We start from the raw sequence: 121,896 nt of genomic DNA on the forward strand, positions 1-121,896 counted from the left end.
AGCGGTTTCCCGCCCCACCCAGACCCCCACTGCCTTTGGGCAAATCATTGCCTGGTGTGGTGCCACCTTGAGACAAAGTATTAGCAAGACTGGGGAGATGGGATCACATGTGGGCAGTGCCAGAGCCTGGCCAGGACTAGGAGAAGATAGCAGCGGGGCCATCCCATCCTTCCCTTCCACATCCAAGGTTAGGGGGTTACCAGCCAGCAAGAAGCAGTTCAGGTAAAGGGCAGGACAGTCGTACTGGTTTTTATGAGGGGCATTTATGTAGCATAAGAGGTGGGGGGAGGGGCAGGAAAGCTCAGGTTGAAGCGATGGGGGCTCTTCTCATCCTCTCCTAAAGGGAGTCCCCTACAAGCATAAGGTCCAGCTATGCCACCAAGACCTTAAGAAAGTCATTAACCATTCTGTGCCTCAGTTTCTTATCAGTAAAATATTAATGAAAGAAAGGCAATATAGCATACCAGGGACTGAGGTATATGATGGACTCAGTATTTTTCATCAGAGTCTTAAGAAAATAAAGAACAGAAGAGAGGGAGAGTGCCAGGGAGGGAAGGAATTATCTGGTGAGCAACGTTAACAGGGTGGTCAGGGAGGACCTTTCTAAAGAGGTGATATTTAGGCTGAAGTCTGAACTGTTTGAAACCTACCATATGACAATCTGGGCATATGCATTTCAGGCAGAGGTAAGAGCATGTGCTAAGACCCTGAAATAGAAACATGATGTATTTGAAGAACAGGAAAAAAAGGACAAGTGTGGTTATAGCAGAGTGAGCAAACAGAAGATGAGGTTTTTTTTTTGGGTATCATTAATATACACTTAGGTGAGCAATAATACTGTGGTTACTAGATTCCCCCCATTATCAAGTCCGCCCAACATACCCCATTATGTCCATTATGTCACTGTCCATCAGTGTAGTAAGATGCTATAGAATCACTACTTGTCTTCTCTGTGTTGTACTGCCTTCCCTGTGCCCTCCCCCTATGTTATGTATGCTAATCATAATGCCCCTTATTTCCCTTCTCCCTCCCTTCCCACCCCCCCACCCCCAGTCCCATTCCCTTTGCAACTATTAGTCCATTATTGGGTTCTGTGAGTCTGCTGCTGTTTTGTTCCTTCAGTTTTTGCTTTGTTCTTATTATGCTCCACAGATGAATGATATCATTTGGTATTGTCTTTCTCCACCTGGCTTATTTCACTGAGCATAATACCCTCTAGCTCCATCCATGTTATGGCAAATGGCAGATTTGTTTTCTTCTTATGGCTGAATAATATTCCATTGTGTGTATGTACCACATCTTCTTTATCCATTCATCTACTGATGGACACTTAGGTTGCTTCCATTTCTTGGCTATTGTAAATAGTGCTGCAATAAATATAGGGGTGCATATGTCTTTTTCAAATGCAGCTTCTGCATTCTTAGGATAAATTCCTAGGAGTGGAATTCCTGGGTCAAATGGTATTTCTATTTTGAGTTTTTTGAGGAACCTCCATACTGCTTTCCACAATAGTAGAACTAATTTACATTCCCACCAGCAATGTAGGAGGGTTCCCCTTTCTCCACAACCTTGCCAACATTTGTTGTTGTTTGTCTTTTGGATGGTGGTCATCCTAACTGGTGCGAGGTGATATTTCAGTATGGTTTTAATTTGCATTTCTTTGATGATTAGCGATGTGGAGCACTTTTCATGTGCCTTTGGCCATCTGAATTTCTCCTTTGGAGAAGTATCTGCTCAGATCTTCTGCCCATTATTTTAAATTGGATTATTTGCATTTTCTTTGTTGAGGTGCATGAGCTCTTTGTATATTTTGGATGTCAACCCCTTATCAGATATGTCACTTAGGGATATATTCTCCCATATTGTAGGGTACCTTTTTGTTCTACTGATGATGTCCTTTGCTGTACAGAAGCTTTTTAATTTGATATAGCCCCACTTGTTCATTTTTGCTTTTGTTTCTCTTGCCTGTGGAGATTGTGTTCATGAAGAAGTTGTTCATGTTTATATTCAAGAGAGTTTTGCCTATGTTTTCTACTAAGAGTTTTATAGTTTCATGACTTAAATTCAGATCTTTGACCCATTTTGAGTTTGCTTTTGTGTATGGGGTTAGACAATGATCCAGTTTCATTCTCTTGCATATAGCTGTCCAGTTTTGCCAACACCAGCTGTTGAAGTGGCTGTCATTTCCCCATTGTCTATCCATGGCTCCTTTACTGTATATTAATTGACCATATGTGCTTGGGTTAATATCTGGACTCTCTATATATTCTGTTCCACTGGTGTATGGGTCTGTTCTTATTGCCAGTACCAAATTGTCTTGATTACTGTGGCTTTGTAGTACAGCTTGAAGTTGGGAAGCAAGATGCCCCCTGCTTTATTCTTCCTTCTTAGGATTCAGAATATGAGTTTTAATTTTAAAAGATGGTATGGTGAAGGTCTTTCATCATATGCTAAGTCTATATATATAGTTTTGGATAACTAGTTTAATAGAACTGGTAATTCCCAAGGAGAGAGCAAGTCTTCTCTGGGCTTACAGTGACCTGGCTTGTGGCAGAGAAGTGAGAGGTGAGCATCAGTCAACCAGGCAGTGGCAGAACCCAACTTTGCTCTCACAGGCGTAGAAGGAGCCAATTCCCACCCCTGGGAAGACAGAAATGTTAACTAGGGCAGGCCCTGGGGCCTATGAGCCAAGCCCTCCTGCAAAAGGCTGGACAGCCAGATAAGGAGCCTGTCTCTCCCATGGTCCTGCTTAGGGCCCATGTCCTCAACACTTCCCAGGCAACAGCGCCTCCCTGGGGCCACTGTCCTGAACCTGTGCCCTTTGGCATTTGGACTGTGGTCACCTTTTGCCCACCTTCCACACCTTCCCAGAGATGGGACGTTTCCTGGTTTCCTTCAAAAGAACACTCAGTACATCAAAAATATAAACCTCAGGCTATCATTCTGCCCTGGGGTTTTGCTCTCTTGTCACCCTAAACTTCTCCTGAAACAGCAAACAAATAAACAAAAAAACAGTATCAGGCTGTTTTTCATGAACAAGAAATCCTTGAAAAGACGGCCCTAGTCTATCTTGATCTCCATCTATCTTTATGCCTAGAAAAATGCCAGGCCTAAAGTATGTGCTCAATGATATGGGTTGAATGACTTCACTCACACACACATGCACACACTTAAAATGGTGAAAAAACTCACATGCTATTTCCATGGTAAAAGCTCCAACTGGAATTTATCTTCTCAAGACAACAAGTGTAAGTACAGTTTTATTCAGCACTGATTTTTGCTCACAAAGAATTGGTTTTCCACATTGGGACTGTAATGGGTGATGATGTTTATTGAATACTATGTGCCAGACACCAACTTATCTTATTTAAAATGCATGACTACTTATGACTTCCAGACTATCTCCTCCTCATCTAAAACAATAGAAAACTGAAGCTTAAAGAGATGGAGTAACTTTCAGGTGACGGCTAGATCTGGGTTTTTAATCCCAGGTCACCGGACTCCAGAACTCTCGGAAGAACTTTTTGAACTCTGGTCAGTTTTACTAGTGAAATGTATTAAAGTTCTACCTGAAACAATTATTGCTTTTCTGAGTACTGTTTTTTCATTTCTAGACTAACCAGTGGCATCCATATATTCAAGCACATTTTAAGAGCTGAAAGCTTTTCATGATATTGTAATCATTTAAAATATAAGTTTTAGACAACAACAAATGTTGGCGAGGTTGTGGAGAAAGGGGAACCCTCCTACACTGCTGGTGGAAATATAAATTAGTTCAACCATTGTGGAAAGCAGTATGGAGGTTCCTCAAAAAGCTCAAAATAGAAATACCAATTGACCCAGGAATTCTACTTCTAGGAATTTACCCTAAGAATGCAGAAGTCCAGTTTGAAAAAGGCAGATGCACTCCTGTGTTTATGGCAGCACTATTTTCAATAGCCAAGAAATGGAAGCAACCTAAGTGTCCATCAGTAGATGAATGGATAAAGAAGATGTGGTACATATACACAATGGAATATTATTCAGCCATAAGAAGAAAACAAATCCTACCATTTGCAACAACACGGATGGAGCTAGAGGGTATTATGCTCAGTGAAATAAGCCAAGTGGAGAAAGGCAAGTACCAAATGATTTCACTCATATGTGGAGAATAAGAGCAAAGATAAAACTGAAGGAACAAAACAGCAGCAGAATCACAGAACCCAAGAATGGACTTAACAAAGGGAAAGGGACTGGGGAGGATGGGTGGGAAGGGAGGGATAGGGGGGAGCAAAAAGAAAGGGGGCATTACGATTAGCATGTATAATGTGGGGGGGCACGGGGAGGGCTGTGCAACACAGAGAAGACAAATAGTGACTCTACATCATCTTACTACACTGATGGACAGTGACTGTAATGGTGTTTGTAGGGGGGACCTAGTGAAGGGGGAAGCCTAGTAAACATAATGTTCCTCATGTAATTGTAAATTAATGATACCAAAAAATATATATATATATATATATTTTTTATATGTATATATAAGTTTAGAGGAAGCTTACAAGTGAGCAGCAGAGAAAGGTAAAATCTAAATCATAGGCTATTCTTTGCTCTGTGAGTTGATGTTTGTTTTAATTTTAATTTCCAGCTTTGAAATTCATGGTTTTCTCTATTTCCTTCTTCTTTTTCTTCACACTTATGGTTTAATTACTTTTTGTGACCATAAAACAATATCTGAGCATTGTGACGATTTTGCTGCAGTAAACATTCTTTGTCCGGGTCTGAGGTCCCTGGAAATTACAGCCTAAGGTGAAATTTACATTCTAAACTGTATTGGAAGACTGCAACCCAAGGAAGCAAGAGCCAAGGTGGGTGGACAGGGTGATGTGGCAGGAGGAGAGGAAGCGAGCAGAAGGTGGTTTGTTACTGAGCTGGCCTCTGCTTCACTAATAAGCACAACTGGCTGCTCACTCATGTGGGAGTTTTCAGAGAGGCCACGTGGAACCACTTCTCAGAAGGGTCCTTTGAGGAAGAGGGAGGAGAAGAATTCATTCATAGGTTCTCTCTCATCCTTGCCTTCCAGTGGTATAAATTTGCTTCCCTGGGCGTGAACTTCCTGCATCACTTGGCACTGTTTCCCGGGTCTTGCGGTGGTCACAAGAAGCAGATGGCATCACCAGTCTCCGTGCAGGCACTAGCCAGGGACATCTCTGTCTGCCCACAGCCTGTGGCCTTCTGTGCCCTGTAGCCAATGTGCCTGCAGTGGGCCTGTTGTATCTTGCACCTTAGTGCAAGTGGCGACAGACAGCTCAGGGTAGGAGAGCAGAGGCCTGCAGGCCACGCACTTGGTAGGTGATAATTGAGCTGTGCCAGGGGTGACCTGGGAGACCTGCAACAGACATGCCCTGGGCCCAGCTAGCTGAGCAAGAGAAAGGTTACAACAGCATGGCTTCCCAGCAACGGAGTTCCATGAGCTTCTCCACAGCCATGATCAAAACCACCTCTTTGTGGTCAAAAGAAGGTGATCTTCCTGGAGGGCCATTAGTAGCATGGAGTAGAAAACTTTTGAGCCAAATAAACTCAGTCTGTCAGAACATTCTCACACAATGCCTTCTTGTGCACAGATCTCCCATCTGTGTGTATCAAGAGGTGTAATGGCTGGTCACTGGGACTATCCATCTTCTAATGAACTAGATATTGTCATATCATACTCCTAAATAAGAGTTTTAAATAATTGCTTGTTATTAATTTGATCTAATTCTTTTCTTTTTCTATAGATAAATCTAAAACTCATCTAGTGGTTCATAAATTCACCTGATGGGGAAAAAGTCACTGAATATCCTTATCACAATTTCCTCCTTATTAAATTGCTAACAGGCATCTCTTGCCAAACTCACAGGGAAACTGAAAATATGAATTATCTGGTGTCTGGGAGGTATTCTAAACTCTTGAATATAGAGGCTATTTAATTTCATATTAATTTTTAAAACCATATTTCCCATTACTTCCAGGAGAGGGCACAAATCTATTTTATATTTATTCTTAGTGTTGGACACCAGCCTTCCTAGCCTAGCCCCACACTTAGGCACACACGCACATACGCACACATAAACACCCTAACTCCTGTTTTGCCCTCACCCAGTACATAAACAGCACATGCTATCATTTCAGAGCCTATGAAAGGCAACTCCGGGCAGGCTGCTTACTCTGCTCCAAGATCCAGACTGTCTACTGAGGTTTCCTGAGGTTCCTGTGTAGGCCTGTGTCCTGTGGGCCTGGAATGGGGAGGAAGGGTCTTACAGATTAAATACATCCAGCCTTAAGTCATAGTTCCTATATTATTTTCCCTCATTTCCTGTAACATGGGGGTTCCCAAGAGTAGTGCTAGAACTGGACCCAAGCAATAAGAGGGTGCATTGTCCAGAGAATTTTAAAACAATAATAAAACAAAGTAAAAGCTGGCTTACTTTTACTAGTTACATACAGGTAATTCTACACAGTGTTAGATACAATATCAAATCCTCTTCCTCCCTCAAAGTTTTTTGTTAGTTTAAGTTCTAAAACATTTTTGCAGTTACTATTCAATTTTGCAATAAATAAAATTAGCACTTTTTATTGCTTATCCTTTAATAAACAGTTTTCTACATGGAAGCTAACTCAGGGATGCCCTGACATAAACAGACTTATCCACATGCATTTGTTTGAGAGTTAGGCTTCTAGTGGTTCAGCATCACTCATGCTTTCCCTGAGCACACGGCATGTCTCCAACTCCCACGGTGCAGCCTGCCTCTCCATCTAAATGTGGATATGAAATCAGGAGTGGCAGGAATGATTGTGACAGTTCGTGCTGCTTCAGGTCTCTCTCACTCAATTTAGTCCTCTCATTCTGTGTGACCTCTTGGAGCTTTCATTTGTGATTAAAATTTGAAACAGTGGAACAATGCTAACTGCAAGGTGTAATATTTTTGTTTGGTAAATGCAAGTTTTAGCTTGTACATGAAATATTTTGCTGCTTTTGCATACTGTCTTTGAAAATTGAAATTGATTCCTTTTTGTGATTTTTCTTATTTGTCATCACATTGCTATTAACCTGTAATGTTATTGTTGATTTCTGTGGCAGACTAATATGTAGGTAATATTTTTCCCTTTCATTTGAAAAATAAAATTAATGCAATTAAAACATATTAATCCATTTCTTTTCCCTCTTTTTTGATCCTGCAATAATTTATTTTATTATTTATTTTTATTGGCATGATTATATATTCAAAGTTCAGTAAAAGAAAAATCTCACTGTTTCTTTTCTGTCCATTATTATGAATATTCATTTCATCATTATTACTGAAAGTAATGTATGTATTTTTGCATAATGTAAATAATGTGTGCTCTGTGCAGCGGATACGCAGACGTGCTACGGCTTTGCAGAACGGTCAAGACTACCTTGTAGATCCCAGAGCCTGGGAGGGGAGGGCTGCCCCACCGAGGACACTGCCCCCTGTTGCTCGGGGTGTGAATCAGCTCACTAGTCTAAAGAAAGATCAAGACTTACTTTTCCGTCATCTTCTCTTATTCAGAGATGTACATTGAACTAAAATGTCAGCTCCATGAGGGCTAGAACTTTGTCTTGTTCAGCATTGAACCCCAGGAACAAAGCAGGCAGGCAGTACATTTTCATTGAATGAAACAAGGGTCTCTTTGCACACACTGGAGTGTGCATGTGTTCATCTTCCTGAGTGTTTGGTGGGAGTGTACCCAGCACCAGATGGGAGCCACATCAAAAGCAGGGAGCATGTATTTTGCTTCTCTTGCAAACCCCACCAACCCTACCTTCCAGCCATGCCAGAGACTGTACAATTCCAGACCGACTAACCAGTTGACTACAAGGTCACGACTCAAAACACTGTTCTGAAGAATTAAGAACAGCCTGGGAATTGAAATTCAATAGAATAAAATGGCTTTTTATATTCCTTTTTAACCATCTTACTTGTTTCTTTTGGGGGGTGGGCTAGTCATTAGAAAATAAAACACTCGAAAGAAACAAATCCTACCATTTGCAACAACATGGATGGAGCTGGATACAGTGAAATAAGCCAGGCGGAGAAAGACAAGTGCCAAATGATTTCCCTCATTTGTGGCCTATAACAACGAAGCAAAACTGAAGGAACAAAATAGCAACAGACTCACAGACTCTAACCACAGGGACTAGTGGTTACCAAAGGGGAGGGGTGTGGGAGGGTGGGTGGGGAGGGAGGGAGAAAGGGATTGAGGGGTGTTATGCTTAGTACACATGGTGTGGGGGGTCACGGGGAAAAAGTGTAGCACAGAGAAGGCAAACAGTGAATCTGTGGCATCTTACTACACTGATGGATGGTGAGTGCAATGGGGTATGGGGGGGACTTGATAATATGGGTAAATGTAGTAACCACATTGTTTTTTCATGTGAAACCTTCATAAGAGTGTATATCAATAATACTGTAATAAAAAATTAAAAAAAAAACACTCAACTTATTAAAAGATACCATAACTGATACTAATCTTTGCCAAATTTTAATAATGTATTTCTCATTCACATAACCAATGCCCAAGAATACATCTAACTATGTGTCAGAATTACTAAGGGTATATTCAAAGTAGGAAATGAGGGAGAATGTAACTTTTAAAGGATCCATACAGCTCATATAAGACGTTCTTTCAAAGATAAGTGATATAGAACGTTAAGAGTTTAAGACCTAAAGTTTTCATAGTCCAGCCTCAGCCTGTAAATGAAGAAACCAGAGCCCTGAGAACCCAAGACTTTTGTCTGGTTTCATAGTACAGGGTCAAAGCCAAGACCCGAAGCCAGCGACCCTGACTTTTGCCCCAGTCTCTCCTAAATGACAGAGCTTCTAAGGCCCAAGCAAGTGGATCTACACTTGTTTATTGTATCAAACTGCTGAAAGTATTTAAGGTAGGTGGTCCAGAGTTACAGCTGTTTATAGTGGCCATTGACTAAACAATGAAAAATGTTATAAAGACATCCATCTATTGGCAGATAACAATATACTGATTAATGAAGATTTGAAGGTACCTTTATGAACCATTTATTATAGCACATACATTTATGAAGTAGAATCTATAGTTATTAAGCTTCTACCATGCATGTGACACAGTTATTTCCTATAGAGACCACTGAATGAATAAATAATAGCACTTTTACATTAACACTCACCATATACCAATCTCTGTTCTAAATGCTCTGTTTATTAACACACTGAATCTTCACAACAACCTGCTGTTCTCTTCATCTGCATTTTACAAGTGAGGAAACTGAGGCACAGAGAACTTCACCAAGATCAGACAGCTAATAAGCAGAGCTCTACTAATCTGATCATCTGACTCCATAGGTTGTACAAACAATGATTTTCTTGTTTTAAGGACCGTAAGCATAAGAAAAAGCGAAGGTCAGTGCAAATTTAAAGAACAGTTAAGACTAAGGTGTCTACAAGGCAGTACCTGAGAGCTGACTGAATGGTCAGTGAGAACTCTTTGGGTGCAAGCAACAGAAACTAAGTCAGAAATAGCGTAAGTTATTTCAAAAGCTATTTACTTGCTGCCCATATGAGCTTTATTGGGCTAAGTTGTGTCCTCCTAAAATTCATATATTGAAGTCCTAATATCCAGAATGTGACTATATCCGGTCATCGGGCCTTTAAAGAGGTAACTGAGTAAAATGAGATCATTAGGGTAAGTCCTAGTCCAAGCTGACTGGTGTCTTAGGAGAAGAGGGGATTAGGACACAGAAACTCAGAGGGAAGACCACGTAAAGACACAGGGAGAAGAGAACCATGTGCAAGCCAAGGAGAGAAGCTGCAGAAGAAAACATTTCTGCTGACACCCGGATCTTGGACTTTTAGCCTCCTAAAGCCTGAGGAAGTAAATTTCTGTTGCTTAATAAGTCACCCACTCTGCCAGTACTTTGTTATGGCAACCCTAGCAACAAATACAGGATACTGGATAGTTAACAGAATTGAAAGTTTCAGGAACCAGTTAACACCAGTAATCCCAAGGAGTAGAAAAAGGGCCACTACATGCCCAGGACACACACAGAGACACTACACACACAGTCTCCCTCTCTCTCTCTCTCTTTCATCAGTTTGACTTAATTCTTTTCTATTTCAGACCGGCTTTGTCTATGTGGACAGGAAACATGGCTTCCAACTCTGCTTTTCTCTCCCAGTCTCAGAGTATAAAAATGCCAAAGATGGGGAGCCAAGATGGCGGTGTGAGTAGAGCAGCGGAAATCTCCTCACAAAACCACATATATTTTTGAAAATACAACAAAGACAATGCCAAAGATGGAACCAGTTGGCCCAGTTTGGGTCACATGTCCAACCCTCGGCCAATCGGTTAATTCTCCTCTCTCGGTAAGGTGGCTCTGCCCCCCTCACCTGGCCTGTGTCCTTGACTCTGGGGCCTCTTCTGGCTCACTTTCCCCAGAGCACAAACCTGGCTTTTGCTGGGGCAGAAGAAGGGTAGTCATTTGGCGGCTGAAAGAAAGAGAAGGAACCCAGGCGTCTGACTGTTCTTTCAGAAGATTTCCCATAAACCTCCTCTTTGCAACCCTGCCTCTTACCCTCTCTTCCAGAAGAATCTGTGCCTCCAATTCCAGGCCTTTCTGGAGTGGGCTGCTGCGCCATGAACTGGCTTCCTTCTTGACTGTCCCTCATCTGCAGGCACTCGGGTTTCTGTTTTCTCAGCTCTGCTGGGTTGGCCTCCATTCCTCTAGCCCCTGTCTATGTTCCTATAAGAGCTGACATTGACTCTTCATCCATCCTCTCTGTCCTTGTGGACTTGGGCCTTTGGGGCTTATTTGTTGCCATTTTAGTGGCATTTTGGAAGGGATCAAAGAAAAGTGCATGTTTTTAAATGGCAGTGTTTAACCAGAGTCTATTCTGGGGATTTTCAAATCATCCTCTCTGGACATGCCACAGCGTCTGCCTTCCGGCCTCTGTGTGTAGAGGGGGTGGGGGTGGGGGTGGGGGCGGCGGTGGGGGCGGTGGGAGGAGAAAACAGGAAGAGAAGTGTGGGCAGGCTTTGGCCCCCTCCCCTTTATCCAGAAGAAAATCTCAGCTTTTTTGTTTCATATTTGGGGTTTCTAAGATTTCATTTGAACAAAAAGCCTTTAACTAAAAATAGAAAACCTTAAAAACCACTACACCAGGCCGCCTCCTACATGTTTTATAGAGTTGTAATCGTAGTGTATGTGAAGTTTTGTATTCTGGTTTTGCTTACTTATTTTACATTAGACTGCATTATAAACATGTTTCCATATTTCTATAGCTTTTTTTATAATGAGTTTCTTAACCCAGTCCTTAGTAAATAGTGATTGAATGATTAGCTATAATATTTAAAAGCAGCTGTTTCTAAATATTTTTATTCTTGCAGTAATAACGTCTGCTGAATTCATTTACCTAACACATATTTGTTGAGTACCTACCATGTGCCACACACTGGTGGATGGTGCTGGGAATATGGCAATGAATAAGAGAGGTACCATCCTTTCCACATAGAGCTTACAGTCCAAAGGGGAAACCTGACAACTGATTTGACTATGAGAAACAAAAAAGACTATTGGAGCACACAGCAGGGGCCCCTAACCTGGACTTGAAAGTCTGGGAAGGCTCCCTGGAAGAAGAGACCAAGAAAACTCACTAAAAATAAACAGATCATTCCAGGTGCAGAAGGGAAGACACCTGTTACATGCAGAGGAAGCAGGAGGTGTACATGCTGGGCACAGAGAAGACGGCGCCACATCCCAGGCCCTGCAAGAGGCTCAGGAAGACTAGAGGGCAGAGTGCACGTGGCTGAGAGTCCAGGGATGAACTGGAGAGACAGGCAGGAGCCAGGGAATGAAGGGTATTATGGATGCCTACATTTGGCCTGGATCCTGAGGGCAAGGGGGAACCATTAAACAATCTTGGGCTAAAACCCACTTACTTGCTATTTCAGGGTTAAATCTGCAGATCCTGTAGGGCCTGTAAACTGTGATGAGTCTGCAGCTATCCCTAAGAGTAATGGGGACTACTGAGGGTTCTAAGTAAGGACAATATTTGCATTTCAAAACAAAAACAATCTGACTGCAAGGTGAAGAATGGATGGAAGGAAAAGGCTGTACTGAAGACCACTTGGGATTAGCAGAGAATAGAAGACAGTAACAATGGGATGAAGAGAGGCAGACGGTTGAAGGAGCAGGCACAAGCAGAAGCACTGAAGCAGCTGTGGCGGCTGGATGGGGAAAGCGAAGGAAAGAAAAGAAGGTCTGATGACAGCAGATGTCTGGCTTAGGGAATGTGTGTGCACATTTATGAAGACAGAGACCCCAGGATGGGGGAAGCTAATGAGTTCAGTTGGACACAGTGGGATTAAGGTGCCTGAGGGACATCTAAGTGGAGTTGTCTGTAAAATGAGCAGAAACGTAGTTCAGAAGCGTAGCAGAGAGGGTTGGGCTGCACATGGGGATCTGGGGATCTTCAGCACGGAAGTGGCAAATGATGTGGGACTGAGAGATGTGGTAAGAGCCCTCGGGGAGAGATGGAGGAGGAGGGGGGAGGCATGTGGTCAGATACCCAAAGCAGAGTGAGAATTAAGGATGGGCAGAGGGAGATGAGCCTGCTGTGATGAGAAAGAGCAGCCTGAGATGCTGGGTGAAATCCAAGGAAATGCTGAGTTATGGAAGCCAGGACAAGACAGTGATGAAATTAAGGCTCAGGGAGGTTAAGTAACATGTCCAAAGTCACACAGCCAGTGAATAACTGAACCAAGACTTTAAATTCAAATTGCTTGGCCCTTGGAGCTTGCAAACTTACACAGGACACACAATGACATTGTTGATTTCTCTCTGCTTTCATTGCTGACTTGAAGAATGAAGAAGAGTGATTTTAGGAAATATTCTAACAGTGTCCTCAGTAAGGGTCATACAAAAGATTATAAAATATGCTACTTTAGGAAGCCCTCTCAGACCACTAGGAAAGTCAGTAGATTCTGTCATTTTGCCTTCTATAAAATTCAGTAATGAATAAGCAGCATAAACTCCAAGCATCTCAACCTCCAAGAAATATCCCAGGTAGAATACAGTAGTGAAAGAGCAAAGTCTTGGACTATTGGAAAGAAGAGAAGCAGCTAGATAAGAAAATATTCACTTTTCTTTGGCTTTTATTTGGCAACACTTACTATTTAATAAATTCTGAATGTTCAACACCCTAACATGATTTTAAGAACCAATTTCTTATAGAAATTATATTTGTCAGTGAATTTCCTGAGACCATTATTTCATGGTGACACAAAATTAGGTGGCCTTCCTTCTTTAAACTTGTAAAAATGACTCTTGGCTTACATGATTTTGTTTTTCTAGAAGAGAAACGTCAAGCATAACAACTTATCACTGCTTGGAATGAGAACCCTGCCCTCATTCCTAGGTAATGATCCAGGAGTTGGACTGTATTTTCTGTGCCATTTTCACAAACACATTGCAATGGGCCTTTTTCCATTCATCTAATAACATTACTCATTGTTTCTTGACAAAGATTATTTAACAACTCATTTGTTTTGTTTTCCCTTGTCATACCATTTCTAATTAGATATTCATTATAATAAAATAAAAATATAGCTCAATTTCCACTGATGGACTGTGTCATTCTTCATATTAGGAAAAAATTCTATCTCTATGGCATCATAAAGACATTGAGTTCCAGGAATATTTTCAACAAAGTCAGAAGTATCCAGTAATAGTCCCTACTTCGGCCAGATTCCCAATAATGTTATGGTGCCTCTTCCCCACACAGTCCATTAGAATGCTGGTTTTCACCTTTGAAGTGTAGTCCATCCTTGTTTGATGTGAAAGATCTCTCTTTTGGCCTAACTCCCTTCCTCTTCTCTGACCACCTGTCTTCCATCAAAAAGTGCTTTGTGAAACGCTTTTTAAAATAAAAGTGAAATTTAAATAGATGTATTTAAATAGATAAATAAATAACTAAATAAATGTATTTTGAAATATTCTTCTCTCCACAGAATTCTGGGCCAGGCCCAGAGAATCAGTTTCGGTCAAGATAATTTTATAACCCATAACAAGTCTTTTGAGATTCACTAGCACTTAAAAGTTTAATAACTGACTTGTTATTTATTTCTTTTTACTTAATGAAAATTGTAGAAGTTGGTTAAGACACTTTTCTTAAATAGAGGATCTTGGAGAGGGCCCTCCCTTTTGGAGCCACTTGGTGTTACATTTTCAGCCCTGCAGCAGCTGCACTTTATCCTTCAGTCCAGGCCCCAGGGTAGTGGGTGGAGTCCATCCCATCATGCAGCTGGGTGAAGCTGAGGCAGGGACAAAATGTGACAGTGACCTGGAGTGGGAGCCACGTGGTTCATCTCAGCTGTGTCAGACAGTATACAGTATGTCAGTATAGTTCTGGCAACAGGTAGACCTGGATTCAAATCCCAGAGAATCACTCTGTGACCTTGGGAAATTCTATAGCCAAGGTAAAACCTGTTTTCCTATTCATAAAATGGAAAAATGGCTGCATCCATCAGAGTCCAGTCAGAAGACAGAAACCATACCAGTTATTTGAACAGTAAGAATTTAATATGGAGTGGGGCGGAAGATGGCGGCGTGAGTAGAGCAGCGGAAATCTCCTCCCAAAACAACATATATCTATGAAAATATAACAAAGACAACCCTTCCTAGAATAAAGACCAGAGGACACAGGACAATATCCAGACCACATCCACACCTGAGAGAACCCAGCGCCTCGCGAAGGGGGTAAGATACAAGCCCCGGCCCCGCGGGAGCCGAGCGCCCCTCCCCCCAGCTCCCGGCGGGAGAAGAGCAGGCAGAGCGGGAGGGAGACGGAGCCCAGGGCTGCCGAACACCCAGCCCCAGCCATCCGGGCCAGAGTGCAGGGCCCTCGATACTGGGAAAACAGGGCAGCAAGAACAGTGAGCAGGCACTGGAGGCTGGGCGACAGAGGACATAAGAAAAGCTCGCGACCATTTTTTTTTTTGCTTTTTTGCTGCTTTGTTTTGGCGAGCGCTTTTTGGAAGTCTTAAAGGGACAGGGACCCCAATATTAGGGAAACAGGGCAGAAAGACCGGTGAGCAGAGGCCTGAGGCTGGCACTGGAGAATAAAGAAAAACGAACGACCACCTTTTTTTTTTTTTTAATTAAAAAAATTTTTTTTTTTTTTTAATTAAAAAAATTTTTTTTCTTGTTTTTTTTTTGTGGTAGTTGTTTTGTTTTGGCGGGTGCTTTTTGGAAGTCTTAAAGGGGCAGGGCGAGCCACTTAATCCAGAGGTAGGGAATCCGGGATCTCTGGGCACCCTAACCCCTGGGCTGCAGGGAGCAGGGAGGCCCCTTACGGAGATAAATAGCCTCCCAGCAGCTCCTGCTCCAACGCGACTCCACCATTTTGGAGTAGCTGCCCGAGCCAGGCCACGCCCACAGCAACAGCGGAGATTAACTCCATAGCAGCCGGGCAGGAAGCAGAAACCCTGTCTGCGCGCAGCTGCGCAGCACAAGCCACTAGAGGTCGCTGTTCTCCCAGGAGAGGAGGGCCACAAACCAACAAGAAAGGAAGTCCTTCCAGCCGTCACTCGTCCCAGTTCTGCAGACTATTCCTATCACCATGAAAAGGCAAAGCTACAGGCAGACAAAGATCACAGAGACAACACCAGAGAAGGAGACAGACCTAACCAGTCTTCCTGACAAAGAATTCAAAATAAGAATCATAAACATGCTGACAGAGATGCAGAGAAATACGCAAGAAAAATGGGATGAAGTCCGGAAAGAGATCACAGATGCCAGAAAGGAGATCGCAGAAATGAAACAAACTCTGGAAGGGTTTATAAGCAGAATGGATAGAATGCTAGAGGCCATTGATGGAATTGAAATCAGAGAACAGGAACGCATGGAAGCTGACATAGAGAGAGACAAAAGGATCTCCAGGAATGAAACAATATTAAGAGAACTGTGTGACCAATCTAAAAGGAGCAATATCCGTATTATAGGGGTCCCAGAAGAAGAAGAGAGAGGCAAAGAGATGGAAAGTATCTTAGAAGAAATAATTGCTGAAAACTTCCCCACACTCGGGGAGGAAGTAATCAAACAGACCACGGAAATACACAGAACCCCCAACAGAAAGGATCCAAGAAGGGCAACACCAAGACACATAATAATTAAAATGGCAAAGATCAAGGACAAGGAAAGAGTGTTAAAGGCAGCTAGAGAGAAAAAGGTCACCTATAAAGGGAAACCCATCAGGCTAACGTCAGATTTCTCAACAGAAACCCTACAGGCCAGAAGAGAATGGCATGATATATTTAATACAATGAAACAGAAGGGCCTTGAACCAAGGATACTGTATCCAGCACGACTATCATTCAAATATGACGGTGGGATTAAACAATTCCCAGACAAACAAAAGCTGAGGGAATTTGCTTTCCACAAACCACCTCTACAGAACATCTTACAGGGACTGCTCTAGATGGGAGCACTCCTAGAAAGAGCACAGCACAAAACACCCAACATATGAAGAATCGAGGAGGAGGAACAAGAAGGGAGAGAAGAAAAGAATCTCCAGACAGTGTATATAACAGCTCAATAAGCGAGCTAAGTTAGGCAGTAAGATACTAAAGAGGCTAACCTTGAACCTTTGGTAACCACGAATTTAAAGCCTGCAATGGCAATAAGTACATATCTTTCAATAGTCACCCTAAATGTTAATGGGTTGAATGCACCAATCAAAAGACACAGAGTAACAGAATGGATAAAAAAGCAAGACCCATCTATATGCTGCTTACAAGAAACTCACCTCAAACCCAAAGACATGTACAGACTAAAAGTCAAGGGATGGAAAAACATATTTCAAGCAAACAACAGTGAGAAGAAAGCAGGGGTTGCAGTACTAATATCAGACAAAATAGACTTCAAAACAAAGAAAGTAACAAGAGATAAAGAAGGACACTACATAATGATAAAGGGCTCAGTCAAACAAGAGGATATAACCATTCTAAATATATATGCACCCAACACAGGAGCACCAGCATATGTGAAACAAATACTAACAGAACTAAAGGGGGATATAGACTGCAATGCATTCATTCTAGGAGACTTCAACACACCACTCACCCCAAAGGATAGATCCACTGGGCAGAAAATAAGTAAGGACACGGAAGCACTGAACAACACAGTAGAGCAGATGGACCTAATAGACATCTATAGAACTCTACATCCAAAAGCAGCGGGATATACATTCTTCTCAAGTGCACATGGAACATTCTCCAGAATAGACCACATACTAGGCCACAAAAAGAGCCTCAGAAAATTCCAAAAGATTGAAATCCTACCAACCAACTTTTCAGACCACAAAGGCATAAAACTAGAAATAAACTGTACAAAGAAAGCAAAGAGGCTCACGAACACATGGAGGCTTAACAACACGCTCCTAAATAATCAATGGATCAATGACCAAATCAAAATGGAGATCCAGCAATATATGGAAACAAATGACAACAACAACACTAAGCCCCAACTTCTGTGGGACACAGCAAAAGCAGTCTTAAGAGGAAAGTATATAGCAATCCAAGCATATTTAAAAAAGGAAGAGCAATCCCAAATGAATGGTCTAATGTCACAATTATCGAAATTGGAAAAAGAAGAACAGATGAGGCCTAAGGTCAGCAGAAGGAGGGACATAATAAAGATCAGAGAAGAAATAAATAAAATTGAGAAGAATAAAACAATAGCAAAAATCAATGAAACCAAGAGCTGGTTCTTCGAGAAAATAAACAAAATAGATAAGCCTCTAGCCAGACTCATTAAGAAGAAAAGAGAGTCAACACAAATCAACAGTATCAGAAACGAGAAAGGAAAAATCACGACGGACCCCACGGAAATGCAAAGAATTATTGGAGAATACTATGAAAACCTATATGCTAACAAGCTGGGAAACCTAGGAGAAATGGACAACTTCCTAGAAAAATATAACCTTCCAAGATTGACCCAGGAAGAAACAGAAGATCTAAACAGACCAATTACCAGCAACGAAATTGAAGAGGTAATCAAAAAACTACCAAACAACAAAACCCCCGGGCCAGATGGATTTACCTCGGAATTTTATCAGACATACAGGGAAGACATAATACCCATTCTCCTTAAAGTTTTCCAAAAAATAGAGGAGGAGGGGATACTCCCAAACTCATTCTATGAAGCTAACATCACCCTAATACCAAAACCAGGCAAAGACCCCACCAAAAAAGAAAACTACAGACCAATATCCCTGATGAACGTAGATGCAAAAATACTCAACAAAATATTAGCAAACCGAATTCAAAAATACATCAAAAGGATCATACACCATGACCAAGTGGGATTCATTCCAGGGATGCAAGGATGGTACAACATTCGAAAGTCCATCAACATCATCCACCACATCAACAAAAAGAAAGACAAAAACCACATGATCATCTCCATAGATGCTGAAAAAGCATTTGACAAAGTTCAACATCCATACATGTTAAAAACTCTCAGCAAAATGGGAATAGAGGGCAAGTACCTCAACATAATAAAGGCCATCTATGATAAACCCACAGCCAACATTATATTGAACAGCGAGAAGCTGAAAGCATTTCCTCTGAGATCGGGAACTAGACAGGGATGCCCACTCTCTCCACTGTTATTTAACATAGTACTGGAGGTCCTAGCCACGGCAATCAGACAAAATAAAGAAATACAAGGAATCCAGATTGGTAAAGAAGAAGTTAAACTGTCACTATTTGCAGATGACATGATACTGTACATAAAAAACCCTAAAGACTCCACCCCAAAACTACTAGAACTGATATCGGAATACAGCAAAGTTGCAGGATACAAAATCAACACACAGAAATCTGTGGCTTTCCTATATACTAACAATGAACCAACAGAGAGAGAAATCAGGAAAACAACTCCATTCACAATTGCATCAAAAAAAATAAAATACCTAGGAATAAACCTAACCAAAGAAGTGAAAGACTTATACTCTGAAAACTACAAGTCACTCTTAAGAGAAATTAAAGGGGACACTAACAGATGGAAACTCATCCCATGCTCGTGGCTAGGAAGAATTAATATCGTTAAAATGGCCATCCTTCCCAAAGCAATATACAGATTTGATGCAATCCCTATGAAACTACCAGCAACATTCTTCAATGAACTGGAACAAATAATTCAAAAATTAATATGGAAACACCAAAGACCCCGAATAGCCAAAGCAATCCTGAGAAAGAAGAATAAAGTAGGGGGGATCTCACTCCCCAACTTCAAGCTTTACTATAAAGCCATAGTAATCAAGACAATTTGGTACTGGCACAAGAGCAGAGCCACAGACCAATGGAACAGACTAGAGAATCCAGACATTAACCCAGACATATATGGTCAATTAATATTTGATAAAGGAGCCATGGACATACAATGGCGAAATGACAGTCTCTTCAACAGGTGGTGCTGGCAAAACTGGACAGCTACATGTAGGAGAATGAAACTGGACCATTGTCTAACCCCATATACAAAAGTAAACTCAAAATGGATCAAAGACCTGAATGTAAGCCATGAAACCATTAAACTCCTGGAAGAAAACATAGGCGAAAACCTCTTAGACATAAACATGAGTGACCTCTTCTTGAACATATCTCCCCGGGCAAGGAAAACAACAGCAAAAATGAGTAAGTGGGACTATATTAAGCTGAAAAGCTTCTGTACAGCAAAAGACACCATCAATAGAACAAGAAGGATCCCTACAGTATGGGAGAATATATTTGAAAATGACACATCCGATAAAGGCTTGACGTCCAGAATATATAAGGAGCTCTCACGCCTCAACAAACAAAAAACAAATAACCCAATTAAAAAATGGGCAGAGGAACTGAACAGACAGTTCTCCAAAAAAGAAATACAGATGGCCAACAGACACATGAAAAGATGCTCCACATCGCTAATTATCAGAGAAATGCAAATTAAAACTACAATGAGGTATCACCTCACACCAGTAAGGATGGCTGCCATCCAAAAGACAAACAACAACAAATGTTGGCGAGGCTGTGGAGAAAGGGGAACCCTCCTACACTGGTGGGAATGTAAGTTAGTTCAACCATTGTGGAAAGCAGTATGGAGGTACATCAAAATGCTCAAAACAGACTTACCATTTGACCCAGGAATTGCACTCCTAGGAATTTACCCTAAGAATGCAGCAATCAAGTTTGAGAAAGACAGATGCACCCCTATGTTTATTGCAGCACTATTTACAATAGCCAAGAATTGGAAGCAACCTAAATGTCCATCAATAGATGAATGGATAAAGAAGATGTGGTACATATACACAATGGAATACTACTCAGCTATAAGAAAAGGGCAAATCCAATCATTTGCAGCAACATGGATGGAGCTGGAGGGTATTATGCTCAGTGAAACAAGCCAAGCGGAGAAAGAGAAATACCAAATGATTTCACTTATCTGTGGAATATAAGAACAAAGGAAAAACTGAAGGAACAAAACAGCAGCAGAATCACAGAACTCAAGAATGGACTAACAGGTACCAAAGGGAAAGGGACTGGGGAGGATGGGTGGGTAGGGAGGGATAAGGGGGGGAGAAGTAGGGGGGTATTAAGATTAACATGCATGGGGGGTAGGAGAAAAGGGAGGGCTGTACAACACAGAGAAGGCAAGTAGTGATTCTACAACATTTTGCTATGCTGATGGACACTGACTGTAAAGGGGTTTATAGGGGAGACCTGGTATAGGGGAGAGCCTAGTAAACATAATATTCGTCATGTAAGTGTAGATTAGTGATAGCAAAAAAAAAAAAAAAAAAAAAAAAAAAAAGGGCAGTTCCTGTGTGGTAACCTCCAACGAGTTCTACACAAGGGTATAAAGGGCATATAAAAGTGTAGGCAAAGGGTCTGTTTGTGTTTATACAGAGGATCAAAGCCTAATTGGGCTACCCCGAAAATGAACTAAGATATGATATGAAAAAGAACTTCCAACATCTGCACCCTCTGGAAGACTCATGCCAGAAGATGATCATCAAAAAACCCCAACAAAGATCCACGCACTGCTACAGCTGTAGATGCACTCATCCCACCAGTTCCTGGACCTGCCATGGGAATGAGGAAGGAGATATCTAAGCTGGCCTGTGCATACAGTAAAACAACAAAATTGGACTGGATCTATACTGTTGGAACTCAACCAAGAATTTGGAGAAGTGCAAATTGTAGCGCTCCAAAGTCTTACAACTACAAACTATTTACTGTTAAAAGAACATATGGCATGTGAACAGTCCCCAGGAATGGGTTGTTTTAATTTGTCTGATTTCTCTCAGACTGTTCAAGTTCATTTGGACAATATCCACCATATCATAGATAAGTTTTCACAAATGCCTAAGGTGCCTAACTGGTTTTCTTGGTTTCACTGCAGATGGCTGGTAATTACAGATATGCTTTGGTTATGTAACTATACTCCTATTATGTTAATGTGTGTGTGCAATTTAAGTAGTAGCTTAAAACCTATACATGCTGAAGTTACTCTACAAGAAGATATGTCAAAGAAATAATCAATCTTCCCATGTTTTCTTCCGCCTGCTACTTCTATAGCTTTTCTTCTTCCTTCCTAATTACAACCCTTAAATAGAATTCGTGCCTCATATCAAATTTACCGAGTATCATAATTCTTCCAAGTGGTAAAGATACCTCAAGACAAATGCTGGGCATAGAAGCCACAGGGCATAAATATGCAAAGAAGTAAAAAGCTAACTTTTTCAAACAATAAGGCTTCTCTCTCACTTACCAACTTCACATTTCCCTGTATGGCCCCGGAAGATGACTGGTTAGCCAGAGACGGGTAAGATTCCTCAAGGGAGGAACAACCTAAGACAGGCACAGTCGCAGGGGGGCCATCAGGTGAGAAATTGGGGATCAACAGAGGTGAGGCTTAGAACCTCACCCCCCCGTTCTGAGAGAAATCTTCTGCATATGTGGATGTTTTATTGCCCTGGTCTAGCTTGGATTAACACATAGTCTACAGGCACACACCTGATCATCTACATGTGCTCTCTTACAACACTAAACTATGTTTTCTACCTTTATCTTGTATCTACCTACCACTTCAGCATTTTATTAAAAATAATAATAATAAAGAGAGAAATGTGGTATCCACATATAAATCAAGTATAAAAACCAAATCAGTATTCATATTTGAACTGACTGTTTATAGTTCATAATGTATGAGCAAAACCGACAGTTTCTGTGATGACTGCCCTTGTACTGTTCACTATGTAACTTATTCACTATGTAAGAATTTGTTCTACATGTAAAAACTTGTTTGTTATGCCTCAGAAGATTGGAGACTGACAAAAATTAGGCTTGGGGTGGAATAATGATTGTGCATTGAGCATTGACTCCCCTATACAGAATTTTATTGTCGTTAACAACCATTTGATCAATAAATATGAGAGATGCCCTCACAAAAAAAAAAAAAAAAAAAAAAAAAAAAAAGGACAGACTTCCAATGGTAAAATAAATTAGTAACCGGGATGTAATGTATAGCATAAGGAATATAGTCAAGATATTGTAACAGCTTGGTAGGGTGATAGCTGGAACCTAGAATTATGTATATAAATGTTCTACCACTGTGTTGTACACTTGAAACTCATGTAATGTAATACTGTGTGTCAACTACCCTTCAATAAAAAATAATTATTAAAAAAAAAATATTAAAAAAAAAAAAAAAAAGAATTTAATATGAAAAATGAATCGTTTTATACCTATTAACTAGGTATAAAATTGTTAACCAGGTGACCAAAAGGGTAAAAAGGACACCCTAAAAAATAATAGAAGTAGCAACTACAGGAAACAGCTACCCGCCCTAGAGATGGGGAAGAGAGAGAGGCATTACAGGAGAGACCCAAGACCCCTGAGGATAGGGTGCCAGCAGGCTGGTGCTGGCACTGGCGAGTGGTGCAGTGAGGCTGTGCCTGCTAGGGAGGGGGAAACTGAGAACCAGTTCAGATGCCACTCCAGGAAGGAACTGCCTCTGCTGGGAAGAACAAGCATTGCTGGCATGATGCTCATGGAACAGGAAGTAGATGCAGGCCCATAGGGAAGAAACAAGTTCCTTGCCCCTTGTCCAGCCTGTAGTCTCTGTTTGGTTTCCCCATTGGAAGAGCCCAATAGGGAGTAGCTGATAAAGCAGAAATGTGGACTTCAGAGTCCCACACAGACCCAGCACCACAAAGCAGAGGATAGAAGGATGGGTTTGGAACTGAGAGACAAAACCTAGCAACTGGCACAAATACCATGTCTTGAGCACTCATTCCATGCCAGGCACAGCGCCAAGTGCTTTAAATGCATCACCTTATTTATCTTAATAATTCAGAGAATCATCCCCATTTTACAGACAGGGAAGTAAAGAAGCCAGGTTTATCTGACTTCCTAATTCCTCTGCTGTATATAACATCTGAACGGTGTCTCTGTAAGCAGATGTTGCCCCTCCCACCCTCATCTTCCCTCTCTGTTCTAACATATTTAATATTCAAAGAGCTTGATGGTTCCTGTGGAGAAGAAAGGAGAGTGGAGAGTCAGGCAAACTTACAGAGGAGCCCAGGGGAGGAAGTGGACCCACTTTGTGGTTCAGAAGTGCATAATGTGGCCCTGACAACAGGCAGATGAGAAGGAAGAGCGAGAGAGCTCCAAGGGAGTTCCCTTTTGCAGGAAGGAGCTGAACTAGTGGCTCAGATGCCATTGGTTCTGGTCCTTAAAGTGTTGGCAGCTGGCACGACCTGAGATGGATGCCAAGGTGGCCAATACACAGGAAGGGCTCTACAGCTGGGGGGAGCTTCTGAGAGAATCTTGAAGGGAGGAAGCATCCTTCTTTGTGTCTTGAGCAGCAGGGATCTGCACTGGGATGAGACCATCTCACCCAGGGCTGAACAAAGAATTCCAGCTTCAGTGAGAGCAGCTCCAGTGAGAAGTGGTATCTGCCTGAGATGTCAAGGTTTCAGTGGGGATAGCAAAGGCTTCTGCAGCAGCAACAGGACGTGGTGGGACAGCCAGCTGCCATCACCTCAAACAAGCTTCTGAAAAAGAGCCAATCTACGGACAAGATTGCTGAGGTGAGAGTCACAGGGCACCTTCCACCTGCCTCGGGACAGGTTCCCTGGAGACAAACTCTGAGGTGGAGATGTGCAGGCAGGTGATTCACTGAGGGGTATAGTGAGCAAAGCCAGACTGGGCAGAAGGAGGAATTGCGCAGATGCAACAGAGGCCTAGATGATTCCATCCTCAGTGGGAACTGCAACCCAGTGGGTCCTTCAGAATAGTCTCAAGATGGGGCTGATCTTTTAACTCCTGCACATACCAGATGCTGGGTGCAGTCCTTGTGGCAGGGTTGTACATCTCGTCCTGTGGGAAATTCCTAAACAGATGCCAACTGGAAACCCTTAGCAGCTGACACCCCAGCAGCTGGGGAAATGGATACCATAGTTCTAAATGAGCAATCAAGGAGGCCCACCACAGCAGCCACCGCTGTAAATAAAAAGTATTTATTGAATAACTAAGTCAGGCCCTGTGCTAGGCACTGGAACCATGTCAATGACTGTGATAGACAATCATTGACAAGTATCTGGATTCAAGATAGAGTCACACTTACCAAACCTTTCTTTGCCCCAGTGACCTCGTCCTACAAACTATGGATAGTAATGGTTCCTAACTCATAGGACTGCTGTAAAGAGCAAATGTGATAGCACATGTTAAGCCCTAAAAACTCTGCCTGCTCTCAGTTAGTATTAGATGTTGTTATTATTATTATAATGCCCACTCTGTGGTGTTTGGGGACTGCCTGGAGGATCAGCAGGGATCTGAATGAAGGAGAGAGATGCCCCTCAGGGAGAAAGAGTTGGAACACTGGGCCTGGCCCAAGAGCAATACAATAATAAGCTATCCCTGAAGGAACGGCATGGTTCTCAGTAGTCTACTGTGTAGACTGATGGCTAGCTCCCAGGGACTCACAGTGTGAGAGGACTGCAAGAAAGAGTAAATAATAACACACAGGGCTGTTTGACTAAAAATCTCTGTGGCCAAATACGCATAGCCACTCTAGAATACCATGGCTGCCCAGACCAGCAGTGCTGAGAGAGCAGCTGAGGGATACTCAGGCAATCAACTCAAGCTCCAGTCCATCCCTCCCCCTTGGTGCTCCTCAACTATCTGCTCCCCCTTCTCCATGCACCTGGGCTCTGAACTGGGGCTCGAACAGGGCTCTGCATGCAGGAATTTCCTCTGGCTCCATGGCTCCACACCCTTGGCTTTACAACTGCAAATTGTTGCACCTCAGCCCCAGTTCCAGACTTCCCTGTGAGTTGGGTGCACACCACCTGACCCCCATTTGTCAGGTAAAAGGGACTGGATGGCAGAAATGGGAGTGAAGGGTACTGTTGTCATGCAGAGTCCCTGTTGGAGAAGTGGAAAGAGACACCATTTTTTAAAGGGTTTGGTTCTTTCAGCAACATGAGCAGCGTCTCCATTGTCTCTGGGGCATGGAGGCTGCAGCAGCGCTGTGCTCAGGTACCTCGGCCTCAGCAGCCGCAGCAACATCACAGGAAGCCATGGCCAAGGGGGAGACATTACAGGTCCTGAGCACTACCCACAAGAGCTGTTTCACAGGTACACGTGAGACTCCTCACTGACTGCTCTACAGACTCCCAGAATAACCTGGGAGGAAGCTGAGGGCTGGAGTTCTCACATAGCAGGGGGGTGGGGGGGGAGAAGCCAGAGGAATTCTAGGAGATACGTTCTTAGGACCATCCCTGTTTGTCCCTCCCATCTTCCTTCCAGCACCACCACCACCCTTGGGTGGCCTAAGGTATTGAGGGTCACTTATGGTCATTGACATCTGTGGTTTGGTCACTCAGCCTCCACTCTCCCTACTGGTAACTCTTTCTCTCAGTTTATAAAATGATGATGGGGTCGACTGTACCCTTGGCTCAGCATGGGCATGTGACTTGTCCAAGCCGATCGCAAAGAATAGGATTTGCTTTCAGTCACAGTGACTGGTTTGGGGTTGAGCACATGACCCAAACAGTGTCAGTAAAACACACTGAGGTTTTTGCTGGGAATCCTAAGAAAGGATAATTATTCCTTTCTAATAAACTTGAATGAAGTCAGCTGCTGCTGGAAGCATTTTGGTGGCCACAGGGGAAGTGATGTTTGGAAAATGAGCCAACGCGGAGGAGAGCAGAGGTGAGACAGAGCGACTGGGTTCCACGGTACTGTGAGCCTTCCTCTGTCTTTGGATATTCCAGTTATGAGAGCCAGTGTATCTGTTGTTGTTTAAGGCTCTATGGGTTGTTTTTCTCTGTCCTTTGCAGCTAAGAAAATCAAAAGACAGATGCAGTCTATAAAACAAGCAGCACAGGACCAGGAACATAAAAGACATGCAAGCTAATTTTAGTTCCCCATCTCTTTATTTAACCCGCATCACAACTACAGATGTAAGTAGGGATGATGGTGTTATTGTCCCACTGAAAAGGTGGTAAAATTACACCCTTGATATGCTAAATGACCTGCCCAGGGTCTTCTAGTTAATAGATGATTTGGCTTGGAGTTGGTGACCTTCTGACTTGAGAAATAGGAAAAATCAACAAGATCAGTAAACCAAACTATGAGAGTTAATCAGACCTATTTACTGATATTCTCTTGAGGACACTTTCAGAAAATAATTTTGCTTCAGGCATTTTCTCTTTACATCTACAAATGTCATTTCATCCTGCTACTGGTCATATTTGCAACTCCAAACAGCTTTTCATATTAATGGAGATTTTAAAAAGTGCCTGTAAGAAAGGAATTCAATTGATCAGTAATAGTTTATTAAATACTTAGAAACTCTTCCATCACTCCCTCCACTCATTTCCTCAGCTTTTGTGTCCCTGGCTCTCCAGGGCTGCCCACTGGGAGCCCCACCTGAGAGCAGTTTGACCACAGAAACAGTTGCCATAAAAGTCAGTACTGTGTGTAGTGGCCTATAAACAGTCCTGAGTTTCCTATTCCCAAGCATGAGTCACTCTCCTAGTCTAGGAGTCCCAGTTTTGAATGATGCCCAAGGGCATTCAGAAAGACAGACAGACTGATGGGCAAATAGACAGAGTGGTTCTTTCCATTGTCCATTCCAAACATTCCACGGCCTCGCTCTGCCCATCAGCTGACACGCAAATAACATCTTGTTGGGAAATGTGGGGACAGACCCTTGCCCTCACTCATTCATTCACTCATGCAACAAGTGCTAACTAGTCCTGCATCTACTATGTGTCAGGTGCTGGGCTAGACTCTGAGGATACAAAGCTTCTGCCCTCAACAGCTTCACGGTGTCGTGGAAAGAGAGCTACACTCACGAGAACAAGGATTCTAAAGCAGTTTAGGTGCTGTGGTGAAGTGTGTACACAATACAGTGGGGGAAAATAAAGGAGAGGTCAGTTCTGCCAGCATGTGGGAGCAGGAGAGACACAGAGGGGCTCGGTGCTTAAAGTGAGACTTAAAAGAGGAGGTGTTTGCAAGTAGGGTGGGGTGGGGGTGGAGGAGCTCCAGGCAGAGGAATCAACAGGGGCTCGTGATGGAAACTTGAAGGGAATTTACTGGGCAACTGAGAAAACAAAACGTCCAAGGATAGACTCGGCAGGCACGGCTGGATTCAGGGCCCAAGCACTGTCTTCAGGACTTGATTTCTCTCTGTCTCTCATCTGATTTCCTCTGAGATGGCGCCAGTAGTATCGAGGTGGTGACAGCAGATCTGCCCCTACATCCTCTCAGATCTCAGCTTCAGAGCAAAAAGTACCACCACATCCCGCGCTCCTCCGACACGTCTCTGGCGCCTCATTGGCTCTGCGGAGGGGGCAGTCTCTGTCCATCGCTGCGGAAATCACTGTGGTTAGGGGCGTGCAGAGCTCAGATTAACTGTGGCCTGAGTCGTGGCTCTCCCTGGCGAGCCAGGGTGGAGCCGTCCTCACCACGACAACTCGGACTAGGTGTGGGGAAGGACAATCCAGGCAGCTATTCTCACAAGAAAGGGGGGTTGACAGCAAGTGTTCTTTTCAGCCCTAGTCCTGTGGAGCCCTCTTGCTCCATGTCGCTCTGACCAGGCATCTGGAGTCAAGCAGCTCAACACCACAGAGACCCTGGTGACTAGCATCAAGCCACGTTCTCCAAAGGGACTGATTTCTATTCCTTTTGGCTGGAGGAGCCTTCCTTTCAGTGGGATCCGCACTGTGGGAGGGTTTCTCTGCATTTCCACTCATGAGCCCCAGCCTCAGGGGGAGCGAGTGAGCAACTGCCATGGAGGGGCTCCTGGGGTCACAGGGGTGGCCTGGCTGACTCCCCAGGCAGGACACTGCCCTTTCCTTCTCCCCTCTCCTGCTCTGCCACCAGCTCCTCCCCTTTCCGTCCCTGTGTGTACCAAGGCCAGGCCACAGGTGGTGCCGCCGCAGTGTCCTATTTTTTTTATTGTACCAGATTGGAATCTATAGCTACTGGGAGCACAGAGGCTTCATCTCATAGGGGCTGAGCTTCAGGTTTGTGCACTGGCCTCTCTCCTGTATTTTGGAACCTTTTTTACCTGCTTATGGCATGGCATCCTCAAAACTAAGAAATATCCTCATTGTTATTACAGTTTCTTCCTCTTCAGGAGCTTTGTGATTTATATATAGTTCCCTTTATCCCCACAGCCCTTCTTATACAGATGAGGGGGAAATTTTAATATTATATATTATGTATCTTATGTTTATATATTATTTTATTATGTGTTATATACACATATATATACATACATATATAGTGTATAATTTATAGATAGATGTATATTTTCAGATTGTCTTTATTGAGATATAAACTGCATACAATAAAATGCACCCATTTTACAGGGTGATGTATGCCAATATAGTCATCACTCCAATTAAGATATAGAATATTTCCATCACCCTAAGAAGTTCCCTTGTGCTCCTCTGCCATCTGTACTCACCCACTCCCCATCCCCATTTCTGGCCCCAGACAACCACTGATATGCTTCCTGCCACTCTCAGACTAGTTTTGCCTGATGTAAAATTTCATTTAAATGAAATTATACAGTATGTACTCTTCCAGGTCAGGTTTCTTCTGCTCAGCAAAATTTTTTTGAGATCCATCCATGTTCTGGCATTTACCTGGAGTTAGTTCCTTTTTGTGGCTGAGGAATTTTCCATGGTATGCACATACCACAATCAGTTTGCTCTCCTATTGATGATCCCCTGGGCTATTTTAGCTGTGAGCTATTCTGCATGAACTTGCAGTATACATTCATATATAAATCTTTGTGTGGACATACATTTTTATTTCTCTTGGGCAAAATACTAGAAGTGGGATTGCTGGCTCAAAAGTAGGTTTAACTTTATAAGAAACTGTGCAGATGGGTATTTAATAGAATGAAGCACTCATATATTCAGTATTCCAAGCCTTGGTTCCCTCATTAGCAAAATGGGAATAATACCAGTCCTTTCTAATTCTCGCCACCATTGCAACAATTGGAAGGGATAATGCATGTAATGTATCATAAAGTGCTAAATTGTGCAGGATGGCAAAAGGGCTCTAGGGAATCTGAGGGAAGGGAGATGAGTGTGGATTGAAGGAGTCAGAGAGGGCTGAAGGGAGAAGGAGCTCCCCTAATGGGTGGTTGGATAGATGGATGGATGGATGGATGGATGGATGAATGGAGAGATGAAATAGCCTCAAGGAATAAATAATAACTTAAGGAATGCAGGGAGGACATTAGATTTACTTTATTTGTGATATGTTTTTAAAAATCCCATTAAGATAAAGAAGGCCCCTAACTTAAGTGATATTTATTCTCATTTAGTCCTCAACTGAGGCAAGAGCAGCAAATGGCCAGTGTGGTCCTGCAAGAAAAATGACATGCTGTCAAAGAAAGAGGCTCCTTGTCTCTTTCTTCAAATTACGCTAGTCCAAGCTCTAGACTTCCCTAGCATCGTTTCCATTTTCTACTAAAAGGCAAAATTAAACAATGCAAGCACTGTAAGATAAAAAGGAAGACATGTACAAGTTTATCAAAGAATGTTTACTCCCGTGTTATAAAATTCTAAGATAATGCTGACGCTTCTCTCCTAAAATTTCCTAGTTGCCCAGGTCCCTCCCTTACTAAGGCAGCCCCGTGCATTGTTCCTGGTCAGGGAGAAGATGCAGTAGCCCCCTTGTCCCTGTGGGCAACCACCGAAACCTTCCGAAACTGGAAGCCAAGCTCTTTCTCACTTTAACCTCTTTGCTTGCTGCTTCCCTCACCAGAAGTGCTCCTATCCTGTTCTCAAGGCTGTCTCTCTCTTACTGTTCAGTTCTTAGCTTAAATACTACTGCGGTGAGGATTCCCCACTCACCCAGGTCTTTTTACAACACAGTTTTTCTCTATATAACTCTTATTACTGTTGATATTTTTCATATATTTGTTTGCTTTCTTATTATCCATCTTCCCCACTGGAACACATGTTCCAGAAGAGAAAGGACTTTGTCTTTTTACCACCATATCCTCAATTCCTAGTTCCTAGTACATAGTAGAAGCCCAAGAAGTATTTGATGATTGAATGAATGAGATCACCCCTTGGAGAAGGGGAGAAGGGAAGTAATGATCACTGAGTTCCCTGACTAATCACCAAAAACAAACTGAGAAGAATCTGGGTTTGATTGAGTTTGAAGTCAATAGGCAAGATAGGGCTTTCTGCCATCTAGGGCTTGAGGGATGGTTTAATTTTCAGCAATAGAGGAATAGAGAAAGTTACATTTTTGTTACACTTAGTTCTAGCACTGCAAGATTCATATGTGCTGCACAATTGATAAAATGAATATTTTAATTCACATAAAGATTATTCAACTCAAATTTGTGTCTGTTTGATGGACACATTTTATCAGTGATTTAAGCAATAGGATTTTTGTGCCTGATTGTACATATGACATTTGGCCAAACAAAATATAAAAATATTTATGATTTCTTTAAAGCACTGGTAAGAGTATTACATATTGTAAAAATATGTCTCTAAAAAGAAGCCATTGAGTTTTAAAAATCTCTTCTGAAAATATAATTAAACTGTTCTTCTTAATTTTCAAATATACTTCCATTTTTACTCTAGGCTTTTTAATCTTTACTTGGGTAAATAAAATGTAGAATTAAGATACGTTTTATTGTAATGTGAAAAAAACCAGTGTGAATTTAAACTAATCAGAAAGCTCATTTCAAGAGGAAGCAATGTCCTGTCAATTGCCATTTTGAAATAACTGATCTAAGGTCTACCTTTTCCCCAGGGCTTTAAACACCGGAAGTGGGAGGGTAGGCTAATCCTGTTGAGAATTTTAGGAGCATAACTCTTCTTACTGACAACAGAATAAAATAAAGGAAAGGCAGGAAGGACAAGAGAGGAAGGAAAGCAGGAAAGGGAGTTCTCACAGCAAAAAAAAGTTATAAGCACTTGCTTAAGTCAAATGCACTATTTGTTTAACCATTTGCAAATGAGAAGTTGTTTGACGATCCTATATACAAGGTCAATTTAGTTTAAAATCTAATCAATCCCCTAGATCAGTGTTGTCCAATAGCTGTGGCTGTTAGGCACTCGAACAGTGACTTGTAAATCAGGAAACTGAAGTTTTAAACTTTATGTCATTCTAGTTAATATAAATTAAATTTAAATAGCCCCATGTGGCTAGTAGCTGCCATATTGGACAGCACAGATCTATAAATTATACTGAGTATTCTAATTTACCATTTCTTAGAACAAACATTGAAGTAACCATAGTTATGTTTCAGAATTAATGTAATAGACATAGGTATTTGGATAAGCAGAGATCCAATCCCCTAAAAAGTATAAAGGAGAAGCAGCAATTAGAGAGGATCCCTGATCACCTTGGCGGCTCATTGTGTCTAATGTTCTCATATTTCCTTTTTTGGAAGCCAAGAAGCTAGTTTCTCCTGTTTCTGTAGTGTTTTTTGCAGAGATAAAAAAGAGTCCAAATGCCAGATCTTCACCTGAAATGCTACCCACCTGGACACTTACTGATTCGGTTGTTTGTTTTTGCCCCAAAGAGTTCAGCTAACTGCTGGTTTGGGTATTTCAAATTGTTCCTGGTGGTAGTCATTTTGAAGGTCGAGAGCTATTTGCCTGGTATGTTGTTGGTTACAATACTCTGGGCTGCCAGGTTTTCAGACCCACCAGAGCTGTTCGGTGAGAGGGGCACCCAGCGGAGGGCTCCGTCCAAGGGCCGTGGGGCCTTAACTCCTCCGGACACAGTCACGTGTTTTTGCAGTTTTTCTTTTTCAATTCATTTTTCTTTCTTGGTCTTTCTTTTCCTCTGCTACAAATCTTTTGCCATTGGTGGTGTGAGTTGGTGTGTTTTGGGTTTTATTTTGTTTTAAGAGAGGGTAAATGTCCCTATCTTGGAGACAAAGATGTCCTCATTTTTGTAGGCCCACGAGGTGAGACAGGGACCATGGGCTCAGACACAGTAGGGTGAGGGCCTCCGGAAAAAGCAAGGCAGGATATTTACAGTCAAAGCAATGTAACAACGAAAGTCCCTATTGAAACTCTGTGTTCAGCATCATGCAAAGTTAAGGTCACACTAATTCTCTAGGGTAAAGATACTAGACAAGGAATATAGACACCTTCAGTGAGATCAGTTAAAGGTCAAAAGGCCAGGAGCAACTTGGCCTTGAATGTTTGAGTGTTCCCCAAGGGTATCTCAGCATAATCTGTGACTTCACTGTAAACAGCCCTAGCAAACAGACAATAACCCAGCCGATGTTGAGGGCAGGGCAGGTGGCACAAGTCCACACCCTAAGCCTTCAATTCCCCAAAATCCTCTACTGCCTATAAATCCCCTAGACAACGCACCACCCCAGGCTCTCTTGTCCCCTCCTGGCATGAGCCAGGAGCTCTTTCCTCTCACTGTATTTCTAAATAAAAGCCCCTGCCCTGGCTCTCCTACCTTAGGTGTTTGCTAAGTTCGTTCTTCGACTCTGCAAACAAGAACCCCAGCATCAGAAGGACCATGACAGGAGCAATCTGGAAGAAGTGATGACGCAGAATGCCTGCTGTGTATCTAATTCTATACCTGACAGCTAGAACATGTCTGTTGTGGGACAAGAATGAAAAAAAGGATTTCGAGCCTTAGGCATACTAAGAAATGCATCGTTACAGACAACCCTACATCAACTTCCAAGGGAACCGAATTCCAGTGCGCTGCCCCACCCAGTTTAATGACCTCTCTGATAAAACTGGGAAGCAGACAGGTTTGCACTCATGGGAGTGTGACCAAGTTCTTGATATCAGCAGTCATTGCCTGAGGCCAGCTGTGAAATGTTTCTCCTACTCCCAAGAACTTGAAAATAGTTGCCTCTGAGGATAAAACCCTGAAACCCATCTATAAGGCAGCCAGGGGTGTGCACCGTATAGATCTCCCTTCAGGAGAGAACCTGCTGTAGAGACGTCATCAGCGGGCAGCCTCCAGCTGCTATACCTCCAGGATCTGCTGCAGGCTATATGCCAAGGCCGCCTCTCCCCAGGCTGCTCCCAGCCAGTGGCTGAGCAAGACAGTAGTATGATAGCCTCACCATTCCTACCAGGTGCCAGTCTCCTGTAACTGGCTCCTCGCTAGAGCAACTTATTGCCCTGGCCAAGACTTGACTCAGGTCTGCATGTGGTCTGAAGCTCTTGCAGCCAAGTCTTGCTTCTTTCTCTTACTCCTTTCATGTCACCCGCCCTTACATGTGCTTCCTCTCCCTTTTGTGCTCCTCAGGCCTTTTCCCCCATGCATCTCTTGCACATAAGTCTGTATTGGTGTCTGCCTGCAGAGGACCCAAATCAACATGATACAAAATGAATGAGATTGATCGTTAAGTCCGGGGAGAGGAAATCCCAGGGCAAAATACCTCTAAAAACCAAAATCAGTCAAAGGGAGAAATAAAGTTTAAACCCCGTTTACTGCTTACAAACTGCAGCCCAGGGCCATCTTCCTCCTCTGCTCCTGAAGAAGTAAGCCAGCAAGCAAGCCAGCCCCCTCCCCTTAACCTCTCAGGTTCAGACACGCCCTCAACTCATTGACATGGAGATGGACTTCTCTCCATCCCTGAGAAATGATGCAAATGCCCTAAAGCCATACTTTTCTCCACCCGTGAGCGCCTGTTGCTATGCAGATGTACTAAAGCCAGGCGAGTTATTCTGGAAATTATACAATTTTACCCACATTGATTATTTGAAGAAATAACCTTAAAGGCCATGCTTCACCTTGAGGAGGCGAACCAGGCCTATTCTATTCAGCTCTGTTTCTCCAGGGCCTAGTGCAACACTTAGCATAAAGCAAGTTCTCAGTAATTTATGAAAGAAAGGAAGGCAGGGAGAGAAGGCTTTGGACTGCCTGGGATTAAAAATTACTCAAGTTTTAGTGAATGTTGGGGGGATAAAGCTGTAGCATTATAAAGAAAGACATGTAGACACAAGAGGATGATCAGTTTGGCATTTAGAATGTCAACAAGTGAAAATTTGCTAGTGTATCTCCAACAGGTCTGGGGAAGACACCTGTATATACACAGACACATGCACATTCATGCCTGCATCCACATCTACATGTGCATTTACATAATATGCAGGAATATGCATATTAAACATATATTTATATGCCTATTATTGTTCTCACAGTTCTCAAATATACAAATGATACCTAAATATACCACAAAGGTAAAAGGAAAATGTAATGAACCAAAAGATCTCCTCTAGATACTGCCAGTGGAAAATTGCCAACTGAGAAAACAGAGAGAATTGCCAGCGCTAGGCAACAGAGACAGTGCTTCTATTGCTACGACTTGCCATTTGTGCACTTAGTCCTACGCGATGGGCCAGGGTACTCCTCTCATTAGCGTTTGGCAAATATCCCTCAGTTAAGCTGCAATTGCAGTGTCCCTGAGAAAAGGCTCTGGAGTCCATGAAGAGCTGTAATCCTATTAAATTCCATCAAATAATTATCATGCTAATTTTTAAAATTAATAACCATTTAATACTAACAATAAATATATGCTGATGTGCAAGCATTTTGGCTTTATTTAGAGTTTACTGACAGTGATGTTTTTCCACATATATCTTCTTTTGCAATTATCTCAGTGGAAAAATGTGTACTCAGAGTTCTACTTGTTTCTTGGGAAAAATGAAATTTTTGTTGGGATTATTTCAAAAGCATTTACAAGATTGTAAAATTTTTTGGAATTCTGTGGGCAAAGGTCTAAGGGAACAAACTTTAAGCTAGTTTTATTAATATTTAGGGTCAAGTTCATAGCCATAATTTCATAAATATATGTAATTACTTATTAAAATATATGTAAATGTATATAATAAATATATACAATTTTTTATATATAAGTTCTTTAGAGAAATTCTTACATTTTAATTTAATTTAAATTCTTTAATTCTTAAATCTTAAATTCTTCAGTGAAATTCTTAAAAGAAAAACCAGTACCTTTGTGAATTTTGCAATTAGTTTTCTTTTAAGGTCAGAACTCTAAAGAATCTCTTAGTGACTCAGCCTCATAGTTCTAATGCCTTTGTTTGCATATAATATTTATTTGGATAATGCCTTTTAGGTAGCCTTATTTTTTCAAAAGCAATAACCCTTAAGCAATCTTGCAACTCATAACAAACCAGGCTTAAATTGGAAATACAAACTTTTTTTCTACATGTTTAATGAGCAATGAATGTGAATTTTTTCCTTGAGGAACAAATAAAGAGACATTTGAATGGAGGTAGATTTGACTGTCAGCTCTGTGATTAGAATTGGTTTCTCCAAACAGCGGTTCAGAAGGAGAATGAGTAAACAGGAAGTTACTTATGAATGAAGTTAAAATAGAAAAACATCCACTATCATTGCTCTCAGGAAGTCATGCTAAGTCAGACTGTTATTGCAGTAAAGCTGACAGAATAAAATCATTAGCATTGATCGTCCAAAAGCAAAGAAGGACTTAGAATTAAAACTAACTATTCAAAGCCCTAGGTATAATTTTATTGCTGAAGAGACCTTTCGGAATGGAAGGGGGACCAAAGCGGCAGCAAACTTAATGTTTTCTTTGGGTGGCAAACTTAATGGTGATTTTTTCTTTCTCCTTTTTTATATTTTCCAGGTTTTATGTAATGAGCATGTATTTCCTTTACACGCAGGGAAATTTTTATTTAGAACACAAAAAGAAAAAGAGATGGTAACCAAAGGTGGAACCCCACACAGCTAAGTAGAGAGGTTCCGTGTTCATCTCGGCGTGGGGCAGGTCATAGGCTGCTCATGCTGGAACTCTTGCCCATGCTTTGAGAATCAGCCGTCTTAGGACAAAGGGATCTGGGCTAATACCCTCTGGTACTTGGGCATTTCTTGTTCTAGGCTTCTGGCTACTTGTTAGCACCCAGTCTTGGTGGCATCCCTCTCATCTTTGGGTCCCGGCCCTTCCCCAAGCAGCCCTATGACATTGCAGGCAACTATCAGCTTGCTATGACTCATGCTTATGAGCAACATTGAGTCTGGTGAGATAGCCAGATGTGTTAGCCAAAAAAGTACTCAACTGGGTCAATCTATGGATAAGATTATTTAAATATGGGGAGTATATCTAACAAATGAAAAGATGTTTCTTACCTACAGTTTGTACTAACCATTCTTCCAGGCCAAGGTTCATCCCCAAAAGTCAACCTAATAAAATGATTCCCAGGTGTTCTGGTCAGATTTGGTGTTGTTTGTTAATTATATACCTCACTTCATGGGCCTCATTACCATCAGTGGCCCACACAGTGAAGAATTTTTTAGAATCAAGTTAGTTTTTTTTTTTTTTTAATTAACACTCATCCTCATATCTTTCCTCATGCCCAAGTGTTCATATTATGGGTAGAATCCTGGGTTCTCACTAGTCTTTTTCAAATTCTTGGGAGTCCATCTCCACATGGCTGGTGAGTAGCTTTTGCTCTTAGGCATCCATCTCCCTTTCTTAGAAAAATATTTGCTTACACACTGCTCCCAGAGGAAAAAAGAAGCTTTTCCTCAATACATCCAGTAGGAAAGTCCTGGATTGCCCTCTGACTGAATAGTCTGGGGACTGAAAGCAAAGACTGAAAGCAATGATCCTGGGTGGATGAACAGCATATGTCCGTCTGATACACCTGCCATCTCCATGTGCCCTGAGCATTCGTGGGTCCCGGGAGGCTCTGATGGACTGGTCTGTAGTATTGGTTATGAGCTTGAGCTTTCTAGTGGGCCAGCCTGGGTTCGAGTCCCAGCATTTCATTTGCATATGGCAGGTTTGGATTTGTGGTTAGTCTCTCTAAATCTCAGAATCTTCATCTGTAAAATGGTGACAATCATTCTTAACTCATAGGTTTTTTGAGAGAATTACATGAAATAATGTAAAGCATTTATCACAGTTCCTAGTGTATAATAAGTACTCAGTGACAGGGATGATGAGGACGATGCTGAGTCATTGTGAAGTGCCTCCATTAGACAAAGTTTCATTTCAAACCAGAAAAAAGCAGCAGACTCCTTTGTCTGATGTGAACAGATGAGTGAAGCTGGTTTCATTCAACACACATTCCATTGCCTGGGCACTCTTACACTGTTTTCCCCAGCAAGGGGATGCAAGGAGACAGGCTAATTGAACTTTGTAGATCCCTGTCACGGGCATTAATCATACTTGTGCCTGCCCGTTATTTTAGTATTCAAGGAAATTCCTATGGTATGTAGCCCTCACCCTCCAAGGAAGACTTGAATTCCTAGCCTCCCTTGAGCTGAGATGCAGACATGTGACACAGACATCACCAATCACATGTACCTGCGTGAGACTTTGATTCAAGAGATCAACTTCCTTTGATTCAAGAGATCAACTCTCTTGATTCAAGAGATCCAAGGATGATGAGCTCTCATCTGGCCTTTGGGGTGGGAGTGTTGTAGGGCTGAGTTTCCCAGGGCAGACGCATCTGCTGTGCTCCTAGCAAACAGTGGTGAGTCTGAGTCTTGCCTTCAGTGCTTCATCTTGGTGGAAGCAATAGCAACAGATTTCTCACTGGGCTGTTTCTGATGCCAGGCTTCAGCCATTATTCTGGGAAAATTAGCCTTGGAACGATTTCTGCAGTTCTCTTAATGGCAATGGGAACTGCCTTCTGTTTAAAATGTGTCCCTCCTACTGCCTGAACTAGCCAGTGTGGACTCAGTTGTTTGTAGCTAAGAAGCCTGACCAGTACAATTCCCCTCCAGTGTTTCATTCCTGGCAGGAAGTGGAGGAGATGTACTTTCAAATGTATGTTTATAAACACCACAAAATATCGAACCAACTTTTAATTCTAAAAAATCCTTGTTCACAGAAATTATCTACTGATGGGTCTGTGCACAAGAATTCAAACATTACATGGAGTTCCTAAATGTTGACAGTATCTAAAAAGCTTGAATTCAGAAAAGGCATTTCCACCACTCAAAAGTACTGACAGCATAACTACACTATTGCTGTCCCTTGATCAAAGAATATGGAGAAATTCCAGTTCTGTAGTCCTGTAAACTACAGATATTACGGAACTACCATGAACATTATATTGTCACTAACTTGTGCTGCTTAAGAGAATTTCCAGTTACTAATTGCTCTCCAGTTACTTTTCATGCCTTTCATTGTTTAGGATTTTATCTTCACTTAAATTTTGCTTAAAATAGGCTCCAAATTTTCATAGCAGATATTGAAAAATTGTTTAGGATTTTATCTTCAAAAATGAAACTGAAAATTTAAAAATTTTATATTTAATTAAATTTCATTTATATTTGCGACTGCATGCAACAAAGAATAATCTCTGATGAACAAAGAATAATCAAATGTGGGTTTTCTTGGACATGATATTCCCTACAAAAATGTGTTCTAGCAAAATACAAACATTCTTCTTCCCTTCCCTTTTGACTTTCACAGAGTTATAATCTAGAAAATAACTTTGCAACAGGTGAAGGGCCCCCACCCATAAGATGGCGCACCTCCTGCTTCTCTTCCGAGTCCTCGGTTCCCGCCGACGACACCTGAAGCCCAATCGCCCCTCGCCCCCTAATCCCAGCACCTAGCCAATAGCCACCAGCCCCGTAGAAGGAACACCACAATCACCCCATGCCCCTTCCTATATAACCCAGCACCTTTCCCTAATAAAGCGGAATTCTCCGGTGAATTGCTGCTGTGTGTCGCTCCTTTCCTTTCATTGGTGCCGAAACCCGGGAGACGGGACACCCCAACTGGGCCCCATCTTCCCCCGACACCAGCAGCAGCTTGCCCTCGTCCTCTTTTTCCGGCGCAGGCTCCTCACACTCACCACTCCTCTCTGGCCTTTGGGTAAGTTTTCCCCCAGAGCGGGCCGCTCTTCCCCGAGCTATCGCAGCGCCATTGACCGTGATCGTCCGGCAAGGCCCTGACGCTCGGGGACGAGGAGGGAACTCTCCCCGCCTCAGGCCTTCACGGCTGCGGCGGACCCTCAGGCCCCCCTCCAACAGCCATAAACGAGGTGACTCCTTTGCGGATGAGAACGCTCCCTTCCCCCCCTCCTCCTTCCGTTCCTTCCGCCGAAAACTCCTAGTACTAGGTACCTCGGACTCCAGCACTCTGCCTTCTTAGAGAAGTCTGGGTGACGACCCACACTTCCTAGAAACTGACTCGTATACGAGTTTCCGCAGACCCCCAAGGATCATCGGGGACGCCCTTTGTCTCCTTGCCGTCTGCTCCCAGTCCGAGGGTCTCCGTTCGTCTTCCCCTGTTTGTCTCCTTCTCTGTCCTTTAGCCAAGGGAGCCTCCTCATCCCTCCCTGGAAGCTCACCTCTTGAATGCCTGCTCAAGCATCTAGCCACCCTCTCCCTGACGCCTGATCTAAAACCAAAACTTCTCCGCAAATACTGCTCCCAAGATTGGCCGACATGCCCCCTAGACAATCACAACCAATGGCCCGCAGGGGGAACTCTTGATCCTAACATCACTCGCGATCTCTTTAACTACTGCCAGTGCCTGAAAAACTGGAAGGAGATTCCCTATATCGAGGCTTTCCGCCTCCTCCCCCGCCTCCCCCCAAGTTCTCCTAGCCTGCAAGCCGTCTCCCCCGCAGAAGCCTCCCGTTCACTCCCTTCCCCCTCCTCTCCTACAACAGCCCCTCCCCCTTCCTCCACCACCATCTCCTCCCCCACCTCACCCCCCTGCAGATCAAGCCTGAGCCTTTCAGCCCCCCTCTAACTAATTTCCAGGAGCCTCCTCTGTCTTTGCCCCCATCACCTGTTTCTCCCCCACCGACTGAGCCAGAACCCTTCAGTCCTCCTTAGACTCGGTCCCGAGGGCCTCCCAAAATTATTGCCCCCCTCCGAGAAGTAGCAGGATCCAAAGGCATCGTGCACGTTCACGTCCCTTTCTCCTTAGGAGATTTAGCCCAACTTGAGAAACGCCTAGGTTTCTTTTCCACTGATCCCACGACATATATCAAGGAGTTTCAATGGACCCTCCAGTCATACAGCCTCACACATCATGACATTTTCATGCTCCTGGCCAATACCCTCCTTCCTGAAGAACACAGACGAATTTGGGACTTCGCCCAAATGCACGCCACCGAAACCCACAGGACTGACCCCACCTATCCCCCTGGCCCCACTGCTGTCCCCGAACAAGACCCACACTGGGATTATAACACCGCCGTGGGTCTCCGCTCTCGAGATATTTTTGCCTCCTGCTTAATAGCAGGTCTGAAAAAGGCAGCTCGTAAAGTAGTCAATTTTCAAAAGCTCCCTCCGAGTTCTTAGACAGACTCACTCAAGCCCTATGACAGTTACCAGCCTGGACCCAGAAACGCCTGACGGGAGACATGTCCTTATGACATACTTCCTAGCTCAAAGGTACCCCGACATTAAAGCTAAACTCAAAAAGTTAGAACAGGGCCCCGCTACCCCACAGACTGAGATCCTAACAGTGGCCTTTAAAGTCTTCCATAACCAGGAGGAGGAGAAAGAATGCCATAAACAAAAGGCTGATCAGGCCAACTTCCAAATGTTGGCCCAGCTGATAAAACCACAACCTGGGCACTCTTCTACAAACAAGCCCCCCACAGGAGCTTGTTTCAAGTGCGGACAAGAAGGACATTGGTCAAGGGCGTGCACCTCCCCCAGATCTCCTACCACCCCATGCCCCAGATGCCACAAAAGGGCCACTGGGAGTCTGATTGCCCAGCCACCCAAAGGGGAGGCTGGACGAACAACCCCCATCCTAAGCCCTCCGTAGTGGGGCTGGCAGAAGAAGATTGACGGGGCCCGGGGGCTTCTCGCCCAACCATTTCCATCACCAAACAGGAGCCCAGGGTTACTTTAATAGTAGACGGTCGCCCCATCTCCTTCCTCCTAGACACAGGAGCCACCTTCTCAGTCTTGTGGGAATACCAGGGCCCCACCACGCCTGCCATTACTCCTATAGTCGGGGTAGGAGGTAAACAGATTTTCCCATTAAACCCTCCCCGCCCTTTTATGCACAATCCAAGACAATCCCATACCTTTCTCCCACTCCTTCCTGGTTATGCCCCAGTGTCCCATCCCCTTACTAGGATGGGACATCCTTTCTCTCCTCCATGTTTCCATAACTATATCCACTCCCACAGCCCCCAGTACTCCCTTTCTAATGGTCCTCATAGCCGACGACCCCCCTCTACCCAATGAAAGTTCCAGTTCCGCCCTCATACACCCTGTAAATCCCAAAGTTTGGGACATTACAAGCCCCTCCATGGCTCTGTGTCCTCCTGCCTCTATCAAATTATGTAACCCCTTTCAGTATATCTGTCAGGCCCAATACCCCCTAACCACTTCAGCCCTCATAGGCCTCCAACCCATCACTCAAAATCTTTTAAACAAAAATTACCTCAGACCCACTCACTCTCCGTTTAATACCCCCATATTAGCTGTTAAAAAAACCAACGGATCTTTCCGCCTCGTCCAAGACCTTCGCCTCATCAACATGGCCATCGTCCCTATCCATCCCTTAGTCCCAAATCCATATACCCTTTTATCGCAGATCCCTGCCTCGGCCTCCCACTTCTCAGTCCTAGATCTCAAGGACGCATTTTTTTCCTATCCCTCTGGACCCCTCCTCCCAAGATTTTTTCACCTTTACCTGGACGGACCCATACACAAGACGTTCTGAACAACTCACTTGGACAGTTTTGCCACAAGGCTTCCGAGATAGTCCCCATATTTTTGGACAGATCCTAGCTCAAGACCTCAAACAGTTTCATCATGATCACTCTGAGTCCACCTTATTACAATACGTGGACGATCTTCTACTCTGCAGTCCCTCGTGGGAACAGTCTCAACTTGACACTGCCTCCCTATTTAACCTTCTAGCTTTCAGAGGTTACCGAGTATCCCCTGTCAAAGCTCAAATCTCTTCCCCTTCTGTCACTTACCTCGGATTTCTTCTATCTCAACAAAGTCCATTACCTTAGACAGAAAACGGCTCCTCTCTGACCTGCCCGTTCCCAAAACCAAGACAGAAATCCTTTCCTTTCTAGGCCTGGCTGGGTATTTTAGAGCGTGGATCCCTAACTTCTCCCTGTTGACAAGACCCCTATACGACCTCAGCAAGGGCCCCCCTGAAGAACCATTATCCTCATCACCCCGACATTCCTTCATTAAGCTCCGTGGAGCCCTTGTGGAAGCCCCAGCTCTCCATCTTCCTGATTTGTGGAAGCCCTTCTCATTATACATTCATGAGAGGTCCAGTCAAGCTCTAGGAGTCCTAAGCCAATATTATGGCCCATCCTTTGCCCCAGTAGCTTATCTTTCCAAGCAATTAGACTCCACAGTTCGGGGATGGGCCCCCTGCCTATGGGCATTAGCCGCTGGACAGCTCTTGCAGAAGGAAGCTCATAAGCTGACATTCAGGGCGCCCCTTACCATTCTGTCCCCACATCACCTAAAGGATCTCTTAACCTACAAAAGTTTACAGACTCTCCCTCCCTCCAGACTCCTGACCTTACTGTCCTCTTTCCTCCAAAATCCCGTTCACCCCCTTTGCCATTCATACCCGAATCATGACTTTTTCCTCCTTTACTGCTCCCTCGCTCTCTCTCGCTTGTTTTCCTCATTCCTATTGTCTTCCCCGCCACCCCAGCTTCCTTTGTATGGCGATTCAAAGTCAGACAGACTTACACACAGCATCAAACAAAAATTACTGCCCTCATTGCCACATCAGACTGCCCTCTGAAAGGCTGCTCCGAGCCTTTATACCTCCACTTTCCTCCCTCCACCGAAGTGTTCACTAGCAGCTACCTTTATTCTCCCTACCTCTGCTTCCTCTATGACCAAAAACAAGCCTGTTGCGGTGATGGCCAGACACCTACGGAGATGTCCCTACTGGTCTTGCGTCATTCACTACATGGGTAACTCCCGGTACCCACAGTATTACTCCTCCAACCCATTCTCTTCAATACTAACAAACCCCTTCCTCACCTGGCTGTGGCCCATTGCAGGCCCTATAATAATCATTCTTCTCGCCTGTCTCTTCTTGCCTTGTAAAGTTTACCACATCCCAAGTGGGTAAAATCTCTAATCAAACTTTCAACCAGGTTTTACTCAGGAACTACCAGCTTTTAGCCACAGAAGATCCCTCACCCTCACGTAACCTCCTCACCACACGCTGAGATGGACCCCTCTCTCCGCTGGAAACTGTTCCTGGAAACAATGGCTGCAGACGCCTGGCTTCTGGCACCCGTATCCTCTTGGCACCATTGGAATCAACAAGTCCTCAACTTATGGTTACAGGGAACCTTCATTGATTTCCAACCTGAAGAAGTCCACATCTACTCGTCCTTACTGTGGGGAGTCCTATCAACCCTTTCCTCCCAGTCCTCAAGCCCTCACTCCCTTCTCCACCCCCATTCAGCAGGAAGCAGTCAGAGAGAAAGCAACGTCCACAACCCCATAGAGGAGAAAGGGGGGAATGAAGGGCCCCCCACCCATAAGATGGCGAACCTCCTGCTTCTCTTCCGGGTCCTCAGTTCCCGCCGGTGCCACCTGAAGCCCAATCACCTCTCTCCCCACTCCCAATCCCAGCACCTAGCCAATAGCCACCAGCCCCGTAGAAGTAACACCACAATCACCCCATGCCCCTTCCTATATAACCCAGCACCTTTCCCTAATAAAGCGGAATTCTCCGGTGAATTGCTGCTGTGTGTCGCTCCTTTCCTTTCAACAGGTATTATAAGGCTTCATTTTTCTCATGGGTTTCTCTTTAATATTTTGGCATTAAAAATCATTCTTTTTTTTTTTCCCCTTTTTTTCCCTTTTCCCCCCATCCTCCCTGGTCCCTTTCCCTTTGGTAACTGTTAGTCCATTCTTGGGTTCTGTGATTCTGCTATTTTCTTCCTTCAGTTTTTCTTTGCTCTTATACTCCACAGATGAGTGAAATCATTTGGTACTTGTCTTCCTCCACCTGGCTTATTTCACTGAGCATAATACCCTCTAGCTCCATCCATGTTATTGCAAATGGTAGATTTATTTTCTTCTTATGGCTGAATAATATTCCATTGTGTATATGTATCACATCTTCTTTATCCATTCATCTACTGATGGACACTTAGGTTGCTTCCATTTCTTGGCTATTGTAAATAGTGCTGTGATAAACATAGGGGTACATATGTCTTTTTCAAACTGGGTTTCTGCATTCTTAGAGTAAATTCCTAGGAGTGGAATTCCTGGGTCAAATGGTATTTCTATTTTGAGTTCCTTGAGGAACCTCCATACTGCTTTCCACATGGTTGAACTAATTTACATTCCCACCAGCAGTGTAGGAGGAAAAATCATGCTCTTTTGAAGGGACTTTTGTTTGGTCAGCAACTCTCCCTTAGATTCTTTCCTTTTGTTATTCACTGGAATAACTCATCCAGATCTTTACTCATCAGAAAAGCCTGTCATTATCCCATTTTTTTCAACAAAAACTTGTGTTGGCTCCTCCCTGCCTCTGACCCACAGATTTAGGGGGAAATGCGACGAAATGCTGAAGATCTGAAAAGCCTGCCAGGGGACTGAGGACATAGCAATGCAGAAATGAGCAGGACAGAGAGGAGAAACGGCCCCCCAAAGATGACTCAGGGAGTTGATCAAACAGAACCAGGAAGCCAGAAATGACTTAAGGAGTAAATCATTAGAAGCCACAGGGCCCAAGAGTGACTCAGCAAATGTCCAGGGTCCCCCAGATAAGAAATATCAGAGGTGCAAGCACAGCACAGCCCCTGTCCCCATTTCACCAATCAGAACAAGCCTAGAGAGCTGACCACTGTCAATCAAGGACCTCTCTGACCTGCCAGAACCACATAAAAGCAGGCTCAGAATGAGCACCCATGCCTGTCTGTCTCACCTGAGGCGGCCTGCTACTCTGCTACACTCTGCTACTCTATGCAGTGTATTAAAACTGACTTTGCTTTCTTGACTTTGGCCTCTTGTCTCACTGTATCTGACTTCCTGTGACACCGAGCCAAGTCCTTTCCTTCCCAACAGCAGCACAAGAGTAATGCCCAAAAGGCCCTCCTCATATTTATTGAGCAAGTGAGATTAGACATCTAAAGAATTCTGAGTAGGGGGTTCAACACAAAATCAGCACACAATCATCATCTGACCTTGAGTCTAGCCCAGGGGCGTGATTTTCCTCAAGGACACTGAAACCATGTGAGGGCGGTCACGAGCTGTAGGAACTGTTTTGGCTCTAATCATTCGATTGTAGGAAAAATAATCAAGTCATATGTATTTGTACATTTGACTTCTATTCTACTTGATTTGTGTATTAATCCCATTAATCCCACATTTCCCCCTTTTCTTTTAAGTAGTAGATAGATACGATAAAGAATATAGCAAGTAGACAGTTTCTAACAGAAGGCTTTTTAACATAGCTTACTTCTCCACATTCTGCAGTATAAAATAAAAGTCTACTTCTTGAATTTACATGTTGTAAAATAAAGACAGAAAGTAGCCTTAGTGCAATTAGAAGGTAACTGCAGGTGATCAGGTCTATGCCTATAGACTGGGTTTTGATCTGAGCTGGGCAGGGGCAGCAAAACAGCCATGGGTGCAGAAACTTTCTTTCAAAACTCGGGGGGGTGAGGTTCTAAGCCTCATCTCTGTTGATCCCCAATTTCTCACCTGATGGCCCCTCTGCGACTGTGCCTGTCTTAGGTTGTTACCCCCTTGAGGAATCTTACCCGTCTCTGGCTAACCAGCCATCTCCGGGGCTATATAGGGAGATGTAAAGTTGGTAAGAGAGAGAAGTAGAATTCTTTGAAAAGGTTAGCTTTCTGCCTTTTTGAAGATTTATGCTTCATGGCTACTATGCCCAGCACTTGTCTTGAGGTATCCTCAATAGCTGGAAAGGCTTTGATGCACCCACAATTCTATGTATGAGACACAAACTCTGGAAAAAGGGTTGTATTCAGGAAGGGAGAAGAAAAGTTATAGAAGTAGCAAATGGAAGAAAGATGTGAGAAGATTGATTATTTCTATGACATAACTTCTTGTAGAGTAGCATAAGCCTGTATAGGTTTTAACAGACTATCAATTAAATTATGTACACACATTAGCAGAACAGGAATACAGATACCTAACAAAAGCAAACCTACAATTAAGGGCCATATCCAATGAAACCAAGAAAACCAGTTAAGCAACCCAGGTATTTGTGAAAACTTATTAATAATATTATGAATATTGTCTAGTTGATTTTGAATGGTTTGAGAGAAGTCAGACAAATTAAAACAACACATTCCTGGAAATTGTTCATATCCCATATGTTCTATAAACAGCAGATAGTCTATAGTAGTACAATTTTGAAGTACTGCAATTCGCACTTCTCCTAGCTCTTGATTGAGTTCAGATAATACAGGAGCCGTCAAATTCATTGTCTTACTATATACACAGGCCAGCTTAGATATCTCTTTTTGCATTCCACCGACAAGTCCACGAACCAGCAGGATGAATGCAGCTGCAACTGCAACAGAGGTGGAATCTAAAAGCTTCAAGTTGTCACAATCAGACGGCGGAGCTTGGAGAAATCTTTCATAACTATTGCTGGGATAATCTATTAGAGCAGGAAGGATGCATCCCACGCCACATATACCTTGATAATGTGAAGAGAGGGCATAGGGTGCGGACTTGTACCACCTGCCCTCCCCCTAAGGTGGGTTAAGTTGTTGTCTGTTTGCCAGGGCTGTTTGCAGTGAGGTCACGGGTTATGCTGAGATACCCTTCTTTATTTGCAGAACACTCAAACATTTCAGGCCAAGTTGCTCCTAGTCTTTTGAGCTTTAACTGATCTCACTGAAGATGTCTACATTCCTCGTATGGTGTCTTTACCCTAGAGAATTAGTGTGACCTTTACTTTACATAATGCTTAACACAGAGTTTCGACAGGGACTTCTTTGCCCATTGTTACATTGCTCTGACTGTACATATCCTGCCTTGCTTTTTCCGGAGGCCCTCACCCTACTCTGACTACACCCACGGTCCCTGTCTCATTCCCCCCTCTACAGATGGAGACCCTAGCTGCTGCTAGGGCAAGGGGGTGACGACCACTCTGCTGCCTGATGCTGAGAGGGGACGCAGGAAGGGGTGCAGTTAGGTCTCCATCACTGGTGGGTCGAGAGGCTTCGGGAGATGGGCGCTTCCATTTTGGGTTCCATTTCTATTACTATTTGCAGTTTTATGGCTTCTAGGCAAGATAGAACAAGTTGTGTTACTAGGTTAAGTAGCAACATCTGGAGTTGTATTTTCCATTTTGGATCAACTTGATGAGATTAAGAATGCATGGCTGAGAAACTTAAGGAACAAAGTAGCAGCAGACTCAGAGACTCCAAGAAGGAACTAGTGGTAACCAAAGGGGAGGGGTGTGGGAGGGTGGGTGGGGAGGGAGGGAGAAGGGGATTGAGGGGTATTATGTTTAGTACACATGGTGTGGGGGATCACGGGGAAAACAGTGTAGCTCAGAGAAGGCAAACAGTGAATCTGTGGCATCTTACTACACTGATGGACAGTGACTGCATTGGGGTATGGGTGGGGACTTGGTAATATGGGTAAATGTAATAACCACATTGTTTTTTAATGTGAAACCTTCATAAGAGTGTATATCAATAATACCTTAATAAAAAAAAAGTGCATGGCTGAATATGAGAACTAGAAATAGTAAAACTTTAATTGAAATGATAAGAGAAAACTAAAACATCTGGAGAATTCATAGCCTGATATTTTGGGGAAACTAGAACTCTGGATATAATCTATGTCCCAATGACTAGTATTAGGAATCAGTATAGATAAGGCTGCATTATTGGAACAATACTTTTCTCTAAAATCACCTTCATTTTTATTAGAAGTAACCAGATTAAGAACACTTGGCTTGATTATTTGCATAAGTGCAGCAAGTAGAGCAGTTGATTACACAGGCTCTTTTAAATGTGCTTTGCTGGTACTTTTTTTTGAAAGGAATTTCAGATTGGACTTTTAAAGGCCTCTCGAGGCCAGAAAGCCACACCAGACTTGCCTTCAGGTTTTGCCTGCAGTACCTGTAGATTTGGGTGAATTCCTCTCTTCTTGAGGTTCCCAAGATTTTCCTGAGGTTCCTGCACCTGCCAGGAAGTGACCTTCCTTACTCCCCTAGTAAGGCCGCTGGGAACCCTGTAAGCAAGGTACCAGGCCAGTTCTTCCAAGGGGCTTTGTAGGTTCTATAAAGTCAACCTTAGTTCCTTAAAACTGTCTGTTCATATCTGAGTTTTTGCACATGTCTCTCAGGTATGACATTCCAGTCAAAGCCTTGGTAATATAACCTGTGTTTTTAATTGGTTCTCTGACAAGGAAAGCAGATTCTTATTGAACTTATGCAAATAAACATACTGCCATGAAATACGAAAATAGTCACTGAGAGTTTTTAAATTATGGAGGGATTAGGTAGAGAGACAGATAAATGTTTCAATTCTGCTTATAAAGATGTTGTCATTTATTAAACTGTTGTCAGCTTAAGAGAAAAAGCTTAAAACACATTACAAGAAACATTTGAAACAAAAAGCCACAAAATCATCTTCCATAGTTTACTTAATCCTATGTAACCAATACCTGTTCTGCTGAAATCTAGTTCTTTACTAGTTTAGGAGTAATAAAACAGTCACTATAAATGACAAAAGACTTACAAATGACAATGGCTAAAGATCTGATGAGAGCTTACTATAAGACAGTTGACATAAGGAAATTTGGATATTTCTGTAACACAAAAACATTTAGTAACAAAGTTTAGCATCATTCCCTTTGACGGAGCTTTCCAGGTAATTAAGCAGGTAATTTATATATCAGACAAATAAGCCAAATTAGCCAAATACTCTCCCCAATGAGAAAAAATTGCTCTGACATGTTCCAGGGGCCCTCTGGAAAATATCAGAGTAAACTAGAGGTAAAAGCACCTTTTTGAATTTGATTTTGGGAAGTTGTCAGAGGAAGTTTCTCTGACACTTGCTTAAATAAGATTACAGGTTGCCATGAAGCAATACTTATCCATTTAACCAGAATGACAACAAAATACCTCAAAGGCAAATGTGGAAGGTTACACAGTTGTTAGCAAAGTTTAGCTTTTAGTCCTTTTAATATTAAGTTCTCATTTTCTTAAATACTCAGACAACTCTTGGAGACTTTAAGAATGAGAAACTTGCTTTGATAAGACAATTAGAAAACCTTTTGCAATTTTTCAACATTAAGAGCAGACTAACAGTTTAAGAAAACTTTGTCCTTTTAACTGAAAACAAAATTCTAATTTGCTGTGTACTTGATATCAAGACTCATTTGCTTTAATTTTACATAGCATGACCATATCAATTCTTCCACAAAGTTCCTACAATTTTTTTTACATTTAGAGTTCTTCCTCTTTAAATAAACAGCTGTACTTTAGAACTAAGTTACTTTCTTTTATCAAAAGACACATTCTTTAGCATGCAGAAAGAAAGGTTTTCCTTATTATTTTAAGTAGCTTTAATTAGAACTTAAAACCATTAGGAACTTCAATTTTCAGTGAACACTGAGAAGTAGGCTCCTGTAAACTTACACTAGCATTCTTTAGATTGACAAATTTATGAACACATTTTATAATTCCTGGAACCGTGTGCTTTACAGCACAATCTCTCATGAATCACAAAATATGTCTACTTAACTTAGCAAAACTTTAAGATTTTAGGTTACCACAGAGATTCTCAGGCTGTTTGTAGGTGTACACACTGTAACACACAATTATTAAGGTGTTCACTTGCTACACTTACTTAGTTTACTCATTCCTAACAACTATGCTAGATTACTTACAAAACTTTTACCAAACATTAGACAAAGTCAAGCCTCTAAGCATTTTATTCTTGAAAGATTTAACATATAACATCAACTTAAACGACTTGGGTAACTTAGGTAGCTGATAACCATAAAGACATGTCCGTTTTTAGTTCAACTTAAATTACGATTAATGCTTAATATCTTCTATCAAAATTTTCTGAAAGTTTTAGAATGCCCAATTTTTACAAGCGCTTGTTTTTACATCAGTTAATTCTTATTAATACCATCTGGAGGTAGAAAAATATTTTTCATTTACACACTTAAACACACAAACAGATTGAGACATAATGACTAGTTAGCAATGCTTTTCATAAAAGAACATAAACACAGACAGATAAACTGATACAAAGATTTGAGTTACTTTCTTTTTCGCTTATTTGATGATAAGTGACTCTGTTTTCAAGAATACACTCTAAGGGCAAGCAGTTTACATAACTGGGTTAGGGTTTAGACGGCCCCAGATGAACAGGGCCGATGAAGGCTCTGTACTGATAGGGACTGTGTGTGTCCAGGGGGCTGGAAATGAAATGTACGTACAATTCTAGCACCAGTTATTTAAAGCCAAGCTGTACTGCGGAAGATAAATTTCTTCCATTTCAGAGAGTCTAGTTTAAAAACTTCCCTATTTATGAAGATCATGATGAACCCAATAAGTAGAATAGATTTTGACCAAAAAAATTTAGAAAACTAGTTCCATATTGTAGTCTACGGGATTTTTTTTTTACCATTTCCCTTCTTTGCATCAAAATATATTTAGCTGCATAACCTTATATTGTATACTTCTCTCAGGGGCCAAGCCTTTCTAATCAGAGACTTAAGACTGGTAACTGATGCTCATCGTCTTTCAGTGGCTAACGGGTGCCCAGACACATTGTATGAGATACAGAGTACAGCATTTAGTCAGGAATAAGAGCAAAGCGTGGATCTCCTACCTTGCAGTGTTGGGCATCAGGTCTGTGAAACTAATGAAGTTAGAAGACAGGAACGTCCCCTGCCTCACTCAGAGGCCAGGGCGGCCTGAAGAAGCAGGCTGGAAGCCAGAGAGACAGAGAGAGTCACTCCTCATGGACACCCAGTCAGGCTGTCAGGGTCTGATTCCAGACACACGACCCTTTGAGAAGCCGCTGAAGTGTGGCCTCAGCCTAGACTCTTGCACGTGCCCATGGCCTTCCTCAGTCCCTCGCATCCAAGGAAATGCCTCTGAAAGGGAATCCTGGCCTCCACTCAGGTGACATTCCCGGCTCCTAAGGGAGACGGGGGATCCACTGAGGGACACGCAGGGGAACCTGTCGCTAGAGACTTTGAGAACGGCAACCGGGCTAGTCCCATTTAAGTGGCTGATGAGAGCCCGACGTTGTGTGCCATAGATGGCTCCCTTCCATAAGGACAGTGAAAGAAAAGGCAGGCTTGGATGCCGATACTCACCTCCGAAGTTATCCCGGACAAGCCCCCAAAGATGATGCTGGGGGTTCTTGTTTGCAGAGTTGAAGAATGAACTTAGCAATCACCCAAGGTAGGAGAGCAAGGCAGAGGCTTTTATTTAGAGAAAAAGTGAGAGGACAGACAGAGCTCCTGGCTCACACCAGGAGGGGACAAGAGAGCCCTGTGCACATAATTTTGACAAATTGTAGGGCTGTTCAACATTCCTTGAGGAAGTATTTTCCATTGGAATCTTTTTGAAGGAGCTTGTACATTTAAGGAGGGTACAGTAAAAGCAAACTCTTCCCTATCTGCCAAAGCTAAAGGATTTGTTAAAAAAAAAAACAATCTTTAAGATCAATGACAGCCGGAGAAGGGAGGTCTTGTTGTAAAGGTCCTGTAGGTTTAAGAACTGCATTAATTTGTCTTAAGTCATGTAAGAGTCTCCATTTTCCAGACTTCTTTTTTGTAACAAATACAGGGGAATTCCACGGGCTCATGGAGAATTCTAATCTATTCAACTGAAGCTCTTCTTGAACTAATGTGTGTAACGCTGCCAGTTTTTCTTTATTGAGGGGCCACTGATCCACCCAAGTAAGAAGAGGGATAACGTTTCCTGTCTGTGAGCCTTTTTGAAATCACTTAATACATTGCTCCAATCAGCCTGTCTGAGGGTTCCTTGTGGGGGCAACCAGTAACAATATTTTTTAATATATTTGTGAAGTTGAGCAAAATCTTAGAAATTTTCACTCTTGAAGTTTTTAGGAGGGCATGGAGAAATTTTAAGTAATCCTCCAGTTTATCTGCTTTAGTTTCATGTTGGCCCATTATAGTGTCCCTGACGTCTCAATCCTGTCCGTACGTATGCTTTCCTGGGAGTCTTACTGGATCGATGACCTTCAGAAGCTTCCCTGCTGAGCTTCAGGTCCCTGTTTGGGTGCCACTTGTTGGCTCCTCCCTCCCTCTTACCTCCTAATTTTGGGGAGATGCGATGAAACGCTGAAGATCTGAAAGGCCTGCCAGGGGACTCAATGCGTTGCAGCACAAGGGTAATGTCGAAAGTCTCTCCTCATATTTATTGAGCAAATGAACTTAAACATCTAAAGAATTCTGAGTAGGGGGTTCAACGCATGATCAACACACAATCATCATCTGACCTTGAGTCTAGCCCTAGGGTGTGACGCTCCCCAAGGATACCTAAACCATGTGAGGGCAGTCACAAGCTATAGGAACTGTTTTGGCTGTAATCATTCAGTTGTAGGAAAAATAATCAAGTCATATGTATTTGTACATTTGACTTCTATTCTACTTGATTTGTGTATTAATCCCATAAATCCCACAACTTGCATCCATTTTATGAAATTCTGGATCTTTTGCAAGATCACTTCTGGACTATGGATTGAATGAACAGTGTATTTACATTGTGCTTTCAAGATGTATTTACATTGCGCTTTCAAGATGTTTAGTAGGTTGATGAATTGATTGGAGATGAAACAACGAAGATGCTGAAATACTGGGCCCGTCTAGATGGTCATATTACACAGCCAGGAATGTTTCAGTGGGGTCAAATTTTACAAGAGGTCAGTTTGTTAGCAAATATTTTCATATTCCCACAGCTTTCTCTGTGCAACCTGGTTAACTGCAGAGACTGGATAATACAGTATATACTGGGCTTGGGCTTCTCTACCTTTTCCCCTTCTTATTCCCTAGAGTTCTGTGGCTCACTGCCCATCCTAACAGTTCTCCATCGCTAGAGTCCAGAAATTCGTCTCACGGAAATGGCCCTTACACACACCTTCAGAGTTCACTTGGGTTTCTGGGGCTCAATTTTAACATATTAAGCTTCTCAGGACATTTAAGGTTTGTAATTTTGGTCAGAACTGTAGTTCCAAGTCATATATGTGTTTCTAAGAGCAAATACTATGGGTTTTAGTAAACTTTTAAAATCACATGGCAACATCAACATCTTTCTATGTGTCTCCAACATCAGAACTATCGGTGTTGGAACTACAAAGATTTAATGAGGATACAAACACGTCATCAGTTTATAAACTAGGAAGAAAACCTACTGTTGCATAGTTACATTCAAATTGTTTTCTATGCATTTAGGCACATTTAATACTTTGTTTTTATTTTTAATTTTGAAGACTTAGCTTAGTCCTAAGAATTAAGTATTTTCTGGCTATGATGACTTCAAATCATTGCCAGAAAGTGAATTGAGCAATATTTTCACTTTATAATGTAACACTTTGGCTTTTTAATAAAATACCATCTAAAACACATCTAATATCATCTATTGGATAGCATATTCTTGAAATGTGTGCAAAATAAACAAGCATTTATTTTCCCCTTTGCTGTCAAAACAATTTTTATTGGGTTGAGGGTGTAGGTTTCAGTATATTATGTAGTTTGCCAAAGTTTGTAATCTTTTTTTTTTAATGTCATACAGGGTGTGGTGCTGTTAGAGAATTTTTTTTAAGTTGTATTTCTTGGTGTTTTTTTCCTTCACTTTTTAAAAAATAGTAAGATAATTTAAACCCCACAGGGAAATTTGGGTTCCTGCTTTTGGCTCCTGGGTTCCCCCACTATTAAAAGTCAGATTATTCATTGCAGCTGGTTTTTACTTACTTCCTTGCAAGGAGTGTTTATATTCTTAAACATTGTAAACACATTATTAGAAATGAAGTGCTGATAAGTACTATCTTAATGCTTAATTTTTTTTTTTTTTTTTTGCTTAAAGAGGTGAAAATAGTTTTAGAGGAGACAACACAAACGAGGCATCTAAATTCAGTTATATTCCTCTTGCGGTGGTGTGGCTGTTGAAAATCTCAATGAATCCATTGTTTTCCTTTTATTATTCCCTAGTTATTGGGAAGCACTTAACAAAATAAAGGCTTAAAATCATTTTTCTGTAACTAAATAAAGGAAAGCCTGATTCCACAAGGCTGGAATTTTTCTTAGAAAAACAAATGCTGTAAATATTAACTCGTCAATACTACAGGAAGAAATTGTTGGAAAAGATCTGAACAGAGATGCCTGCAAAGAAACACCATTTTCAGAACAACACGGGACGGCGAGCTATGATAATTCAGGCTCTGTCTTCATTTTTTGATACAGTTAATGACAGTTCACTCACATATCCCTCTGTGAAATGCATTTATAAATCTCCGGACAGAAACTATCTCCCTATTCTCATACACGAGTAAAAACAGAAAGGAATATACTCTGTGTGTGTGTGTGTGTGTGCGCTTAAAGTAAGGGTATGAGAACAGGAGTTAAAATATGATAGAATCCCTTTTTTTGCCTTAGGTCTGGGTGCTTGTAGGAGACAGAAATAGAGAAGGAACCCGAGGTTTTCCAGCAACTCACAAGCGTTGATACTCATTTAAAAATAACTAGGGAAAAACACTCCTCAGAGCAAACCATGAGCTCCTCCCTGTGAATCGCCTGGGAACCCGGGAGCCAGGTCCCGCTTGGGTACCACTCTGCAGGGGGTTCCCCTCCCCTTCTCCCCACAGGCCCTGCAGGAGGGATGTGACAGGGGCGGTGGGTCCGGGGGTGCCAGGGAGGAGACGCCCTCCCGCCCCAGGAGAGGAGGTGGCTCTGGCCTGGGAGCCGCCCCTCCCTACGCCGGAGAACAAACGGGATATTCAGCAGTGGCCTGTGGCTGCCAGAGCAACTCCTAGGGGGAAATGAAGCATAGAGTCAGACTGCACCGTACTCACTTTTAAAAGCGCCCCCACCCCGCCTGCCGCGCACACCCGGATACTTGGGCTGCCCCGCGGCTGTGCTAGGGCGAGCGAGCCGGGCTGGGTGCGGGCCAGGGGCCGGGGTTTGTGCGCGCGGGTGCGGGCCGTGAGCCTGGGTGCGTGCGGACCGGCGTGTGTCCCGGTGCGCGCGCCGGCGTGGGGACGAGCGGCAAGCGTCTACACCGGCCATGAGGGGCGCGCGCGCCTGGGCCCGGCTCTGCCTGCTGCTGGCCGCCTCCGCCCAGCTTACGCGGCCGCAGTCCCCGGAGAGGTAACGCCGCCCCGCCCGGGCTCTCTCTCTGCTTTCTTTCCGCCCTCTGTCCGGGCAGCCTGGGCGGCTGCTTCTCTCAATCCGCTACGGGGCGCGTGGAAGACCGTGCGCGCTCCCCGGGCTCGGGCGTCCGGCGCCCCCGCGCGGGCCGCTCCCAGGAGCCGGGGCCGCGCCTGCCCACGGGGCCCCCCATGCGGCCGCACCGCTGCCTGCCCGAGGGTCCGCCGCCCGCGCCGCCACCACGTGGTGGGGCTTATCTGACCCGCGGCTCCTCTCCCCGAAGGTTTCTGCGGGCGGAGGGAAGCACTGGGGCCCAAATATGTGAACTTCGGTTTACTTCTGTTTCCCAACCCAGGAGAGGATTTGCCCGGAAGACGTAAGCCTGGGGAAAAAACCCGAGTGGCGTGGCGCCCTGGGGGCCACTCACCGAAAGTTAACTCTTCGCCAACCTCTGAACTGCCGCCTGGCCCCAGACCTGGCAGAGGGACTTGCCCTAAGGCCAGCTTTGGCATCTCCTCGTCCACCTCCACCACCATCAGCCTTCCTTTTCAGTGGGAGGCTCTGCCAATGGCCAGGGATTTTCAGAATAAGGGAGGAGAACTAGGTATCTCTCCAAATGCAGGAAATTAAAACAGCCAATTAACCAATTGCTTGTCTATCTTTAAAATCATGAACCTCACATAGCCAGCTCACACCGTCTCTCACTCCCTCCAGTTACATTTTTCCATTTACCATTTTCCTATAGGATCTTACCAGTCCGTGGAGGACTTGCTTGCTTGTGGTTGGATGGATGGATAGATCGATTGATCTTGTGTTATTACGATGCAGACAGATGGCAGCCGCACCGAATCCTTCATCAGGCTATAATTTAAATAGAATTCTAAGATCTAGCAACTATTTCAAATCTCTCATATGGTGGTGCAGGCATTTATTAATAAATATTAACGGTGTCCATATTAATGGACTACACCTTTCTAAAGCTGATGTTAGATTGTGAGACCCTGTTTTAAATTAAGCTTCCTTTGCTCTATTTTCCCAGGCCTGTTTTCACATGTGGTGGCATTCTTACTGGAGAGTCTGGATTTATTGGCAGCCAAGGTTTTCCTGGAGTGTACCCTCCAAATACCAAATGTACTTGGAAAATCACAGTAAGCATTTTTTTCTTAAGGGTATTCTCTTGAAGTGGGTTTTGGAAACGGGAAGGCTACTTGCCTTTTCCTTCTGGGGTCAGGATTTGAGTTAGGGCAAATGCTTGAAATAGTGAAACATTGGATTTACCTCAAATTTTGGGAGATTTTTATTAATAGAACAAGTGGTGTCCAGCATTAGCGATTAGAAAGGGTGCTAGATAACACTTGAAAGAGAAAACTCTTAAAGCAGATGTGTTTCTGAAAACCCAGCTTAACTGTTGAGTGTCATGGATTCAAAATTAAGGCTATTTCCAGTCAAAGGCCTGTTGTGATGACTTTTAGAAGCTCTCTGTTCCCGGGGCCTTGCATAAATGTCTCCCAGTGGGGAATAGAAGATCAAAGGTAGTGCTCAGCCCTGACTGCTTACACCCACAGGGGGGGAAGGGGAAAAGAAAAAGGCAAAAAAAAATCTCACTTAATGTTCCTGACTTGAAACCAGCACTAAAGGCAATTCTCTAAAAATAGAGAATCATAATAACTGAGGGGGAAGAAAGCCTAGATATCAAGCAAAGGCTCCTAAAATGCCCATGCTGGTTAGCATGGCATACGGTATGCTGAGTCAAGATAAGAAGTCAGAGTTAGAGACAGACAGTTTTTTTGAAAAAGTCTGAATTTAGAGTCATCTAGACTGACTCATCTTTCCCGTCACCATAGTAGTGACTGTTATCTTCTTCATTTTTTCATTGTTGGGAAGTGATTTGGTCATTGAACACATTGGTTTGCTGAGAGCCTGTCAGTCAGGTTGTGCCACTCACTGAGCTTCAGTCAGTCTTACTGAGCATGTACTATGTGCCAGGTATTGTGCTAAGTAGTTAACAAGCATAATTTATTTTACTGCATCCTTGAAATCACTCTGAGAGAGTAATTATTATTAGCCCCATCTTATAGATGGGGAGGGAAGGTGAGGCCTAGAAAAATTACATAAATTGACTTGATCAAAAATTTGGTTTATCTGCTGTTACCCAACTACAGTGAATTTATTCTGCAATGAGGCATTCCCACCAAGAAGTCTTTTGCCAGGTCAAATATGAGGGGTCCCCCTCCCCAATACAAAACATGATTTCTATATGCATTGATGCTCTCCTATAAAATACTATCTGATGAACAGTACAGATTTCATTGTTATTGCAACACATGGGGCCAAGAGAGAATAAGTCATAAAAAACAGCTTTGAAATATTGATAGTATACTAAACGTGAAGTATAAGGTTCAAAAACAAACATGTAACTTGGTTTTTGTATTAGAGGTGTGTTTCAATTATAATTAAATGACTATTAGTTAAAAAATGATCCAAGGAAATTAGTGATTAAGAGGCATCATGCACCTAACAAGTAGAAATTCATCGTTGGCCACATGTTTTTGGTATGGCATCAAACTTTGATGCAGGGGAGGGTGTCCAGGGAAAGTTTTTCCTTGGTAAAGGAGTGGTGTGCCTGAGGAGAGGTCTGACTCCCTCACTCTTCTGTGTGTCGGGGGGAAATATGATAGATGTTCTATTTGGATGCAGCGTGAAAGTGAGGCCTGTGGGCTTAGACTTCCCTGGGTTCAAATTCTTGTTCCAGCATTCATAAGCTGTGTGTCCAGGGTTTATCTTCTTTAAACCTCAGGATTACTGTGAAGATAACATGAGACAGTACATATAATGCCCTTCAGCTCAGTGCCTGGGATATAATAAATGCTTGAAAAATTTTAGCCACACTCATCATTTTCATTACCCTCATTATTGCAGGAATGGACTTGTCCTTCCTTCTGACCCACAGGCAATATGGCAGATCACTGCCACCCCCTCACCACACTGGCTGAGCTGGGCTTGGCATTAGCTAAAAACAACTCGGACTTCTATGAAACGATCTACTTTGTCATTTGTACCTAGAAAGAACTTATTTTTGTGCTTGACTTCTCCTGTATTCTCACTGGAGAGATTCCATGTGCGTTAGGACTAGGTTGGCTCCCAGTAACAGAGACCCGATCTCAACCCAATGGCTCAAACAGAAGTTTGATTCTTTCACGTAAAGGAAGCTAAAGGTAGACAGTCCAAGATGGGTGTGACAGCTTCAAATCATTATCTCTTCTATCAACTGGGGAAAGAAGGGAAAGCAATCAGAGGACAAGCAGTCTCTGTGACATATTTGTGGTTTGCCCAGACTGCCTAAACTAATAGTCATGAATTTGAGTAGCAAATGCCAGGCTCTTTTGAAAAAAGCGTATTTTTAGAAAGCATAGATAATGCAGAAGAAAGGACTAAACAATTTGCTTTTCTAATTAAAAGTTTTATATTTTTCCATCTTAACTGGTTAAGTTTATTCTATTCCAAGGGGCTGCTTCCTTTATGTTTGCATATGAGTGGCTACCAGGACCTTCCAGAGGAGCCCAGCACATTCTCCTGGTTATAATTACAGCCTCAGCAGAGTGTTCATAAAGGCCCTGGGTGCTTTCAGGGGCTCACTGTGACAGCATCTTTATTCCCTTATATTTCACAAGAAATAGGACTAATTCAGTTGTAAAAATCTTACCAGTTCTTTATAGACCTCTGCTTTGTCAGAGTAGCAGAAGAGAGCTCCCCAGCTCCTGTAGCCCCTGCGGGGGTTAATACAAAGGAGAACGGTGGTAGAGCCAAAGCTGGTGGCCATGAGGTCCCTCACTCATGGAACAAATGTGTGTTCAGTGCTGTAACTGTTTGGGTCATGGGGGCAAACAGGGCAGCCAGCCAGGCTCTTGGCCCTCATGCAGCTAGCACCCTGGTTTGGGGAGACAGGCAGTTAATGCTTAATCAAACAGGTGAACATGAAAATATTGGGTAGTGGTAAATGCATTATAAAAATAAAAGATACTACGTCACATCCATTAGGATGGCTATTATAAAAAACAAACAGAAAACACCAAGTGTTGGCAAAGATGTGGAAAATTTGGAATCCTTGTGCATTGCTGGTGGGAATGTAAAATGGTGCAGCTGCTATGGAAAACAGTGTGGCCTTTTCTCAAGGAATTAAACATAGAATTACTGTATTGCCAATCATTCTGCTTCTGCATATAGACTCAAAAGAAGTGAAAGCTGGGACTTGAACAGATATTTATATGTCTATATTCCTGGCAGCATTATTCACAATAGCTAAAAGACGGAAGCAACCCATACACCTATGCACAGATAAATGGGTAAACAGAATGTGATCGTAACCGACCCAGGAACATTTTTCAGCCTTGAAAAGTAAGGGAATTCTGACACATGCTACAACATGGATGAATCTTGAAGACATCGTGCTAAGTGAAATAAGCCAGTCATAACGGAACAAATATTATATGATTCCACTGATATGAGGTATCTAGCATAGTCAAATTCATAGACAGAAGGTAGAGTGGTGGTTGCCAGGGGCTGGGGAGGGGAGAATGGAGTTAATAGTTAATGGGTGCAGAGTTACATTTGGGGAAGATGAGAAACTTCTTAGTGGTGATGGTTGCACAATAGCGTCAATGTACTGAATGCTATGGAACTGTACACTTAAAATGGTTAAAATGGTAAATGTTATGCTACATATATTTTACCACAACAAAAATATTTTTAAAATAAAATAACACAGGACAGTGTAGGAGACCAATTGGGAAGCTACTGTGGTACCAGGAAGAGAAGACAATGGAGTGGACAAGGGCTGTAACAAAGGTGATGGAGAGACGTGGACTCCTCCACCTGGAGCATTCGTGTTAGCAGTTCTGAATGCAGTTAGGCAGCAGTGGCGCCAGCTGCGAAGCCAGAACACCAGGCGCTGGACCCTCGCTTGGCAGCTGCTCCAAATGGGACAGTAGTCAGGGCAGCCTCACCTGAGTCAGTCTATCAAAGGCTTTCCCAGAGTCAGTGGACCCACTGCATCTTCCTCTCCTGCAGTCAGTAAACCAAGAATAGAGTTTCCACTGGATAATTCAGTATCACCTTTATTGAAACATCAGGGAGACCCCTCAAGATGGAAGAGCTTCAGAGTAGCCCTCAAACTCGAGTTCCTGTGGCTGAAGAGAAAATATTGTGCCCCTCACCGCTCACCTGCCCCATTCCACTCTTCCAGACTGGAGACGTGTCCCAGCGAGGTCACTTTCACCCCAAAAACGTTTTCATTAAACTGTATCTTATCAGTGGGGATTGGAGAGTCTGATGTTAGCATCTGTTTGCTTTGAGAAGGGTGAATACTACCTGTCACAACCAAACTTTCTAGCCAACTGTATTGAACATTCTGGAATCGAAGTACAGCCTGCAGATTGGAAATTTAGATTTGTCTCTAAATTATAGTACTTTAAAATTTTTGTAGCTCTTTCTTGGATAACTGCACTGTTCAATACACTATCCACATTGGCTATTTAAACTTAAATTAATTAAAATGAAATTAAAAATTAAAAATTCTATTCCTTATTCACACTAGATGTACTTTCAGTGCTCAGAAGCCACATGTGGCTACCATATAGACAGTTTATAATATGAATATTTCAATCATCTCAGAAATTTCCTTTGAACAGTGCTGTTCTAGAGAATTTTTGAGGTTAATTTTACTCATGTGAAGATATGCTGAGCGTGCAGGCACTCCATGCTGCTCAGTTGTACTTCTGCTTTGCAGACGGGGACGCTGATGCTTGCTCTCTGTAGTGTTGACGCTGTGACTGGACCTCAAGCCTTTTGACTCAGCTTTATCTTCTGGCCACCAAGCCGGTGTCCTCCAACTAGTCTTAGATATTGCTGAGTGTGTTCTCAAACATGTACAGTTAGTGATTAAATCAGACAATTTGTGGGTGAAGAAATTATTAAATATTTTGTAGTCCATGATGGGGTTGAGGGTTCCTTAGTTTCCCGTAAGTGTTGATTTTCAGGATTGTAGCCTGAGAGGCATCTGCATAAAATACCTAGTCTAGGTGTGTGTCGGTGGCAGGGGGAGTTCCTAAGTATAATTTGGCAGCTAAGGTATGTGTAATCCTTTAGAAGATGGCGGCTCGTTCTCTTCTAAGCAGCCCTGGAAGGACAACAGGATTGGGTTGAGACAAAAGTCACCCAACTGATTTAAAGATAAGAACCGGTTCCTCCACCTGTACCAAGCTCTACAACAAGAAATGAAACTCCACGTGCTGACACATCACCACCCGGACCTCTCTCTCACAGCGGCCCTCCTGCTGGGTATGTGTCCATGAGGGCAAGACGACAGCAGGAGACACATGTCTGAGATCCCTAAAGGAAGTCTGGGAGAGTGGACCACTGTCAGCAAGGACACAACCACCATGATTTAGTTCACTGCGTTGGCAAGACACGTTTAAGAATAGCCCACCAGGCACGGTGGGCTAGGTGCTGGAGGCACACCGGTGAATACGTAGGAGTTGTGAGCATGCGGGGCTGCCCGTGGTGATGTGCTCCCCAAGCTCAGTGGGAAGTGAGAGGAAGCCCAACGGGCCCCTTGCCTTCTCGGCTCCCATGTACACACGAAGATCACCATTCCTTTAACGGTTTCATTATAAGTTCATTGCAAACTTGGCGAATCACCAATACTTCTGTTCTGTGACCTTTTCATCCTTAACTTGCTCACAGTTCCATATTAGAATGAGAGATTTATATTGATGACTTGACACAATTATTTAAATAAGAAAAAAGGCACTCATAGTGAAATAATACCTGGTGAGAGCTACTCTATTCAGAGTTTAACTTTAGCTACATGGTATGGCTGATTACATGGAACCAGCTGAACCTTTGTTTTTAGCAGCTATGAAAATTAGAGGAAACTTGAAGCTTAGAACCTTCTGGGAACTCTCTTGGAATAGTTATGTAGGAATTGTTTTTTTAAATTGGTCCCTGAAATTAAAACTAAGTAGTGTATCTGCTGTGTTAGGCAGTTGCTGTTTTATCTAACAGAAACAGTAATTGGCATGCAGATACCAGTGAAAATGATTTTGTTCTTGGATTTAATTGGGAATAATTTACAGAACAGCTTTCAAAATGAGATCATTCATGTATGTGGTCCTACTGTTAAAAATCATTATTGAAATCACAAGGTATTTATTGGTTATGTCTCTTCCTTATTTCCAAAATAATTTTAAGAGAGTCAGTTATCAAGGTTTCAGTTATTATTTTCAGGAGAAATCTGGCTTGGGAAAAATCAGTAAACATTTGAGCAGTTTAAAATTTGGTATTGGAGATTTCTTTAACTGAAGTAAATAATGTGAGAGGGTCAGAAAGTCACAGACCTTTGCCAGAAATAGGAATAGAAGTATAGCAATGAATAGGACCAGTTCCATTTAAGCTGAAAGTATGTGGCAGGACTGTCCTCATGTAGCTAATTAATGCACAAGAAGCAAAGCACAAATTATCGTATGTAAAAGGTCTTCAGATTTCCCAGGTAATGCATGTACCAACATTTTGATAACTACTTATTTTTTCTATTCAGTTGACATTAAATATACTTGTTATCATATAGATTATAGATCTAAAATAATAATGTATGGTTTTCAGCCTACCTTCAAATATATTGTATCATTTTATTTCATTCCTATCCAATTCCATGATGTTGGTGGGAAACATATTAATATGCCCATTTAACAAGTAGGGAAACTGAGGTCTAAGGAATTTGTATCTCGGTTAATATCATCATGCCTGCAAATGGCATGAAACAACTAGCACAAAGTCTTTTTACTTGGTGCACACAAATGCACTATTATACACTTATTTAGCAAATAAATAAATAGTCACTCAAGGCTTAGTGAGCACCTCTGTGCTTAGCCCTAGGTGGGCCCTGGAGGGAACATGACAAGTTATAGTTTTGTCATTGGGTTGTTTATAATATGGTAGGGAGCAGACAAAACCAGTGGCAGTTATGTTTGTAAATAATGATGATGGTCACTGTGAGAAGTTTTAAGTATTGATAATGTGGAATAAGGCGTATATACATTTTTTAAATCATTGAAGGTATTGGATTATTTAAATGAAAATAATCATTGCCCCATGTGATAATTTTTCCAACTGTGCTACTCTTAAGACTTGAGAAAGTGTTGCTATGCCCTTTTTATCACAGGGCTATTTTATAGCCCATGCCTTGATATTTCCAAATATGCCTAACATATTACATAAAGGCATTCCTGTACCGTTTGCCTTATGGATAATTTTGTTACTAAAGTATGTTAAAGTCGTCATACTGAAACTGTCCTCCAAAAGTCTCATTAAATTTAAATGGCATTCACATTTAGTTTAAAGAAATGGTAGATTAAAAATGTGATTGGGAATTACGACTTCTCAGTCACCTTATGGCTTCATGAGAAGCTGGTGGTAATGGAAACGTGGAGCTGTGTGAAAATTGAAACACATGGTGGTGTTCTAGTACCATTAGTGAAAGGTGTATTATTTCAGAAAACATAGTGAATTTAGACAGGAATTCAACATTTAAGTCATTTAATTATACCTAAGGGTATAGCAAAGGGTTCAAAGATTACTGACACTATTATTTGCCTGGCATAACCACAACAGGACAGATAAGGGAATGGAATTTTGGCCTTACACACATATTTCCTGGCTTTAAACTACATGTAGGATTTAGAATTGTATAGAGACTTAAATTCCAATCTTAACCATGGGTTTTAAAAAAAATAGGTATGTACATTTGTGGGACTAGGCTTGGTTATTTCAGCTGCCTGAATGGTAATTTAACCCAGTGCTTCACTTAATATTATTTACATCTGATTCCTTAGTAAAGGTTAGTATAATTAACAGAAAATGTCCGCACACCCAAGCTTGAGCACCAGTTTGAAAGGCATAAGAGCACTATAGCTGTTTTTAATTGGTTTTGTTTTTCATTAAGAGTCTAATTCGAGACTTTGTGATTCTTAGGACACTTAAACTGTCCCGATTTGGTTTCAGCTGAATAGATACCAAAAGAATTAAAACATTTTCCTTGCTGCCTTAAACCTTCTGGGTAGCAGGGAGAATATAAACCCTATATAAATAAGCAAGAAGTTGATGTTTTCCCACTGGGGCCTCAATCCAGTTTTTCTAAATTTGTTTAGTTTTCTGCTCGCTTTTAAGGGCTTCTGTTGCTTGGTTCTGTTTTGTTTTTCTTTGCTCTTACCCAGGGAAATCAAATGTGTTTTTATGTATCAAAAACCTGATGTTTTATAAATGTGCTTATTTGTTCTGCTTGTATTTTTAGTGCTGAGCTAAGGCAGATACCTCAGAAAGGGCTTCATGAGTAGAAAAGAAAATGAGAAACCATGAAAATCAAGTCCTCACTGGGTAGTTCTTTTTTTCTGAAAGAGAGTCTCTTGAATAATGTATTAATGACCAAGAAAAGTCATTTTTTCCCCGAAATATCAACATAACAATGGAACACAAAGATAACACATTTAAAACCCTGCTATTAAAAAAAAGTATAAATTGAGAAGGCATTTAACAAAGGTAACACACCCAGAAAGGAGTTCTTTAAATGTATTACTAAAAAGATGGAGGGCTTACTTTCACATCCCTTGCCCACCTCTAGAGTTCAATTTATGATGTGAAATTGCATAAATTGGCAGATTCCTTAAAATCTATCAGGTATTGGCAGTAGAAACAAGAGTGGTGTCATTTGTTGGCTGCTTTATGCTGGCGCCATTTAGGGGGCTCCTAATTCCAAGGGTTTCTCTCTTTTCTCCCACCCATTCTTCTATTTAGTTAGGAAAGTGTTCCTGTTGGTAGTTGCTGTCCCACGTTCCTTGCATAGTGAGGTTTTATATTTATGGATTATTCTTCCTTGATCCTATGAAAAATGTAATCATTACCTTCAACTTACACAGTTGATCTTTGTTAGTTAGCAGGTTTATGAACAGGGGCAATAAGTTATGTTTTTGGGTACTCTTGAATTTCTTACTCTAGGAGCTTGGGAGGACAGAAATGTTTTCTCCAGATACGTTATTTGTTAGATCATGAGAGGCAGTGTGGCAAGTCTCTGGAAAACCAATATAAACATCTAAAAATAAAGGGAACACCCACAGAGATGGAGGGAGTTGGAGTTAAAGCTGCACAGCCCTGCCTCTGAATATCACCTCTTTCATGGCCAGGACACTCCTGAGCACTACATATAATAAAATAGTGTTTTCCAAAATGTGGAGGGAGGGAGAGGCCATTTAGCAGAGATGGGCTGTTCCGTGGACCAGGCTGAGGAGAAGAGGGCACAGGGGAGCCGGCGGAAATTTTATTGCGCTTACAGCTCCTAGAAATGATTGCTAGACACAGACTTTCTAAAAGCCCTGGGTTATAATTGACCTTCTCTGAAGAAATCATAATTCATTAAGACCATTTTTAGAGTCCCTACCAGAGGTAAGATGCTGCGTTGGGCACAGAGGCTGCAGAGGTTGGAAAACCACATCTCTGAGTGGGACTAGGGGGCAAGAAGGCTCTCACGAGGCCAGGAGGTGCCCCAGACACGGGTATCAGCGGCGCAGAGCAACAAGGTTTGTGGTGGGGACTGTACGTGTTGCATTATTCACTGAGCAGAGGAATGGGCATTGGAAAGTCATACTGACACATTGGTCAGCCATTTACTAATACCTAGTGAATGTGATACAGTTTCCAGAACTTTCCAAAGTTGGTTATCATGGTCAAACGTGCCTTTAAGGGTGATGGTGAGGATTGAAGGAGGTCATGGATTAAAGGCCTGTGATACGGTGTTTGGTGCAAGCAGGCACTCAGTAAATGGCGGTGGTGGTAATTACTAATTTTTTTAACCTCTGTTCCAGAGCTGTAATAACGCATAAAAGTGTGGTGTTTGTGTAGAACTTGTCTGTAAGCCAATGTCTTTCAAGCTGGATGGCAGTCCTTTTGGGGCATGGCTAGCTCCCATTGGAAATACCCATTCCTCCTCACTATGTCCTTTCATCGTGTAAAAATATGATCTTTCACAAGACTTTTTCCACAGAAGTGCTTCCAAACCTTCCCCGCTTCTCCTCAAGCCATTTCCCCCAACCAGAGCCCTCCGGCCCTGCACCAACCTTATGTGTCCCTTACTTTTGGAAACCAGGGTATTTAGAGGCAGAGAAAGGATTTTCAGCTAAAAATTGCAAATAATTTTCTGTCTTTAGAAGTGGAGAGTTTAATTCACCTTTGCAGCCCCAAATCACCAGAGTAGTCCCCTCGAGTTATACAGATTAACTAATGAGTTTATTCATTACTTCCTAATAGAGACAGCCCATAATAGAGTGGTTAAGAATGTAGTTTCTGGAGCCATGTGGCCTGTGTCCAGATGCCAGCTCTACTGGTATCTTGGTGAGTCTCCAAAGTTGACCCCCTCTCCCCAGTAATCATGCCTTCTAGTACCCCTAAACATTGAATCTGGGCTGGCCCCATGAAACAAATAGAACAGGGCAGAAGTGACTCTACGTGACTTCTGGGGTCAGGGCACAAGACATCTTAAAGGTTTGCCTTAGCCTTTTAAAACATGCACTCTGGGGGAAGCTAGCCACCGTGTAAGGACCACCATGCTATGAGGAAGCCCAAGCTAGCCATGTGGAGAGGCTTTGGGGTGAGAGAGAGAAGTTCAGCTGGCCCCCAGTTGTTCTGGTTTTCCCAGCTGAGGTGCCAGGCATAGGAGTGATGAAGTCGTCTTGGAGGAGCAGCCCAGTTAAGCCTCCAGAAGACTTAGGCCCTCACTTAATTGGTGATACTGCATGAGATAATTCAAGCAAGAACACCCAGCTAAGGACAGTGAACTCACAGAACCATGAGAAATAAGAGTACTTTGTTGTTTTACACCACTGATTTTGGGGGTGTTTGTTATGCAGGCACAGATTACCAAAATAATTACTTCCTTCAGCTGTATGACCTTGAGTTTGTTAGTTGACCTGTCTCTGTCCCAATTTCCTCACCTACCACCAGTTATACTCCTAGGATCACTGAGGGATTAAATTAGTTATTGCATGTATGGTATTAAGAACAGTGGTAAACACTCAAAAAAATTATTATTCCTTCATGTGTCAGGCCCTGTTTTATATTCTAAGGATATAATAGCAAAGGTCCTTGCCCCGATAGTGTTTACATTCTAGAGGGGAAAGAGAGGCAATACAGTAGATCAAAAAGTGAAGGGTGGAAATAGGTCCCGTGAAGACAGTAAAACAAGGTGAAGAAGAGAGATTGACACTGATGATATGACATACGGGCTGAAGCCTGGATGATGCAAAACATCTACTCACTGATGGTTCTTGGAGAAATCGTGCAGTCACCAGTGCTCTGAATGCGGATAGTCTGGTGTGTGGCATTAAGCAGCCTCTGAGGTTTCTTGTCCCTGACAGAGTACAAAATGTCTTCTGGATGTCTGTGAATGGGAAGGCCTTGCTCATGGACAAAGGTCATGGATTTGGTTTGCTCCTTTGGTTGGTTGGGTTTTTGACACCTGCGAGGTGGAGAGGGGAGGAGCTGCGGGCTGTGCTCCTGCGAGCGTTGTGTCTCGGGTCCCAGGGTGATGCAGAGTTGGCAGGAGGCTGTCTTCTTCCTCTCCTCCCCAAGCGTCTGCACCTGTGGGAGGGCGTGGACTGTTAGGGGCATAGGGAAACAGCGCGCGTGAAAGCGCTAAAGGCTTCCTCCTCACCAGCCAGTCTGGGGGACTTGGAGGGCATGTCCATCAGCAGGAATGTTTTGGTTATTCATTTGTTAATGGACACTTGGGTTATTTCCATTTGGGGTGCCGTGAACATTGGGTACAAGTGTCTGTTTGAGCCCCTGCCTTCAATTTCTTCAGACATACTCCTAGGCTGCATCATATGGCAATTCTGTGTTTAGCTTTTGGAGGAGCCACCGAAGTGTTTTCCAGTAATAAGAGTGAAAAGACATGGCGATCGTGATCACTAGGGAGCCGGCTTGCCATATGGGCCTGTGTAGACACTCCTGGGAGATGCTCCAGAACAACTGGGATCTTAGGGGGGTTCTGGCATAGTCATCAAGTTGATAGGAACTTGTGCTGTTTTCTTTAATGATGAGAGCTAAACATATATTGTTTGGGAATATATATATTCCCCACAATGGTAAAAAAAAGCTGGTTAAAAAAAAATGAAGCAAGGGAATGATCAGGAGCCAGGAAGCTACTTTAAGAGATGCCCAATGTATTTGTTTTTGTTACTATAATTGTGAGTTATAATTTTAATGAACTTGTTTTATTATTCTCCATAAACCTTAGATATACATGTGTGTGTGTATTTATTTATTTATCCCTATAAATCTTAGCAATACATATATTGTTTCAGTACTCTCTATAAATCTTACCTACAAATCTGAAAATAACAAAACTGTTTTTCTTAAAATAGAAACCATCACAGACTTATTTAAGTCCAAAAGATATTACCAGACGGCCTTCCTGACAGTCCCAAGGGGCTGGACATCCACTGTGTCTGTGGCCCATGGCATCCGGGGTGTACCTGTGCTGTAGCGCTGATCACTAAGCATCTGTTTACTAATCTGCCTCCTCCAGTAAACTGTAAAGCTCTTGAAGGCAGCCCCTTGTTTTCATGTCTGTCTTCCCAGTAGCTAACTGGGATAATGTATGACACATGTAGTAGCAGCTGAGTGAAAAAAATGTATGAATGAATAGTTCGATTACTCCCCCTGCGTTTAGGCAGAACAGCACAGAAGCTACGGATCTCTGCAGAAAAATACCCATGTGTCGCCAAAGGTTTCTGGGGAAGGAGACATTGCATAAAGGTCTGTAGTCTGTAGAATGCTACCGTTGAGAGATGTTGTCTCTTCCTGTGTCCTCCGCGCGTGTCTCTAGTTGTGTTCCATACGTGTACCGTCTGCGCTGCCCCCTCGAGTCTGTGCGTTACCAGTCACCATGTGAACCGGTTGGCCACCAGTCAGCATCCACCAGTGACATGAACAAAGGAATACACCTTTCGGATTTAATGCTGATTTCTGAATATTTACTTTCCAATACAGTGATCATTCCGATGCATCATGGAGTGAATGTTTTCTGTGTTGACATTCCACTATTCAGCTGAAGTATAAATGTATATTATACTTATTGCATATGCAACAGTATAATGCTGCAGTATTAACTCTGACTTTGAAAGCTATTAACTGCATGTATAAAGCCATTTTGGGGGTGGAACTTGTAAATAGTTAAATAGGGAAATAGATATGAATAGCTAGTTAACTTCAGAAAAAACATTATTTTGTCCTTAAGCTAACAAATGCTTATGAAAGTATAGGTAATATAAGGCTGAATGTTAGAGGTCAGACTATTTCATAATTCTAACATCTGTAGAATTGTTTGGTGAATTGGCATTTGTAACATTAAACATCATCTGAAGTACTATATTTAAATTGAGGTATTTCATTCCCTTTAGGCCATAAATATTTTTAGGAAAAAAAGTTATTTTGGGGGGAATTCTTAGCATTTTGTGAGGATGAACTGACAGTACCTTTGTCATCCTGTTGAGATGACACTTGCCGAACAGTGACCCTCACGCTTACGCAGACATGCAGTCAATGGCCCTGGGGCACGTCTGCGATGGAAGCAGACGTGGGAGCTCGTGCTGCGGAGCCATGCAGCAGGGGAAGACTCTGCTCCTCATTCCATATCATTTTGTGAGCAGCGATGAAGACAGAAGATGGAGTGCCTGTTACGGCTACAATAACAAAGGAAGGTGGTATGGGAATCAGTGAAATTATTTTATTTGATCTATGCAAAAAATATTTTCTGGGCACCTACCATGCTCCAGGCATCTGTTTAGTCACTTGAGATACATCAGTGAGCCAGGCAGACAGAGACTCGACCTCGAGGGGGCTCTATGTGCCTGTACTGGGGCAGCCAGGAGGGCTGTGGAGAGAGCAAAAGGGCTAGTGGAAGCTGAGGCCAGACAGGGAGGGTGTGGCAGACCCTGCAAGGCCTTGTAGATGCATGTGAGTGAGATACACAGTCTGTCTGTCAGGCCCCAGTAGAAAACAGCACCCTCAAAACAGGATGGCTCAGGAAGGGTTTCTTTACAAAAAGGCTGTTTAAAAAGGGTAGGGAAGCGTAGAGGAGGGAGCTATTGCTGGAACCCAGGAGTTAACCCAAGGTGACTTCCTAGAGAAAGAGGGAAGTAAATATGTATCCCGACCTAACTCTCCTCCCTGTTTTCAGTGACCTGTTGGGGCTTCCCATTGGCCACAAGCAACTGGAAGACAGCTGTTGATGAATTTGTTCATCCAGGTCAGCCACCCAGGGAGGAGAGTAGGGGAGAGATGGGTGGAGAATGGATCCAGAGAGGCAAATAGAAGATGTTTGACACAGGGCACCTGTGCAGGTTCTCCACAGAGCCAGAAGCAGCGGGAGAGGTGTATACATATGCATACATACATGCATACATATGCACAAACATATGCATGTGTACATATGTATATCCACATATGTACCTGTCAATACATGGATACATATGCATACATGAATACATACATATATAAAGAGACGTTTTGAGGAATGGGTTTGCATGGTTGTGGGAGCTGCCTGCCCCCTGTTTGTCGGGCAAGTGGGCAAGCAGGAACCATCCGTCAGGCACTGGTGCTGTCTTTAGGCACGCTGCCTGCCTGCTCCGGGAAACCTTGGTTTTGCTCTTAAGGCCATCCAGCTGATGGAAGCGGCCTGCCCACACTATCAAGACAAGTCTCCTTTACTTAAATTAAGCGGATTGTAGATGTTAACACGTCTATGAAATACCTTCACAGCAATACTGAGTGCTTGACTGAACAGCTGGGTACTGCAGCTCAGCCACGTTGACATGTGAAACTAACCATCACAGAGCCACTGTTTTGGGCAATGGAGTGAGGTAACGTGGCTTGTGTTTTTAAAGGGTCACCCTGGAGGCTGTGTTAAGAGGATGAAGTGCTGGGGGTGGAAGCAAGGAGACCAGTTAGTGGATTGACTATTGCTGTAATTTAGGTGAGAGATGATGATGGCGTGGACCAGTGTGGGAGCGATGGAGGTGGTGAGGGATGGTCAGTTTCTGGATATACTTTAAAATAGGGCCATTAAGACTTTTGGGTGGGAAAAATGTGAGGAGGAAGAAAAAGAGAGGAGCCGAGGATGGCTTCAAAGTTACTGGCCTGAGCAAACTGTTAGGATGGTGCTGCGCTTAGCGGTGACAGGTGGAGGGGGGCGCGGCTCCGGCGCACGTTATGCTGAGGGCTACGTCAGACCCCACAGCAAATCCTGGTCGTCCAGCAGAGAACAGGCAGCAGGTAACAATTTGCTCCCTATTCTTGCATCGGTGCTTGAGGAAATAACAAAAATTAGAAGGCGAAGGGGCTCATGCAAAATTTTGAAATGAAGACTGCCCACGTATTTTATTGAAGCAGTAAGCCCCATTTCTTGCCTGGGCTATTCAAAGCCAAAATGCTGCTATTTTGCATTGAAAGTAAGGTATCAGAATCTTTGGAGCTTGAGCTGTGATACAAAGGGGCTGGGTTGCTGAGAGTTTGGCATATGGGATGTTTTTCTTCACTTTTCAAAGAAATGAATCAATAACTTAGTGTTGGCCACATTTTCAAAGCCACACCCAAATGCTGCAGCAGAAGATGAAAAAGAACTTTCTAGAGCTAAGTATTATTAGAGCTAGAATCAGGAATCCATTCACTGCTGTCGCCCAAATTGAAACAGGCAGCTTTTTAGGTCTTGAGTTTATGTCCATTGGCCTATTTACAGAGCACTGCAGTTTCTAATGAGAAATCATTCCATAATAATAGGTCCTAGTTTGATTTGACTATCCAGAACTATCTTACAAAGCCAGCAAACACTTGCTACCATGCTTGACATCCTCTTATTCTTAGTTATGCTTTTCTACCATGTGGAGATGAGAATAAAAACTAAAACTGACTGCCTTTGGGACTATTACCAAATGTAATTTGAAATCATCCCTCTTGCTTTATGTGAAAATAGTATTAAAATAAGATAGTGATTTCATTTCAGACTTTTGAAAACAGGCCTAACATTGCTAAACTGTGTTTATTCCTAATATCCACTAAATGGACTGGAGGCTAAATACTTGAGAAACAGTATCTGGGACAATGCTCTCCTTAACAGCAGAAGCCACAGTTACTATTGTCTTTTCCTTAGAACCTGGCCTGTGACCTGATGCACAGTAGGTACTTGATAAATATTTGATTAATATATTTTTAAAAATTGGATAGCCTTCCTGGGAGAAATTAAAGAATTATTGTGTTCCATGCCCTTCCCGCATAGAACCTGCATTCATCTGAGAAGCGTTTACAGCCATTGCATTACTGGGTTTTACTCACAAGTTTTCATCAACTTCTGCTTCCGTCATCTCATGTGTTTCAGGTCCTTCTCTGAGCAGAGACCAGGAACCATAGTCACAACCTTCCACAGCAACTCAACTTTAGCTCCTTTGGGCAACTATCAAATTAAGTGCTGATATTTTCTTCTTTATTTATATATGGAGTGGCTGTTACTTCAAATTAACAATGCAGTTGATATTAACAAGACAGGATAAATTGGATGTGGTATGTAGTAAATTATGGGATTTGTATAACAGAGCACAGAGTGATGGAGTATCACTGGGTTTCAGAGTAATTTGTTACAGAGATTCCTATCATTTTCAAACTTTCCAAAATAGCATGTTTCAGGTTTGCACAATGACGTAGGTGGCACTTCTCTAGTGGCTTTGTTGTGATAGATAATACTTGTAATTTTGGCCAACATTTATTGGGCATTCTGTAAGCAGTAAGCGCTTTCCTAAATTCAGTAGATTGATAAGTATGTGTTCATACCACCTGTATGGCACTATGTTTCTGCTTGTTTTAGTTTTGGGGTTTGTTAAGTACACTTTATATGCAGCGAAATACACAAATCTTAAATTTACAATTCAGGGTATTTGAGAAATGAGTACACCTGTGTCATTGATACCTCCATCAAGATGAACATTTCCAGGACCCAGAACCTTCCCTCTTGCTCCTCCCCAGCCGATCCCTGCTCTGTCCAAGAGGCCAGCACCAGAGATTAGTTTTTCTTGTTCTGTAAGTTCATAAAAATGGAATAATGTGGAATGTACTCTTTTCTTTCCTCCATAGTTTACTCAGCATGTTTTTGGATTTATCTGAGTGTCAGTAGTTTGTTCCTTTCATAGCTAAGTACTATTCCATTGTATGAAAACACCACAATTTGTTTATCCATTCTCCTGTTGATGAACATTTATGCTTTTTCTAGACTGAAGCTGTTATGAATAAAGTGTCTGTATAGGAATCCTCTTGTGTAAGGCTTTTTATGCATATATGTTTTCTTTTCTCTTGGGTAGAAACCTGGGAGGAGTGGGATTGTTGAGTCGTGGGATAGGGACACATATAACTTTGAAACTGCTAGATCAGTTTCCAGAGTTATAACCATTTTACACTCTCACCAACAGTGGTACAAGGCTTTGTTTGCTCCATGTTCTGGCATTTGGTATCTCAGTCTTCCTAATTTTAGCTCTTCCAGGAGGTGTGTAGTAATGTCTCATTGTGATTTAAGTTTGTATTTCTCTGATGACTAATGAGCTTGAACTCTTTTCATGTGCGTATTGGTCTTTGTGAAGTGTCTGTTCAAGTCTTTTGCCCACGTATTTTATTGGATTATTTGTCTTTTATCATTAAAAGTAGTAGTTAAATCATTATCATTAAGTGTAGGAGTTCTTTATTCTGAATATATTCTTTGTCAGATATATATATATATTGCAAATATTTTCTTCCCATCTGTGATTTATCTACCCATTGTTTTTACTACAGTATCATTGATATACAATCTTATAAAGGTTTCACATGAGCAACACTGTGGTTATTACATTCACCCATGTTATCAAGTCCCTTCTCCCACGCCCCATTGCAGTCACTGTCCATCAGCATAGTAAGATGCTATAGAGTCACTACCTGTCTTCTCTGTGCTATACTGCCTTCCCCGTGACCCCCCTACATTATATGTGCTTATCATAATGACCCTTATTCCCCTTCTCCCTCCTTCCCCACCCCCTTTCCTTTAGTAACCCCTAGTCCCTTCTTGGAATCTGTGAGTCTGCTGTTGTTTTGTTTCTTCAGTTTTGTTTCGTTGTTACACTTCACAAATGAGGGAAATCATTTGGTATTTCTCTTTCTCTGGTTGGCTTATTTCACTGAGCATAATACCCTCTAGCTCCACCCATGTTGCAAATGGTATGATTTGTTTTCTTCTTATGGCTGAATAATATTCCATTGTGTATATGTACCACATATTCTTTATCCATTCATCTACTGATGGACACTTAGGTTGCTTCCATGTCTTGGCTATTGTAAATAGTGCTGCGATCAACATAGCGGTGTGTATCTCTTTTTGAATCTGGGATCTTGTTTTCTTGGGGTAAATTATCTACTCATTTATTAAAAGTATCTTTTGATGAGCAGAAATTTAAAAATCTTTGAAGGCCAATTTATCAATTTTTACTCTTGCAGTGTTGCTTTCTTGCTGCCCAGGATTATAAAGATATTCTCCTTTATTTTCTTCTAGAAGCTTTATAGGTTTAGCTCTTACACTTGTGTCTATCATCCATCTCAAATTAATTTGTGCATTGTGTGAAGTGGGAGTGAGGATTCATACTTTTGTATGTGTGAATTTCCAGTTTTTCCAACATCTTTTGTTGAAAAGACTGTCTTTTCACCTATTGAAGTACTTTGACATCTTTGCCAGAAGTTGATTGAACACATAGGTGTGAGTGTATACCTGGACTCTCTGCTCTATCCCACTGGTCTATTTGCCTATCTGACTGTTTTTCCTTTTGCTCACTGGAGTCCTTTTGCCATCATCATTATGGTAATACCAAAAAGAAATTAAGTGAATTTTTTAAAAAGGGAAACAGTAGCCTATGATTAAACACTCTTATCATACCTGCATTTCCTTTCTTCCTTCCCCATCACACAAAGTATTCCAAACTCTCCATAGTTAGTTTGATTTTATATCATGAGTTAACATGTTCAGTATGTAATACTTCCTTTGTCATTTTTTTCTAAAATTTCCCCAGGTGTTTTTTTTTTTAAATTATTTTGTTATCATTAATTTACAATTACATGAAGAACATGATGTTTACTAGGCTCTCCCCTACCCCAAGTCCCCCCCACAAACCCCATTACAGTCACTGTCCATCAGCATAGTAAGATGTTGTAGAATCACTACTTGTCTTCTTCTCTGTGTTGCACAGCCCTTCCCTTTCCCCCACCCCCCACATTATACATGCTAATCATAATACCCCTTTTCTTCTTCCCCGCCCTTATCCCTCCCTACCCACCCATTCTCCCCAGTCTCTTTCCCTTTGGTAACTGTTAGTCCATTCTTGGGTTCTGTGATTCTGCTGCTGTTTTGTTCCTTCAGTTTTTCTTTTGTTCTTATACTCCACAGATGAGTGAAATCATTTGGTATTTGTCTTTCTCCGCTTGGCTTATTTCACTGAGCATAATACCCTCTAGCTCCATCCATGTTGTTGCAAATTGTAGGATTTGTTTTCTTCTTATTGCTGAATAATATTTGATTGTGGATATGTACCACATCTTCTTTATCCATTCATCTACTGATGGACACTTAGGTTGCTTCCATTTCTTGGCTATTGAAAATAGTGCTGCCATAAACACAGGAGTGCATCTGCCTTTTTCAAACTGGGCTTCTGCATCCTTAGGGTAAATTCCTAGAAGTGGAATTCCTGGGTCAAATGGTAAGTCTGTTTTGAGCATTTTCAGGAACCTCCATATTGCTTTCCACAATGGTTGAACTAATTTACATTCCCACCAGCAGTGTAGGAGGGTTCCCCTTTCTCCGCAACCTCACCAACCTTTGTTGTTGTTTGTCTTTTGGATGGTAGCCATCCTTACTGGTGTGAGGTGATATCTCATTGTGGTTTTAATTTGCATTTCTCTGATAACTAGCAATGTTGAGCATCTTTTCATGTGCCTGTTGGCCATCTGAATTTCTTCTCTGGAGAACTGTCTGTTCAGCTCCTCTGCCCATTTTTTAATTGGATTATTGCTTTTTGTTTGTTGAGGTGCGTGAGCTCTTTATATATTTTGGATGTCAAGCCTTTATCGGATCTGTCATTTATGAATATATTCTCCCATACTGTAGGGCACCTTTTTGTTCTGTTGATGGTGTCCTTTGCTGTACAGAAGCTTTTCAGCTTGATATAGTCCCACTTGTTCATTTTTGCTTTTCTTTTCCTTGCCTGGGGAGATATGTTCATGAAGAAGTCACTAATGTTTATGTCCAAGAGATTTTTGCCTATGTTTTTTTCTAAGAGTTTTATGGTTTCATGACTTACATTCAGGCCTTTGATCCATTTTGAATTTACTTTAGTGTATGGGGTTAGACAATGACCCAGTTTCATTCTCTTACATGTAGCTGTCCAGTTTTGCCAACACCATCTGTTGAAGAGACTGTCATTTCCCCATTGTATGTCCATGGCTCCTTTATCGAATATTAATTGACCATATATGTTTGGGTTAATGTCTGGAGTCTCTATTCTGTTCCACTGGTCTGTGGCTCTGTTCTTGTGCCAGTACCAAATTGTCTTGATTACTATGGCTTTGTAGTAAAGCTTGAAGTTGGGCAGTGAGATCCCCCCCAACTTTATTCTTCTTTCTCAGGATTGCTTTGGCTATTCGGGATCTTTGGTGTTTCCATATGAATTTTTGAACTATTTGTTCCAGTTCGTTGAAGAATGTTGTTGGTAATTTGATAGGGATTGCATCAAATCTGTATATTGCTTTGGGCAGGATGGCCATTTTGAGGATATTAATTCTTCCTAACCAAGAGCATGGGTTGAGTTTCCATTTGTTAGTGTCCTCTTTAACTTCTCTTAAGAGTGTCTTATAGTTTCCAGGGTATAGGTCTTTCACTTCTTTGGTTAGGTTTATTCCTAGGTATTTTATTCTTTTTGATGCAATTGTGATTGGAATTGTTTTCCTGATTTCTCTTTCTGTTGGTTCATTGTTAGTGTATAGGAAAGCCACCAATTTCTGTGTGTTAATTTTGTATCCTGCAACTTTGCTGTATTCCGATATCAGTTCTAGTAGTTTTGGAGTGGAGTCTTTAGGGTTTTTTATGTACAATATCATGTCATCTGCAAATAGTGACAGTTTAACTTCTTCTTTACCAATCTGGATTCCTTGCATTTCTTTGTTTTGTCTAATTGCTGTGACTAGGACCTGCAGTACTATGTTGAATAACAGTGGGGAGAGTGGGCATCCCTGTCTTTTTTCTGAGATCTCAGAGGAAAAGCTTTCAGCTTCTCGCTGTTCAGTATGATGTTGGCTGTGGGTTTATCATATATGGCCTTTATTATGTTGAGGTACTTGCCCTCTATACCCATTTTGCTGAGAGTTTTTATCATGAATAGATGTTGAATTTTGTCGTATGCTTTTTCAGCATGTATGGAGATGATCATGTGGTTTTTGTCTTTCTTTTTGTTTATGTGGTGGATGATGTTGATGGATTTTCGAATGTTGTACCATCCTTGCATCCCTGGAATGAATCCCACTTGGTCGTGGTGTATGATCCTTTTGATATATTTTTGAATTCAGTTTGCTAATATTTTATTGAGTATTTTTGCATCTACATTCATCAGGGATATTGGTCTGCAATTTTCTTTTTTGTTGGGGTCTTTGCCTGGTTTTGGTATTAGAGTGATGTTGGCTTCATAGAATGACTTTGGGAGTATTCCCTCCTCTTCTTTTTTTTGGAAAACTTTAAGGAGAATGGATATTATATCTTCTCTGTATGTCTGATAAAATTCCGAGGTAAATCCTTCTGGCCTGGGGGTTTTGCTCTTGGGTAGTTTTTTGATTACCACTTCAATTTCTTTGCTGGTAATTGGTTTGTTTAGATTTTTTGTTTCTTCCTTGGTCAGTCTTGGAAGGTTGTATTTCTCTAGGAAGTTGTCCACTTCTTCTAGGTGTTCCAGCTTCTTAGCATATAGGTTTTCATAGTAGTCTCTAATAATTCTTCGTATTTCTGTTGGGTCTGTCGTGATGTTTCCTTTCTCGTTTCTGATTCTGTTTATGTGTGTTGATTCTCTTTTTCTCTTACTAAGTCTGGCTAGAGGCTTATCTATGTTGTTTATTTTCTGAAAGAACCAGCTCTTGGTTTCATTGATTTTTTTCTATTGTTTTATTGTTCTCAATTTTGTTTATTTCTTCTCTGATCTTTATTATGTTCCTCCTTCTCCTGACTTTAGGCCTCATTTGTTCTTCTTTTTCCAATTTTGATAATTGTGACATTAGACTATTCATTTGGGTTTGTTCTTCCTTTTTTAAATATGCCTGGATTGCTATATACTCTTCTCTTTAGACTGCTTTTGCTGTGTCCCACAGAAGTTGGGGCTTTGTGTTGTTGTTGTCATTTATTTCCATATATTGCTGGATCTCCATTTTAATTTGGTTGTTGATCCACTGACTGTTTAGAAGCATGTTGTTAAGCCTCCATGTGTTTGTGAGCCTTTTTGCTTTCCTTGTACAATTTATTTCTAGTTTTATACGTTTGTGGTCTGAAAAGTTGGTTGGTAGAATTTCCATCTTTTTGAATTTACTGAGGCTCTTTTTGTGGCCTAGTATGTGGTCTATTCTGGAGAATGTTCCATGTGTACTTGAGAAGAATGTGTATCCTGTTGCTTTGGGGTGTAGAGTTCTGTAGATGTCTATTAGGTCCATCTGTTCTAGTGTGTTGTTCAGTGCCTCTGTGTCCTTACTTATTTTCTGTCTGGTGGATTTGTCCTTTGGAGTGAATGGTGTGTTGAAGTCTCCTAAAATGAATGCATTGCATTCTGTTTCCTCCTTTAGTTCTGTTACTATTTGTTTCACATATGCTGGTGCTCCTGTGTTGGGTACATATATATTTATAATGGTTATATCCTCTTGTTGGACTGACCTCTTTATCATTATCTAATGTCCTTCTTTATCTCTTGTTACTTTCTTTATTTTGAAGTCTATTTTGTCTGATACTAGTACTGCAACACCTGCTTTTTTCTCCCTATTGTTTGCATGAAATATCTTTTTCCATTCCTTGACTTATAGTCTGTGCATGTCTTTGGGTTTGAGGTGAGTCTCTTGTAAGCAGCATATAGATGGGTCTTGTTTTTTTATCCATTCAGTGACTCTATGTCTTTTGATTGGTGCATTCATTCCGTCGACATTTAGGGTGATTATCAATAGGTATGTACTTATTGCCATTTCAGGCTTTAGATTCGTGGTTACCAAAGGTTCCAGGTTACTTTCCTTACTATGTAAGAGCCTAACTTAACTCACTTAGTATGCTGTTACAAACACAATCTAAGGGTTCTTTTCTATTTCTCCTCCTTTTTCTTCCTCCTTCATTCTTTATATATTAGGTATCAAATTCTGTACTTTTTGTCTATCCCTTGATTGACTTTGGAGATAGTCAATTTAATTTTGCATTTGAGTTGCAATCAGCTGCTCCACCCTCCCTACTGTGGTTTTACTACCTCTGGTGACAGCTATCCAACCCTAGGAACACTTCCATCTATAGCAGTCCCTCCAAAATAGACTGCAGAGATGGTTTGTGGGAGGTAAACTCTCTCAGCTTTTGCTTATCTGGAAATTGTTTAATCCCTCCTTCAAATTTAAATGATAATCTCGCCAGATAAAGTAATCTTGGTTCCAGGCCCTTTTGTTTCATGGCATTAAATACATCATGCCACTCCCTTCTGGCCTATAAAGTTTCTGCTGAGAAGTCTGTTGTTAGTCTGATGGGCTTTCCTTTGTATGTGATCTTATTTCTGCCTCTGGCTGCTTTTACCAGTCTGTCCTTATCCTTGATCTTTCCCATTTTAATTACTATGTGTCTTGCTGTTGTCTTCCTTGGGTCCCTTGTGTAGGGGGATCTGTGGATCTCCATGTCCTGAGAGATTATCTCCTTCCCCAGATTGGGGAAGTTTTCAGCAACTACCTCCTCAAAGACACTTTCTATCCCTTTTTCTCTCTTCTTCTTCTTCTGGTATCCCTATAATGCGAATATTGTTCCGCTTGTATTGGTCACACAGTTCTCTCAATATTCTTTCATTTTTAGAGATCCTTTTTTCTCTCTGTGCCTCAGCTTCTTTGTATTCCTCTTCTCTAGTTTCTATTTCATTTATTGTCTCCTCCACTGTATCCAACCTGCTTTTACTACCTTCCATCATGCTCTTCAACAATTGGATCTCTGACTGGAATTCATTCCTGAGTTCTTGGATGTCTTTCCGTACCTCCATTAGAATGTTGATGATTTTTATTTTGAACTCCCTTTCCTTTCAGGAGGAGTCACAAGGTCCATATCATTTAAATATTTCTCAGGAGTTGTATTAACAGTTTTACTCTGGACAAGGTTCCTTTGGCGTTTCATGTTTGTATATGGCGCCCTCTAGTGTCCAGAAGCTCTATTCTGGGGCTGCTCAGCCCCTGAAGCAGTGTCGGGGTTGCAGGGGAGCAGTACTGGTGCCTGGGTGGACGAAAGAGCAGTTCCCCGCCTCCCAGCTGCTGTGCCTGTCTCCACTGCCTGAGCCAGTGGGCTGGTCACACAGGTCAGTTTTTGTCCCAGAGCAGCCGGATATGGATCCCTGCTTTCCACAAGCAGCTGGAATCCCAGTCTCCCCAGGAACTCTGCCTGTATTAACTTTCCAACCCGGTAGTCATGCGAGTCTCATGAAAGCACCATGAAATGTAGGTTTGTGCTCCCAGCGCAGATCTCCGCAGCTAGGTATTCAGCAGTCCCAAGCCTTCCATTCCCTCCCTGCTCAGTTTCTCTTCCTCCCGCCGGTGAGCTGGGGTGGGGGAGGGGCTCGGGTCCCGCCAGGTCACGGCTCTGGTACATCACCCCGTTCATTGAGGTCTGCTCTTTTCTCCCGGTGTGTGCATCTGACGCTGTCCTCTTTCCTGTTGCTCTCTCAGGATTAGTTGCGCCAATTAAATTTTCTGATTGTATCCAGTTTTAGGAGGAAGCCTCTGTCTCTCCTCTCATGCCGCCATCTTTTTTCCCCCAGGTGTTTTTAACTGTTGCTTTTTCATACTGTGTCTGAAAAGCAGTTGAGAGGCCTTCCATCCTTTACAGGGTGTCGGTTATTTTTCTACTCTAGAAACTGTTGCTGATCAAGAAATTAAAATGCCAAACCAACATTCCTAGCCAGTGCATTCTTCAGGAGGCACGGCTGTCTGCTCACGGTTACTGTGTGTCGAGTAGCTTCATGAGACCAGCTTGTTGGGGGGGCCTTGCATCTCCCTCTTGTTGTAGAATGGATGTGTGAAACCAGACTTGGCAGGCTGGCTCGGATGCTCAGCTTTACTACAAGTTTCAACGCTTTTCTTCCTATTTGTATTGAAAAAGGGTCTTAGAGTTTGACAGTTTAAAAAACAGGCAAAATATTTGAATAGAAATTTCACCAAAGAAGATGTATGAGTGGCCAATAAGCACATGAAGAGACGCTCAGCACTGTTGGTCATTAGGGAAATGTGACCCCAAACCACAGAGAGATTCCACTAGGATGATGATAGTCAGAGACAAAACAGAACAAACTGACAATAACAAGTGTCGTTGAAGGTATGGAGAAATTGCTGCTCTTGTACGCTGAGGGTAGGAAGGTAAAATGGTGTAGCCACTTTGGAAACAGATTATTTTAAAGTTCAACATTTACTGTCCAACCCAGCAATTGCACCCTTAGGTACAAGGAAAATGAGAACACATCCACATAAAAAAGATTGCAGGAAAATGTTCATAGACACGTTACTAATAATAGCCAAAAAGTAGCTACATCTCATATCAAACGTTAAATGGATAAATAATAGGTGTTATATCCATACAAGGAATATTGCTTGTCCGTAAAAAGGAATGAAGTACTGACTCTTGCTACAGCATGCATGAACTTCAATGACACTGTGCTGAGTGACAGAAGGCAGATGTAAAGACCGCATGTTAGATGACTCCACTTATCTGAAATGTCCAGGAAAAGCAAATCTGTACAGACAGAAAGTAGATTAGTGGCTGTCTGAAGCTGGGCGTTCAGTTCAGTTTTAAGAATCATCTTTTTGAATTGAAAACCCACAAGATAGCACCTCCCCTCAACGTCAGTCATCGCTTCTGGCAGCCAAGGGCTTTGAGGAATGGGTGCTTGTTGAAACCTGGGTTTTCTCTGCTTACGAGGAATCCCAAGATTTGCAGCTGAAGGGGACCCCAGGGAGGAAGTGCCAGGCATTTTTTAACATAACCTCTAAGCTGTCATAGTTTTCAAGCCATCTGTGCCAGTTACATGCAGTCTGGACTAGTGAGTTCGCTCTGAGCATCTCTCCAATGTTCTCTTTCCTATCGACTAATGTCTTCTTTCGATGATGTTTCCTAAATGTGTTGTTATCACAGAATATTTCAGTGTCACACTATCTGAGCAAAATAATTCACTGTCGTTTCTCCTGACTAAACTCTCCTTTGGGAATCCTGAAGTTCTTAAAGAGCATGTTAGTTTATTCACTCTTCTTTTGTTTTTAAATTTCATTTGCGTTTTTTGAAAAGCTTTCTGGAGGAGTCTGAGAGAAGGAGAATTTAGAAGCAGAGTTAGCTAGAACGTTGGTAGGCTTGGGAGGACAGTAGTAGAAATAATGAAGGTGCCTCCTTTGTTCCCGCTGCCCACCACCATCCCCGCGGCATGCCCTTTGCGCTGCTGCTCCCGGTGCTCGGAGCCCTTCACACACCCTCTTTCTCTCTTACCCTCTCCCTGTGGTTACGCACTGGTGAGACATCTGGCTAGAGTAATAGCTGTCTGTGACCTCAGACTGTTTTCTCTGGCAAGTTTTTTGACGTCCTCTTTCTGAGAGAACTTGACCTTTTAAAGTCATTTCCCTCCCTCAAATGATCATTCTAAATCCCTGTTGATACTGAAGCATAAACCTCTACTATCTTAAACCTGATATGTGCAAAACCAAACTTATACCGTCTGTCCCTCCAGCCTGCTTTCCTCTAAACAAAACAATATGAAACCTTTCTCTTCACATTGCCTGTCTAATGCGGATGGCGTCTGTGGAGGGTGCGGGGGTGGTGGTGGTGGTGGGGTGGGGGGGTGGTTGAAACCTCTAGGTCATCTCTGATGAAGTTTCTCTGACCTGCCATCATCCATCTTGTCTCTGCCACATTCAGGGAACCTAGCTTTCCCATGCAAGTGTCCGCTGTGAAATTAAAACAATGAGATGTCTTTTTCTTCCCTACCAGATAGGTACATATTAACAGCACTGTGTAGTTCAGGATGTGAAAAATGGGAATGGGAATTAATTCAGTTTTTCTTGGAGGTGTTCTGTAATAATCTAAAATGCCTATATCCCTTGACTTAGCAAATCCATTTTTAAGAGTTTATCCTACAGAAATATTCCCTTAAACACAAGAAGATTTTATAATTGTATTCACAATAGCATTGTGTATGCTAATGAAAAATTAGAAGTATACTAAATATAGAAAAATATGTGATTGTTTCTATAAATTATGGTACAGGCATACATTAGAATAAAGCCATTAAAAGTGGTAATGTCTTTCAGTTCTTTTGAGTCCTTATAGCATCCAGCATAATTCCTGGTATTTGGTAGGTACTTAAAAAAATATGGCTTCTATTTTTTAAATATATTCTTGTACGTAATTTTATAATGTTACACACAACATACTTTTATAAATAACCTCAGAATATAGTGCCATATCATTCTTATTACTTCTTAGTAAAAACCTCCTTAGTAACTTCTGGTTGAGCATGGTGGATTAAACACATTTATTTCTGCCCCCTCCCACAATCCAACCAAAATTATAACAAGGAAATTAAAAAGTTTAAACCCACAAAGACAGAGGGAACTGGATGGAATTAATAGTACTTGAGAGATATCAAGGAAATACTGGAAGATAAAAAGCAGATAGTCAGTGGTAAATGAATCAGCAGAGAAGAAAGAAAGTGCGGCTGCCAGGGGACGGTGGCGCCAGGGAGAAGCAAGCTGATTGTGTCCCAGAACTCCTGCAGGTTCAGGAGGCACCACGTTTCTTGGAAGGCAACAGAGCAGATGAGGTTCAAATTGGAGCTATGTTTGAAAGCCTTTGGTAGCAGTTAGCCTCTCAGGGTCCCGCCTCCGCTCCAAGCAGCAAAGGCCCTGTCTCCCTGTCCCATCACCCTCCGGTGTGGCTGGGCTTGTTCTCTCGGAGCCCAAGTGGCTCTGAACTGCGGAACTGCAAGGCCAGCAGAAGGCGCCAGGCTGAGGAGTGGCACTGAAAACAGGGTAATTAAGTTAAAGTCTGCGTACTGAACGGTGAGGTCCTCCCAGTCCCCTTTCCCCTATTCCTCCCAGGAAAGCTGCAGCAAGGTCTTTACCCTCAGGCAAGGCATTGAAGGATCCTTGAGAAAATGAACAGCCTGAAGAAAGGACCTCCAGATACTGACATTTGGGTATTTTGTTGGATGCCCAGTGAAAAAGGCAGCCTGTCCCCAGTCACACTGCCACAGAGCTTCCAGCCGGCCTTGCCTCTGTTCTGAGTAAGAATAGAGAATCCAGGAAAGCCTCTAACAGGAAAGAGTGGGGCCCCAGCAGACAGAAAGCAAACACTCCAAAGAAAAAGCAGTAAGACAGAAGGCAGAAGAAAATTTCAAAACTATTATTATTATCCTCAGAGAGAGAAGAAGAGGGAATTACCAAAGAAATAAAACTCAGCACAATGAATGGAAAAAAACAAACATTGAGGTGCATCTTTGTTGAACTTAGGTGAGAAAATCCTACAAGCTTCTGGAGAGAGGGATATCATGGAAAGGGAAAAGAACATCAGCATACTGGAAGCTGGAAGGCAGTGGATCAATGCCTTTAAAATGCTGATGAAAAATTTAAAGCTATAATTCTATACCCTGCCCAACTGGCGGACACAGGTGAGCACAGAATAAAGATATTTTTAGAAATTCTAGGTCTTAGATTTTTTATCTCTGTCTACCCTTTGTAAGAAAACTACAAGATGAGTTCCAGCAAAATGAAAGAATAAAGCAAGCACCCAAGGTTACAGAAGCCCCATAGGGATTTCCTGAGCTGATGATAAATTAAAGATCCAGCCTACCAGCTGTGCAGCAGGCCGAAAAGCCAGTCCAAACTGGATAGAGAGACGGTAGGAGTACGGAGGGCTCCAGAATGGATGTTTCCAAGAAGAAGTGGAACTGACAGGATACCAGTGCGTGGTCATTATTGAGTGGGGTTTTAGTCATGGGTACATAGGAAACTTAAAGAACAAGGCAGCTATTAGCCCTAGGAAAAACAGAAAATTATACAGGAAATGTAAAACATAGTTCAGCCATGAATAATATGTATGTGGCTGTAGTAATAGAAATCCTGAATATTTAGCCAGAATTTTGATGGAGGCATTCCTCAATAATGTGAGTAAAGAGAAAAGATTAAAAAGGAAAAATCAAGAAATAGCAGCACAAGCATTTTATTAAGAAGCAAAGAGGTAAATGCCAGACAAAACAGCAGAAAGAGTTAAATTGGTTGCCTCTGAGGAGTGGGAATCAGGAGTGCGGAGAGGGGCAAGGATGGTCGTTTTTCATTAAGCCTTGTAGGACTGTTTTAGATTATAAACTGTGGACATGAATGTTTTTGATAAAAGAATTGGTTCTCTCATGCAGCAACCTAATTCCACCATGTACACCCTGTTTCTTACTCACTCCAGAGTACATTTGATGATCACATTTGCATCTGTTCTGTTTTAAATGTGTTTATTGTCTTACTGTGATTTCTTTCATCCTAGAAGGGAAGGGCTTTCTGTTTCTTTCTTCGTAAAATAGTATAATTTTGTTTTCCTGGCTCATTACAGACTTCCCAGATGAAACTACAAATTACAAAAGTGCTTAATTGAAAATGTCATTTTTTCATAGGTCATTGCATAGAAATCAGTTCTGTCCTTTGAAACCTTTCAAAAAAGTTATACTCATAATACCATTAAGAAGAAAACATGGGAGCTGTATGACAGGAAGGCCCCTAGCTAGCAAAAGGCTCCCTGGCTTTTCTGTCTGTTACCCGTAAGCCCAGCTGTCAGACAGCAGCTACCAGTGGCTTGGGGCAGAGACGCTATTTCTCCACTAATCATGTTTCGTGTTCTGGATTAACCCCTGTTGACAACTTCTGGAGAATTGAGGGGTTATCCTAAAATGACCCAAGAATTTTGTTCCACTTTTTGAAAGTGAGAAGATACTGGTTATATGTAATTTTTATGATCTGTCTGGAGTCTTCTCTCATGAAACACAAGGAAAGGAAATGAATATCCTTACTTAAAAAAAAATATAATCCTGCATACATCGATTGAGAGATTATAACAAAGGTGAATGGGCATTTTTACAGACTTTTGGTGCCCTAACTTGCCCCAGGGAGGCACTGCCGGGGTCCGGAGTCAATGGTCTATCCTGGCTGGATGCATATGGCTGTGTTGGCAGCTGGTTTAATGAATACTTGTTGACTTGGAGAACGAATAATCAAAAGGCATAGAAAATCTGCAAACTATTCAGAAATCTGAGATGAAAACATGTGCAGTGAAGAAAGAGGACTTTTTCTGTCTCCCTCTTCACCTTCATTGCCCCTTTTTGATGCCTGCCCCCCTGCTGCATGTGGGCTCAGTTACTCAGATGCAGAGAAATCAGAATGGAACAATGCTGCCTGGATAGTTGCTTTAAAAAAATCCAGGATGGATTTGGTGGAGCGTCTCTTTGCACTTCCCATCTCTCCTGCCATGTTCTTTTCCAGAAGTGCATCACACACATAGGCACTGCCCAGAGTCCTCTCTTCAACATGCGGTTAAATATGAAAGGTAATCCGCAAGAACCCATCTCTCTTTTGCCAAGACAACACCTTTCAAAGACACACACTAAGCACAGGAAACAGCTTGGACATTAGCCACCAAGTTCAGCTACTCCTTCCAGCCTTGAGCAGCAGGGGGACAAGTTGTTGGTGCTGCTGCTTGTCAGCCACATGTCACCAGGGCTGTGGCCAGGGAGACACATGCAGGCTACCAGGTTCAGTGGGCAACATGGGAAGTATAGGTTCGTCGTACACGAACTACCTGCTGGGAAATGGAGGCTGAGCTGTTGTGCTGTATGATGCTCCGAGTGCCCTGTGAGAGTGGTTTTTTAATTTATTGCTTGGCATAAATCTATAGCTCTTTGTTTTATGAATCTTTATTTTATTTTTGGTAGTGTTTTTTTGTTGTTGTTTGGTAATGCTTTTTTATTTTAGAGTAAATGCTTTCAGGAGCACAGTTAAAAAGCCAACTAATTAATGAAAAATTAAGTCGTGAAGTTCCAGTTCTCAAGAAAGCTGATGATGCATGCCTAAGTTGCTCAGATTTGTCACCACTTACTCCCACAGCAGGTCCTTGTGGTGTCGTCAGCGACAGGAAAGCCAGGCATGCGCATCGCTGAAAAGGACTATGCTACATTTAAGCTTGACTTTATCTCCCCGCCCAGGCAGGATCCACCCCAGCAGCTCTGTGCAGGCCTGCCTGCCTCCCCATCCTCCTGGAATTACCTGAGTGCCTGTTGCTCTGGATGCTGCTCTGTTGTTCCTTCAAATTTGTCCCAGGAGTGTTTTCTCTTGGCAGACTTGAGTTCAGCAGCCTTTGCGGTGCTGAACGGCCCCACCGCAGCCAGGATCTGCCCCCTGCCGTTTCCTTCTTCAGCCTTAGGCAGCGTTTGCCAAAGAGGCAGGACCTGAAGCCCCTTCTTGTTCTTTCCATAGCCAAGTCTTCAGTCAAAGGATCCATTTCTTTTCTCAGCTCAGGAAGCACTCACGGCTGCTGCTGGCATTACCAGCTCAGCTGACTGGCCACAGACAAGGGGTCGGGGGCGGTGCCAGGGTGCTGGAGGCACTCCCGATGCTTGAAGTCACAGTGCACACCTCAGTGAGTTTACTTACATTTGGGATCGCTCCAGATTGTTGCCTCCCTTGCTGTTCGCACAGCCTGAGACTCTCTCCACTCTTTGGTGGCCATATTACAATGTTAATTCGTATAGAACTTAGAGCTTCAAAACAACAAAGATGTCCCCACATTTGCCTGTCACAGAGCTGCTGGGTAAGGACTGCGGTGAGTGTCACCACCCATTTGTTAATCAGGGTAATTAAGACAAAGTGCAAAGTGTAACAGAAAACCCCCAAAATGCAGTGGCCTAACACAACAAATGGCAAATTCTTGCTCACTTCCCAGTCCAGTGCAGTTGGATAGTTATCCTGGGCAGCTCTCCTTTGAGCATGAACTGCTATGTGGCTCTTCTGTCTTCTAGAATATTCTAATTTCCTCCATTGAATCCCTTCCTTAGAGCAAAAAGAGAACTCCAAAAGGACTGCATAGGACATTTGATGGCTAGGCCTGGAAATGGGTTCATCAGGTCCCATGTCCCCCTGACCAGGACACAGGCGTATGGTCACACCTAACTGCAGTGGAGGCTGGGAAATAGTGACTGCTTTGTGCCCGGGGAGAGGAAATGAGGTTGGCGAGTGTCTCCTCAGTCTCTGCCACATTAAGCCAAGGAAAACACAGGGGGATAGAAGTCAGGAGATCTTGACTTTGCCACAGTCTTGCTGGTGGCTTTAGGTAAGTCATCATAACTACTCTGAACTGTTTCTTCCTTCCCAAAATGGTGCTAATACTGCTTGCCTTGCACCTGTGAGTTTACACTGTTACATAAATGTGTGTGCTAGTAATAGGAGTTGTGGCCTCTACTTTAAAATAATAATAATAATAATAATATTACAAGGATCCCAGTCATTTATTCAATAACCACCTTTTGAATTCCTCTATAGCCAGGCATTGGACTTGCTGTGGCCAAGCTATGATCTCTGGATCTTATATTTTGGTAGAGAGACAGGTGACAAATGATCTATAAAGAAACAGCATGGTTATGTGGTCTGTGTGATCTGCAGCAACTGAGGGGCTCAGGAGAGGCTTCTCTGGAAAGGTGACGGTTGAGCTGAGGCCTAAATGATGGGGTAGAGGAAGTACAGGAGTGTCAGGGACAAGAGTGTACCAAGCAGAGGGACCAGGCCGTGCAAAGGCCCTGAGAAGGAAAACCAGCTTGGAGGGTTCCTTGAATAGCCAAATTGTTGTATGTGAGGGAAAGAGGAGGTCAGAGAGATAGTCAGGGGCCATATCATGCAGGGCCTTAACCTCTTTGTGCCTCAGTTTTCTTATCTGTAAACTGTAAAACTAGGCTAATAATATCACCTTCATAGGGTTGCTGTAAGGGATTAGATGAAATAATTTGTGTAAAGGGCTTAGAAAAATACCTGGCCCCAGTATACACCACTTAAGCGTGTGACTATAGATACCATGAGCATTTTATTCCAAGTGCAGTGGGAAAGTTTTGGACAGTTTTGGCAGAGGAGTATTAACTGATTTCCACTGGTGCCACTAGACTGAGCTTGGCGTGGTTGGGGGTTTCCTCCCTCCTTCCAGACATGAAGGTGTAAAGGTTTTTTGGTGAAATCCCCAACCAAAAAAAGAAAAAAAATAAGAACATGTTATTTCCGCTAATCAAAATGTATGTTCTCCAAAAGTTAATAAGATCCTTTAAAAAGAATATTTTAAATATACACAGAATATACATGAAGAAGATCTTGTAAGCTTCTGATTTATTCCCCTTTCGAAATACAGCCAAATATTTGAACATTATGTGTATATAAGATTCTCTGGATTACATTTGGAGGTCTATGTGCTGCCATACCTCTTGAACTTCATGTAAATAAAATGTAACCTGCTTTCGAGAACATGGTTTCCCAAAGCATTTGTGGAAGATGAAAATCTCAAAAGATGAATTAAAATGATAGCATTTTAAAAAAACAGACATGCTTCAGAAACAGATCATTTTGGTCAAATTCGTAAATGATGTGCTGAGGGAAGAAAAGCTGCAGACACAAAGGAGTATTACCATTTCTACAGAAATCTACTCCACACAAAAGAAGTTGTGCTCATATTTGCATTTTGCTCACAGTATCCTGAAAATGCAAACCATCAGCTTTGAGCACTGTTCCCTCGCTCATTCTCTGGCAGCAGCCCTGGCGTTGACATTGAGAGATTGGCACGTTTGCCTGTGATAGCAAGGACATCCCAGGGGCTGTGGGGTGAGCAGAGGTCATTGTTGCAACACTAGGCTTTGTCTCGTAGGAAACTCGTTGGTTGATAGGGAAAAACACCAACATAGAATTGTTTTGTACGAGCAAATAATGAATTAAGTCAGTATAATCTTGCAGAATAGTAGTTTTGTCTAACTGCCACCAAAAAAGCATCTTAATGGAGTTTCAGCACTAAGTGGTAGCATTACAGGTGATTTAAGATATAAAGTTTCCCCCAGAGATAGCTATCTTCTTTTTTGTGAAGAATGACTTAGAAAGGAGAGTAGCCTTCTGGAGCACCATTCCTCCGTTCCTCAATAGGGTAAGAGGTACTAGAACACACGAGGTGAGGCCACCCACTGCGTGCCTCATCTAGCAAGGGTTGTATTGCGCATCTGAAGGATCCATTTGATAAAGATTTGTCAAATCTTTATCAAATGGATCCTTTTGACAAATCTTTATGGTGCACCTCTGTTTGGGGCTACGCGCTGTCCAGTGGCTGGGGATGCCACAGTGAAGAAGGCAGGAGGGATCCTCGCCCTCTAGAGCTCCATCTTCCAGGGAAGACAGACAGTGAGCCTTCCCTAGTGCAGACTCGGGGGGCAGGCTGTCGCTGAGCAGAACCCATCGTGGGAGGAGGAGGTGGGAGAGTGCCTCCAGGAAGAGGTGACTGAGCCCCTAAGCATAAAAGAGAGAAGGGCAGAATTGAGAAAGTACACCCAGCAGAAAGAATAGCTTGTAAAGGGCCTGTGGGTTTTTGTGTTTATTTTTATTCATCTTCTCTTCCTCACCCAGAAAATTCAAGGATGCCCAGGTTGTCCAATGTTACATATAACATTTTCTTATTTTCATTAATTAAAAAAAAAGACACAAAAACACAACTCTGTGTTTTGCATAGAAGCATATACATTTATATAAAAATATTTTGAATGTCTCAGAAGGAAACCACTAAATTTATGACAGTGATTGCTTCTGAGAAAGGAGGGGGAAATAGGGCCTGGGATGAGGACAACAGAAACGTCATTTCATCTGAAATTTTTCAGTTATTTTATTAAGGGAAACTTTAAAGATGTGTTGACAAAATATTAAGAATATCAATTCTGTGATCAGCAAAAAAAAAAAACTCCAACAAAGATCCACGCACTGTCACAGGTGTAGATGCACTCATCCCACCAGTTCCTGGACTTGCCATGGGAATGATGAAGGAGATATCTAAGCTGGCCTGTGCATACAGTAAAACAAAAATTGGACTGGATCTATACTGTTGGAACTCAACCAAGAATTAGGAGAAGTGCAAATTGTAGCACTCCAAAACCTTACAACCACAGACTATTTATCGTTAAAAGAACATACGGGATATGAACAGTCCCCAGGAATGGGTTGTTCTAGTTTATCTGAATTCTCTCAGACTGTTTAAGTTCAGTCGGACAATATCCACCATATCATAGATAAGTTTTCACAAATGCCTAAGGTGCCTAACTGGTTTTCTTGGTTTCACTGGAGATGGCTGGTAATTACAGGTATGCTTTGGTTAGGTAACTATATTCCTATTATGTTAATGTGTGTGCACAATTTAATTAGTAGTTTAAAACCTATCCATGCTGAAGTTACTCTACAAGAAGATATGTCAAAGAAATAATCAATCTTCCTAGGTTTTCTTCCGCCTGCTACTTCTATAGCTTTTCTTCTTCCTACCTAATCACAACCTTTAAATAGAACTCGTGCCACATGTCGAATTTACCGAGTATCATAATTCTTCCAAGTGGTAAAGACACCTCAAGACAAATGCTGGGCATAGAAGCCACAGGGCATAAATATGCAAAGAAGTAAAAAGCTAACCTTTTCAAACAATAAGGCTTCTCTCTCACTTACCAACTTAACATTTCCCTGTATGGCCCCGGAAGATGACTGGTTAGCCAGAGACGGGTAAGATTCCTCAAGGGAGGAACAACCTAAGACAGGCACAGTCGCAGGGGGCCATGTGGTGAGAAAATGGGGAGCAGCAGAGGTGAGGCTTAGAACCTCCCCCCTCATGTTCTGAGAGAAATCTTCTGCATACATGGATGTTTATTGCCCTCGTCTAGCTTGGATTAACACATAGTCTACAGGCACACACCTGATCATCTACATTTGCTCTCTTACAACACTAAACTCTGTTTTCTACCTTTATCTCGTATCTATCTACTTCAGCATTTTATTAAAAATAATAATAATAGAGAAATGTGGTATCCACATATAAATCAAGTTTAAAAATCAAATGAATATTCATATTTGAACTGACTGTGTATAGTTCATAATGCAGGAACAAAACCGAAAGCTTCTGTGATGACTGCCTTTGCACTGTTCACCATGTAACTTATTCACTATGTAAGAATTTGTTCTCCATGTAAGAATTTGTTCGTTATGCATCAGAAGATTGGAGACTGACGAAAATTAGGCTTGGGGTGGATTAATGATTGTGCATTGAGCATTGACCCCCCTATACAGAAATTTATTGTGGTTAACAACTATTTGATCAATAAATATGAGAGATGCCCTCACAAAATATATATATACATATATATATATATATATATATATATATAAACACACTTCCAATTGTAAAATAAATAAGTAACCGGGATGTAATGTATAGCATAAGGAATATAGTCAAAATATTGTAACAACCTGGTATGGTGATACCTGGTACCTAGAATTATCATGTATATAAATGTTGAATCACTGTGTTGTACACCTGAAACTAATGTAATGCAATACTGTTGTCAACTACCCTTCAATAATTAAAAAAAAAAAAAAAAAAAGAATATCAATTCTGGATGGTTGGTATCCAAGTGTTTGTTATATTACTCTGTGTCTTTCTATATTTTTTTATATCCTTAGCGAAGAGAATCAAGGATATAGATTGTAGATTTTTCAAATGGGAGGGTCATCTTTCCGTAGTCCTTTAGAATGACAATCTAGGAACTCTCAGCAAATTTCACATCACAGGGCATCAGACAATCCTGATTATTCATGGACAGTTGTGTTATAGTGAAAGGGTTCCCTGCCGTATGTGCATCTCCCTTGCAATAGAATTTCTCTTAGGCCTTCGGTGAAAGATGGCGTTTGTCTCTGGTTACAGTAGACCCACAGCCGCATCTCCTCTGCATCCTCCTGTCTAAAGAGTTTTTGCCAGAATTGTTAGGATCAGCATGAGTTCAAAATTCAGTGATGTCACCTTGTTTCTATTGCTAAACATATTTGTGTCTCTTCTCACAGAAGTTTCAACTTTTCATTGCAATGGGACCATGTAAGGAACTTCTGAGAAGGAATGCTTTATTCCATGGGACATAGCACCCAAGGCTGTAGTCCATTCAGCAACCTAACTACAGAAATGAATCAACAGAACGATCCAGAGTCAAAGAACTGAGTCCTTACCAATGAAACACCCTCCTCTGCTCCTCCTGCTGCATCATCTAAAGACCCCAGGACCGTCTTCCTCCTGTCTTGTAAAGTTTAGCCCATGGCTCACTGTCATTGCTTCACCACTCTTTCTTGTCATGATTCTAATTTCAATATCTATGTGGATGATTCTTTTGGGTCTTTAACCTCCTCTCCTCCAATGAGCTTATTCTCCATCGGTCTTCAGCCACCCACTTCTATTGTCCTTACCTTTGTCTCTTCCACAATCTAGGGGGTAACTGTCCTCACCCCACTGAGCTGTGATTTCTGTCCTTACCCAGCGTGGAAGCCACGGTCCATCATCGTGATCATTCGCCCGCCTGTGTCCTCACCTCTGTTGGCCCTCCCTCCCCCCAGGGTCCTTGCTCGGCAGACTCCACCCCTCTCCCCCTGCCAACCACCCACCCCCTGCTGCTTAGATCCAACTCTTGCCTGCTCTACACCCCCACCCAGGGAGCTGAATGCGGCTGGGGAAAAGCCACAGGCGTGCAGGGAGGGCGCGCTGCCACCCCACTCACTTCCCGTGGGCCTCGGCGCTCCCTGTGCTCCCACTACTTGGCCTGAGCCCATTTGCACACCTTTGCTCTCAACTCTCAGTAGCTCCTCTCACATCCATTCTTGGTCCTTGTGACTTTGTTTCCTATTTCACTAAGGCAAGAAAAGCAATCAGGAGAAAAATTTCATATGATCTCACAACCTCACCTGCTAACCACCCTGCGTCTGCCTTCGCTCTTCTCACCAGGTAGAACCATCCATGCCCCTGTCTAAGGCCAGCCCCTCCATCTGTACTTGGTGGACCAAATCTTCCCTTGTCTGCTCTCCAGCAGTTCTCCCTCGCTCTGATTTTACCAGTTTTGCCCTCTCCTTAGATTTTTCCCCATTGGCATGCAAACCTGCCTCATTACCACTCATTGTTAAAGTCGCTAAGGTCGCATCTTGACCTCACGTCCCCTCCCCGACCCTCCCTCGTTGCTCTGTTCATCTTCCCAGCAGAACCCCTTCAAAGGCTGCCCATATTCATTCTCCCCGGATCCTCTCACCGCATTTTCCCTTGATCCTTCCCTTCTCAGGCTTTGTCCTCCCGTGCTCCACCAAAGCAGCCTCGTCAGTCACCAGTGACCTCTGGTTGCTAAGCGCAGTGCTCATCTCCCTTGACCGGGCAGCCGCTCTGACTCAGCTGTCTGTCCTCCTCCATGTGCTCTCTTCACTTGGCCTCTGGGCACCACGGCCTTCTGGCTGCCTCCGACCTACTGACTCAGTCTCGGCCTTGGTTTGACCTCATCAGGAAGACCTGATGGCCCCGCAGTGCCCCAGGGCTCCATCTGCAGACCTCTCCCCTGTTTGTGTACACTCACTCTGTGGGTGAATGGGTCTCCCACCTTTGAATTACCTTCAACACAGTTTATCTGTACTTTTACACAAATAGCCATTATTCAAGCAAGGATAATACAAATTAATTTAGTTCACAATGTTTTTCTTGGCTGGGAATGTTTCAGTGATCCATGGAGAGCTGGCTTCTATTTAAGGTTATAGATGTGGCATCATATTTTGATAATTTTCTGATCATAGGATAAATAGAGATTGTATACAAAAAAAAAAAAACCAGAGAAGTTCTACAACAGATATCTCAGTGAGAATATTTAAAAATTAAACTGCATTTTCTTCTATCAGCTTCTTAGACTGTGGCTGTGGAGCTTCTGGTATTCACACCATTTCAATAAGCTTTGAGCAATCAGAAGGCAACCATGGAAAGCCAAAATATCCCCCGTTGTGTGACTACTCTGTAGAGTTTTTACCATGGGGTGTGTATGTGTTGATACCGAAGGCAAGTAGCACTGAGGCACTTCATCTTCTCATAGGAAAAAGCAGATTCATGGCGCTGAACTCGCCAACATGGGAGGCTGTTAAAGCATCTGTTGACTCCCAAGTCTGAGATAGTTAAGTACGGTGAATATAAACCAACCCCTGTTGGTTGTGGATTGTTGTTTAAAATCACTGACCTCTGTCATCTGTCAGGTTTCTACCAAATGAAATTCTTACACTGTTCAGTGGGGATCTCATTTGAAAAGCGAACAAATCTGATCCAGACTTTATGATTAAACTCGAGCAAAGAAGTTAAAAGGTGGTGTGAACTGGGAAAGAAATGGGGCTTTTGTTAGAATCCTGCCAAATGATTTTCTTCTACCTACTCAGGGACCAATAAGAATTATGTGGAGGGAATTAATAGTGAAGAACGTATTGTGAGAAAGTGAAGACTCATCTTTTCCATCAGGTTATTGTGTTTCAAGGCTGCGTGGTATATAAAGTTTTCACCTGGGAAACACAAAAACTCAGTGACTTTGAGAGGAGATGACACAACAATTACTCAGCTGACGTAGTAAGTGTAGAGAGTTGACCTGGATTTTGTAGGACCCAAAGTGGATTATCTATAAACTAACTGCATGATTGCCAAATAACCCCTTCATTTTGAACTTCATCGAAACATTCAACATATTGAGATTGTCCTATTGTATTATTTGTGAAAAGTGACATCAGGTGTTTCTTTGCCAGCAATCTCTGGGTGCCATGGTGTTTTAGGATATGTGAATGTGTGCTAAGGTCCAGTCAGGACTGGTGTTCTTTGTAAACAATTAATGTATCAATATGACTGATCCAATATTTTGCATCTTGTTGGGATACGCTCGCTAGGATTAAGATCGTATACTCCAGAGAATTGTGGGGTTTGTCAAAAGAGAATAAATACTTATGTTTTATTAGGAATACATTGGGTAGGAAACCTCTTCTGGCTTAGTTCAGATTTGAGAGAAGAAAAAGCATCATCTTGGGTATTATACTTTTATCATTCACTTAAATAGTTGGCTAGATGTGAAAGCCTCAGACACCGTTTTCATGACAGTTTTCCAACCCACCCCTTTCTTGGCAGGTTCCTGAAGGAAAAGTTGTAGTTCTTAATTTCCGGTTCATAGACCTCGAGAGTGACAACCTGTGTCGTTATGACTTTGTGGATGTGTACAATGGCCACGCCAATGGCCAGCGTATTGGGCGCTTCTGCGGCACGTTCCGGCCTGGAGCCCTTGTGTCCAGTGGTAACAAGATGATGGTACAGATGATTTCCGATGCCAACACAGCTGGGAATGGCTTCATGGCCATGTTCTCTGCTGCTGAACCGAATGAAAGAGGTATCATTTCCATATAATGCACTTGCAGCTATAATGATGGTTCACAGTTATTGAGTGCTTACTGTGTGTTAGGCATAGTTCTAGGCTCTTTATATGTATTTACTTAATTAATCTAAAGTTTATGAGGAGTTCTTCTCAGAGAGCTAATAAATGCCACCAAACCACCAAGATACCATTTTTAAAAAATCGGTTTTTTTTTTGCCCACATATGCTCTTGTAAAAACACAGATATAGAAATCCATGGAGTAAAAGTGTGAAGCTTGCATACGTGCATACACATTCCAATACAGAAATACAGCCCTTTACCCCATTGTAGTCCCCTCTTCGAAGTAAACACAGCTGGTGGCTCTCTCACCTTTCTATGTGAACTTACACATATATACTTCTGTGATAACTTTTCATCATACCTTCATATTGTTTCACAACCTTTCTTTTTACCTAATACTATGTTGGGATATTTTCATGTAAGCTGCTGAGGGTAGAAACCTCTACCCTTGAAAGGCAACTGCAGCAGGCAGATCTGTGCAGTTTGCAGCCTTCTGCCTGAGGGCTCTCCCTAACCTGCCCTTGCCTTGGGCTAAAGTGCATCATTCCTGGTTTGAGATGTCAGAGGACAGAGTCTGGGGCTGACAGAGCAGCCAGGATGTTTGGGAGGAAATCTTGGCCTGAAGCTACAGAGGAATTGAGGCAGAAAATATACATATAAAGTCCACCCAAGTCTTCACCTGACAGCTCAACTCTGCACATGCTGGAGAGAGGCGTCACCTGGGGGATGAAGGAGCTGACCAGGTTACCGCTGCTGCCCAGTTCCAGGGAGACAGACTGAGCTGGAATCGAGCCAAGCAAACGCCTACTAGAAAAATATCATTTTTCATAGGAACACAACAGAATCTAGAGTTTCTGTAAAGTGTCATTCATAATGTCCAGTATCTAATCATGTAATGAAACTGGAAAAGTATGTTCATGTTCAAGGAAAAAAGCAATCAGTAAAAACTCACCCCAAGATATGTGTTGCAATCTATGTTGCATTTAGCAGAAAAGCACTTTAAGACAGCTATTCTAAATATGTTGAAGGACTTAAAGGGAAATATGTGTATAAGCGATAAACAGATTGAGAATCTCAGAAGAGAAACAGAAACTATTTAAAAAAATAATAAAATAGTAATTCTAGAACTGAAAGATACAGATCTGAAATTTTACAATTTACCTCATGGGTTTACAAACAGATTGGGGTGGTAGGAGAGTCAGTGGATTTGAATAAAAATGATCCGATCTGAGGAATCAGGAGGAAAAAGATTTTCCTAAAAAGAGCCTCAGAGACCAGTGAGACAATATCAAGTAATCTAACATTTGTGCAATTTGCATCTCAAAAGAAAATAGTATAGGAAAATATCTGAAGAAATAATGGCTTGAAACTCCCCAAATTTAGTGAAGAACACATCAATGTATACAGCCAAGAAGATCAACAGACACCAAACAGGATAAATAAAAATGAAGCCACACTTAGGCACATCAAAATCAAATTATGAAAATCTAAAGACACTCTTAAAATCAATCAGATAAAAGCCATATTATATACAAGACAACAATGGTATGAGCAATGACTTTCTTGTCACCAAAAACAAGGAGGCCAGAACACAGTGGAACAGTATTTTTAAAGTTGTGGAATAAAACTGTCAGCTGAGAAATCTATAGCCAGTCTTCAAAAATGAAAGTGAAATAAAGACATTTTCAGATAAACACTTGCATCACAAGAAATATTGAAGGAAGTTCTTAAGTTGAAGGGAAATGGTCCCACAGGTCCACACAAAGGTAATGGAAGGATTGAGGGCTACTGGAAGTAGTAAATATGAGAGACTATATATTATTTTCCTCTTTTTATATCTTTGCATGCCTGTTCCAAACAAAACCTTAGCACTGTTTGTAAAATGTATAATGTAATAATAATATATGATACGATGTAATATATATGGCAATAATAGAAAAAAGGATAGAGAGGTAAATGGAACTATATACTGCTGTGCATACACACACATCCATAGGCGGTACATGAAGAAATACATTATTAACTAAGCACATTGTGGTAAGTTAAAGATGCATGTTGTGTTCCCTAGAGTACCCATTAAAAATGCAAAAGTTATAGCTGAAAGCCAAAAGACTAAAACAGATATTAAAATTATACTACTAACCCAAAGAAGACAGGCAAGGAAGAACAGATGGAACAAAAGAGAGGTGGGACAAATAGAACAAAATAGCACATGGCACACTAAATCCAAGCATATCAATAAATACATTAAAATGCAAAGGATTAAATACTCCAATTAAAACATAGTGATTTTTAGACTGAGTTAAGAAGCAAAGGCCAACTATCGTTTGTTTACAAGGAAGCACTTGAAATACAAAGACAAAATAGGTTGAACATACAAGGATGGAAAAATGTGTGTCATGCAAACTTCATTAAAATTAAAACTAATGCTTATAAAAAGACATTATTACAAAGATGAATAAGCAACCTACAGAATGGGAGGGAATATTCACAAAAATATGTAATAAAAGACTTGTATTCAGAATATACAAAGAACTCATGCAACTGAGCAATAAAAAGATCGAGATCCCAATAAATATAAAAATGGCAAACACTTAAACAGATACTTCACAAAAGAGGTTATATGAATGACTAGAAGTACATGAAAAACTGCTCAAGATCACTAGTTAACAGGGAAATACAGATTAAAGCCACACTGAAACACCATTACATCCCTACCAGATTGGAGATTGGGCAGCAGTATTGATAAAAAGAATAGTGGAATGATGATAATTGTTGAAACTGTGATGGATACACAGATGTTCACTATATTATTCAATTTACTTTGTATATGCTTGAAATTTTCCATTAATAAAAAGTTTTAAACATTCCAACCTCAATTTTTATAATACATTTTCTTAAATTTAGAGATTTCATTTAGGAATGATTATCTTCTGTGTCAAAGAAATATTTCATTGAAATATATTAATTCCTTTAGTATCAATTCACTTTATTAGTTAACTTCAAATAAAATTAAATTGAGAACTTTATATTAAAATATTTCTCTGAAATTATTCCTATCAACCTATCGGTAATTTGCACAGAGATATCTGAAATGATCTTTGTCAAGTATTAATAGTGGTTAGTTTTAGGTGGTGAGATTTGGGGTAATTTTTTACTGTCTATATGCTTTTTTGTACTGCTGAAAATTTATAATCATGTATTGTTTTTATAAACAATTATTCTTAAAAGTTGTTAAAGATGTATAGCATGTAACATTTTCTGGTAATGGAAGTTTTCTATACCAGCTAATTCAAATTTTGTCCATGGGCATGGATTTTAATCCTAATAATAAATACTCCTAACTTGAGGGTCCTTAAAATCTATATAATTTGTTGGGCCTGCATGATTTCTAAATGAGAGTCAAGCCCAAGTGTTTTTTTGTCTTGTCAAAAAAAAAAAGAAAAAGAAAATGAAAGAAAAAAGAAGCTAGGGTCCTGACTCTACTTCTTTACTCTCTTGTGCTAATAATATGTCAAGTAACAGGTCTCATTCAATGTGTGTGTATGTGTATGTGTAGAGACTATCTAACTAATCATATTTTTAAAAGAAACTTTAAGAACTTCTGCCATTGCCTTTATTGACTATACTATCACCTAGTATTCCAGATTCCTAATCTCACTGTTGCATTGCCATAACCTGTATAAAGATACAAATTTGGATTTCTTTTCATGTTTAATAACTTCAGGGGATCGGTATTGTGGAGGACGCCTTGAAAAACCTTCTGGCTCTTTTAAAACCCCCAACTGGCCAGACCGGGATTACCCTGCAGGAGTGACTTGTGTGTGGCACATTGTAGCCCCAAAGAATCAGGTGAGATTCCCTGAAAATGTGAAGAAAGTGTATGCATGTGTCACTTGTGTAGATCACGTGAGAGGCCCAATTCTCAAGGGCTAAGGTTGCAGGGCAATGGAGACCCTGCTGGACACAGATATTTCTTCATATGAAGACCCAAATTGAAGTTGCTTTTGCACTATGTGACTTGCAAAGTCATGGATTTAATTTCCTATTATACTGTCATAATTTTCAAAACAGGTTTTGAAATACAAATGGTAAGCAAGCACCAAGTGAGATTGTTGAACCCTGTGGAAGATGTTAGCAGCAGCAGTGGCTAAGTGTGGGGGGTAAAAATCCCGAAGGGCACGCACATCTCATGTTACCATTCTCTCCCATAGCAAACCCATCGTGTCCTGCTGTAGCCAAATCACCAGATCAAAACCAGTCTGCAGCATTTCGACAAAGCCAGCACAAGCTGCCGCACCATCTCCTCCAAGAGCGAGGGGTCTGACATGAAAGCTAGTCTGCTTTGTAGTTTTTCTGGTTATTTAAAATGAAATGTGTGCAGGTTCCCCACAACTAACTTATTCACTGCTCTGAAACAATCAGCAGAGAATGTCTGGTTTTCCAGTGTTTATTAGTTTGAGATTATATGAATTTTTACCCTTTCTGGGAACTACTGTCAGATATGAATTGCAGGACAGAACTTAGCATGGGGATAGACCAAGCCTACTTTGTAGACTTTTGAAAATAACTTTGAAACAATTATCATTACAAACACTTCAGACTTTGATCAAACACTACATGTGTTGAGCATTATGGTATTGTTTAAAAAAAAAACAACTCTTCTACACCTGATCTGTATCACTTACACAAGTGCCATTTGACATATATTCATTTTATTAATGAAAAATTATTCAGGCAAATATGCCAGGCAAGTGAGTGACTTGAACACACACACATAAGCACACGCATTTTGCACGTAATCTCAAAACTCAGTTTTATTCTTAAGAAAAATATTGTCATTTATTTAATAATGATTCTATAAAGTTGTTGAACATTTTATAGTTTAAAATGACACTTAAAAAACTAGATTTCTCAAACATTTAAAACATTATTGAATTCTTGAGATTGTATTGATCATTTTTCTCTCCAGGACATAGGTAAATATGTTGGACTAAATAATTTCAACTTAATTATACTTGCAGATTACAATTCAGCATCTTTTCTCCATTGTTCTTCTCTTGATTTAAATGTACATTTGGGTTTTATTTCATTAATGAGATTTTTGGCTTCAGCCAATTGAGTTTTTTATGATTATGGTAGTGTCTGAAATTACTTAAAGTTCTGTCCAAGGACAATAAATATAATGGGAAAAGTAACTCCTAAATAACTTCTGTGCAAGTCTGTGGACATTTTCTTTTATTAAAAACTTCTTACCTCTGTTTTTTAATCACAGTTTTCCCCTTTTTCATAACATTTATTTATTATTTATTTATTTATCTTCTCTCCAATAGTTGTTATGTCACTAATTCTAGTAGAGTATGTTTGGCCAGTTTTTTAATAACCTGGAAAGCATTTTATTACTAACTGGTGAGAAGTTACTGGACCCAAAGAGAAATTATTTTAATACAATTTAAAGCAGTGCTAAGGATGAATAAGCCATTATTCACCCATCATTGGTGCCAACTTTTTGAAAAGGTGGGTAAATAAGTAGATAAGTGGCAGGTAGGTTCAAAGCCAGAACTTATCTTTAGTCCCTCTGCAGTGCTGTTGCTGTTACCATCTTGACCCAGATTACTGTGTCTGGGGGTCTTCAGCTAACAGTGGTGCCTGTACTAACAGGAATGAATGCCCATTATCTTCCCTAAGCAGTAGGGAGGATGGCCTGCCTACCTGCCACCCAGCAAGGGTAGGGTCCCGCTCCAGTGGTTACCAAGGGGAAGAGAAGAGGTTGGGGAGGGTGGGGGGTGGGGGAAGGAGATTAAGGGGCACAATAATTTGCAATCACAATATAGGGGGGTCATGGGGATGGTAGTATAGCCCAGAGAATACAGTTAATGATTCTGTAACACCTTATATGCTGATGGATGGTGACCACACTGGAGGGGTGAGGACTTGATAATATGGGTGAATGTTGAACCACTGTGTGGTGTATCTGAAACCAACATAAGATTGTATGTCAATGATACTTTAATTTAAAAAGAAGATCAGGGTCTAGTTGTCTCGGTGCCATGGGTATTTATGAATCCAGTGAGATTGCCTTTGATTCACACATTGAAGGTACTCTGGAAAAATCCGTTTGTAAGGGAATGACTGCCTATTAAAACAAAACTTCCTACTGACTAGAATAATTTAGGACACTATTATTAGTATTGGTGCAAAAAAAATTAAGAAATACTTAAGAAACCTAACACTGATTTTGTGCAGTCTCTTCAAAAATCAACCACATCATCAAGTAGGCTGTGTTCAGTAGGCACATTTTATGGACGTACCTCAAGAAGCCATCACAGTTAATTCCCACTTCCCTGGACCTATGGTCCTAAAGAATTTGACTCCTTTACGTGTGATGGGAATATTAGTCTACTTTCCCTGAAAGGGCAACAAGTCTCTCCACCATCTCACCCACCCAACCACATTCACATACACTACCACCTAACACACACTAACATAGGGGATATTTTATATAATACATATTTCTATTAGTTTTCTTCTAGAGAAAAACAAAGCTGGTACATAGCCCTCCTTCCCACTCCAACATGTGCCCAATTAAGGTCTGAAAGTAGGTTGCTGGGGTTATGAAGTGTTCCCATACTTCCATAGCTGTAAGTGAACAGAGCTTCTGAGTTTAAGGTCCTAGCTAAGGTTGATCTGGGGTTAAGATGGTCTTATGGAATGATTAAAAATTAAAGCAAAAGTATACCACAATTTTCTTCAGTAAAGAATAAATACGAAAACAAGAAAAACATAACTTAAACTGAATAAATACATCTTTTACAAAGGAAAGTCATGGTTTCCATTTGAGGCTATTCAGCACTGCTTTTTTCAACACTTTTAATGTTGTTCTTTCACTAAAGCTTATAGAATTAAAGTTTGAGAAGTTTGATGTGGAACGCGATAACTACTGCCGATATGACTATGTGGCTGTGTTTAATGGTGGAGAAGTCAATGATGCCAAAAGAATTGGAAAGTATTGTGGTGATAGTCCACCTGCGTAAGTAGCACCTTTTCCATTTCATTAATATTTTAGTGGTGGTTCTAAGTGTGTTTCTTATTAAATTGCCCAATTATAGTTTACTTTCTGGAAGATTTTATGCTGCTGTTCTTTTGTTCACAAATTCTTGGGTTCCATGGCAGAGGAATCTCAATTTGGCACCAGCACAAAGAGTAGCCAACCCAGAAAGTGAAGCAACATTCAGGAGAGGGTAGAGAAGCCTGGGGAGTCAAACAGATAAACAGACGCAGAGCTGATGGGAGGAGAGGCTGTGGAGGGGGCTGTGGAGCTGACTCACTTCTGAGGGCCGGCTTGGAGCGGTCTGAGTGCCAGCCCAACTAACACTTGACCGGAGGAATATTTTTCCACAGTTGGAGTACTCCTGGGGTGGGGCAGTGCAGAAAATGAGAAACCCTGTTTGGGAAGGTTTTCTGCTGTTACGTGGTGAATAGGACGAGGAGCGCCAGCATCTCACCCTCCCTGGGTCTGCTTCCATGTGCTATCAGCACCTCTGCATGCAGCTCAGAAGCCTTTACTGCACCCCAGCTGTGTGGTGGGCACTGTGGTGGGTACCTGGAATGCAAAGATAAATCAGAAATACAAAGATAAGTGATGGGAGGGAATGAAAAGGGGCTGCCGGGCTAATTGGCAGAGGAATGTCTTGGGTGGATTTCTGACAAGGAGTCGGGACAGGTGGTGGGGAGTGAAGGGAAGTTTTTTGGAGGAGACAGTACCTCTTAAAGCTGAGCCTTGAAAGAAGAGTTGGAGTTAGTCAGAGGCAAAAGGATGATAGAGTCATTCCAGAGAGAGGGAGCTCCAGTAATGCAGATACCCAGAGGAGCTATGTGCTCTTCCAGAGCCTAAACTTTGAGTTGGGGACCTAGAGAGATAGAAGGCAAGAAGGCCGGAGCTGGGGTCCACGTTCTGCAGATATGGGAGTCCTCCAAGTACACTGAGGCAGGAAGTGATAGGCCAGTGCCTCCAGAACCCCCATCCTAGACAGGATGAGCAGGCAGGCTCTAGGGGGGCTATGGCAGGGGTCTGGGTACAGTCGAGGAGGTAGGAAAGGGTAAATGAAGAGGAGAATGTGGATCAAGAAATTCTTTAGGATGCACAATGGCAGACATGGTGGTTGACTGGCTGTAGTGATTGAAGAAGTGGAAGACAGAGGGGAAGCAGCTAACACAGCCAGCTTTGTAAGACATGACGCAGCAGCTCTGATCCATTCCCGGGATTTGCCAGGGCAGAGTGGATCCTGGGGAGATTTCCTCTTGCATTTCTAGTTTTTTGTAACACTAATTTGCAGACACACCACTTGGCCCTCAGTACGTTGATGGCACTGTGATTCTGTCACATTCATACTAAAACTCCATAGCAGCATAACAAAAATATGTCTTTGTTACTAAAATACTCTTCCTTGAGAAAACTCAACTTTCATTATAATGCTTCTAAGATTAGTTCATAGAGGAGGCAGTGAGTGATCAGTATAATTATAATATCACGACCAGAAGGCTGACCTTGTTGGGTCTTAAGGTTTCCTTTGCTGCTCATTATAAGTGCTTTTTGTAATTTCATCATTTAAGCAAAATTAACATATTTTATTTGCAATTGTAGTTGAGAATCATGTTTCATACACAATGTGTTTATTTAGTGGAATGTGTTTTCAAAAGCAAGACAAAATATTTCTGTTAAAGTCTTGATTCTCCGAAGCATTATTTAAGCTACATTGGACACTTGGGTGTCCAGCACTATAAATGTAGGTCATGAAGTTTGCTCTTAGGTTTATCCCATCCTTGTCCCAGAAGTTAACCTTCAGGACAGAAAATATCCTGCAGTCTTTCTAACTGGTTAGAGTCAAATACAAATGTACCTCCCCTCTACTCACACCCACTAAAAGTAGCTGACAGGGGAGAAAAAAAATAAGTGGCCCCATTATTTGCTGTCCATGATGTCTAAGAAGTGGTTCAGTTAAGAAGATGCCTCAAAAAGGAGTTTAGTCAAACCACCAATTAATCAAATACAGGCATCCTGTGGATTTGGTTCCAGAGCCCCAGAATAAATTGAATATTGCAGTAAAATGAGTCATGGATTTTTGGTTTCCCAGTGCATATAAAATTTACATTTATACTATACTGTAGTCTATTAAGTATGCATTAGCTTTATGTCCATAAGAAATGCCCACATCTTAATTTCAGAAACATTATTGCTACAGAATGCTAACCATCATCTGAGTTCCCACTGGGCCATGATCTTTCTGCTGGTGCAGGTCCTGCCTCAGTGTTTGGCTGCTGGCTGATCAGGGTGCTGGTTGCTGAAGGCTGGGGTGGCAACTTCTTAAAATAAGACCACAGTGAAGTTTGCCGCATCGATTAACTCTTCCTTTTATGAACAATTTCTCTGCAGCACAGGATCCTGTTTGGAGTCAATCCTCTCAAACCCTGCCACCACTTTATAACTAAGTTTATGTCATATTGTAAGTCCTTTGTTGTCATTTCAACAATCCTCATGGCGTCTTCACCAGGAGTAGAAGCCATCTCAGGGAGCCACTTTCTTTGCTCACTCATAAGAAGCAACTCCACATCGGCTCAAGTTTTATCATGAAATTGCAGCAACTCAGTGCCATCTTCAGGCTCCACATCTAGTTCTAGTTCCCTTGCTGTTTCCCCCACATCTGTAGTCCTTCCTCCAGGATGTCTTGAACTTCTCAGTGTCACCCGTGAGGGTTGGAATTAACTTCTTCCAAACTCCTCTTCATGTTGATATTTTGACCTCTTTCCTTGAATAATGAATGTGCTTACTGGCATCTGGAATGGCACATCCTTTCCAGAAGGTTTTCAATTGAATTTTGCCCAGATTCATCAGAGGAATCATGACCTACAGCAGCTACAGCCTTACAAAATGTTCTTATATAATAAGACTTGAAACTCAAAATTACTCCCAATCCATGGACTGCAGAATGGATGTTGTGTTAGCCAACATGGAAACAACATTCATCTCTTTGTACATCTCTTTCAGAGCTCTTGGGTGACTGATGCATTGTCAATGAGCAGTCATATTTTGAAAGGAGTCTTTTTTCTGAGCATTAGGTCTCGAGAGTGGGCTTAGAATATTCACTAAACCATGTTGTAATCAAATGTGCTGTCAGCCAGGCTTTTTTCTTCCATTTATAGAGCACAGGCAGAGGTTTAGCACAGTTCTTAAGGGTTCTAGGATTTTCAGAATTATCGATGAGCATTGGCTTCAGCTTGAAGTCACCAGCTGTATTAACCCCTGAAAGAGAATGAGCTGTCCTTTGAGGCATTGAAGCCAGGCATTGACTTCTTCTCTCTAGCTATGAAAGTCCTAGATGGCATCTTCTTACAATAGAAGACTGTTTCATGTACATTGAAAATCTGTTGGGTGTAGCCACCTTCACGAATGATCTGAACTACATCTTCTGGATAACTTGCTGCAGCTTCTCCATCAGCACTTGGTGCTTCACCGTGCACTTTGGTGTTATGGAGGTGGCTTCTTTCCTTAGACCTCATGAACTGACCTCTGCTAGCTTCACACTTTTCTTCCGCAGCCTTCTCAGTTCTCCCATCCTGTACTGAATTGAGGAGAGTTAGGGTCTTGCTCTGAATTAGGCTTTGGCTTAAGGGAACGTGTAGCCGGTTTGATCTTCTCTCCAGACCACTCCTACTTTCTCCCTCTCAGCAATAAGGCTGTTTTGCTTCCTTATCATTTGTATTCACTGTAGGAGCACTTCTAATTTCCGTCAAGAACTTGTCCTTTGCATTCAACACTTGGCTGACTGTTTGGCACAGGAGGCCTAGTGTTCGGCCTGCCTTGGCTTTTGACATGCCATCCTCACTAGGCTTAATCATGTCTAACTTTTGACTTAAAGTGAAAGATGTGCAACTCTTCCTTTCACTGTAGAGGCCATTGCAGGGTTATTAATTGGCTTAATCTCAGGGAATAGGGAGGCCTGAGGAGAGGGAGAGAGATGGGAAATGTGTGGTCGGTGGAGCCGTCAGAGCATGCACAATATTTAGCGATTAAGTTTGCCATCTTATATGGGTGTGGTTCGTGGTATCCCAAAACAATTAAAATCACAACATCAAAGATCACTGGTCACAGATCATCCTAATAAATACAATAACAATTTGAAGAGTTTGAAATACTGTGATAACTAACCATGATGCAACACAAAGATACAAAATGAGCCAATGCTGTTAGAAAAATGGTGCTGATAGACTTGCTATATGCAGGGTTGCCACAAACCTTCAATTTGTAAAAAATGAAGTGTCTGGGAAGCACAATAAAGCGAAGTGCAATAAAATGAGGTATGCTTATTTAATTTTTAAATTTAGATGTTTACATTTTTAATTAATTATTTTCATGTCTGAATTAAATAGTTTTTAAATAGAACTAGACAAACTGCTTTTATTTAAACCACTGTTTAAATAATAATAGCAAAAACGTAAATGGAGCTACTATTTTGTATAATATAGTTATGTCCTAAGATTTAAGAGAGCTTTTGAGCCCTGGTTATTATCACCTGTAAATCTTTAGTACCAACAAACCAGCAAGCCCCTAACATGACTTTAAAATTAGAGTTCTTAATGATGTCAGTCATGAACACTAAAGTAATATGTCTTTTGTTTCTCCTTTATGGCAGTTTGCTACCACGATTAAAAAAGGAATGTTTCCATTTCAGGCATGCATAATAATCTTGATTAAAAATGAAATGGAAGCTCCATTAAACCCTGCATGGCTTTTTTAGCCCCAGCTGGCCAGCCCACCGATTCGATCCCTTTGGCGGTGTCTTCACAGGGCATGGGAACTTGTTCATTGAATTTCTTCATCTTGAGTCTGCTTGGCCAGCATCCCTAGCTCCCCAGGGCAACCAGAACCCAGAGTCTTAGTTCAGAAAAGCTGTGTGGTCCCCAAGTGAGGCCAAACCCTAAGGTGCTTATGAAGAACCAGCCACAGCTTCAAAGTTTACGTTGGTCCCAGTGTCTACCCAGTCTCTAGTCATCTGGTCCTGGGTTCAAATTCTGACTTTTCCACATACTTGCTGTGAGGCCTTGGGCAAATCACTTCAACACTCTGAATTTCAGTTGCCTTTTCCCTAAAAAGGAACTAATAATACGGTCATTGTGAAGGTATAATTCAGTGGTTTGCATAAAACACAGCACCTGTTGTCAGAAATCAATGGGAAGCTGGAAAATTCTGTATTTCAGAGAAGTGCCACTTAAACTTTTCTTCTTTTAGGCCAATTGTATCTGAGAGAAATGAACTTCTCATTCAGTTTTTATCAGACTTAAGTTTAACGGCAGATGGATTTATTGGTCACTACAAATTCAGGCCAAAAAAATTACCTGTAACTACAGCACCACCTATTACCACCACATTCCCTGTGACTACAGGTAAGTTCTTCTGTTTTAAAGTTTGTGCACAAACTTCATAGTATAAGAAAAATTGTTTTGAAGTAAAAAAAAAAATGTAAGTAAGAGGAAGATACTTGAAACTAAAATAAGATGAAAACTTACATATGTGGGAGAATGATATGACTCTATTAATGAAATAAAAGTATAAGGTGTAAGAATACTTATAAGCTAATATTTTTTAAATGTCATCTTGGAAAATTATGACTACTTAAAACTTACTAGGAACCCTCTTATAGGCACAGATCTTCATAAGCCTAGTTTTTCTTTTCTGACACTTATAAAATTATGTGTTTTTTAAATCACATTTCAATGGTATTTTAGGTTAAATTTCTAGGGCCCTGATACCTGCCTGTTTTCACCTCTGCCAGTATTTAACTGGTCTTTCTTTTTGGCTTCCCTCTAAAATACGTCATATAAACTATATTATTTTTTTCAAATTGGGATAAATCAAACAAAAAAAACTTTGATGTATTATAGAAGCCTTGAATAATAAGACTTGAATCTTGTTGCTGAAGATGATTTAAGAACAAGGTGGGAAACTGGTTTGGGGCATGGTCTAAAAGCTGGAGGCAAGAGTGGGTCTCTGTATCTAGTCTACATCCTGTCAGCTCTACTCACTGGATTTTCAGGCCCCAGATCTCAAAAATCAAAATCAAAGGAGGAGAAAAAAATTGGGAATGAAGGTTCTAAGGTTAAGATAGGAAATAGGCTGAAATAAGCCCAGCTTTATTACCCATCATTTTCTTTATGCACCTGGGGAAGCGCTGCCCCGAGTCTGGGCCCTTCTGGAAGGGGTGGTGTTTCTGAGCACTCGACACGCGTGCCACCTTGTGGCCTGGGCGCATACTGCCTCATGCTGCTGCGGCATTTTTCCAGCTTGTCTCCGTGGACCCTGGTGGCCTTACTGCCTCCAGTGAATTAGCTGACCACACCCTTGGTGCTAGTAGCTCCCTGGCTTATATCTCTAGTCCTAAACTTTCTCTGAAATTGCAAACTATCTGTAATTATATCCTAGAGTTTTGCAACTGCTAGACATTTAAACAAAAACACATCAAACTCAACTAGTTTTTATCACACTATTTTTCATCTCAAACCTGCTTCTCCACTTATTTTCCCCAAGCATGGTCCACGGTATCAGTGCCCAGATGCTTACGGTCATCTCTGACTTCCTCTCTCTGACCTCCCCATTGCCTCACCACCACACACAGGGAACAGTGTGTCCCATTTAATTCAATACACTAGCCACTACTGAACACTTAAAATGTGGTTAGTGATACTGAAGAACTGAAATTTTAATTTTATGAAATTCTGAAAGCTTCATGTGGCTAGTGGCTATCATGTTAGCACAGGAGCTGAACTCCATTTAAGGCCCTTCACACTTTGCTCCTAGCCTCTCTTTCTAGTTTCATCTTTGGGCCTTACCACCTCTCTCCTTATGCTCCAAGTATTTTGGATTCTGCCCTAAATGTGGGAGAAGCTGTCGATGGATTTAAGCAAAGTTCGGGTTAGATTCACATTTTACAAAGAATCACCCTGGCCTCTGAGGTGAATGGGCGGTAGGGGTCAAGAGGATCAGCAGGTGCTAGGGTTGTCCAGGTGAAGTGCAGCATGGCAGAAATATGACAGTCAGATGTTGATGCTTGTGCAAGCCAGGGTCCTTGGGAGTTACTGACAGGCCTTGGCGATCCCCTGGACTAGGGAGATCAGGGAGGTGTCAGGAATGCCTTGCAGGTCCCTGGCTTGCTCGCCTTAGGCAATAATGTTACCATTCACATTGGGTTTAGAATGGGTTTAGAGGTAGAGTCATAACTTAAGCTGTGGGTTGGGTTCAAGGTATCTGTGAGACCCTCAAGTGGGGATGTCATGTGGACAGTTTGATCTGCTGGCCTCCAGACCAGAAGAGAGATTTAAGCAAGAGATTTAATTTTGAGAGTCATCAGCGTATACATGGCTGATACGATGACCCAGAATGATATTTCCTTGGGAGAGGTTAGGCGTAAAAGAAGAGCTGGAATTATATCTCTAGAAACTCCGACTTCTTCAAAGAGGAGGATATGTTGGTGAAGGGGACTGGAAAGGAGCAGCTACGGGTGAGGGATGAGAACCAGGAGCATGTGTCGCGGAAGGGAATGTTCGAGAAAGGTGGTCAAAAGATTTCAAAGAAGGGAAGGACTAAAATGTTTCCATTTGATTTCCCGAGATCCCAGCAAGAGCTGTGTGAGAGGAGTTGTGCAGGCAGGAGCCAGACAGAGTGGGCTGAGGGGCATGTGGGACAGGACAGGGTGAAGAAATGGAGATTGGAGATGAAGTTCGAGCAGCTCATTCTGCAAACTTGGCCCTAAAGGAGAGGGAGCGTTGAGTGCCTTGAATATGGGAAAGCTAATGACAAGTAGCCGACAAAGGAAACACCAGGGCAAATGGAAAGAGTAAACTGAGGAAGAAATTCCTGCAGAGGTGGGAGGGTTTGGCTGCCAGAGGCCTCACAGAGGGTGCATTTCAGACCAGGGGTGGGCACGCTCATCTCGAGTTGGGGGAAAGGAAGACGGAGGATCCAGGCAAAGATGACTTCGGAGGTTTGGTGGGGATCTTGAGGACATTTTCTCCTGTTCTCTCTAGAAAATAGGCAAGGTCACCTGCTGAGATTGGGAAGGGAGGTGAGATCCCTGGGGGATTAGGAGAATGAAAAAGAATTTGAAAAGCAGCTGTGGAAATTGGAGAGCAAGTTAATCCTCTCAACAGCTGCCACTTGGATGAGGGTACATTGTGCACCCAGCTGTCTGAGGGCAGGCATTGAAAATGGACGCTCCTCCAGCCTTCCTGCAGGGGTTGAGGGGCGGGAGGGAACGGGAGCTGAAGGCATTGGCAAGAAAAGGGCTGAAATAATGGACCGTGGAAACTAAGTGGAATAGTTAAGGAAGTAAAGACAGGCCCAGGCTGATGGGTTAGGGGAATGAGGGGTCCAGGATGGGGAAAAAGGTAGTCATGAGAACAAGTAAGCAAGCCTGAAGGAGAAGCAGCTATACCGGGTATGAGGATGTCTACATTCAAGAGACTGGAGATGAAAGACGAGCAGGTGGACACGTGAGCCTGGGGCCGAGTGACAGCAGAGGGAACTCTTGGGAAGTGTGAGACCTCCGGCCTGGGAGGGGTCGTCCACGAGGAGGCAGACCCACCCGACGTGGCAGGAGGAGCACAGGTGCCACGTGGGAGCGCAGGGCAGGGGAGACCACACAGGTGGGGAGGGTCCGCGTGCTGCAGCGGGTGACTTACAGGCAGGGGGGCAGAGACCCGCCGCAGGGAGATGGGGAGGAGCGGGGACACCCACCCCACCTCCAGACTGACTGCTGAGGCTGGGGAGGAGCTGGTTTCCACTGGTCCACATCAAAGGATGCTCACCAGACAGGGAGAGCCACTACTGCCACTCCTTGTTGATTCTGTCTTGAATTTCTGGAATAATGCACCATCTAAATGTTTTCTGAGCTCTTCATCTTTGGAAAAAAAAAAATATACACACACACACACATACATATATGTGTAAGTGATTATATGTATTTTAACATTAAATTGTATGTATTTTAATACTGTAACCCACTTCAGATCCTTTTTGGAGTTAAGTAGGGGTACTCTTAAGTAAATGGATAAGCAGTAAATTCACAGAAGAATTGGCAGAACATATTACAAGGGCAATATTACAATTACAAATTCTTACCTGACAAGTACAATTCTGTTACAGTTGTTTTGTTTAGTTCTTCCTATCATATTGTTGCATGTAAGTGAATAATTAGCAAATATCTTTGAAACATTTTTAATGATGATAATGGGGATTAAATATTTTCATTTGTTAACAGTTTCTCAACTTCAGCTTTATTTACATTTTGGGCAGATAATCCTGCTGGGGGCTCTCCTGCTCGTTATATGCTTCAGAGATATTTAGTAGCATCCCTGGCATCTACCCACTAGATGCCAGTAGTTCCCCTGCTAGCCCCCACCTCCACCCAGCGTGACAAGTATTTCCAGACATTGACATATGTCATCTAAGGGGCAAAATCCCCCATGGTTGAGAACCACTGTGTTTATCTATTTAGATGACAGGCTCAAATTAAATGTTTAGTGATTAGTTGCCTTTAAGTACAGATATAACAGACTTTATACATGAGCAGTGTTTCTAAAAACCTATATTGGGCAACTGCATACTTAAATGCACCAAGAAAGCTCCCTCCATCCTCCACACTATAGGATTCCTTTTGTATAGTGAAGAATTCACCGCTATTTTGCAAGTTCATATTTGTTCATACTGAGCATTTCTTCATGTGCAGGGCACATGAAGACTGTATTTTTGGTTATAGTGTTAGTTATATATAAAGGAAGAGGAGAATAGGGCTAAATTTCAGTTATCTTTGATCTTAGGTTTAAAATTCAGCAGGGGGTATTGAGTTACTCTGAGGAAATTAGAGCAGGAGTTGGAAGCACAAAGAATTTCTTTTGCATGCATTTTATTTATTTCATGGCAATGGCAGATTGCTCAGGGAAATAAATGGGAATTTAAAATTGATAGACTGATATCTAAACACCAGTTATACCTGATTCGTTTTCCTGAATCTTGTCTTTCTTCTTTGAATGAAGGTTTGAAACCCACCGTGGCCCTGTGTCAACAGAAATGTAGACGGACAGGGACTCTGGAGAGCAATTACTGCTCAAGTAACTTTGGTAAGAAATAAAACCCAGCCTTTAGTCAGAAACTTGAGACTGTATGCTTAAGCTCACAGGAATTGCAATGGATGTGGTAGCAAAGGGTCAGTTACACTCTTCATTTACCCAAGAAGCTATTTTCCTCCCCTCTAAGGTATGTTGACTTGTGCTGTTCAAAGTGCTAGATTTCACAACTGAGAATAGCATGTATACAGAAAATAAACTTTTTTCCCCATGAGCTTAATTATTTGAGTCCTGGCCCTTCTTACTGTAATGCTGTGTTCTAGCTGGCTCAGTATTCCTAAATAAAATCTGTATCCTTTTTTTTCTCACATATTTTTCATGTGCTGAGTATTTTTTCATACATCTGTAATCCAACTTAAGTAAATTAGAAACATAGCCAAGCTGGCCTCTCTCAGAACAAATTCAAGTATTTCCTCCATAGTGTCCTTCCAAAGTACTAAATTAAAACTTAGAAATCTGAAATCCATTTGAAAACTCTTATAAATTGGACCTGAGGAGATATTACCCAATAACTTAGAATTTCTAAGAGCTTTTTCCCATTTAAAAAAATGCACTTTCTGTGAAAACCCCTTAGGAGCAAAAGAAACCAACTTTGTGTCAGTTATGTTTAAAGGAACAGTTTTTAAAAATCTTATCAGGAAAAGAAAGTTGCTACAACCTAAATAGGCTACACAAAGCAAGGGGCCTCCCAGCCGAGGCTTTGCTTGCTGTGCCTGCACTTTAAAGTGGCAACTGTCCGCAGCCCAGACAGTTCCATAACTGTTACAGTGAAGGCGCTGAAGACTCCAGGGCCCTACACCTTCCTGGAGTTTGCACGCTGATACTCGAATAACTGGCATAAAAATGAAAACAGCACCAGGTGTCATGGCTGCCACGTCCACTTTGGTCTCCTGGAGAAGGTGCTTAGGGACATCCTCCTCCCTGTCCTTTGGAGCCACTTGATCTCACTTAGCTACCAGTGGACATCCCACCAGAATCAAAGGAAGGCATGATAAGAATTCTGATTGTATGTGTTTTGCATACTATGTAAGCAGTGAATTCTTACTTTATCCCGAAATGGTCATATCAACCAAGTCCAAAACTTGATTTATTCTCATTGTGACTCACCTACATAGCAAAATGACCAAATAGTATCACCTGTGGCCACTGGTCCTCACCCAACATCGGTAACACTCCTCTAGGGGCAGTTTTTGGTTGGTACACCAAGCGGGGCGTGCTGCTGGTTTTTCTGGGAGGGACGGGGCTCATACAGCGTCATTCACTGCAAGGCTTACACCACACAGAATCGTGCCCCCCAAAATGCCCAAAGCACGCCTTCAAGAAACACACATCTTTTTTCCTGCAGCGTAGAAGTGAGATTCTTTTCTCTGAGTGTCACAATGGAAAGAGAGAGGCAACTGAATTTTGCTAGAGTTCTTTCTTTTAAAGCAAGGAAAGGTTTTAAGTTATATCTCAGTTCTATACTTTGACTTGTTAAATGAGATAAACAGGGTGGGTAAGAAAGGGAATATGAAAGGCCCAGCAAAAGATATTTACTGATAATTTGAGAGAGAGCAGGACCCATGGGATGACCCAAGTTCAAGGAGAGAAGAGAGGTAAAGGGAGGGGCCTGGTGGGGGAGCGACAGAGTCAGATCGTCGAGGCTCAGACCCCCATCACGCAGCCTCCTTGTGTGATATTGCCTCCAAAGATTCAAGGGCTGGGTGAGTGTTCACGGGAGAGGCTTATAAGCCTATCCCTTATTTGGTATTTGATGCACGTGTTGGATAAACCCCTGGAAAGAGCCTCCATCTCAGCAATGGGCTGCGGAGTGTTTCTCTCCTGGGTAGCACTGCAGCTCCTTGGGCACTTTTTTCGATCTGAATTTTGGTGACACATGCACAAATTCGAGAGCTCTGTTAGGGCCTTCTCTTTAGCATTAAAATGTTTCCCCTCTGAAACTTAGAAGAATGTAAAACGTTCAGTTCCGCTTACGTTTGCCTTCACTGTCACGTTATTTCAAAAAATGTTTCCTTCTTCAGTATTGGCTGGCACTGTCATCACGACCGTCACCCGAGGCGGGAGTGTGCATGCCACAGTCTCAGTCATCAACATCTATAAAGAGGGAAATCTGGCAGTTCAGCAGGCCGGCAAGAACATGAGCGCCAAGGTCGTCGTGGTCTGCAAGCAGTGCCCTCTCCTCAGAAGAGGTGACTAAGGAAGGCAACTTCGGCTTTTCTTCTAGGGGACTTCAGGGTCTAAGTGGGGAACGAGAGAGCCTCTCTGAGCAAGTCATCCATCTTTCTGAGCCATGGCTGGTCCAGGGAAGTAAAATCAGGGCTAACGTATTGCCCACTTTGGGTATAGAAGGAAAGCTTTTGGAGCCAGGCAGAATTGGGCTCTCATCCCAGGCCGTGTAACTTGTAGAAGAGGACGAGATAGTGCAACTGATGAATGAGCCCAGGAAGCATTTAAAGTTGGATCAATGGGGATCAGTCACAGAAGGAGCAGTTCAAGAGAACGAGATTTTCAGTTATTGCACATAAGGTGCCTATACTATGTTTAGACGGAAATATCCAGCAAGGAACAGGAAATTCAGAACTGAAGTTCAAAAGAGAGAGGTGTGTATAGGTTAGAATTAAAGATTTGAGAATTGTTTACAGATATAAGATCATGAAATCCATAGATGGGAATGTGTTTATTAAGAGAAATTATGGAAAAAGTAAAGTTACTCCAGAACCAGAGGCACATGACTTTTTTTAAAGCAAGCTCTTTAACTTACAAAAATAATGTATAGTTTTTTAAGTTTAAATAGAGAATATAAAATAAATAAATAATGAAGCCCCTTTCTTTTCCCCAGAGGTACCATGAAAAGTTCCTTGCAGAAAATTTCTGTCCATTTAAAGCATGTACATACACACTTAAAAAAAAGGGGTCATGCTATACATATTCTGTGTATATTCGCCCCCTCATGACGTATATGTAGACATCGTTCATAAGCAGTTCATGTAGTCAGATCTTTCCCTTTCTCTGGAATGGTGATCATGCCTGGTATTCTGTTGTGTGATATATCATGATTTCTCTATCTAATCTCAGCTCATCTTTTCCTCATTCTTGTTACAAACCTCCCCCACAACCAAAACAAACCAAACCACGGACAGAGACAGAGACAGAATGTCCACTTCAAGAAAGTTTCACTATGAATTCAGATTGTTCACAAAAGTCAGAAGACCAGTAGCCTCACAATTACTCCTCACAGGGAAGAGCAGAGGCTCTTCAAAAGATAACCCTTCTTTCCAGAACTGTCAGGAACGGCAAATAACGCACATCTAGATACTTACCATCATGTCCCAGAATGATGTGAATGCTGCACCCTTGCGGTGGCATCTACCTGCCCGACCTACCAAGTTTTCACAGTCTCAAGACCATTCGAAGACAATGTCAGCATGAAAAGGAAGCACATATTTATTTCTCTTATGACACACAGGAGCAGAGGGAGGATAAAGGAGGTGGTAGTACACACTTTCTTTAGGGCATTTTCTTGAGGTAATATAAATTTTCAGAGTTAAACCCAACACACCTCAGCTTAGGCCCTAGTCTAGGCCTAACTTAGCCAGACACACTGATATGTGAAAAACAGTATAACAGATACAAGTACTTTTCAGTGTCTATTTTTGCAAAGAATGCAAAGAAGTACATGCTCCAACCATGTCCTCACAAAACTTACATAGTGTAAATGCTGGGGATGTTGAAAAAAGTTCAAAACGACAATAACCGAAGACAGTGGGTCATTGTTAGTTGCCAAATGCCTGGGAAATCCAGAAGCATTATGGGACCCCGAGAGGCCATCTGAGGTTGGTGTGCTGGGGAGTCCCAGAGGTCCTTAGAGGAAGGAGAGCCTTTCACAGGAACACAGTGCATGGTTCACACTAGACCCTCAGTAAATGCACCAGCTGACAGTACTGCAGAGCAGGACGTATCTGTATCTTACCGTCCGTCCTGTTTCCTATGTTAGCAGTTACATTTAAATTTTTGCTGATGAGATTCTTAAACCAGATTTTATCCTAGACAGAATAAATGTATAATTATATCACTTACAGAACATTTATCTAGTGGTAAGTTACAGTCTGAGCTGTTTGAAGCCAACAAACACACAGAGAAAAAAATTAATTTTATCTTCTTTTTTTCTAAAGGTCTAAATTATATTATTATGGGCCAAGTGGATGAAGATGGGCGAGGCAAAATCATGCCAAACAGCTTTATCATGATGTTCAAGACCAAGAATCAGAAGCTGCTGAATACCTTGAAAGGCAAACAATGTTAACAATGAATTGTGTCGATTTCAGCTGTGTTTCTGTCATTGCCTTTGAAAGATCTATTTTTTCTCAGTAGAAAATAAATATTATAATATTAAAATTTGAGCATCCAGAAAGATTTACTCTTCACATGAGGTAGGTGTGAGGCCTCTGATATTGCTGATTGAAGTTCTGGGCCTGCACTGAGAGGAACAGATACCTGACTGAAAACCTGCAGACTGAGTGCGGAGATTAGGAAACTAAATGTATCAAGCAAGCGTTGACACTTTGAAAGCAGTTTATTTATACATCTCTGTAAAAGGATATTTTAGAAATGAGCTGTGTGAAGATGTAAAAAAGAGATTTTATAAGTGCAATATTTATAGCAACGTTTGTTTTACTTCAAGCATCTGCTCTGAGGTGTTATATCCTTTTCTTGCCGTTTTTTAAATCAATGCTTAATAAAATATTTTTAATGATTATATAACAGCCATTAAACTTGTTTTTATAGAAAATGGGACACTGTAAAAAGAGTATTCCCTGCTATTTACACACAAGGTTGTCTTTGTATCAATTTACACTTTGCTAGAAGAGTTAGCATTCCAAGAACTTTGGGGACTAGATGGATGCAGCAATGTAAATAGACCTGATGTAAAGTGACGTACAGTGATGTCCCGCAGAACCAGGGAATGTTAGAGCTAGAATAGTGTCCCTCTGGCACCTAGTTCAAATCCTCCATTTTGTAATAGAGATTGAAGCTCAGGTACATTCAGTGATTTGTCCAGAGCGCATATTTCCCAGGAGACCGAGCGGGTAACCACATTCAGAAGTCCTCATTCCAAACCCCGTGCCCTCACTGCCTCTAGGAGAAGCCGTCTCCACCCCAGAGGAAAACCCTTTTATCCTGACTTGCAGAGTTCAGTCCTTGTTTTCCTAGCCTAAGTCATAATTGGTCATTTTAGAGGACTTGAATTTAGAAGTGAGCTTGACAGCTCTATCCTGTTCATCCCCAGGTAACTGGACTAGGCCGTGCCAGCGAGGATGCATTCTGCCTTTGCCTTTGAAAAACCTACTGTCCCTCAGTGATGGGTGAACTGTGAAAGGGCTCCTGTCCCTTGCACGGAGCTGCTGCCGGTGCAGCGGGTGTGGCAACCAGCCCTGAGGAGGTGGCCGGGAGCTAGGGGGTAGGGGGGTAGGGGACAGCCTCCCTCTCTGAAGAAGGCAGGAAGGGCAACCAGGATGGACAAAGATGGCCACAAGGTCTCCCATAGTAGAAGCAACGTTTTAGAAATAAGGGAAAATAATCTTTGGGGTGGAAACAGTAATTCCCAGCCAGAGAGGTTACCAGATATCCAAAGAGCAGCAAAATGGAAATACCAAAGGGAGAATCCCCCTGTTCTGGCAGCTGAAGGTGCACAAGAAAGCCGTGAATGTGGATGGGTTGGCAGGGTCGGGAGTCATTCCTGAAAGCTCCTGTGGGCATGCGCTTCAATAGAGAATCCACCAGCTGAAGACACAGACAAACTACAGGAGCCGGTGGTTGGTTTCACTGGCCTCAACAACGAGTAATTAGAAGTTAATAAAAAGTAAACTGGTGAAAAAAATATTAGATGTTGGAAATCGAGCAATGTGCTGTTAATAACTCATGATCAAAAGGAAATCATGAAAATTATAGAAATTATAAAAACCACAATAATAGAAACACTAGACCTTAAAATGTGTGGCATACAGCTTAAATAGCACTTTAAAGTTTATAGCTTTACATGTTTACATTATTTTAAAAGGTTAAAAAAAATTTTGTGAATGAAATAAATTAGGAAGCTAATAAAAGAACAATAGAATAAACTTTTAAGAGGTGGGAGAAAATTAGCAGAAGAACAGAAATTGAATAAAATAGTAATCATAAATAACAGGAAAATCAATGAAACCAAAAATTGTTTCTCTAAAATGACTGGTGTAATGACAAAACTCTGACAAGGTTAAGCAAGAAAATAATTCTAATAGGACAATAAAACAAGGAATGAAAAGGGGACCTTACTACAGACGTGACAGAATCTTAAAAGGTAATAAAAGGATATTATGAGCCACTTTTTCAATAGAATTTAGATTAAGAATTGAGAATTTAGATGAAGTGGATAAATTTTTAAGGCAGGTGTATTTATCAAGTCAGACTCAAGTAGAAATAGAATGCCTAAATAGTCATTAAAGAAATTTACCAGTAATATAAAATCTTTATTTACATAAAGATAGTTTTACGTAGGAGACCTACCAAACACCTAAGAGACAGGCACCGCCAATCTCACATATATGATTCTAGATTATATAGAGAAGTAACCCCAGCAATTCTTTTTATGAGATTAATATAATGTTGATGACAAAACTCAAGCAGATAATTGGATCTAGGAAAACCACCAATCTGATTTCACTTATGAACACAGGTGCAAAAACCCTGAACAAAATATTATCAAACAAAATCTAGCAAACAAAATAGGTCACAATGAAGTTAGGTTTATCCCAGAAAGGTGCGACTATCGATGTAACATTAGAAAATCATCATGCTTCACTGCGCTGACAGATTTGCAATGCCAACTAGCGAGTCAGCTGCAACTAAACATTTAGACTCATAAGAGTA

The 121,896-nt window shown here is 41.9% G+C and overlaps 1 protein-coding gene across 1 annotated transcript; it reads left to right on the forward strand.

The window, feature by feature from the left end:
• The first annotated feature begins 55,442 nt into the window (after positions 1-55,442).
• Positions 55,443-119,782, forward strand: PCOLCE2 (procollagen C-endopeptidase enhancer 2). The gene is made up of 9 exons (XM_036877332.2): positions 55,443-55,875; positions 56,915-57,023; positions 97,514-97,769; positions 101,543-101,667; positions 104,709-104,845; positions 110,102-110,256; positions 114,901-114,984; positions 117,012-117,179; positions 119,163-119,782. Exons 1-9 carry the CDS (start codon positions 55,793-55,795, stop codon positions 119,291-119,293), a joined length of 1,248 nt encoding a protein of 415 aa, XP_036733227.1. The 5' UTR covers positions 55,443-55,792; the 3' UTR covers positions 119,294-119,782.
• The last annotated feature ends 2,114 nt before the right edge of the window (positions 119,783-121,896 follow it).

Source organism: Manis pentadactyla, chromosome 1 (genome assembly GCF_030020395.1).
Source record: "Manis pentadactyla isolate mManPen7 chromosome 1, mManPen7.hap1, whole genome shotgun sequence".
NCBI lineage: Eukaryota > Metazoa > Chordata > Mammalia > Pholidota > Manidae > Manis > Manis pentadactyla.

Excerpts from the sequence above, each read along its gene's own strand:
- PCOLCE2 (XM_036877332.2), top strand. The coding sequence starts at position 55,793 with ATGAGGGGCGCGCGCGCCTGGGCCCGGCTCTGCCTGCTGCTGGCCGCC. Across the intron at positions 57,024-97,513 it reads AATGTACTTGGAAAATCACA|GTTCCTGAAGGAAAAGTTGT; the intron begins GTAAGCATTTTT and ends CTTTCTTGGCAG. Across the intron at positions 97,770-101,542 it reads TGCTGAACCGAATGAAAGAG|GGGATCGGTATTGTGGAGGA; the intron begins GTATCATTTCCA and ends TAATAACTTCAG.